This window comes from Gymnodraco acuticeps, unplaced genomic scaffold (assembly GCF_902827175.1).
Source record: "Gymnodraco acuticeps unplaced genomic scaffold, fGymAcu1.1, whole genome shotgun sequence".
Taxonomy (NCBI): Eukaryota; Metazoa; Chordata; class Actinopteri; order Perciformes; family Bathydraconidae; genus Gymnodraco; species Gymnodraco acuticeps.
In genome coordinates, this window is record NW_022989979.1 from 1,498,462 (window position 1) to 1,642,640 (window position 144,179).

At 41.3% G+C, this 144,179-nt stretch overlaps 8 protein-coding genes across 11 annotated transcripts in view; 3 read left to right on the forward strand and 5 right to left on the reverse strand.

The window, feature by feature from the left end:
* The first annotated feature begins 13,368 nt into the window (after nt 1-13,368).
* On the forward strand, nt 13,369-21,369 carry cdk2ap2 (cyclin-dependent kinase 2 associated protein 2). Its single transcript, XM_034211685.1, has 5 exons — nt 13,369-13,456; nt 14,921-15,076; nt 17,857-17,948; nt 19,735-19,855; nt 20,662-21,369. The coding sequence occupies exons 2-5, from the start codon at nt 15,022-15,024 to the stop codon at nt 20,727-20,729; spliced, it is 336 nt and encodes a 111-aa protein (XP_034067576.1). The 5' UTR covers nt 13,369-13,456; nt 14,921-15,021; the 3' UTR covers nt 20,730-21,369.
* Nucleotides 21,370-21,651: 282 nt separating this feature from the next.
* On the reverse strand, nt 21,652-26,158 carry aip (aryl hydrocarbon receptor interacting protein). The gene is made up of 7 exons (XM_034211684.1): nt 26,006-26,158; nt 25,275-25,457; nt 24,994-25,182; nt 24,434-24,610; nt 24,164-24,305; nt 23,757-23,986; nt 21,652-22,802 (listed from the first exon to the last, which is right to left on the reverse strand). The coding sequence occupies exons 1-7, from the start codon at nt 26,102-26,104 to the stop codon at nt 22,797-22,799; spliced, it is 1,026 nt and encodes a 341-aa protein (XP_034067575.1). The 5' UTR covers nt 26,105-26,158; the 3' UTR covers nt 21,652-22,796.
* Nucleotides 26,159-26,791: 633 nt separating this feature from the next.
* On the reverse strand, nt 26,792-31,172 carry tmem134 (transmembrane protein 134). Of its 3 annotated transcripts, none has more exons than XM_034211627.1 (8): nt 30,887-31,172; nt 30,242-30,498; nt 29,870-29,937; nt 29,679-29,765; nt 29,508-29,584; nt 29,042-29,071; nt 27,258-27,311; nt 26,792-27,144 (listed from the first exon to the last, which is right to left on the reverse strand). In XM_034211627.1, the coding sequence occupies exons 2-8, from the start codon at nt 30,455-30,457 to the stop codon at nt 27,062-27,064; spliced, it is 615 nt and encodes a 204-aa protein (XP_034067518.1). In that variant the 5' UTR covers nt 30,458-30,498; nt 30,887-31,172; the 3' UTR covers nt 26,792-27,061. The 3 variants fall into 3 exon arrangements, with proteins under 3 accessions (XP_034067518.1, XP_034067516.1, XP_034067517.1); XM_034211625.1 differs by having other exon boundaries at nt 29,042-29,086; XM_034211626.1 differs by lacking the exon at nt 30,887-31,172 and adding an exon at nt 30,745-30,860 and having other exon boundaries at nt 29,042-29,086.
* Nucleotides 31,173-31,568: 396 nt separating this feature from the next.
* On the forward strand, nt 31,569-36,324 carry serping1 (serpin peptidase inhibitor, clade G (C1 inhibitor), member 1). Of its 2 annotated transcripts, XM_034211623.1 has the most exons (12): nt 31,606-31,714; nt 31,832-31,891; nt 32,020-32,067; nt 32,225-32,333; nt 32,418-32,582; nt 32,675-32,959; nt 33,418-33,633; nt 34,064-34,207; nt 34,338-34,541; nt 34,611-34,750; nt 35,427-35,649; nt 35,855-36,324. In XM_034211623.1, exons 3-12 carry the CDS (start codon nt 32,020-32,022, stop codon nt 36,100-36,102), a joined length of 1,782 nt encoding a protein of 593 aa, XP_034067514.1. In that variant the 5' UTR covers nt 31,606-31,714; nt 31,832-31,891; the 3' UTR covers nt 36,103-36,324. The 2 variants fall into 2 exon arrangements, with proteins under 2 accessions (XP_034067512.1, XP_034067514.1); XM_034211621.1 differs by lacking the exon at nt 31,832-31,891 and having other exon boundaries at nt 31,569-31,714.
* Nucleotides 36,325-36,388: 64 nt separating this feature from the next.
* Nucleotides 36,389-69,867, reverse strand: doc2d (double C2-like domains, delta). The gene is made up of 11 exons (XM_034211624.1): nt 69,654-69,867; nt 66,803-67,208; nt 66,322-66,401; nt 65,505-65,579; nt 60,406-60,515; nt 53,454-53,580; nt 53,200-53,256; nt 51,918-52,042; nt 43,141-43,222; nt 42,788-42,884; nt 36,389-39,426 (listed from the first exon to the last, which is right to left on the reverse strand). The coding sequence occupies exons 2-11, from the start codon at nt 67,188-67,190 to the stop codon at nt 39,287-39,289; spliced, it is 1,281 nt and encodes a 426-aa protein (XP_034067515.1). The 5' UTR covers nt 67,191-67,208; nt 69,654-69,867; the 3' UTR covers nt 36,389-39,286.
* Nucleotides 69,868-83,408: 13,541 nt separating this feature from the next.
* Nucleotides 83,409-110,523, forward strand: cabp4 (calcium binding protein 4). The gene is made up of 7 exons (XM_034211614.1): nt 83,409-83,464; nt 84,457-84,595; nt 89,310-89,340; nt 89,703-89,846; nt 103,856-103,965; nt 105,763-105,910; nt 110,495-110,523. Exons 1-7 carry the CDS (start codon nt 83,409-83,411, stop codon nt 110,521-110,523), a joined length of 657 nt encoding a protein of 218 aa, XP_034067505.1.
* A 690-nt stretch (nt 110,524-111,213) lies between these two features.
* On the reverse strand, nt 111,214-131,850 carry lonrf1l (LON peptidase N-terminal domain and ring finger 1, like). The gene is made up of 12 exons (XM_034211651.1): nt 131,082-131,850; nt 128,056-128,174; nt 123,340-123,462; nt 118,442-118,639; nt 118,140-118,350; nt 117,762-117,870; nt 117,536-117,650; nt 117,311-117,432; nt 117,046-117,204; nt 116,779-116,941; nt 116,442-116,594; nt 111,214-112,849 (listed from the first exon to the last, which is right to left on the reverse strand). The coding sequence occupies exons 1-12, from the start codon at nt 131,686-131,688 to the stop codon at nt 112,691-112,693; spliced, it is 2,238 nt and encodes a 745-aa protein (XP_034067542.1). The 5' UTR covers nt 131,689-131,850; the 3' UTR covers nt 111,214-112,690.
* A 9,096-nt stretch (nt 131,851-140,946) lies between these two features.
* The window catches only part of LOC117543396 (rho GTPase-activating protein 7-like), an 82,465-nt gene continuing 79,232 nt past the window's right edge, over nt 140,947-144,179 (reverse strand). Inside the window, 3 exon segments of the mRNA XM_034211653.1 lie at nt 140,947-143,001; nt 143,110-143,283; nt 143,404-143,621. Coding sequence (XP_034067544.1) covers nt 142,902-143,001; nt 143,110-143,283; nt 143,404-143,621 — 492 coding nt within the window. The 3' untranslated portion in view covers nt 140,947-142,901.

A 144,179-nucleotide genomic window follows, 5' to 3' on the forward strand; every position in this document is an offset into this window, starting at 1 on the left:
CACAACATCTTGAAGCATTCCTCCTCACCTAGGCCCCTTCTCACTTCTCTTATTTTTCATTTCCTCGCTCCTCGGTCTCACCGGAAGTTGATTTGTCTGCGCCATCTTGAGTAGCGTCCCAATGGCCTTATTTTTGCCGGAGGATCGAGGAGCGATAATGGAGGAGCTATAACCGAGGAACCACCAGACCATCCTTCGATGAAATCCTCAAACACTCGCCCCGCCCCCTTGCTGTGTATCGCTCACTGATTGGACGATGCAGTGCATGCACTGATCTGATGCTTCTTGACATGAGAGCAGTTTCCCAGCGGAGTGAAGAAAATACATGAAACTCACGGGACTCACTCCTCAGTTTATACCGTGTTTTGTTTCAATTCATGTTTCATTTAGTTACAAATATGTGAAATATCTGAACAACAAAGTGGTCAAAAATCATTTTATTCATTTATTAGAAACATTTTCATGATCGCTTTTTTCGTTTTACATTTTCATTTATTGTCATTTCCATTCAGTCATTAAGTGCTATTTAAATGTTAGTGTGCTACATATCCACACAAACACACAAAGTGTGCAATCCAATGAATGTTAATCTAACTGGGTTTTGATAGATAACATATCTCTTTTTCTTCTCTCAATTATGTTATTTCTATCGTGCACTCTAATCAATATTAATCAAACTATTGTTCGTTTATACATTTTAAGAATGGCGTTTATCTTTTTTGAGAATGAGTTCTTATTTTATTTCATGTATTTGGGTCTACAACAGATGATACAAATGTTTGTGTCAGTAAATGTGTGACGGGGGGGTGTTTGTGGAAATAACGGGGACAGAGCTGCTGTCAGACGATCAGCTGTGCAGCGTCATCACAAACGGACGTCGCTTCACGTGACGCTCCGGAGGAAAGGACATCCCATTGCTCTTAAAACTCATTTCCCTGCTTCTCGTGGTTTCCTTGCGTCCCTCCATGCTTCCTTAACGCAGGGAAACGACGCAAGCGAGGGACGCAAGGAATCCATTTATCCGAAGTGAGAAGGACCCCTAGACTCTGAAAGTCGCTGGTCAGGGGTCTCCAACACTTCAGAATTCTGTCAATAGATGGCAGCAGAGACAACCATCTCGTGACAACGTGCCGCAGCAGATTGCATTCCTCCACTTCCACAAACTCGCAGAATTCCTTCAACTGCGCCGTTCTGCTAGCTGAGATGCTAACATGGCTAAACACCTTAAGCACAACATTTTCAATGTCAATATCCAAGTTGCTTGCTACGTGTCTGGTTGCATTGTGCAGAATATGGGCTAAACAGTTTGCAGCGAGCACGTCTTTTTGAGCCAGTTTCAGTTTCTGATAAACACTGTTGTGTCTTCCATAGTTAACGCTGGCGTTGTCTGCTGCATATGCTAACATGTTTTTCACATCCAGTCCAGACATCTCCAGTTTAGATAGCAGCTGATTTGTTACAGCTTCTGACTTTTCGTTGCTATCACTGTAAAAACCCAACAGTGCACGTTTCACGCCCTCCTCAAAGTGAACATATCTCAGTACAACACTTGATCGTACCTTTGTTTGATGCATCACTTGCCACTGAATAATGCAGGTCATTTTCTTTTATATAATCCACATGCGTCTGGACAGAGTAGGGTGCTAGGACATTTTCGCACAAAGCTTTGGCCTTTGTTTTTCCACAGGTCATCCCTTTGGCTATTGATGAGTCGTTGTAGATTGTGCGATCAACTTTTATTCCACAGTCTACACTCCTGTATGACTGGTGATGCTTGACGGCATGATACACTTTACAAAGTTCTGCAGCAGAGATGTTGTCATCTTGAGGCGATGAAGCTTCACGGAAAAACGATAAAAGTGAAGAGGCACCTGCGCTTTGATCGTTGCTTTTGAGCTTATCTGTGTTAGCATGTCTGTCGACAGCACCTTTTCCTTTGCTGCTTACGTCCACATCGCAACGACACAACGTGCAAAAAGCACTTTCGGCTTTTTGTGAGGAATCCATGCTCTTTCGACCATTCAGGATTAAATGAAGTCTTTCGTTTCGGCATGTCTGCGGTTTAACCCTACCGCTAACTAGGTGGAGTTGGCTCGTGAGCTAGTCGGCTAGCGCTAACGTCACTCTGTGCCACAGTGCCCTGCGGTGAACGTGACGTCAAGAAGCACATGGCTAATTGTTTACGTTTATGAACCAATGAAATACAAGATATTTATTTGACATCGCATTCAGCCAATAATTTGTAAGACCACAAGTCTTACGGGGGTATATACTTACACATAACTTATTATTTGTATTTCTTTGTATAATTGTCTATTTTTTTTAATACCCTAAAAGTATAAAATAGGGATGACCTCAAAAGGAGGACAAATGAGCGTCCGGCTCAAGGCTGCGCCGGCAGACGGACACAGACATTGAAAACCGGACTGTCCGACCTAAAACCGGACGTATGGCCTCCCTAACGCACACACACACAGTGCACCCGCGACTGTTACAATGAAGGCTCGATAATCAGCTCACGGCATATAGGCAGGGGTAAAGTGCTATTTTTACAAGTGGGGAGCGGACCTCACCTCCTCTAGGAGGGTCCTCACCTCCTCTAGGGGGGTCCGGGGGCTAGCTCCCCCGGGAAGATTTTTTGTTACATATTTAAGTTAAAAGCATCAATCTGGTGCACTTTGAGAGCAACATTAAGAGATCTATGGATACATCTCAACACCCATACGAAACAGAACTGTCAACAGATTTTCTATTTCTTTATAGATATTTTACAAATCACTCCCCTTTTAAAACAAACCGTTTGAGACCCACTGAGATAACTAGACTAAAGTTAACTATCTAAACACTGAGAGAGTCCTTTACTTCACCTGAGTTGAGGTTACCTGAGACTCTCCGTCTGACAGGAGAGAGTTCTCCCTCCACCTTGTTGTTGAAAAAGCTCCTTATATCCATTAACTTGGCTAGCTAGCACCAGATGCTAACCACAACGATCTCCGGTAGATACCCACTGGTGCGCGAGGCGAGCTCTCTCGCTCGCTCGCGCACGCACGCACACAAAATGGCTCGTGCCACACACACACACACACACACACACACACACACACACACACACACACACACACACACACACACACACACACACACACACACACACACACACACACACACACAGAGCAGGGCTTGAATGAAACAGAGACCCAGAAGTAAGCTACTTGTACTCACGAGGCCTATTATGTGCAGAATCCCTCTCGCTTTCAGTTGGTTTTGATTGAGTGTCCACACGTGGACGTTTAAGGACTAAAAACCGATAATTTTTTCACTTTGCTGTTAGCAAATCATTTGGCGCTCTAGCTAACAGGAAGTCAATCAAGTGTCACAAAGTAATTTAGCCTATGGGTAGGTCAAAAATCGAATGGGTGCTGACCATTGGCCTAATCATATCACCTGTGTTGGCTTTATGTTTTTGGTCAAAAATGTGTTTGTTTCACATATGCATTGATGTAATCAATAATATTTCTAATTTAATTTAATAAAAATAATAATAATAATTTTCGAAAAAAAAAAAAAAAACACATATTTCTTGGGGGTGCTTAGGGGGTGCTTTGGCAATCCTGGGGGGTGCTTCAGCACCCCCTAGCTCCCCCCTGGCGCCGCCCCTGATTGCGGTAAACATTTCAGGGCTTTGTGGACTTAATCCATGACAAAGTGGAGTTGAGACCAGGAGGCGGAGTCGCAGTCTTACACGCTTCTCTGCGCTCTCTCCTAGGCAGTCATCCATAGGAATCCCAAACCCAATAAAATACCCAATATTAGCGGTGTGTGTGTCTGCCCAAGGACAATTTAAGGTAAAACCTAATAGAGGTGTCATACATAATAACCTAATAAAAGTAAATGTAACAACTACTACAGTGCAACAAAACAGGAAGATTAAATGTGGTTTCTTAAACATAAGATCTCTAGCATCTAAAGCAATATTGGTAAATTATTTAATATCAGATTATAATATTGATATATGCTGTCTCACTGAAACTTGGTTGAGACATGAAGAATATGTCAGCATAAATGAGGCCACTCCACCCAGCCATATCAATACTCATATTGCCCGAGGCACGGGCCGAGGAGGTGGAGTTGCAGCAATATTTGACTCAAGTTTACTTATCAATACTAAACCAAAATTAAATTATACTTCCTTTGAAAGCCTCGTTTTTAGTCTTACGCATCCGACCTGGAAAACTTTGCAGCCAATCTTATTTGTTACAGTGTACCGTGCACCAGGTCCTTATTCAGAATTCTTATCAGAATTATCTGAGTTTTTATCAACTTTGGTACTTAAAACAGATAAAGTAATTATCGTAGGTGACTTTAATATTCATGTTGACGATGATAAAAATAGCCTTACTGTTGGATTTAACTCTATATTAGATTCTGTTGGTTTCTGTCAGAGTGTAGATAAACCAACCCACTGCTATAATCACACTCTTGTAGTGCCGTGAAAAGAGAGTCGGAGGCGGTGTATTAAGAATGGAGTTCCAATCTTTATTATCCATTACTTTCAGAGAGGTTAACACATGCACTGCTCTGCCTGATGAGCTAGCAGGAATGGCAGCTAAAGCTACAGGTGTTCCCCACTAAAGGGTCCGTGTGGCAACACAATAAGCAAGGTGAATTATGTCCAATAACGTGTCACCACACAAGCCCCCCCAGAATTCACACATAAACAAAATCAGCATGGCGGGGAGGAACGACACGCCGACCCCCACGACTCCTGAACACGGGAGTCGGAAAAGTGACTCCCGCCTGTGCGGACCCCGGAAGGGGAGGGACCGGAACAACAGGTCTTAAATCCGTGACAGGGGACGAGGCCGGGGGGCGGCCCCGTCGCGGAGGTCGAGCCAGCACCACAGGCTGGTCCAAGTCCAGGTGAGCAGCCTTCACCCGGTCCACCGAGACGTGCTCGGCCTTGCCACCCAGGTCGACCACCAGGTGCTTGTCCCCGTGCCTCCAAGACCCGGAACTGCCCATCATAAGGGGGCTGCAGGGGGCCTCTGTGCGCATCGTGCCGGATGAACACGTGCTCCGCCGAGCGGAGCTCTGCGGGAACCTGGGACACCTGAGTACCGTGCTGAGTAGTAGGGATCGGAACAAAGGCCTCAGCGGCGTCACGCAGGAAAGCCCGCTGGGCCGACGCCGACCAGGGAGCCGATGCATTTGGGAGGAAATCCCCCGGAACTCTCAGCGGCTGACCGTAGACCATCTCCGCTGTAGAACACTGCAGATCTTCCTTAGGTGCGGTCCTCAGGCCCAGCATCACCCAGGGCAGCTTGTCGACCCAGTTACCGTCCGTAAGGCCGGCCTTGAGGGCCGCCTTCATGGAGCGATGAAAGCGCTCGCAGAGGCCGTTAGCCTGAGGGTGGTAAGCGGTAGTCCTGTGCAGCTTAACCCCCAAACCGCCTGCCACAGCGTTCCAGAGCTCGGACGTGAACTGAGAGCCCCTGTCTGAGGAAATGTCTGACGGGGTGCCAAAACGACACACCCACGTTGCAATGAAGGCCCGGGCAACGTCTGCGGCTGATGTCGAAACGAGCGGAACCGCCTCCGGCCAACGGGTTGTTCTGTCCACCATGGTGAGGAGGTAGGAAAACCCCTGAGAGGAAGGCAACGGACCAACCAGGTCAATGTTGACGTGATCAAACCTCCTCTCAGGCACCAGGAAACGCTCCAACGGGGCCTTCGTGTGGCGGTGCACCTTAGCGCGTTGACAAGCCACGCACTCCCTGGCCCAAGTCCTCACGTCCCTTTTCAGTCCTTGCCAAACGAACTTCGCCGCTACCAAACGGACCGAAGGTTTAACGCCGGGGTGTGACAGGCCGTGCACAGCCTCGAACACAGGACGCCTCCAGCTGGCAGGGACGACAGGCCGCGCCAGGCCCGTAGAGACGTCACACAGGAGAGTAATGTCCGCGTCGCCGAACACCACGTCCTCCAAGCGCAACCCCGCGCTCTCCACCTTCAGGGCCTGGACGCCGGGATCTGTGACCTGGTCTGCCGCCATGCGAGTATAGTCCAGGCCCAACTGGATGGCACCGATGACGACCCTGGAGAGGCAATCAGCAACCAGGTTCGACTTGCCAGCCACGTGCTTAATGTCCGTAGTGAACTCCGATATGTAGGACAGCTGCCGCTGCTGACGTGCCGACCAAGGCTCCGCCACTTTTGACATGGCGAAGGTGAGCGGCTTGTGGTCGACAAACGCCGTAAATTCACGGCCTTCCAGCATGAAACGGAAGTGCCGCACGGCCAAATAAAGTCAGAGGAGCTCCCGGTCAAAGGCGCTGTATTTGCGTTCTCTAGGCGTCAGCTGGCGGCTGAAAAAGGCGAGCGGCTGCCAAGCGCCCTCCACCCACTGCTCGTGCACTGCGCCGACCGCGTAGTCTGACGCGTCCGTGGTGATGGAGATGGGAGCCGTAGATGATGGGTGTGCCAGCAAAGCCGCCTGAGCCAACGCGGTCTTGACCTCAGCAAAAGCGCCGTCCGCCTCTGCTGTCCAGTCGATCTCCTGGACGGGGGTCTTGCCTTTCAACGCTTCATACAGCGGCCGCATGATGTGTGCGGCCCGGGCGATGAAACGGTGGTAGAAAGTCACCATCCCCAGAAACTCACGTAGCGACCGGGCTGTGAGCGGGCGAGGAAACGCCGCAACAGCCTCCACCTTCGCTGGCAGAGGTGTCGCACCGCCCTTGGTGACGCGGTGCCCCAGGAAATCGATGTCCGACACCCCGAACTGGCACTTTGCAGGATTGATGATTAATCCGTGTTCGTTGCGCCGTGTGAAAAGGGCTCGGAGGTGGGACAGGTGCTCCTGCACTGAAGCGCTGGCGACGAGTATGTCGTTGAGGTAAACAAACACAAACGGCAGGTCCCGCAGCACCGAATCCATCAGGCGCTGGAACGTCTGAGCGGCATTCTTGAGTCCAAAAGGCGTTATCACTGCTGTCTTGGGAATGTCCAGGGGGTGCATGGGCACCTGGTGGTGTCCACGCACCAGGTCCACCTTGGAAAACACCCCCGTACCGGCCAGATGCGCCGAAAAGTCCTGAATGTGCGGCACCGGATAGCGGTCAGGCGTAGTGGCGTCGTTGAGTCGGCGGTAATCCCCGCACGGGCGGAACCCGCCGTTCGATTTGGGAACGACGTGCAGGGGGGAAGCCCAAGGACTGTCGGAGCGGCGGACAATGCCCAGGCGCTCCATGGTTGCGAACTCCGCCCTCGCTACAGCCAGCTTAGAAGGGTTCAACCGCCGGGCCCTGATGTAGACAGGAGGCCCCCCGGTAGTGACGTGGTGTTCCACGCCATGCTTAGTGGTAAGCGCAGAGAAGGTGGGTAGCGACAGGTCTGGAAACTCGGCCAACAGTCTGAGAAACGTGTCTGCACCTGACAGTGAGCCTGACAGCCCGTCGTACGCTGCGCTGCCAAGTGTGCACACGAGGGAAGAAAACGTTAAGGCATCAACCAAACGCCTATTCCTAACGTCCACTAAGAGTCCATGAGCACACAAAAAATCCGCTCCGAGGAGGGGAAAAGAAATGTCCGCTGTCACAAAATCCCAGCTGAAACGCTGTCCTCCGATGCACAAACACATAGGCCTCACGCCGTACGTGCGAATGGGACTGCCGTTAGCCGTCGTCAATCGCGGTCCGTGCCCCCCACGGGCGACGTCTTCACTCAACGCTGGAACTACGCTCCGTTGAGCGCCCGTGTCACACAGAAACAGGCTCCCCGAAACGCTGTCGCTGACGAAGAGGAGCCTGCACGTGCCGCCGACGCTCAGAGCCACTACTGAGCGCCGGCCCCTCCGTTTCCCGGGGGTTTGTAGCTGCACAGAGCGATGCATCTCTTCGCCCTTGTCCCGAAACGTGCGTGGTAAACACACTCTCCGGCGTCTCCACGCCGGCTAGCCACAGCCGTGTCCGGCCTCCGCCACGCTTTCTTGACTGCCGGTGGGCCGCTGAGCGTCGCGGCTAACGTCTCTGCCCCGGGCTGTTGCGTAGCCAGGAAAAAACGATCCGCTTCCTCAGCCAAAGCACGGGGCTCCGTGACAGGCGTGTTGGCCAGCGGCGTCTGTACCCGGGGAGGCAAGTGACGCAGGAAAATCTCCGTGAATAAAATCCGGGGATCTTCCCCCCCTAGCAGATTTAGCATTTTCTCCATTAGCTGGGATGGCTTGCTGTCTCCTAGGCCTTGAATGTCAAGTATCTGGCGCGCCCTCTCCTTAGCAGATAAGCTAAATGTCTTAAGGAGAAGGGCCTTAATCGCCTCATATTTGCCATGATGTGGGGGGGCTGCGATGAATCCCACCAACCTAGACGACGTGGAGCTCCCCAGCGCTGCTACCACATGGTAGTATTTTAGGTCCCCGTCACGGACCTGTCGGCAGGCGAAATGTGCCTCCACGTGTGCGACCCATGCCTCCGCGGCGTGCTCCCAGAATTCCGGCAGCTTTATGAAAACATCGCGCTCAGCCATGTTCATTCATTTTCCGGAAACTTTCTCGGAAAAGTCAGGGTCACCAGTGTAGTGCTGTGAAAAGAGAGTCGGAGGCGGTGTATTAAGAATGGAGTTCCAATCTTTATTATCCATTACTTTCAGAGAGGTTAACACATGCACTGCTCTGCCTGATGAGCTAGCAGGAATGGCAGCTAAAGCTACAGGTGTTCCCCACTAAAGGGTCCGTGTGGCAACACAATAAGCAAGGTGAATTATGTCCAATAACGTGTCACCACACTCTCGACCTTGTTCTGATTTATGGTATAGAAATTGAGCAACTATTAGTCGAACCGCATAATCCTGCTTTATCCGACCATTTCTTAGTAACTTTTGAAGTACTGTTACTAGATTATAAAGCATTAGTCAAAAGCTCCTGCAGCAGAAACCTATCTGTTAGTGCTATAGCCAAATTTAAGGAAGAGATTCCACCAATACTTAAGTTAAGATAATAAGCTATCAGCAACAGAACAGGCACACGGGATACCCGGAGATGACAACAACAACCGGAAGTTACAACATGCTTACCGCAATAGTGGTCCGTCTACTACTATGAGATTGCACTGCATTTTACTGTGGTATTCGGGTTGAGCCGAATACCTGCTTGATTATCCAAATACCCTTTATATATCTGCTTAAAAGCCTATTCATAGCTGATCCTGCTTTTCTCTGTAATTATCTTTAATTATTGTCACTAGCTTTTATTTCTATGCTGATTTGGACTGTAGCTTAGCAACAGACAAGTATGTTGCATCACATTTAAAACTTAATGTCACATGGTTTTTTTCAAACCTGTCAAAGTAATGCTCAATAACACAGCAAGAAGGATAGTTATCACATTTCAGAACCAGGCCTAAAAGACAAATTCCATCATGCCTAAAAACACGAGGTGTTGCATTCAAGTAGACACTTTTCATTCAACCAAAGAACCGGCAAATGTCTAAGAAATGTCTGTCATCATAACTGGTAAGGTGCAAGGGATTGGATAATGCATTATCTAATTTTTTGAAACCCAGCAGAATTAGCTAATTTACTTTTACGTCCATGGTACCCTTTTGTGTCAAACATGGTACATTTTTGCACTCTCCTTTTTCTTTTGTTATTGTTCATGTTCTTTCAGCCAGGGAATTTCATTAGATAAAACTCATCTCATTGTACCTGGTGGGAACTGTCAAAAGCACGGCTAGTCCTTTATTTCCATCACCTGCTAACCTTCGAGAAAAACATAACCACCATGATCACCTGATGAATATTCATGCGTTAAACTAAAGGGGTGGATATATGCACCCGGGAGAAGGGCTACACCATAGCCATTCAGCTATTTATACCCACCTAGCCAAAAAACCCCTCTCCCTCACCTTGTCACATAATGCCTAAAGGGATACATTAGACTAGAAGCGGCAAAGCCTGCTCCAAAAGTCATGTCATAATTGGAGTTGAAGACATCTTTTTCGAGATAGTCTTTGGAGTGAGGGATACAAATGTATACATGAAACACAAATATACCCTTTACGAAAATGCTAGGTTTTTCTCACTGTTTTTATAATCTAAATGAAATGGTTATATATGAACTAATGTAACTAGTTGAGCCAAGTTGATTTAGCTAGTTTAGTCAAGTAAAATGGTATTGATAGGAAGACTTTGTAGAGGGAGTTCTCTTTATACATCTATGGTGGTAAGTAAACCAGTTTGGCTTCTTTGATACTGTTGTGGCAAAATAAAAAGGCAGATGGTATTTGCACCCGGGTGACTGTAGTGAACAATGCCAGGTGCAAATAGCATTGTTCACTATTTTCACCTGGGTGCATAAAGCATTGTTGCCTATAGTCACCCGGGATCAAATAGCATTGTTGCCTATAGTCACCCGGGAGTAAATAGCATTGTTCACTGTATTCACCCGCGTTTAAAAAGCATCTGCCTTAAACTAAACAAGTTATGGTTTTAGGAATTTTCACGTGATATCTGTGAACTAATGACACAATAAATGCACACCATCTTACATGTAAGTATTCATTTGTAACTCTTGTATTTCTCCTTTATTCAAGAAAATATTATTGTACAAACAAATCCTAAAATGTAAAACAAGCTGAGGCTGAGCAAAGATTTCTGCAGGAAGAAACTGCAGGCCAAGCTCCAACGGAACAATAGCCGGGTGGTTTGGAATGGGATGAAGGCCATGACGGGGTTCAAGGGGAGAGACAGACTGACTGAGGGCACCCTGGAGAGAGAGCTAACAAACTCAACACCTTTTTCAATAGGTTTAGCTCTCCGCCCTCTGCAGTCTCCTCCAATCAACATCTCACCTCCACCACTCAGCCTGCTTCAACATCCCCCTCTCTATGCCTTTTACTCACTACTATACTTTTGTCTCCACTGCCCCAGTGCATTCTGGGAGAGGATGTTGTTGTGGTGGAGGATAACAAGTAGTGCACTTAGACAACAGACTGAACTGGAGGATCAACACTGATGCTGTGTACAAGAAGTAATAATATACATGGAAGCAATATGACACAAGTGGCTAATGAACTGACAAAGACCATGGTTCATGAAACAACTTGGTTGGAACACTGCTGTTTGCAACTAAATATTTGTAAAACAGTATGCATCTTCTTCACCAAAACAAAGTCCTCTTGTGTTGCGCCAGATGTTTTTGTGTCAGGGGAGAGGCTACAGGTGGTGTCACAATACAAGTACCTTGGAGTCATGATTGATTCAACACTCAATTTCAAGGCTCAGGTTAAAAAAAGATGTAATAGGGTCAAATTCAGTCTGTCGAATTTTAGGTTCACCAGAGATTACATGTCAATTGAGGCATCTCTGATGTACACACACTCTATGGTTCTCTCACACATCACCTACTGTTTAACTACCTGGTCACATGCCAGTACAACAACATTAAAACCACTGGAGTCATTGTACAAACAAACACTCAAAATACTGGACAAAAAATCTGTTTTTTTCGCATCACTGCCCAATACTCAAAAAATACAACTTGCTAAGCTGGGAAAACCTCATTAAACAAATGCTTGCCTTTTTTACAAGATTGTCAACGGCCTTACCTCACCTCCTCTTAGACAGTTTATTAACATACGCACAACTGCAACTAGGGTAACAAGAGGTGCAGCGAGAGGAGATTGCATTATTCCACTCAGAAAAAGTTCTTTCAGTCAGTCTTCATTTTCTGTTAAAGCTGCTCAGCAATGGAACTCAATCCCACCTCCAATCAGAGACCAGACCACATTGACTTTATTTAAATCAAAACTCAAAATATGGTTAGTGAGGAATCAGCTCTGCCAACACTGACCCAATCTTCTGCTACTTACAACCCACTGCCTGTGTTTTAACATGTTCTTTTGTTTTGTTTTATTTGTTTTGTTTTAATGTTCTGTATTTTAAATTGTTTTATTTAAGTATCCCAGTAATGTCTGTTGCATGTTTTAAATGTATTGTATTTACTTGTTTAAAATGAAATGTGTTTTAGGTTGACGTTTAAAATCTGTCCAGGGACTACAGATGAAAAATAGCCTCTTGGCTAACTCTGGCACATTTACAGAAATGTTCATTAATGTGCACTGTCCCTGTTAAATAAATGAATAAATAAAAAATAAAAAAGGGGATGAGCAGACTCTATTTTCTGAGGAAGCTGAGATCCTTCAACGTGTGCAGCAAGATGTTGGAGATCTTCTACCAGTCGGTTGTGGCCAGTGCACTCTTCTTTGCTGCGGTCTGCTGGGGGGCAGCATCACCAGCAGACTTAACAAATTGATTAAGAAAGCTGGCTCTGTCATCGGCATCAAACTGGACCCCTTTGAAGCTGTGGAGAGGAGGACACTGAACAGGCTGTTGTCCATCATGGATAACCCCCCTCCCTCTCCACAGGCAGCTGGACAGACAGCGGAGATCCTTCTCCAACAGACTGCTGCAGCTCCGCTGTCACAAGGACCGATACAGGAAAACATTCCTGCCAACTGCCATAACTATAACAAATCACCTCTGGCTGGAAGAGAACTCACTTCTCCATAGTTTGTCCTTGGTTAACTACCTATAACATTCACACTGTACATTTTATATTTATGTTCAATCTAATATTTAATAATCCATTCCTTGCACAATTAATATATATATAATATCCTGCTTATATTTTGTTACTGTAGATTTGTATTTCCACATGTATATTTTTTACTTTTTTAATGCTATTTTATTTCTATTTGAGACGTTTACATCTTCGATTGTTTATTTCTAGTCTTTTAGTTTCTCCAATGTACAATGCCTTGTCTTTTTATGCTGCTGCAACGCAAACATTTCTCAAATTGGGATCAATAAAGTATTTCTTATCTTATCTTTCTACTCTTTTAATTTGTTATTATGTGCAATGCCTTGTTTTGTTTTATGCTTCTGCATCACATTTCTTCTCCCAAATTGGGATTAATTAATAAAGTACATCTTATCTTATTTTATAACGGAAAAAACAAACATTTCAAGTCAAATATTGATCAAATACACTTTATACTTTACAAATTAGTTTTGATTGGCTTCTTATTATGAATATTTTTAATAGTTGTGGCATACTGTTGTAATTCTAAGTAAAAATGTGCAAAATTAGATTTTTAGTCAGTCCATTTCTTATTGTGAATATGACATTTTCCTCAAATTAGAATAAGTGAATAAAAAAAACAATATTTGTATCAAATCCATCACCTTTAAAGTTTATAAAAATAAACTAATTTTCATGTTTGGCGCTGTGGTTACTGTACGTGATGACATCTCTGAAATAGACGTCATAGGTTACTCAATCATCCAATCACGTCGCTTTAAAAGTAAAAAAACTGTACTACACTACGCATCACTACTGCGCAGACTCACACACGGGAAGAGCTGTCTTCTCACAGAGGATTTTCAAAGTCTGCTTACAAAGGTGAGGACTTTCCCCACGTTTATAGTCTTCTAAATGGTTCCGAGTGTAGATAACCCCTATATCATTCACTGTCTGTATATGAAATATCTACTCTGCATCACGACTATTTTCCTGCGTCCTACTTGTTGTTATGCTAACCGGCGACAGCTAGCCTTAGCTAATCTAGCTAACATTACCTAGTAGTAGTTAGCTCTTCCTCACCTTCCTGAAGCTAACGTCAGCTTGTGTTTCACTCCCCCACCTCTGGTGATCACATCAACATAATCCTCGCTCTGAAAGGTGCCTGAATACATAAAACTGATCAAGTTAAATTCATACCAAACTTGTTATCAGATGTGATATTGACCAGATTTGAATGAGAAGTGAACACTGTCTTAATTGAAGGTACCTTTGATGAGGGATGGACTGTAATGGTAATCGTTTCCTCTCACATTTACACAGAATATATGTATCTAAAAGATCATCACAATTAACAAACTGTTGCTGTGCAACTCTGTTGTTCACAATACTAACGTAATAATAATGATATAATAAAAAATAATATAATAATAATAAGATAATAATATGTAAAGGGTCATATGGTCTTGTTTGGGTAAGAGAAGATCATTCGTAGAGCACACTTCAAAGTGCTTTACATAATGTCAAATGTAATGTTCAATAAAGCAGAAATGACAACATGAAACACACACTTAAAGGATGCAAACCATGTTTAAAGGAAAATGCAGGATTAAACTAAGAAACAGCACAGCCAAAGACGTACACTTTGTGCATTGTGATGGTGACGATTATTTAAGGAAATCATTTTATAAAACAAGCAGTATTTTTGAACTCTCTGGGAACCATTAAGTATGTGATTTTAAAATATGTTTTAGCTGTAAAAGGGAATTGTTAGTTACATTTAAAGTAGTTTATTTGGTGCAGCTTACTAGAGCCAACTACTCAGTCAGTATGTCATTGCTATCACGGATTATGATACATTTCTTGAAAGCTGGTGGTAATGCATGGCAGTCTGATTTTCTAAAGATAAATGCATGCAAAGGACAGTGAGCATAAAGCTTGACTCAGTCAAAGCTATCCAAGGATCTGCGTCTTTCTCTCCTTGTTCATGTCATCTCTTTTGATAGCTGTTAAAAGGACACGAGAACTCCTACACATTACCGATTAACTTCAAACACATAAAGTGATCTTTCTTGTTCTCGATGTATGAACATATAAGCAAGATCACAAATGTTGACATTATTTTGGCAAAATATTTGCAATACTTTCCGTTTAATGCCATAAACTGAGAGATATATCAAGGGTTGGGTTCTGTTTGCTATTGAGCTACCTGTTATATTTCTGTAGGGTATATCCTAAAAAGCTGTAAACATGCATAAGAATTAATTTCCACTCCTTTGATATCTACACACTTGATGAACATATATTTACGTGTTTTTCTGTGTGTGTGTTTTTTCTTTGCATCAGCTCTTAGGAGCTCAAAACCACCAGTAAAGCTGTATAAGCACCGGGTTGATGGGTCGGAAGGAAGTGGCGCATCGTATGGGGAGCTGCCTCCCGAACTCGCCATGAGCTACAAACCCATTGCTCCGGCGCCCTCTGGATCCAACCTCACACCTCCAGGTTCTAACACAACACAGTTCCCCCAAAATCAGATACTTATCTGCCCTCTTGACTGTAGTGCTATCTATTCATTTAGACTATTTTGGTACCAGTTGCAGAGTGCTGGAGATATCATAGGAATATGATGTGTGCCTTGTTTTGAATATATTGGCACTAACTGGTTCCTGGCTTGTGGTTTCAACCGTATCACCACACAACTACTCTTGAGTGAGAGGCTCATATGCTAGCAACTGAACACCCTAACGTTTCAGCTCAGCCGAGAAGGACGCTATTAATGTTTACACCTCGGCTCGCACCATCACAAAGCTTCCTCCAGAGCAGAGGCAACATCCCTTCTGCGCGCCAACACAGTGGGCTGGTGTAGTACAGTTAAATTGTAATGGTTACTTTCATAAAAACAGCCTTAATTGATCAATTGCACTATTGTTTAAAGGAACTTGTAGTGTGACCTAGGGGTGTAACGGTTCACAAACATTTCGGTTCGGTACGTACCTCGGTTTTTAGGTCACGGTTCGGTACGTTTTCGGTACAGCAGAACAAATGATCACAAAACATAAAATATATATATATATTTTTTTAATTATTATTAAATTGTGAATAATGTATTCACTCAAATAAATACAAAATATAATAAAATAGACATTTAAGGTGCAACATTTCGATGAACTGAAATAATCTTTATTTGAACTTTACTGTACTAGTACTCACAAAACAAAATATTAGTTTTGGGTTTTTAATTATTATTAAACTGTGAATATTCACTCAAATAAATACAAAATATAATAAAATAAACATTAAGGTGCAGAATTTCGATGAACTGAAATAATCTGTATTTGATCTGTACTGTACAGGACTTGCTTGTCATTGTATTTTCATGTTTTTTTAAATAAAGATGAACTTGTCCACATTGCTTGCCGAAAGGGCAGATCTGCTGGCACTAACAATGTCTCCTGCTGTGGAGAACACCCTCTCGCTAGGGACAGAGGTAGCAGATACAGCCAGGTAGTGCTTTGCTAACATGGCAACATAAGGATATTTGGTGTTTGTAATAGCTTTGGCTCGGTCTGAACTTTCTGCGAGTGGTGGAGGCTTACATGCTAGCGGGAGTTGGGTTTGCACTTCAGTCTTTTTTCTTTTGGTACCGGTGATATTCACGTTCGGGTGATGCCTTTTCAAAAGAGTGTGCAAGTTTGATGTATTGCCAGCCGCGTAACCAATTTTAGTTGAACAATGCCGACAAACAGCTTTGGTTCGGTCCACCTGTCTTTGTCCGTCATCCTTGTACGTAACTGCGAAACCAAAATGTTCCCAAATCGGAGACGTACATACCTAGAGACATTGACAAGTACCAAGAGTATATTTATATCTCGCCCTGTCAATAAGCCTCACCTTCTTGGCAAAAACTGTATTGTTTTTGAAGTGGTGGAGAGACAATGCACAGTTTTACCCACTGCTGTCACCCATGGCCAAAGCATATCTCTCAATATCAACATCAGTACCAAGCAAGAGAGTTGTTTCCACAGCAGGGGATATTGTAAACGCCCAAACATCCCAGCTTCTACCTGGAAATGTGGACATGCTCATATTCCTAAAAGAAAACCTTGATGATGCTGAGTGAGTGAGTGAGTGAGTGAGTGAGTGAGTGAGTGAGTGAGTGAGTGAGTGAGTGAGTGAGTGAGTGAGTGAGTGAGTGAGTGAGTGAGTGAGTGAGTGAGTGAGTGAGTGAGTGAGTGAGTGAGTGAGTTAGAGTTGAGTTACTTGAAAAACTAAAGTGAAACTTGATTTATTCTATTGCAGGGTCTGATTATTATATTGTTGACACTTTAAAAAATACTACTATCCTACTAAAATGCTGTACAAATCAGATTTATTATTTAATAAAGAAAAAAAATTCAAGTAAAAAACAAAAAAAAAATCACATTTTTTTTCTTTATTTTTCAATATCGCGATAAATATTGTACCGTGGACTTTTTATCGCGATGTTATCGTACTGTGAGTTTTTGGTATCATTACATCCCTAGCCCATGCCGAATATTTTTGGTACGAATACGTATACCGTTACACCCCTAGTGTGACCATATGTTTTGGATTTGGGCGGGAACTGTCCCTTTAATGTTGTACATGAAATATTGACCAGTTGCTTTATCTTAACTCAACACTATTGTAGGAGCCATGAAACGTGTTTAGTAATCCTTTACGTTTTAATATAAGATATTTGTTTGATCACTATTGATTGGTTGGCTTGGGTCACATGGATATGGGCGGCACTCATTATAATCCTGTTCACCTGCGTGAGGTGTGGGTGTGTGGAAGAGAGGGTGACACAGGGCGGTTGTACTTTTTTGTTGACCGCAAGATTTACGATTGCTTTGATTATTATAACAATGTGTATGTCTGGTCACCGAGTTTTTTGTCATTAAACTACAATACTACGAAACAGAGCTCTTGATCTCAGCAAGTAGGCCTACTTTTTTAGCGTGTCATACAACATCAATCAGGCCCGGCCTCAGCCTCTCAGCGACTTTGTCAAAAATTGGAAAGTCAGTAACCATGGCAACGCAACATAATCAACCTCATGCTGTGATTCTAGTTAAACACTCACTAATGTAATGGTAAGTGGCCATACACACACAATAAACTACTCTTAGGTGTCTTCTGTGTATCAGAAAACAGTTAATTAGTGTTGAAACTTTATTTGTATGATTCACGAGGCACACTGCTTCTCATTGTTCTTGTGTTCTAGCTAAAGTTTGTAACAACTGTTCTCCTCATCTGCCCAGGCTCCTCGGTGCCCTCCCCTTCCCTGCCCTCGTCATCCAACTTTAGGCCGGCTTTTAGTGACTTTGGCCCCCCCTCCATGGGCTTTGTTCAGGTATGTCTGTGCTACAGTTATTCACACAGCACTGTTGTGTTGCCATTGGTTGTACCACACAAATTGATAGCATGGCCTTGACAGAAAAATCTGTATAGAAAACCTCTCTCAGGAACTTGCATACCTAGTGTTTTATTTGTGAGGAACAGAATGATGAGCTGAATACACCCCCAGCTGTTATACAAAAGCTGATTCATAATTAGAGACGTTTCCTCTATTTGCAGCTTCAGTGAAAGAGAGAGGGTCAGCTTTTACTAATCCACCTTCTAAAAGCTTTTCTTTCTCCCTTTATTCCTGGTGTAAAGTAAAAACTCTTTGAGACAGCTTTGGAAGGTTATTACTCTGAGGCAGCAAAAGGCATGTGAATTAGATACAGTAGGAGTGTTGAGATAATAATAATAATAATAATAATGCATTACATTTTTTATTAGAGGGGGTGGCTGATTTGTTGTGCATAGTATTACAAAAAAACAAAAATGTTCACATATTTATATGAAACCATGGAGATGTAGAGAGGCTTGTATAGCTTAGGGGACGTGGAGAGACTTAGGTTGCGTTCCGATAATCCAAAAATTAGCTCCTAAATTCTAGCCCTATCTCCTATTCCTTGACCTCTGAGTGAAACGTCACGGGGTTAAGGGATAGTGGATAGGAGAATTCAAAAGGACTTAGGAGAAGAGACCGCGGTACTTTAGAGAATCCGAATGCACTTTCACTATCTGATGTGTTTATGATGCGGCAGCGGACGTCATGAATGTGCGTCTGCTGCTGTGGGGAAACTATGGAAACTAGTTTTCTATACAGCGGACTACAACATGGATGTTTAATAAGAACAAGGGACTACTGTAAACTCATCTAGAGACTCTGCACCGTGCTCTGATGCTGTTGCTTTATGCTTTATGAACGTGGACAACAGAGAAACATATTCTTCATGACCAAAGTTGGAATTGAAATAAAAAAGGAAAGTGAAACTTATGCTCGTCACCCTCTCCCTCCGGTCCACATTAATACAAATGATCCCAATACGTATGATTGTATGAACTATTAAAATATCTTAAAATGAATACAAATGTATTTATTATAAACGTTAGTCCTTAACATCTATCACTGTGTATATCACCATTCAAACATATTTTAAAAGTTGAACAAACCCCTCACAGCTCAGTAAAGACTGTGAAATGTTGACTTTATTTGATAATTTCAGTAAAAACTAACGTTCATATTTCTCTTTTTGATTATAATACTGATGAACGTTCAAAACAAAGCACTTTGGCAACTTACCACATACGTTTTAAAATGCTTAATAAGCACCGTAACTTTCATGATATAATTTCTCCGTTTCCGTGAACGGCCGACTGTTGAGTGACGGCAAATGCTGCGGCTGCAATGCATTGTGGGGCAGCATTTTCTCCTCTCCTTTCGTCAAGGGAGGTCCAGTGGTTCCTAAGCTAAAGGAGGTTATAAAGGAAGTTTGAAACCTCCTTTCCTTTCATTTAGAGAATTGGAACGGCACTTATCATGGCTGCCACTGAGGGACTTCCGGGTCATTTCACTCCGTTAGGAAGGTTCCTAAGCTAAATGGACTATTGGAACGCAACCTTAGTATAAAAGCAGTGTGTGGTCTATCTGTTACTGTCGCTCTCTTTATCATCACGCTATATCATATGAGGGAGAGTAGCACGTCTTTCTTTGAACTTTTTTCTTTCATTGTGATGTGCATTTTCAGCTGAGCCCCGTGTTGATAGATATATTTTTTTGTCCCATGTTTGTGAAAATGAACAAGCAGCCTGTCAAAGTGTCTCAAGGGTCCACATACAGTGAGCTTCTGTCCGTCATCGAGGAGATGAGCCGTGAGATCAGGCCTACCTACGCTGGGAGCAAGAGTGCTATGGAGAGGCTAAAGAGAGGTATATTTTACTTTTAAAACATACAGTACCTGTTCTCGCTACAAGTCGTGATTTGTGGTGGTGTGTGTCATGAATAGTTCATAAGAGTGCTGAAGGGAGGGAGAGTGGTTCCCTGCTGGACTTGTTCTGCTTTTATTATGGAAATAAAGGACTCCAAGGAAGAGTGGTGACCCTGGGTCATCTACTGGTGGGGATTTTTTTCCCAACATATTGTGTTTAAATAAACTCAGAAGCAAAGACAAATAAACTCAATTACATAAGGGGGACATTGGTTGCTTTTGCTTTTAATAACACTAATACAATTACAGCAGTTGGGTATGTGGAGAAACAATCAAGATGTTTAGCAATTGTCCACAAAGGTTAAAAGTCTATTTTCTGTGTGAACATTTAAGTCCCTGACTGAGAGTCAGTTCAAACCACAAGGTGTGGTCTAAGAAGGAAATGATCATTACGCTACGGCTTTTCTTGGCTCTTATTTTTAAATTCTTATGAATAGTAATGAAAATATATAGAAGTAATTGTCTGGTGTGATTTAAAAAGAAGCACATGCATTAGACAGCAACTGCGGTGGCTGCTGTGGTGTTAATTTAACAGGCGGACAGACGGCTGAACCCAATTGTGCCTTTAGCTTGACCTGCAGTTTTCTTTTTTTAATGCAGCGCTTTTGTTATCTTAGACTGTCATGGATGCATTGGTTTATTATTAGTTGAGGTACACAGAGATAAACTGTTACCAATTACTTAATCAATTCCTTTGAAGTCAAACTATTAATTAGATGCTTCCTTGATCCTCGTGTCTGTCTCCAGGTATTATCCACGCCCGAGCTCTGGTCAGGGAGTGTCTTGCAGAGACGGAAAGAAGCGCCCGCACATAACCTTTTTGAAAGCTCCCTTCACTCCTCACTCTTTCCCGTAGAAGCCTGTCCTCAAGATCCCCAACGTCTGTTTTACCACTTTTTTCCATTCTCTGCTTTTTTGCTCTTTCCTCTGCGGCTTTTTATAGTTGCATTATGTCCTTCTTGTCTCCACTGTTCCCTGCATTCCACAATACCATTTATGTTTATCACAAACGTTCTGTGAACTGTAGGGTGTATGCAAAATGCAGGTTTGTATCTATTTTAAATAGAATTGTGGGGAATTTAAACACATTACTAAGTTGAGCCCTTGGTAAAAACCTTAGTAAGATCGATTGGAATGTTTTTATTCAATAATGGCTATTGACCAAGACAGATGGGTTAGTGTTAATGGTGGAATCAAAGTTCCAGCTGCACCCCGTCTTAAGTTTCTATGCTGACCGTCACTCTGCAACCACTGAATGTTTTGTTAATCTGAGCATCCTGAATATACCCCATTTCCATCCACATTGCATTGTTGTTTTGTAGTGTAAACACACATTAGATGTTTTTCAATCCCAAGAACGCTGTACATCTCAAGTCAATTTGTTAGTATGGAAATTTTGTAAACCAGATTTTTGCAGTTCTGTATGTATATCTTAATTAAATAACTGAAAAAAAACACCTTCAATTTATTTTTCATTTGTGAACCATAATTAATAAGAATGAGTGGGTCATTTTTTGTTTTGGTTACTCTGATGTATCATTCTAGACATCTTCAAATCATTTGAGTGAAGTCCTTCAGGGCATTGAGCAATGAAAGACTCCATTAATGAAAGCAACAATGTGTGAGAGCTCCGAAAACTTTTAAATTCAACTTGTGCTAATGTTTAACAATTTCTCTAAATATTTTGAGCACTATTTTCCAAATCATGTGGCACAAAATATAAAAGAAAATACAGAGCAATAGATAAACTCACATTTATTTGTTGTTACATAATAACCATCTCACTAAAATCTCACTTCAGATTTCAGACGCCATTAGTGCTTCACATAAAGAGTAATGAGTGGCTCTATTAAAGCAAGTAAAGGAGCAGGTGAGGGGAGAGTCGATATTGACAAAAAAACAATACAATGGTATATTTCTTACATAAGGAAATAAGTGCATAAGCGAAAGCAAAGATAACAAGTCCTTGTGTGTTTTATAATGATTGTCACAGAACGCTGGGTTTCCCAGTTCCATACACCAGGAGATAATGGCCTCCTGCTTATTCCTGTGCTTCCGCTGTGACCAAGATGGAAGAGCAGGTGTGGCGGGGCAAAGCAGCAGAGTGCATGATGGGTACATGATGTCCCTTGTGCAAGAAAAAAAAAATATTCCTTGTTTCTTTGGAGGGGAGAACATTTCTATCTGGAATTCCATCTAAATCTCTCCTGGTTGGACTATGGTTATATTAGAAAAATCCAACAGCTCTGCACATATTTCAGAGAAAACAAGACAACAAAATACAATTGAACTACTTGTTTCTAATACTGTGAAAAGTCTATGTTTTTCTATATAAATTGCAATATAATGACTTTCCACAAACAGCTGATAAATGCATCATTAAATGAAAAAAACAAAAATCTCTGCAGCAAATCGTGTGAAAATGTTTCCAAGGGTAACCTTCTGTAGGTAGTAGCCCATTCCTGTGAGCAAGTGAAAACCAAGAGTGTTAACATTTCTGTTGCTTTAACAGAGGAAAACCATATGCTCTGAAATGACAATGCTGTTGGCCAGTACATACCATATATCAGGTTTCTATGGAATATAAAAGTCAAGTTGGTAATGTCACCATGTCCTCATCAAAGACTGAATTGTACTTCTTTTTTTTCAGAGAGAGGGAGTTTAGAAAGAAGTAAGGCAGGAATGCAAATCGCACCTTGGTATATCTACGTGACTAGGTGTGACTCGACAGTGTGTGAGAACATTTCGAGTGTGCCATAGGGGCAGAGGGAAGAGTGTTTGGCTTGGGTGCGGGGATCAAAAGTAAAACACCAGCAGTGTCTACCGTTTCTTCTCCATCTTGAAATTCACAGGAATCCTCTTGTTCCATCCCATTGCGAGATTCAACCCTACGAGGAGGGAAAAGCAAATAATTACATTTCTACTATATGTGACCTGCTCTATCGAAATCAGTCGCATTGACCCGAAGACACATTTTGAGTTGTATACACTGCTGGAAAGAGGAGATTCCTAGCTTTCTAATGATATCAGGATTGTTGTTGTGCTCCAAATATTAATCAAAAATATGTCACATTATATAATGACTGTCACCGAGTCATCATTTTGAGAAAAATGCCTTCAAAATTTCCACTTCTCTGGAATCCATCGATCTGATTGATTATTAGCGGAGCAAATTATCAAAATACTACGGAGGGAAGATATTTTCGTTTGGATTACTGGTCTGGGGGAAGCTCGCGAGTGTGTGTGTTTGTGTAATTTTGCATTTGTGTGTATTGTGTTTGTTTCCCGGGGAAAACCCTCACGAGAAACACCGGCTGTTGTTATGCCTGCTGTGACGTTAAGTTACTCCGTTCTCCGCTTGTAATTATGCCGAAGCTTCAAAGTTGTATCTGAATTTGCCGAAAAAAGTTTAACATTCTGAAAGACTTTGTTTAATTGAAATCAGATGAAAACAAACTGTAACGGACCCTGCCGTGTTATCTATGATTACTATACGCTTACATTCATAATTTCAGCCGGAGGGAGGGGGGCGCTGCGGAAGAGCATATTGCGAGTGAGAGGTGTCATCTTCCAAGCTTCAAAAATTTATTTTTCGTGTGATTTTGGAAATAAAAGTTTCATATTCTGAAAGCCAAGACTTTGTTTATTTAAAATCAAACAAAACACCCGAACCCCGAAAAAATAGTTTTTTACGCAAATCCACGTTTATTTTGAAATGAGCCGTTGCGACTTCCGACTGATTTCGATAGAGCGGGTCACATATTATATCATAATAAACATCTTAAATGTAATATCTGAGAACCAGAAGATGGTTGCTTTAAAAAAAATGAAAATAGATTTACTGTAGTAGCAGTGGCTGGTGGTTCGGTGTAGTTGAACAGGCCCTTGTAGCGACCCTTTTCCTCCTTCTCTTTGTTGCGGATCCTGTCCTCCATGGCCTTCAGCTCCTTGGCAACAGATGGTCCCAGAGAGGGGTCCAGCTCCAAAACCTTATTAAAGTCCACCCTGGCCTCCACCTCATTCCACACAGCAGCGTGGGCCTTAGCACGCTTATAGTAGGCCTTCAAATTGTCTGTTATGAATGAGACACAAATAATACAAGAAGACAAATCAAATAAACATACTTGCATACATAGACAAGGATTCATGTTTTTGTTTTTTTACATTGTATACAATGACATTTTGATGACATACTACACTATGACTTTGTTGTTGTGATTTTGTTGGAAGTGGCTGTTTCTTATTTTACCCTCATATTTGAAGACGAGTGCTGAGCAGTGTTCGATGACTTCGTAGTACTGGCCCTGGAGCAGCTTGCACTGGCAGAAGTTGAGGAGCAGTGGTGTGATCATATGGTCCAACTTTACCCATACCTCGTCTCCAGGATGTTCCTTGAAGGGGAGAAAAAAGTCACAGAAGAGTAAGAGAATGCATTTTTTTGCAAGAGTTTGTTGTAATGAAATGAAATACTAAAAACTGGATCAGATGTATTTTCTTTTGTATTCAACTGTGCCCTTACCTTCATCTGTAGATTTTTTAGGCAGGCAATGCCATTGTAGTACTTTTCTGTAGCTTCTGTAATTTTGCCCTGCTTGAAAAGCGTGTTGCCCTCCTCATGGATCTGAGGCACGAGCTTCAATTTCTCTTCGTCTGTCATAGCCCACACATCAAGCTGGAACGATCCTGGAGCCAGAACCTTAGCAGACAAAGAGATTGAAGATCAGTGGCTGGATCCCCGGTTAGTGGAAGCCTTACACATTTCAGTTTTTGCTTAACTATTAACAACAATTTGTGTTAGATTCATATTAGACTACATTATATCCAATACTTAAATGTATGCAATAATCAAAAACATTTTTGATTTCATATTTGAAAAGAAAACTTCTTGTGTCTTGTTTGATGAAAAAAAAAATACTTTAAAGAAAGTTACGTAGATATAAAAAGGGTGATGGTAGTTGCTGGGTACCACAACCCAGGCTGTGTGTTGGTGCTACAATAGAAAGTAACCCACAAACAACACTGAATCCTTTAAAAAGCAACCAATGATTTTAAAATCTGTGCTCTGCCCTGCCTGCTCACCTCCAGCAGATCGATGGTGAAGAGAAGAGGCTGCGGATTGGCCTGAAGATTATCCAGGTCGTTATGCCCCAGAGAGTGGTGGGAGTGAATCTGGGCAATGCCACAGCAATGCCTCTGGCCTTCCAGGGGGTCCTTACCAGCACTGATGTTTCTCAGGGACTGGGACACGAGTGGGTACAGTGATGTGTGCTGAGGGGTGAAGAGAAATGGTCATTGGTCAATGCACGAAAAATAAAAATAAGATCGTCACCCCATAACAAGCAAATGACTAGCTCACTTACCTTATTTTCACAGTTAAATTCTGCAACTTCGCCTTGTCTCATGGTGATGACCACTCTCTCCCACGCAGCTAGTTTAAACTTCTTGCCTAAAATGAGCTCCATGGGTTTGCTGCGGCCCCCCATGGTCCGGGAGTCATCCAGCACTGTGCCATCACACAGGCTGGTGCGGTAGTGGAAGACCACCTGGTGAACACAGAGACGAAGAACACACACATTAAACCCTGCTCAACATAACTATCCGGTTTAAATAATAGTTTAGACATCACCCTTTAAGTAAACTGGATCGATGCAGCTTGTGTACTAGAAACAAAGGAGCAATCTGTATTTCTGTGACAGGCCCGGAGAGCGTATCCGCTCTATCTTATTCTGGCCAATCACAACAATAGCAGTTTGATTGACGTGAGATTTAGACCAATCAGCATTCATAAACACATACCATCCTGTCCCTCCCCCTATCTTTCCATCAAGATGAAAAAATAAGGGAAGAAATGTAAGGTCCCCCGGCTTTAAAAGAGCAAGATCAACAAATGTTACACTGTATAGCCAAAAACTAAGGCAGCAATGCCCACAACTTTGTCAGCAGTGGCTGTATACAAACATTAATCTAACTGACAGTGTCTAAAGTGTTAGCTTCCCAGTGATAGCATTAGCTAGCGTGCTTCGTCGCTTTTCTTAACCATTTCAGAGGACAAGACCCTACTGGTCCGTCTGCGGACATGCTACAGTTTTACCTTGGTTCCATTGGGAAAGGTCGATAGCTCTCCTTTGCCAGGACTGATCAATTTCTTTACAATTCCTTCCTCGAGAAGCTTACGTGCCTCTTCCTCCATCCTTGACCGAGTCGAGTTTACGACAGATGGCGATGTTTGCCGAAGCCAGTCCTTTCGTTATAGCGCCCTCTAGGCTGGGGGCTGCACTGACTGCTTTCTCCGACACATAATAAAAAAGGTTCACGTTTCGTGTGTTTTAATTAATGCAGCACGTGTACTTAATGACCAGTGATTGAATGTAACATTGACTTTACATTTTGACTGAGTATTCTCATGTTATGCTACACTATGTCATAAGAATGTCACAACAAAAGTAGGCCACGAAAATATCATAGTAGGCCTATTGTATTTCATAAAATTTAAATAAAATCAGTATGGAATGATAAGACTGTCAAAAATGTATATATTTACAACATTTAACATTGTCAGGGATATTAATGTACAGTCCAATACTTATTTCTATCATGGTCCTATGCATTCCATCACTTCATGAAGCAATTTTATTACGCTCCGTGAAGTTCCTTTAACTTTAAGATTAGACAGGTCTAGAATTCTAGTGTGTAAAGATAAAGACCCCATACCAAAGACAAAGTAAACCAACATGCAGACACAAGACATTCAAAAATAGCAGGAGCTAGCAGTTACATATAGACACGGATATCTTACAAGAGATTTAACTCCCTGAGCAGGCAGAGCTGCAGGTTTGACCCCCCCCAGCTCACTTGCAACAAAAACAAAAAAAACACATCTTAAAATATACAAAAGTTTTATTGTAATTTCACAGTCATTATTCACACAACATAGAGAAACACAGGCAAGACCTATCTCCTTCTTTTTCATGTACACACAGCAATATCAGTTCATGTGGAAAACAAAGTCGAAGCACTGAGTGGTTGAGTAAGTAGTGGTCATTACAATGACAAGAAAAAACAACCATGTATCAACCTTTTTAGTTAAAAGTGACAAAATACAATTCATTTAAAAAGGTAAAAAGTAAAATTAGTGTCTCATGAAATGTTATTTTTCAAAATAAGGTAGGTAGAACAATTTGAAGCCTCTTCTTCCACGGACAGCACAGCTGATGTATATCACATGGTACACTGCAGGAAATACAGAGAATACACTAATTATATCTTCCAAACAAAGCACACATTAACTGGTACGGGTGAATGTAAAGTGAAACAAAAAGGCTGGAAACAAAGGATCAATTTACCGCCAGGGATGAAGAGAAGAAATCCAGGAACAAAGAAAATAGCACTTGAAACCCCTGTGAAGACAGTCATTTTAGAATCAAGACACAGTCACACACAATATTCAATGCAACCACACATTAAAGGAAGAGTTTAACATTTTAGGGAAACATATTATTTTCTTTATTGCAAGAATACAGAGGAAAAGATCGATAGCTGTTGGGACAATATTTTGTTTCTGACTTTGTTTGAAACTACAACTTTGCTGTCTTAGAATTAGCTGACAATTGACAAGTACTATAATTTATTGTAGCATGCAGCTACGGTTTACAGTAAATTGTATCCCTTCACACCAGTTGTTAAAGGTCCCATGACATGGCCATTTCTACTGATCATAATTCCATTGTTGAGGTCTACTAGAATAGATTTACATTGTGCAATTTTCCAATCTCACATTGGTTTCTCATACAGCATCTCTGTATAGTATGTGTATTTACTCTGTCCTACACCGCTTGTTGGAGCTCCTGCCCCCCTCTGTGAGCCCACTCTGTTCTGATGAGTCCACCACCGTTACAGCGGAACATCAGTGATTATGTGTTACAATAGCGTTAGCAACCAGAAAATGACACAGTAATGACGAACAGATGAGACTGTTGCGCGGGGTCTGGGTGCCGTGTTGGTGGGACGTTGCGAGGCTCGCTGCTGCGAGGAGCGGACAGTGTGAACTGGCTTACTGGTGTGGTTTCCTGGTTGCTGCGTGGGGTCGGCGAGACAGCGAGACATCGCGAATGGACGCGAGAAGGGGGGGGTGCTAAGGGGGCTGCAGCACCCCCATCGGCGAGGCTCCACTAGCACCCGCACCCCCCCCCCGCACCTACAGTGTAAGCACGCAGTCTCCACTAGCACGTCACAGTTTCGCCGCTGAGAGAGTGTGTGTGTGTGAGGAGCTCCACTGATTGGTCCATTTGGGTATGGTCACGTCACTGTACCCAGGAAGAAAAAGAGAAATCTCCAACGAGGCGTTCTGGGGCAGCATAGACAGGTAGTTTCTGTGTTAGAGTTGTACTCGCTACAGGGTGTACTTTGAGGGTTTGTGACTTTGCAGACCGTTTACATGCATACAAACCTTCATAACACACAAGGGGACGGGTAATAACCAGAAAAACATGACATGGGACCTTTAAGTTGAGCAGGACAGATTTGTACTGGATTGAGAAACACTGCTTTTTTATCATCAAAGGGACTTTGGCCTTGAATGACTGCTGCCATTGATCCAGCAGTGTGTGCGATGGTGTTACAGGAAAAGTATACAGACAGGATGACACACTGAGCTGCCAAGCTTTGTTTGTTGGCTGCCAGAATACACATTCATAGACTCCAACCAAAACATACAGTCCAGCATTGACCATGCAGGTACATAGACACAAAGGAATGTCTTTCTTGTAATGTTTGCGTTAGTTCAATTAAATGGAGATATTTTGAATTGGTACTTTCTTTTCCAATGTAGTAATTTGTGTTAAGTTTGTGATTTATTATTTAGTTGTAACATGATTGGTTTCCGTTTGGTAATTTTTTTCATGAAATGTTTCTTTCTTTGGCTGCTTTTTGGCTGATAACAATCTACAGCTTTTTGATGCTTTAAGCATTACTCTTCTTCTTTTTTTTATATCCAGCACACATAGCATTTTGTGCTTGTTGATAATGTTTAAATGATCTGTGGTCATATTGCATCTGGGTTAACAGACTAATTATGTCGTTTTTGGACAACAAAATCATGTAATTATCCAAAAAGGTTTAATTTCCTTACCGGCAACTGGATTCAGCTGGATGACAACACCTGTGAAAATAAGAGCTAAAAGAAAAGATGAAAGTTCATTTGCAGGGTGGGGTGACAATCCAGCATTTATAAAACTCTTTTTTATTCACTTACATAACTCTAAAAACTTGTTTAACAAATAGTATCAACAATAGGACAAAGTTCAGGGTTCTCAACACAACACTAAGAAAAACAGAAACGGATGACAGAAATAAAATAAAAGCATTTGTTTTTAAGTTAAGACCTTATTACAGAAGGTTGTTGTTTTTGTTTATATTTGGTAAGAAAAAGGTCTAATGGGATTTTTTATTTGCTTAAAAAATATTTTGTTGTGTTTTCTTTTCCCTTCCTTTTAAGTCACCTACACTTGTACCCTATATTTTGTCCTGCACATTGTTTTATGTTTTGAAAAATAAATAAAGTGTTCGAAAGTATAAATGAACTGTTCAAGACTTACCAACTCCAGTGATGAGGAGAAGGAAAGAAGCCAGAACAACTCTTCTGTTTTTCTTCACGAGCGGATGGGACACCCACCTGAGCAAACATTTTTTTAAAGTGAGTGTTTGTTGTTGTGTGATAATTTGTGTGTATGTGGTTGTTGAAGTTTGCTTTTGTTGTTTGAACTCACCCACAGCAATGAGCAGAAAGGTGATTGACAGAACTCAAGGTGCTGAAGGACCACTGCGAGCTGCAGTAAGACAGAGTCGCAGGGTCGCTATGGAGAGAGCACAAACAGAGAGTTTATCTCACATTCAAAGGGTTAAGGTAGAAGGAGGGGTGAAGTTAAATCACATCAATAGTTCTACACAGAAGACTCACCTGATTTTGAAGAAGTTATTGAAAGAGGAATTCCCATTGCTGACCAAGACGTCTTCATTTTCCAGATTCTACAGAAACAGCAGATGATAAAGAAGGTGCAGTTTCAAGTTCTTCTGAAATGTTTACAAATCCATTAAATCAGTTTTTACAATGTAGTTATCTTCAACAAGTTCAATTATTTGTTTTTTTTGTCTGTCTGCTGTTGTGTTTGTGTTGTTGTCGTGATGTTCTCTGTCCCTGTTTTTACTTGTATAGAAACCGTTTTGTTCTGCTGCCTCGCTTGATCCGAACTCCTTGGTAGAAGATATATTGTATCTCAGTGGAACCTTTCTGGTGGAATACATAATTATTTAAAACGTTTTTTATTTGTACCTGATACTTTAGGTTACTGTGTTCAGGGGAGCCGGGAGCAGCAGCAGGCGAGGGATGAGTCTGAGGTTTGGAGAAAGTTAGAGGACCAAATGTCATCTCTGCTCCTTCCCTGTCCTTGTCTTTGCTCTTCCATCCCTCGGTGTCTCCATCAGACACTGCTTCCTCCTCATCTCCATCCAACACAAAGGCATCATCGATACTAAACTGTGTGGCCATGATTGCCTCTTACACCCTTCAGTTCTGTGGCTTGATTTTCACTGTGGATTGAGAGAAAAAACAGTGCTTCTTAGAGGTTTTATACACATCCTATGATCTATTCAGAGATAATATGCACCGTCTATAATTCCGGACTAATAGTACAATAATTATAAGCTAAAAAGTAAACTTTATTGACTTTTGCATTTTAAGTACGCGCACAAATAACTACACTCAGAATAAACTAGTCTGGAGACCGAAATCTTCTAACGTGATTTAATTATAAACTTGAACAAAGACAATACTACCTTGAATGGGAACTTGTATTTGAGCAAACAGGACCAAAGTTAACTTAAGTGAACCAGTAGCAGTTTCCTGGCTGTGTTGTTGGCCATTGTTTGGTCTCTTTCCGCTAGTCGATCAGATGACCAGGAGGAAAACTTAACTTACTCTCTTTAGTTGATCTCTTCTCCAGGGAGCCTGAACTCCACTCCAAGTTGTGAAGACACGGGTCACATAATTGTAAGCTATTAAATTATCAACAAAGCCTTCTTTCCACTTTTTGTTTAGTTCTTTATAGCGAAAAACGATAAAAAAAAGTGTTGAGTCTCTTCGTTTTTTAACAAACGGGTCTCGATTGCACTCGTCTGATTACGCCCTAAGATCACTTCGCGACCAGTTACTCAGTCTACTTAATCGAGTGTCGGTTTGTCGATCGTCACACGTTTAGTGGTGAAGGAAATCTTCCTACTACTTAACAAGAAAGAGTAATTTTCCTGCAAATTATCACACATTCAGCTTGTTTGCCTTCCACTATGTTATTTTCTGTGTATCTTTCCAAATGCAACATTTGACAAAATCTAATTATGTAAAACACCTAAAGCAAAAACATTTAATGCAAATTGAAAATGAGAAAAAGTGAAACCGTTACACTTTTGAGCATGTATTGTTGAAGATAAAAAACCTGGACTTAATCACTTATAAGTAATTAAACACTATCTTTGCATTACAAAATTAAATGCAATGAATGTAAAATCAAAAGCGCAGTGAATGTTATCCCACATTGTATCTGTTGCCAACATGAAATCATGTGATTTCCAGTAAATCAGAAGACCTGCATTATGCAAACAAACATCTCTAAACCAACAATCACAGATTAGTCATTGTTAGTTGCAGTTCAGAGGAGCAGACAGTCAGATGTGTGGATGGAATTAACGGTGACAGAAGTACTGCTAAAAAATCATTGGTGATTTGGATTCATTTGGAAATTCAACAAATGTGAGTTGTGATATGTTTCTCCAACTTTTTTGTTTATAATCACTGAACCAAGGCAATGTTATTTATATCTGAAATGACTATCACAAATAACTTTTCTTTATTTTATTCAAATGGAAGCTGTAGCTAAATTATCAAAGTTTTAAAAGATTTGATCGTGGACAACATCACTAGTTTCAGGTATTGCGCCACATTATTGATATTTTTTTCGGCTTGGTGCCATATTCAGTTGGAAATCCTCACTTGTAAAACATCTACATCAACTTTCCAATTATATTTTGCTACCTTTCATCCATTCTCTGTTTCAGATGAAACAACAGGCTTTACTTTGCCTCTTGCTGCAGCTCGCTTTTGAGGTATGACTGCCTGATAATTGCAGCTCACACAGAATGTGTACCAATATGTTCCATAGCTATTATAATTCTAACTGAACAAGTGCTTAAACCTTATGATGTTTGTCTGTTGAATATAGCAGCTTTGCCTCAAGATGTTTAACAATTTATTTCTGTCAAGCTTTCTTCAGGGACAAATCTTTGGGTGGTACCTGGTTCCAGTCTGGAGCTGCCATGTTTCTCGTTTCAAACTGACTTCCCTGGAGCGGCCATCACCTGGAAATTCAATGGTTTAATTATATTTCATACTATACATCAAATTGCAAAATCTCCCAGTTATATGTTTGTTTAATTTGATATTTTTCCTAATACAGGTAATGAGATAAATGCCAATACTCCGAATGGCTCGCCTAGAGTTAAACAGGGTGGCAGGCATCTTTTTATATCTCCTGTGACTGCTGCCAACGAGGGCGATTACTCATGTTTGATAAAGGACAACGATAGGGAGATGATAATAACATACAAAGTTAGAGTTGATGGTGAGGAACATACACATTTCTCTTTTCATACAAAAAAAGTGAATTTGGGTAGAATTGATTTCAAAATCAAGTGTTTTTGCCTCTTTCTCCAGCATCCGTTAACTATAGCATTAAAGTTATCAAAGGCTCCACTGCTCACCTCCCGTGCCATTTCCAACCTGCCGGGGAAATCAAAGCCAATGCACTTTGGTTTAAAGAGACAGGTCTTGGCAATGAGCTGTTGAATCCTGAAGGAGATAACAGAGTGGAGCTGCTGTATCCACTGGACCATGATCAGACCATCATCATCAGAGATGTTGGCATGGAGGATGCTGGGACTTACCTTTGTCGATCTGCTGAGGGGGCAAATCTGAGCTCTGTAAATGTCATTGTTGAAGGTAGGTCTGCCACCATGTTACAGCAGAGATAGGGTATCTGTAATAAAAATGACATTTATTTTTTCAGAAAATCCCTTTGAAAAAGAAGTTGATTATCCAACCTGTTTTTGTCTGTGCAGTCTCTTATTTATAGATTTATAAGGGATGTAAATATCTGACACCATAGTTAGGCACCTTGACTGTGGCCTAGAGGAATTGTGGCAAAGTAATTTAGAACTTTTTACCAGACTAGTTATAATGATCTAATCCTCCTCTTCCCTTTTCTTGTATTCCTTTGTTTGCTTTTGTGCATATTGTTCCGTCCTTTGTGTCTGTCACAAATGTATATAATGTTTGTATTTAACGTAAATCGGTTTGGCAATCTTTTCTGTATACTTATATGTTACAGCACAGCCCGAACGAGATGTTTTCACAAAAAGTACCTGTACATGTTAACAGTCTGCTTTACTTTCTTTCAGTTGCTCCTACTGCTCCTCCTCACTCGTGCAGCGGCTTCACCACACCATGGGAGCCCTGCCAGGACGAGAACAGTCGCACAGGGGAACCCATGTTGCAGGAATCCATTACAGAGTTTTCCATGAAGTTGTATTCATACCTCAGAGAATCACAACCCTCCAGCAACCTGCTCTTCTCTCCTATCAGTATCATCGGGGCACTGTCCCATTTGTTGTTAGGTATGACAAAATTAAACTGCATAATGTTTGTTATTATTCTTACAAATTCTAAAACTAGTCATATTGTCAACTAATCCTTAGGACTGCCAAAACCAGGCAGGGGAAGAAATGATGGGTCTGAATATAACATAGATTTTCTTTTATTGAGTTTGTTCATAGAAAGAACAAAAAATAACACTAACCTTGTCCTTTAAGATGGTCCAAGCAATATTGTCCCTTTGTTACCTCTGCACACGAATAAAAGATTATCTTGTATATGACTTACAGGAAGTTAGATTAAATAAAAGTCATTATTTGTTTTTAAAATGTCACAGGAGTTTTTCTCTACTTATATGAAATGTCAGTCATACTTTGCAGCTTTCATTATCACTCCAAAGCACAGTCGTATTTCTATCTATATTATGTATTTTCTTAATTCTGATGCATTCAGGTGCAAGGGGGGACACCCGTAAAGCCATTGAGAGGGCTGTCTGTGTGCCTCACGACTTCCACTGTGTCCACCTGCAGATGAAGAAGCTGAGAGAGAAGTTGGCCGGTTCCTTGCAGATGGCTTCTCAGATCTACTATAACCCAGGTAAAACTATCACTATGTGAAGCTCAAAGATTAGCTCCTCTGAAGTCAAAGAGGTAGATGCAGAGATTCTGTGTCCAAAAAAAATCTTTATCTCTGCAGCTCATCGTGGTTTCTGTGTTCTCTTCCTCAGAAATCAATCTGAACCAGTCCTTTATTGACCAGTCCATCCAGTTCTATGATGCAAAACCCGTCATGCTACTGGATACCAGCGAGAACAACACAGAGATGATCAACAGCTGGGTCGCAAATAAAACCAACAATAAAATCCAGCATTTGGTCGACTCAGTGTCACCGAGTACACAGCTGATGCTGCTCAACGCTGTCTCCTTTACAGGTCAGTATTGTGTGTGCGCATAAGAGTACGGATGTGCATGTGAAAACTAATAGACTGTCTGTACTTCAGGTCAGTGGAAGGTCAAATATGAAATGAAACCCAGGAAAGGGCTCTTCACAAAATTGGATGGTGATCTGGTGAATGTACAGCTCCTGTATCACCCGAAATACATGGTGGCTATGACGTATGTAGTCCAGCTAAAGGCACAGGTGAGAAAAAAACAACACCCTCCTTAAACCACCCATTCACACACTCTACAACAGGCAACTTCACATGAGGAGAGTTACTAAGGTGTAATGGAAGGCAAAGCCACTGTGTGAGGTGAAAAGTGAAAATATGTACTTCTCCTCATAGTCTTAATACATCTGACTACACAGACACAACAGATGTTTGTATTCAGTTTGACTAACAGTTTCTGATTGTATTCTTGATATGGTCTATTGAGAATAAAACAGAGAAAGAGGATGCCCTTTATCACTCCAAAACTTGCTTGAGAGTCAACACAATTTTAAGTTTTCTACGGAACCAAAGTATTTAGATAGTTTTGGGCATATTCAAAGGTTCATCCTAAACATAAACTGCCAATAGCTTTTTCTTCATGCTTTGAATGGTGTCAATTTGCAAAAGGGTTTCAAATATTGGCACAAAAGAGGTCTGAAGTTATAGTGCAGATAAATTGACTCCATGGCAACAGTATGCTTCATATTTACATATCCCAAAACATTATGGATCCTGTAGCTCTGAAATTTAGAACCTGATTGATGCATTCATATTTTGACATTAAAGTAAATTGGGTGGGGGTCTTGAGGTGCATAGTTGTCTCAATGTGATCTTTGAGGGCTCCTCAGTGTCAACATCTGGATATTTTTTTCATTTTACAAACAGGTGGCGAGGCTTGCTCTCACTGGTGACAGCAGTCTTTACATCCTGCTGCCTAGCTCCAGAAAAGTGTCTGACCTGCAGCTGGTGGAAGAGAGTCTGACAGATACAGCTGTGCGTCAAATGATACAGGAATTACAAAAAACAACCCCTGAGCATGTGGAGGTCACTCTGCCCAAAATCGAGTTGGATGTCCAGCCAGACATGAACATGCTCATCAAGAAATTGGGTTAGTTTATCTTTCATGGTCTGTCAGACTATTTTAATACCTGCCATGCTTTCAGGTTGTGTAGTTGTATTACTTTATCAACCAGCAAGGAGACAGCCTTGAAAAGTGTCATTATTGAAAATAGCATACACATCATTCTGCTCATCTCCCTGTATCAGATACATTTACTTCACTTATACTCTTCTCTCCATTTCCCCCTAACCAGGACTGTCATCCCTCTTTGAGAGTTCCAACCTGTGTGGTCTCTACTCCGAAGAGAGGGTAGTTCTAGATGATGCCCGACACAGAGCCTTCCTCGCACTGAATGAACAAGGAGTGGAGGCCGGGGCCGTCACCACCATTTCGTTCTCTCGCTCCTTCCCGTCCTTCTCTGCCCTGCGGCCCTTCATCATGCTGTTGTGGAGTGACACGGCCAATGTGCCGCTCTTTATTGGCAGAGTGACGGACCCATGAGAAAGAGAAAAGGGGAGGTGGAGATGTAACAGATAGGGTAAATAAAGGCAGTCTGGTAGAATGGAAATACTTTTAATTATTTTACTCTGCTTTGACATCAAATAAATTCAGTACAGTATCAGTTTTGCTAAAAGTAAAGTAAGTGACCCTCAAAAAAACCACATATAGGCCTGGATGTGGTTTGTTTTAAAAGACAATGATGAATAAACATATATTAAAACATGGGGTGCCTGTCTAATGTTTCTCAAAAATGAAATGTGTTATTCAAAGGAAGACAGACGACAACTGAAACGACTTCAATTTATTTTGCGAAGAAGTTACACAAACCCACCACAGGATGGCAGCCATACTGTGTGATTGACAGACAGTGAATACACAGGGACTGCAGTAGTGAATTCCCCATCTCATTCGCCCCTGCCCTCCTGCATCATTACCACTGATTTCAATGTAAGGAAGACGAAGTGTCAAAATCTGTGACAGTAAAGGTTTTGTTTTTTAAAGCAACAGCTTGCTTGGTAATCACAGCAACTGAGCAAAAATACCCTGAATCATCATATTCACAAACAAACAAATACGCACTGATGGCATTGACTGTAAACACATCAGCATTCAGAATAATCAGCTATGGTTGCACTCTATTATACAAGCTGTTAGTGATTGCTAAACATGCAGATGTATTGCAGATAAAATGATTACATAAGCAAAGCGGGGTCAATAGACAAAAGTCTAACATTTGGTGACTGTAAACAAAACGAACAGATTCAGAGAGGAATAAGCAACCAACCAGCCTGAAATGTGAACTGTATTCGATCACTGTCCCCAGCATAGCTCCAATCAAAGAACTCAGTATTCCCAGAAATGCATCTTTGATGCATGGATAACATAATGTTGATGTTTTGGTTTGATTATCTCACTGCCAACATGCTGGGAATTCTGATGTGCATAGAGAAAGTACAGAATAAACCCTCGCCCAACCCTCTTGTTAAATTCATTTAAGCTCTAACTGAAAATGTGTTTAAGCTCACTGTTACTTGACATGATCTTCGTGCCAACCTACGATAATGCCCAAGCCCTTTTTTATCTAAACCTAATTCACCACTGAAGGATCTATTTTTTTGCAGTTAACAATGAGACATTCACAAGGTTGTTGAAGGACAACAAGAACATGAGCAGCCGGATCGATTCAACAGTTAGAAAAACTCCCAGAGGCCACTGACCGACTGTGGGTGTGCTTTGTGAACCAGTGCATGGCCAGAGCTGTAGTGATAGATGAACCAGGGGAGTACATTTCATATCTTGGCAGGCGTTTAGACGTTTCAGTGAAAGTCTAGCCCAGATACACCATCGACATGCACAGATGTGCATAGAGACACATAATAGGCATGCAGGTTAAGTGTGCAATCTAGCTTTGTTTTTCAATATCTTGGATCCTGGCCTGTGATTATTCACTGTCCCCTGCTGCCATGCATGCAGGGTGAAATCCCATTTTACCTCCTGAAGTTAAATGTAAGATGAGGAGGGAGGTGGGGGGCATTTCTCCTGCACAGTTTTATCTCAGCAGGCAATCACAAGCATGTACACAGTGCTCCCAGTGTCTCCTGTCCAGAGGATAGAATATGCCTCTAAAGAGTAGACCTGCTATTCAATAGGTCTGGTCACGGTCTGATGTAATGGAATGAATGCAACATTGATCACTGCAATGACTCCTTCTAATGGCTGATTTAGATTGAATACAATATCCTCTCGAGATCAGTGTCTGAGGGTGCACAAAGTTGGGGACATTTTCAAGGTTTTAGGCATCCATTTTGCCATGAATTAGATCCCAGGACCAAAGAAAATGCCTGAATCTTCAAATCGACACACTGCTGCTGCTGTGATATTGCAGAGCAGAGAGAAAATGTTGCATCATCTGTGGCTTTGTTGGAGCAGAAATGGAGTCACTGAGGTAAACCTGCTTGGATCCTATTGAAATCTGGTTCATTACGCCGCAGCAAAGTCAAGGAACACATGCCACCTCCAAAAAGCAACATCCGTTCATCCTTTCATCAGGAAAGTCAAAAAGATCAGTCAAAAGTGACGTATCAAGATGTAATCCATTCTTTAATTTGCTCTATGACCTGTCTGGCAATGGTAGAGAGATGACAAAGGGTCTGGCACACATGATTGAAAGGTTGTCAGTGTTCCCCAGCCAGGACCGCTCACACCACTGAGGCCTGTGGTGGCGGCGCTGGCTTCCGAGGATTTCTCTCTTGTATGTGTCTTCTTTGTCCTTTTTTATCATTTCTTCAGACTTCTGTGCTTCTGAAGTTTGGATGGACACATTTTGAATGGGGAGTGACATCAATACAGAGAGACTCACACACTGTACAGACAGAAAATGTAGGCACTCATATTCTCATAGCCCTCATGCACACACACATTCACACACATAAACTGACACGTTAATGCCTGATATGAAGGTCTATAGAAAGCCACTGTCACTTAAAGACAATGAAAGACATAAGAACAAGAACACTGAAACGGTAAAGGTACAAATCCACCGAATGGATCTTTTTGTGCTTTATAATACTGTGTTGATTTGCATCAGATCAGCAACCACTAAAATAGAAACTTCTCAATACACAATCTCTTTCATAACATCTCTGCTCCTGTTACTATACACCACATTATGAGTCACTGTATGGATTTTGAGTACATTACTCTCAAATCTCTTCATTAGGTGTACATTTGAAGGACAGAATATGAGCGACTTCCACAATACACTAAGGTCTAAAGCACAATTCTGTGGGTAATGTTTAGTAACGTCAACACTTTATTGAGGACATCGTCACAATTTGGTTCACCTTTAAAAAATAAATTCAGATTACACCTTTTTACCTTTACTAATATTAGTATGAATATCATATACTAATACTTGGTTGGGGTAATATTGGCATTATATGATTAGGCTCTGTGTCGGGCATCATCTAGAACTACCCTCTCTTCGGAGTAGATTAGACTTTTTATGACTATTATTATTGCATCTTTTATCCTTTGCTCTTATTACTACTTTACTTGGTCTCAGTAAACAACCACTTCGAGTGAGACAAATGTTGTGTGTTTGTTTGTTTGTGTGTGTGTGTGTGTGTGTGTGTGTGTGTGTGTGTGTGTGTGTGTGTGTGTGTGTGTGTGTGTCTTGTGTAATCTAGTCCGGTTTGTCACTGCTCGGGGCTCCTTGCTGTGTGAGCGTATGCCAGTACTCCACTTTTTTCCCTTTGTTTTTGAGACAGTCGAACCAATGTCTGAGTCTCTGTCCGCTTGCATTTATTCCCAGCTCCACTCCACCTGCAAACAGAACGACAGGAACAGAGGAGAAGAGTCAGGAGGTGAGGGGAAATTGTTGGTGGGAGAGACATTTGAAGAAATGGGGAATAAGAATCGAAGAAAAAATGAGAAAGAAGAAGCACTTTAAAACCGTTACTGGTTTTTTTGGGTAATAAAATATCATTTTGACCCAAAAGATGTTCCAGGTGTAAATGTTCTACCGTTTTTAATGTTTTTTTCAATTGAAGTAGACAAAAGTTGGGAACACAGATATTGAACTAGTTACCAGCTTGTTTACACATCTAGCTGTTATAATCGATAATCATTTGTTTCTGGCCATCCTATGAATGTAAATCCAAAATGTTCTCTCTTAATGCTCTGTTTTTGGTCTCCTCCATCTCCTGAGGGAAGTATCTGGCTATTTAGCTGCTAAATGCTCCACTATGCTCACTAGCTGGTCACTGTGTCACTGTCTGCAGAGCAGGTAGTTTACTGTGGGACTATAGAGCTTTTTCTTTTACTGAAAATAACTGCCTGCCTTGGGCTTAAAACACCATTTGAGAGCAGTGTGAGTAAACCAAATTTGCAATGTTGCCGCAGGACAGTTAAATAATGAGCTAAGCTTGCTATTGAGCTCTGCAAGGGGGGAGCGGCAGATTCAGGTGGTTATTCTGTGTTGGTTCAACAGAGACCCTTCCTCATATTGTCATTTAATACACTGTTACTTTTCAGTGGAACTATCGAACTAGACAAGACTAAACAAAATGCACTGTATTGAGCAAGAGGCCGCTAGTCAAAATATATTGATAATCACTCATTAATTACCATTAGATTTATTTAGATTATTATCTTGAAAAGTAAGTGATAACTATAGCTTTCACATAAAAGCAAAACTATTTCTCTCATAATTGTAGTTGGGTAGAAATACAAAGGGGCATAACATGTAAATGATCAAGTTCAGTAAGTAAGTACTTGAGTAAAAGTAGTTTTTTTTCCATGACTGGTGTCATAAGAAAATAACAACAGACAGACTGACAGACATTTCATTTTTTCATTAGAACCTAACATTCAATAATGCATTTGAGATTCGGCAATAACGTACATAAAAATTCAGGCCAAAAAAGATTATTATTATTTGACTGGGAGGCAGATCTGGGAGCAAAGAAGGACATAAACAGATATTAGAGACAATTACCACCAGGCAGAGAGAAAGATAAATAGTCTGCTAGTAAGGGAATAACAAGACAGAGAGATTCAGTTAACGAAGGATTTATTGAAAGAGCATGGGGAGAATAACTATTCAGAGAAGCAGGAAATGACGCAGGTGAAAGCTAGCAGAGGTGACGGAGGCGTTGGTGGAGAGGCAGACTGTAGAATAGAGGGATGCAGGCAGTTGTCACCGAGGTTATTACAGAGCCATTCCCCTGGCTGTGACTGCACAGTTAATGGTGCGTGGAGTTTAAACATGGTATTTTGGCAATACTACCTTCTAACAGTGCTTCAGAAAATGACAACCAAGAGCATACAAGGCTCTATTGTTGATCTGCAACTCATCATTGAACGCAATGATGCTGCTTCTGGAAAAAGAGGAGCAGCCTTCAATGTTTCCTATCCTGGATCCTTCCTCCCTTTACCTTCACACACAGACACACAACTCTGAGAGCAGGTCAAAACCTGTAGATAATCACAAACAACACTTGGTCACCTCCACAATCATCCCACCACCTCCAAACAGAGATCGATGGAATGTTTTCTGTGTCTGTGGGTTGCTAGTGACAAATGGTCAGCCATCCTGACATGCGTTGGGCGAAAGAAGAGGGATGGGGAGCCGGCGCAGGAAAAGAGGACAAAGACGAGAGTGAGGCTGTAACTCAGACTGGCGAGCATGCAACATTCAGGTTCGAAACCGTACTGCTTGCATCAATATGAATGGCTTTTAATAGACATATGCTCAAGTGTGTTAGCCATAATCCACATTTGCATGAATCCTTGTGGATCACTACTAGTTTTGCAAGCCTTGCCAACCTGAACATGTGCAAACACTTTTGCCTGCTCTGGAGAATTAAAATTAGAAACACTCAAGTCTCATCAAACTATCAGAAATTAATAAAAAAGCAACAGGCACACCTAGCATAGAGCTTACCTTTACATTTGAATTGTTAGAAGTTGCTAATAGCCAAGTAAATAAAACATCACAACAGCTTGTGATGGAGACTATCAGCACCAATACTGATCCAGGGTATCATTACTAGCCATACTTTAGAGTTGAATTAAACTTGTTTCAATAAACTTGAGACTTGACTTGCGGCAAAATACTTTTGAGTAAATAGTTTTATTATCTGCAGTGTCTCTTTAGAAGTTTCATCATGTTTTCTGGAAGGTTTAAAGGAGGACATAGACATTGTAAATCTACCAAACACGACTCTGATTTAGACTTCAAGGTTTAATTTATGGTGAAGATCCTCATGTCATCAACCTGATGTATTACCTATGCCCTACTTTCACTCCCATATTTAATCTCTCATTGCTCAGTTTTCTCCTCCATTTATCTTTAAGATCTCACCTTCTACCATGTGACAACCTCTATGTCTTCGGGTAAGCCTATTAGCCTGCTTGTTATTGCTCTCACTCCTATTCAATTGCACTAAGATTATGTTCACTTGGCCTCTTTATCAACTTGTTTTCTCCATCTATCTTTGTCTCAGAATAATTTTTCTCCCAGGCTCAATTCACATAACTGGTGGGTTGATGTCGTTAAACCTGTAATGATAATGGTCAGGGGAATGGTCGTTATCTGGGGCTGTACGTTAGACTGGTGGCCTTTTCTCCCAGCAGCGCTAATAACTCACTGTGCTTATCTAAACACTAGGTGTCTCCCTCCAACCCACCCACCCTCTGTCTCATTGGCGTGTGCACACACACATTAGAGAGAGTAAAACGCTTTAATCTAAAGGCCTTCGAACTCACAGGTTGGTAATCCATAGTACTGTGCCTCCCCACTACTTCCCCATCACTCTCTAAACTCCCATGTGCTCAATTGACATGATACATCAGGCAGCACCAAAGCGGTTACGAAGTAGTTTGTCGCAGCAGCAGCAGCGATTTGATGTGCAAAGTCCACGAAGGATGTGAAGTCTTTTTCGATTTCTAAAGCATCTCTCTTTCCTTTTCCACTCAAACTCTCCTTGGCTCGTTCAAATCGTTCTCCTCAAGCCTCATAATTACTCCTCATTCCTTTTTTTTCATGTCTCTCCGCCCACGTTGGTTTTTTATGTTTTCTACAAGTGCGCTGCTTTCATTCAAACACTCTTTTACAGTCATGTACTTTGCTGCATCTGCTTCGCTCTCTTTTCCTCCCCTCACAGTTTTTTTCTCAGCCTACCTATGAAGTCGTTGCTCATTCCCAAGTCGTAGTCCCACACCGAGATCTCCAGGGTTTTCTTTGCCAGCTGGTCCAAGGTAACTTCATATGAAAACTCCTGTGCAGGTGGTGCACAAAAGAGCATATTTATATGAATGATTCATTAACATGAGAGTGAAAAGGAACTGAATTGGTTATGTAGTGCTTTTTGTAGAAGCAAAAAGCAGATTGATGCTGTGAACACATACAAAAAGGAATGTCAGATGTAAAATAAGTTAAAAAAGGTGCAGAACAACATTTTAAATACATTATAGAAAATCATAGGAGTAGCTCAGTGTATGGTGGCTATATGTACAGCAGGAGAAAGGGTGTACCTCATTGAATTCGGGGTTGAGAGTCTTTTTCTTCACGGTAGTCTTGTTCTTGGATTTTTTCCCCATATCTGGCTGCAAGGTGCTGAGGGAAAGAGAAAAAAATAAAGTTCCTCAAATGTTACCTCTTAAACAAGGTCAGAACAATCATTATTGCTGAGATCAAAGAAATTCAACTGTCACTTCCTTCCTTATTTCTTATCTTTTACCATTTGTGACAGTGAACTTTGCTGAATGGCAGAACAAAATGGAGTCAGAAAGTTATCAACATCTCTTTCTGAGATAACTCCGACCCAGAAGTATTTCGAACAAAGACAGGGAAAGTAAGAGATTGAAAGACAAACAGAGAGAGACAGAAGGCCAAAGCAAGATAGTAATTGTGCCAATGTTGTAGGACTGTGCGCTCCGGCAAAGAGGATTGCTAAAGGGCAATGGGAGTCATCATCAGTGTAAATTCCAAGTCAAGATGTTCAGGCGGTGAGATATCGCACTCTTTCAGCCTCCTGCCAGTGACGAATCCTGGCTTGACAGCTGATGCATGAGATGGGCTTGGGGGTTGTCACTGCGGAGCTGGAATCAGAGCGAGTGAAGGAGGGAGGGATGGAGGTGGAGGAACCGGAGGAGGATTTGATAAAAAAGCTAGGTGGTGGCACAAAGACTTGAGTCATTTAGTCACTGTCAGTTATATAAAATTACATTTTCATCATATGAAAGGATTGGGCTAAGGTTGTAGATATCCGTGACGGGCGTGAAGTCAGTCCTACGACGTGTTGTTGACAGCTAGGAGATGCACAAACACACACTGTTTACTATTGGGCTTAACTTATTAACATTTCCTTTTTTTTTTGTCCGAAACAAGATTGACCAAAGAAGACTCAATATCAGAGTATGTCAAGCTGTTCACAAAACACGGCCCAGAATCCGCGCCCGCAGTAGGGGAGCCTAAACAGCAAAGAGTTTGAAAGATAAATCTGAGGGATAAAGTGACGGTTAAACAAAATGTATTCGAAACAGTAATATTGCTTTCACACAAATAACGTTTTACTTTTTGCGAGATGGATAAGTCATTTTTTGCAGCAACAGTATAAAAACTCCCAGCTTACAATTGTGAAAAATAAGCACATTGGCTATTTGGGGCAAAACAACACAAAATGTCCAGTGGCTAAATCTGTGCCAATTACATGAGAATTTGCATGCAGCTTTTTCTCTCTGTACACATCTATAAAGATCATACTCAACAGCTGTGAAATGCCCTCTCGAAGGACTTATACAGTGGAGAACTTCTAAAATGATTTTGGACATAGCACTATTAATCCTAATGTATACCTATTACACTCCCAATCATAGCATTGTTTAGCTGACGACATGTTACCAAACCGCTTTTTGCCACTAGTCACAGGCTCTCTTGGGTGTTTATTGTATTTTAAAAAGGTCATTTTCTATATAAGCTATTCAAAATAAAGATACCTGGTACTACAGTACACAATGGTCTGACCGCCCTCACAAGAAAAGAAAGGAGAAGGAAAGAAAAAGATCCATTGAGACGGGCGGGCAAACAAAGCCTGCATTTGACCGGCAGCATGTGAGAGGGTGAGGTGAGAACCGGGGGACATCTCAGTCTGAGCTGCTGTGCCAAATCACATTTTGCAGACGGCTTCGAGGCCGCTCAGAAGAGGGATTCCAATTTCCGGAATAATAAAACATCATTTGACAGCAACATTCATTATAATGATGATAGAAATAAAAATATTCGGCACAGCAGAAACCAAACTATGCTCAAATTACCGTAGAAAATTCAATGTGAAGAATAATTCATAACATGGAAGGCTGGCCCATGGAGATAGGAGGGATTATCCTCTCAGTTTTTGTTGGCTTTTTCTTTTTTTAAAACTACACTGAACAAAAATATAAATGCAACACTTTTGTTTTTGCTCCCATTTTTCATGAGATGAACGTTTCAGAGTGGCCTTTTATTGGCCAGCCTAAGGCACACCTGTGCAATAATCATGCTGTCTAATCAGCATCTTGATATGCCACACCTGTGAGGTGGGATGGATTATCTCGGCAAAGGAGAAGTGCTCACTATCACAGATTTTTTCAGATTTGTGAACAATATTTGAGAGAAATGGTTATTTTGTGTATATAGAAAATGTTTTAGATCTTTGAGTTCATCTCATGAAAAATGGGAGCAAAAACAAAAGTGTTGCATTTATATTTTTGTTCAGTGTATGTTGTTCACAGCAAAATACAGTAATGCAATTTTTGTTCTGACTTAGTCCCAATCCTCCACTGATTAATGAGGTTAACAACAGCTGTTCTTCTCTATAATGATGATGATTTTTAAATACGGTTCCACAAAACCATTTTGTTTTTCTCATATGGAGCACTATGGTCATATCAGTTCAACTCTTGTTAGAAGAATGACATTTAAGGAGTGGACAGACATAACACAAATACGCAGACATAAACTCAAATCTACTGCAGCAACCCCACGACAGCATCAAAACAGCCTCCACGGTCTCTCAAAAACCTGAAGCTGGGTGAATTACCCACTAGTATGTTTTGCGGGGCATATTTAATGTGTGAGATTTGCTGGTGTTAATGAATATGTTGTCGCCTTTTGTAGCTGACTAATTACCACCTCATGCGTCATTAGCCCAATTGTATAATATTAAATGCTGGTTATTTTGTCCTAGTATTTAAGTCATTTCCTGATCTTTCTGAATGAGGCATCTTAAAGCTGTGTTTTTTAATAATATAATAACATAATATAAGTATTTTTACATCATCGCACCAGGTCAAATTAAGTTAAAATAGCAGTGCATTAAAGTCGGTGTTCCAGATATACAATATTCACATAACTGTATGTACAGGGACAGAGTTAATATTCACTGTGTGCGTTTTCGTACTGGCCATAAAGTAAACGCATTTAAGCGTGTGAAACTGCTCTGCAAAAGATGGGGGATAAAATCTACCATCCTTGCTGTGTGCCAAAGACAAAGATGATAGGGGCTTAGGATGTCTCAATTAAACAAATCAATATAACAATCCTTTTAGTATGAAAACCCTAAAAATAAATGTGTTACTAAATTGTTCAAAGCAGCAGAGTATCCTTGATGAATTTTAAGATAAAAAGTTTGTAACTTTTGAAAACACTGACTTGATTTATCGACTTGAACTCAGACTGCTGAAGCCTTTGTCTTGGCTTCAGAATTCCTTGTTGCACTTAACAAGCACTGTGGATTTTGACATCTTGGGTTTGTTTATACCTCAACCGAGATACAATGGTCTTGCACACAGACAGCGGACAAACCGCTTTCTATAAATAAGACAATATACAGGAAACAAGCTTCAAGTTGTCAGCTTATCTGCTGCATTTTAAATTGATGTCACGCCGGGCCATGTGAATCCAGCAAGCATGAATTGGGGTTTACATTCAATGGTCTTCTTTGCGCTCAGTAGAGGAATGATTACAGTAACGAATAAGCCATTCAAAAAAAATATGGGCATGTGAGTATTGAAATATGCTAGAAATGAAAAAAGGAAGTAATGTGTTTTTTTATTTGTTAGTTTAAACTTGGTAGGGAAGGCCTTCATTATAGTGCTTTGGCTTCTTGACCATTTATGCTCATGTAACCGGAAATGGATGAACACAAGCTGAAATACTAACAGTTCTACATAATATTTGGTGACTACCATTACAACAACTGTACCCTTTTTTTCATCTCTCGCCTGTCTTTGCCCTTTATGTCATTGGACCCTCATGACTAAACAGCATGACAGCTTGACAACCACCAGGGTCATGTGCATTTGGTACCTTAAACCCTTCTGACAGCAAGTTTAGGTCAGGCAAAGACAAGCAGAAGAGCAAAAGTGTCCCTGGGAAATAGAGAATAGAATCAAGAAAAAAACCCAGAAGTGACAGAAAGAGATGAGGGTGAGGAAGCTGTTGTAAAAAACAGAAACCAAAGTAATGTCACTAAGAAATCAACAAAATAATGTGATAGAAAGATGAGTGACAACTGGAAATTGGAGTTAAATATACTGTATGCCTGCTGCAGTCATGATTTTCACTTCACACAAGCGTTTAGAAAGAGAGAAAGAACAAAACTGTGAAGCAGTGTGCTTGGTCAGCAGGAAATATCTGACATGTTTTGCACTTTTTTCTGCCTTTACATGTCTTTTTTTCTGACAGAATAATGTATTCTTCCAACATATAAGGGAATGTGTGAAGAGCAAGGGAGAGGGATGTGGGTCATTCTGAAGGATGTCAACTCATTTAGTCTTCAAATGCTAATTTGTCCTTTTAAATGGAAGACAAATTAGCTCTGCGATAATTCTGACCTTGTGCCACTTGAATGGCTTCTAAAGGCTGATTGAAAGAAAAGTCATATTGGAAAAACCCTCTGGACAAATGCATGGTCACACCCACCCACCCACACACACCACACACACACACACACACACACACACACACACACACACACACACACACACACACACACACACACACACACACACACACACACACCACACACACACACACACACACACACACACACACACACACACACACACACACACACACACACACACACACACACACACACACACACACACACACACACACACACACACACACACACACACACACACACACACACACACACACACACACACACACACACACACACACACACACACACACACACACACACACACACACACACACACACACACACACAGAGAGAGAGTGACTGGCATCAAGATCAGTTTTAGTTCCAGCTTCCTCAAGAGGATTGCTGGTATTAAAACTGCAGGACTCCAGTCTGACAGTGAAATAAGCCAGAAAGCTTGCTAAGTAAATTAATTCTCTAATCTCATGTCGACTCAATTGCTCACTATACTCTGGAGACCTAATTCACCTATGCAGCATTACATTCACCCCCTTTTTTCTGTATTTTTCTGTTAAAAGTTAACCTCACTAAAACTTCAATACACTAATGATATTGTTTATTTGGTGGAAATAAAAAAAAGACACATTAAACAAGCAGAGTATACTCTGCAGACCAATCACTGAACTGGGGTAAAGTAGGCTCTTTGTGATAGATTCAGAGTCCCCGTTACAAAAGAGAACAAAAGGAAACTTTGGAAGAGAGATAAATGAAAAACCCAACTCATTTCAGTGCCAGAAATATGAATCAGATCAGAGTAAAGATTCTGCACAAATGAAACATCCGGTGAATGGATGCAGAGATGAAATGGAAAACACAACACATAGGAAGGAAATGCAACATGGTGGGAAAGACTGACAGAAGGAAGAGGAATAAGATACTCCGGGCTGCTTATGTTTTTTATTTATTTACTCAAAATAATTGTGTGTCAAAGTAGACACTCTGTTTTTTGAAGAAGGCTTTCAAAATGCCAATATGTCGGTGGGATTGGCTGAATACGTCCTACTTATACAGACATCTAAAAACACTGTTTTCCAAACAGTAATTGTTCCACACTTCTATCTACAACCATTTCGCTAAAGCTTCCATCTTTTCGATCCACAACACTTTCTCTTCATCAAACTACCAAATATGTTGTAACCGGACAACACATGGAAAACATTTTCTGATCTAACATCGTTACAGACAAATACAGCTTATTGGTTTAGGGACATACAAATAAGTAACTGCTGCATTTAATGAACGATTTTATTAAAGGCATTTCACACATTTGACCAAGGGGAGGTATTTGGTGTTCAGTGTCTCGCCACGGCACACAAGGACATGCAGATAAGAGGGGAATCGAACCGCAGACCCTGAGGAAACATTATGGTTTAAACTGACTGCTTTAGGTTTTTTGTTAAAGATCTTGTGCTTAAGGATTTGCAACCTTTTGTGTTCAATGTTGACGTTTTCTTGTGCCTCCAGACGACTCTGACCTTCCTCGGGGGTCTTTGTGGTTCTATAGCAACATCACGCAACTTCCTTCTCCACGCCCTACGGATAAGTCATACTCCCTATGCTAGAGGGCATTGTCGCTTCATGGTAAACAAATTAGTCTCTGCATTCACTGTGTACTAGGTCATCCCATTTCTTCATGTAAAGCTGGACTTTTTGATCTGTGTGAACTATGGAATCAAACAGAGAGCAGCGCTATGAGTGGGTGTACAGTACTGTGGCTTGTAGAGGAGTTAAAGTGCATACTTCTGAGATTCAAATCATGTTTATTGTGGTTGTGCAGGTCAAACAAGCTCAGTTGATCAGATTTTGGAATTTGTTGGAAAACAGAACAGAAATAAAATACATGAATACATTTTATTGTGCAAAAAACGGCTGAACTTAAATCTCTGAATGACACCAGAGCACATTCACTTAAGGGATGCCGGCAGAAGCTTGCTTCAGTTTTGAACTTACATTAAGCTTCAATGGCTTTATCAAATCAGACAACAATTTCAAGCAGCCTGGAGCTCCTTCCGCCTCAAAGCCTCGCTCTACTGAAGGGGGCCGTGTGGGAGCTCTCCCTCTATCTGCTCTGTGGGTGTTTAGGTGCACCAGGCAGATCAGAGATTGAGCTGTGTGGGCTTTATCTGTCCCTGCCCGATCCTCACAGGCAGGTGGGCTCAGGTGGGCAGCGGCAGACACTTTGTCTCTCCAAGAGTCCCTTTTCGGAAAGCCTTTCATTGGCTGAAAGAAGCTGCTTAGTCTGACAGAATGTCATTTAACTATGATACGGTCATATACAGCTTATAATTATTTTAATTATCTATAACATAATAGTTATTTATTAGTTAGTATAATAATTTTTGAACGCACCAATAAGGGCTCAACCTTAGTACGTGGGTTGCCCGCTCTACTAGTTAAGCTATTGCGGCACCAATATATTCTTTTTTTGATAATGGTTAATTATGAAATCTATTACATGTCAGAAGATTTCCCTGAGCTCCCAGTTGATGTCTTTAAATTGCTTGCTTTATGTGCCAAACTGTCCAAAAGTCATTTCAAAGATGATTTTGTTATATGAAAAAAGAGAAAAGACAAAATCCTCGTGAATATCTGGTTTCTTTGTTAAATAAAATGACTACAACGATTATCAAACGAAAATTGACCAATTATTTTATTAACTGTTTCAGTTTAACATAATCCAGTCCTACCTTTTTCTGGAGTGAGATTGGGACTGTTCCTATGCTGGACTGATGACATTTTAACATTTAAAAGGCATTTTATGCCATCAACTCGATAAGATGGAGTTTAAGTGTCAGGCTGGTTAAAGGGCAAAGTGTGTGAAATAGGCATGGACTGTGTTTTATGTTACAGAAGAGAAAGGCTTGAATTTAAAGTGGTCCCAAAATCCAATAGACAAAGAAAATGAAGAAACTTTTCACAGTTGGAAAAATTAAAAAAGTTGTGGTTGGTGATGAAACACCTCCAGAAATTCCTCAGAAAACAAACCAAAAAGCATATTATATACAGTATCTGTGGAGAAACATGTTGCTCACTCTCTGTGAAATTAAATTTGCAGTGGCATTCTTCACTCACAGTGTTCCGACTGCGAGCAGCTGCATTGATATGACCTCTCAGTTTGAGGCTTTATTAAGGTCAGAAGTGATGCGAGGTGGGACTTTTACACAGACTTTTTAGACAGACTAAAAATATCATCACAGATATTTCAAAATTACTGTTGCCTATTGGGGCCTTCACAAATGATTTACAGTGGGTAAAGTAAACAGATGAAATGTCTGGTTAGTTCATAGAATGAGGGGGTTTGGTGCCTTGCTCAAGGGCAAATCGGCAGTGTCCAGGAGGTGAACTGGCACCTCTCCAGCTACCCGTACACATCCTTATGTTCTCGTGCCAAGTCCCAACAGACTGAGCTACTGCTGCCCCAGGATTCTGCATCTGACCCATCCTAGTATTAGGAGCAGTGGGCAGCCATTATGTACAGCGCCCTGGGGGCAGTATGGGGGTGCCTTGCTCAGGGGCACCTTGGCAAACTAACCAAATTCCAAGTCACTACCAAGTCCCTACTAGAAACAGACTCTGTGCATAGTTGTAGCTATGAGGCTAGCTCTACCATGCCTCAGGTGAACATCTAAATACTTTTGCTAGCATAGCACATTTTTGTATGGCATATGAGACAGATCAAAACCCAGAGTCAATTATTTCCCATTTTAAATTGTTCTGGAATCTGATTAAATCCTTCCCAACTTAATATGCAACACAATTCTGATAACATGCTGTCTGTTTCATGTTTTATTTCAGGTGCCTTGGGAAAAACAATACATAAACGAAAGAGACACCCACACACTCAGCCAACCCAAGGATTAACAGCTCCATAATATAAACTTAGAATCAACAACGACTGCTCTCATGAGACAGGACTTAAAATGAAGATTTCATCGTAAACTATTTTCCATAAATGTGGCTATAGGTGCTGCTGCCTCACCCCCTCAGTTAGAGACTCAGGCAAATGAGGGCTGAAAGAAAACAACTTCCCAATGCATTTAACCAACGTAGCAATTTCAGACAGCTACTTTCTGTCTCCTTCTGTTTTTTTTGTCAGACTCAGAGATGGAATGATTCATGTAAAAACGTTATCTTCCTCCACAATCTCTAAAACGGAGGTGGCGAGTGCAAAGTTACACAGCGGGACTTTTCGCTGCACTATGAGGACATCTCACAACTGTGAATATCTCACCACTGTGAGTTCCTAATGCAGAATAGCTGCTGACAGTACGAGCATCATTTGTAGGATACCAGGTTTGTTCATGAATATCAGAATCGACTCACATTTTGACGAAGGGGTCAGAGTAGCCGTTGGAGTCCATGGCGGCCAGATGGGCACAGCGTATTACCCCAACCAGCAGGCAGCCCTTCTCTGTGTTATAGCATAGTGACAACAGGATGCGGCCACGCTGGGGACACAGAAACAGAAGAACTGTGTCACACACACACACAAACACACACAGAGACACAACACCAACCTGACGTTTTACTCCTCATGATCACACAGTGGGGAATGCTGCATCAGGGTCAATAAAGTATTTGATACACTTTCACTAAAAGCAAAACAAATTAGGTACAAAGAAAAAAAAAAATTGTCTGCAACATTTGCCCTTCCTGTAGGATATCATGTTTTTGTATGTACACCCAACATGCAGTGGTGTAAAGTGACAAAGTACATTTACTAGAGTACCATATATTTTTGACATAATTGTACTTATCTTGAGTATTTACAATTAATGCTATGTTATACTTCGACTACATTGTATAGGCAAATATTGTACTACATTTATTTAACACTCAGTTATTTATTAGCTACTACAACATTAACTACATTAAAATGCCGTGACATGTATTTGTCAGTTATAAAAACAGGATAAAATAACATTATATAAAATATAGTATTGTGAAAATAACCACTCTTAATATATTGAGTACATTTAGCTGATATTACTTCTGTTATTCTAATAAGGTGCATTCCGGGTTTTTACTTCTGATGGAGTATTTTACGACCATAGTATTTCTACTTGTACTAAGGTACTTTGGTAAAGGATATGAGTACTTTATGCAATTCTGGCAACAGTGGTTTTCAATTTTACGCTTGTAATTAAAGGATTTATCTGAACTCAGCACAATGACACTGTTCTTTTCTCCTTTTAATCTCCAGGTTGAACCATAGACTGAGTGTAATCGGAGACCAAAAGCTATTAGCCTCTGTCTCTAACATCATGAAGAGAAATTAGATAACAACCACCAGGGGATGAAAACACTGGACCGGTGCCTCGGTGTAATTTACAACATGTTGTTATATGGAGTCCTGTGAGTCGTTTCCCTTTACATCGGTCCATTAGAGATCATGCCTCAGACACATAAACTGGTTAAAGGAAAAACACCCAATTAAACTTTATTTTCCTTTACAGATGGGGAAAACCGAGGATTAATTACAGTTGCTGAAAAGAAAAGAACGTGTATCAGATAAAGGAGAGTTATAGGAAGCTACACTGAGCCATGTTTTGGTTGAAAGTGGTTATGATAAGATTGGTGATGATAAATCTGGTGATCATTTTACCTCCTCTTCTGCCACGACCATTCCCGGCTCCACTGGTTGATTGTTAGCTTCTTTATTCTGAAATGGGAGAGATAGACACAATGGTTATAACATAGAGAGCCTCCGGGTGAATATCTATTACATATTATAATGCAGTGTTTAAAATGGATAACCGATAGCCCCCAGGCAAACATGCACAATGGAAATAGGACACATCTTGATGTATATGTCCACAGAAACCCATTTGGCATGTGGAACATATATAATGTACCTACCTGTGTAATTCTCTCCAGGCCCATATTGTAGCGTTTGTTCTCGCCCTCTCTCAGTTTCTTCAGAGCCACTCTCACCTCTCCAATGAATTCATTACGTCCGAGTCTGTCCATGTCACACACACACAGCCTTCGCACGCAAACAGAGAGGCAGGTGAGTCAGTGAAAAGTAACAGATGAACCCTACCCTCTGCTTTTAATAATGAAGCAAGCAGAGACTGTGCCAAATATATCCAGCATTTTAACAATCTATCATCTCCTCCACCTGCAACACAAGACGGGTTCCTGGTGGTTTCACAAGAGCAGTCTCGTGAATGTTAAGCTGCTCAAGAAAAAAGAGGGTTTCCAAAGGATTTCAATTTCCATCAGACACTAATTTGTTGTATTTAAAACATGTTAGAGGTAAGAGATTGTTTGAAGCAAGTAATCAGTTAAAGGGCATTGATTTTGTGTCGTATACAGGTACATCAAATGAAAAAGGCTTCTTTAAACTCATTTGAATAAATTATGTGTGCTTTTCATTATGCTAACGTTTTCTCCTTGCTTCCCTCACTCAAGGCTTTTACTTGCATCTATGATCGTGCCAGTGAGGATGAGAGAGAGAGACAGAGAGAGATAGAGAGAGAGAGAGATAGAGATGCAAGGAAGAGACACGAGGAGCTGAAGCTGCCAAATGAGAAATCCCTGGTTCCATAGAGTCAGTCATAAAAGGTACAAGTACAAAGTCACGTACACGTCATCAATAAAGATAACTGGCAGACTAAAAAAACATTGGGTAAAAAGAAGGAAACAAAGAACAAAAAACAGACAACAATTTCTGGATATAATGATGTATGTTAGACACACTTTTCTTATTTTTTACATGTATTAGAGACTGAATGAAACAAAAAGGAATAAACAATGTATTAAACTGGGGAGTTATCTGGCAATTACAGGATAAGCAATATGCTAAGCAGACCCAGAGCATCACACCTAAATGACGTCAGATATCTATGACGTGCTGCACGGCGTCACATGTTAAAGCTTGGCATTTATACGTCAAAGCACTTGATAAAAAATGTAGGCTTAGGGTACTTCGGTGTTCCCTCGCTCTCAGCTCCTCCATAATCCCCCTCACTCATCGTCACCTCAAGGTGCATTTAAAGGATAGGACACTTCATAACCAGAGGGGAAGCATTTTTCAGGTCACAGGAGGAGAGAGAACGCATAACTTAGTGAACGAAAAGCACTCTATGTGTTATTTATATATATATCTATCAGTTGGACATGTCGTGGGGTACTCAAATAAAAACAGGACAACAGAAAAAGACTTCAGCCATGCATGTTCTCTTTGGTTGCACTCTAAATTCAAAAAGAGACAACCATATCACTATCTTTGTCTATTTTGCTCTATCTCCCTCTACAGAGCGCACTTATTCAAACTGATGTTGATGTTCAAAGTTCCGTCAGCTACAGTGCAGTCTTCACAGCCCATCACCTGCTACAATATTCCCTCTGTGCTCAAGTATTCCCAGATGGATGTCCCTGCTCTTGATTTCTTCCTCGCTCTTCATCGTCTATTCTCGACCCTTTCTCTCTTTACCCACACACACATCTTTCCCCTCTTCCTGTTCTCTTCCTGTCCATTTGGCATGCTGGTTCCAGACTTTTAAACATAACGGATGAGTATCCCTAGCAGGAGCTTCAGAATAACTCTGACACATGACCACTGCTGTCAGATGATTAATGTGCCTTTGCTCCGTCATACATGCAGGGTGTCTGTGGTGGGACGGAGGTTGCGGTGAAATGTGACACCAGTTCCGCCCAAACCTTTGGCTTCCTATGTGTAAAGACTCAATCCGTTTCCTCACACTCTCTCCCACATTTTTCCGGCTTTATAATTCCTCTAAAAACCCAACAGATGCTGGTGGAATCTGTTCAACCTGCGCTGCCAAATGTTGTGTTAAGTCGCTAAATTGGCCTCATGAGTTACATCGGATGATGAGGTTATTTTATCACTCAAGCGTAACGTCTGTGCAAGATATAGTATCTCTTTAACGATCTCATGGAAGTAGGGATGAACCAAAACATGGGGTTGGCTTTCATGACGACAGGGATGTTGTTGTCATGAAAGCCAACAGGGTTGTTGGACATTTGCTGTGGTATTTTAAAAAATGAATTAAAGGGGTCGTGAGCAATATTTATTTTGAAGTGCATTTAAATGACACATTATTTGCATATGTAAATATGTAACCTTTCACATGCTAACCCTAAAGCAATTTCAGCTAACAGTTGTAAACCTAATGAAATATAACACATTATTTAATTAAACATGAAGTGAAATTGCATGGCTCGTTAAAAGGATATTGACATAGATTATTTTGGGGGAATCCTGGCATAGCATGTTTGTAATATAATTGGAGATAAACTAACTTCAGTGTCGAAAACTGTTTTTACAGACGCTTAATACTGAATACTGAGTTTTCTATTAAGGCACACAAGTGTTTTTAGCTAAATGCTAACATGAGCATGTTAACATGCTTGCAATGACAAAGCTAACATGCTTAAGTGAGGTGGGTATGGAGTTAATTATGTTCACTCCATTATTGCAGTGGCAATGAAGGAAAGTAAGCAGATTACCAAAGTCAGTAGGATTAATCGTAGGGTGACCATAAACATTTGAACAAATTCTAACAGCAATTCATTCCATAGTAGTTTAGCTCAGAAATATGGTGAACTGAGCGACATTGCCTCTATCAAAGCAAACAAAAGGCAAACCCAACATGTCATTGTTATCCGGACATCTAACACAGAATCAAATATGTTTTCCTCCCTGACAATATCAGAACTCGACTATACATCTCACCTCAGGCATCCAGTAGCCATTTTCAGCCTCTCCCTCAATCCGATAACAAATCAAGTCTATACATCTAAATGTGTCCCTATCTCCCCACAGCGAGGAATGTGCGAGTCCATTATGAAGGCTGACAGAGGGATGGAGAAATAGAGAAATTGAGAGAGAGACTAGACCTGGCACTGACAAGATGTTGTAGTCCTTTAACACACACACACACACACACACACACACACACACACACACACACACACACACACACACACACACACACACACACACACACACACACACACACACACACACACACACACACACACCCACACACACACACACACACACACACACACACACACACACACACACACACACACACACACACACACACACACACACACACACACACACACACACACACACCATGTATACATCACTGCAGGGGACATTACATTGACTTACATTCATTTCCTGGAGACTTATCCTAACCTTAACCTTGACCAACACATGCCTAACCCTAACCCTAAACCTAACCAATCTTCACCCTAAAATGAATGATTCCCCTCATGGGGACCTCCAATTTGTCCCCATAAGGGAGGCAAGTCCCCACACGTTACTGTGTAAACAGATTTAGGTCCCCACAAGTATAGTAATGCTAGGCCACACACACACACACACACACACACACACACACACACACACACACACACACACACACACACACACACACACACACACACACACACACACACACACACACACACACACACACACACACACACACACACACACACACACACACACACACACACACACACACACACACACACACACACACATACACACACACATACACACACACACACACACACACACACACACACACACACACACACACTCCATCATAACACATCTGCATATGCACCATCTCTACTCCTTTAAATGGCACCTTGATATTCCTTTTAGAGGTAAAAGCCACAAGCCTATATTTTTTGTACATCTTTTAAAAAGGCACAGAGAAATGATGAGATGTTTTTTTTAAATAGGGGGAGGGAGGCAACGTACTATCATGGTGCCCTAAATCATTTGAAATGTGCCCAAAGGCAGAGGCAGTCTGCACTCTGCAGCAACTGATAGAGACATTTGCACATAATCACAATATCATGCATGTCGGCCTGACTGCAATACAACAATCTTTGGGGCAAGTTAATCTATCACACTTTCAGGCTTCAAAGGAGACCTATGAATCTACTTTTTACCAGTGCTGTTTCTCAAGTATCTGTCACAGAGCTCATACAATTAACATTGAAAAAAAGCAGATACTATCTGTAAAAACGTTTTTAGTTTCGAACAAGATGTTTACCTGTTAAAAACAAACCATATAACTCTCAGTTTGGTAGATTTTTTACGCAAGACTTATTGAAGGAATAGCTGATTTGAGTCCAACCGGGAAATCTGGGTTAAGGACATTAGTTATTAGTTTACTCAGCAGATTAATTCTTAATTACAATTGGCCCTTAGAGATATAGTCTGCACACTGAAGAATAGGGTTGTTGAATACAGAACATAAAAGAAAGAATACTGAAACAACTGAGAGACCTTTTTCTCCAAGCCATTTCGTAACCAGCTTCTATTTAACTGTTCCTTTCTATTTAAGTGCTTTTTTTCAGCCTTACATAATCACTGTACCAGCAAATGAGTAAATTAATGGTAAAATAAATAAATAAATGCAGTGCTCCTTCCACTCTACACACCGCGTAAATCTCTTAACAGCATTTATCCTTCAGCACAAAGAGAGGTGCATCAGAATGGACTTGACACCAAAAGCTTTTTTAATGATTCAAAGGTTTTTAGCTGCACTCCAGTTTTTAACACTTCCTATAATGTGGGCTGGAGTACTAAACAGTAAGACACTTCTTTATAGACATAATCATAAAAGATTTTTACAGCGTCAAACCCTGTTTTGACTATTTATGGTAGGCAGTTTCTGCCATAGCCAGTCAATGCTTTTCCATTATCTGTATGAGGTTTTTTTTGGCAGTGGTGGAGTCCGCCCTGCTCTGGTTGGACTAAGATGGTTTCCCTATAAGCACAAAGGGTTCTTAGGAATTTAAACAGGCGTACAATCCACTCAATTTAATCGGATTGACAGCATTGACTTTTACGGTTCACTCTGTTTAGGATGTGGCGAATGCAAACTGAATATTTTCCACAGTGACTGCTTGATATTGAAAGTGGTCGATTGCTGTATGAGATGATGTAAGCAGTGATCACAGTCTTTCAATGTAACACACTTTACTGAATCCTGCAATGCTGTGGGAAAGTACCGGTAGTGTCTCTAGCCTAAATCTGATTGTAGTTGCAATTATTTTTGATAAACTTCTTTCTTGAAATGTGTTTGTTTGGCTGTACTTTCAAACAGAAACACCAGTTGTTATTCTATTCTATTTCTGATATAGTAGCTTTCCAGGAGCAGAGGCTGAAGAATTTAAAAGCACATGGCCACAGTTCAATTCAACCAGGAGCAACATTTAAGAGATCACAATTTACAATACCTTTACTGCTTTGATAAAACCCTTGTTCTCACATTGTTTGACTGCAGTATTGACCAGTCCAAGTATAAACTGTGCACTGTCCAAGCCTTCAGGCAGGTTGACAGAGAGGCTAAGTCTGGACAGTGTCCTCCTGCTGAGCAGTGGACCAAGCGCAGGGATCAAACACTACAGACTGCCTTTGCACCCTGCTGGGACCGACAAAGCGGGCAAACCCAGTGAGTAAGCATTTCTCTGGGGATGCCTCTGTGTCTCTCCGTTCTCCGACAGTATGCTGCCTTCTGTGGAGTAATGAGAACAAAGTCTGTCTATTGGCGGAGTTATCGTGCTGGCACTTGAACACATCGACAGAGAGTTTGAGCCTATTTCCTCCCTCTCTTTCTATCGTAAGCCTTACCCTTGTTTCTTCGCTCTCTGACATATTTTCATTCACTGCTGCTCGTTTTCCGCCTCTCGTATTTCTCACTGTCTTCATTTGGTCGTATTTTAGCTGTGACTAAACTCCTCCCCATCCGTTGCTCTTTTTTCTCAGCTAAGTGCATTTCCTCATTCATCACTTTATCCATCGCAGTACCCTCTCTGTGAGCCAATCATTCACTCTCTTTCAACTGTCGTCTTCCTCAAGCTTTTCCTCACTAGTTCCCTTTTCCACACTGACTTATCTGTCACTTGACATCATTCACGCTTTTCCTCCTTCTCTCTTTGTGGGTCTTGGCAGTCATCTCTCCCTCTCTCTTTCTTATCATCTCTGGCTTGACATTGGTCACACTACTCCTCCTCTTCCTCGTTTTAGCATCCTACAGCCACCATGCTGGTTTGTGTCTGTGGGCTGTGTCCTTGAACAGAGGTCAGGTGGGTTTCCTCTAGTCTGAGGGTTGTCTCCTCTCGCCCCTGTGTGTGAGTAAATGAGTGGGAGGGAGAGTAAATGTTATTTCTGAATGTGAGCGGTTGTAAAAGCTCAAGGACGTGTGTTGTTTGCGTACTCATGTGTCCTGCCAGTGATCGCCCTTGACATGCATACGAGGATAAGCACACACCGGACAGCCTGCATTTGTGTGTGAGGCGCAGACGAGATTCATGTGCGTATGTGTGTGTGCATCCGAGCCCGTGTTTCCTCAGGACAAACAATAGCATCCAACCCTATTATGAATATGCTGAGCAAACTGACACTGATTGTATTCAGCACACACGTACACAAACAAAACACTTGCGCAACTCTGAACCAACTTTCACATGACAGCAGTGTGTCAGACTTATTGGGCCAAGATGGCTACGCTCGACCTCAATCAGTCCATATGGAGAGCATTGCGGGTAGGAGAGTGCAGAGACTCCCCCCACATCTAACACCTAGCAGGTACAGCAGAGACTGCATGTGGGATGATGGGCTGGCGTTGCCTGGCTGAAATAACGAATTACCTGGAAAAGCCCATTGGGATTCATAGAGCGCTGCAGGCAGTTCACTTGAGAACTGTAAGCATGAATTGTTATCCCCCACATCATAAAGTGGTCACTTTGCTGTCTGGGGAATACATCTAATTTCTGGCCAGTGTGAGAATCAGAGCGGAGCGCCTACCTGAGCGTTTTGGTGGTCATGTCGGCTGCTGTGATGCCATGATACACCAGCTCCTCGTTCCATATTGGGTTCAGCGTATTCTTCAGGGTTTTTGTGCGTAGCTTGTTTGCCTGAGGAGACAAAGGAGAAGAAATATGAAAAGAGATACATTGAAAGGCAAGGATCAAAGGAAGAAGAGATGAATGTTTTGAGGGTGAAGGAGCAAAGTCATCAGATCAGAATAGGAGAAAGAGAATAAAAGATAATGAAAAAGGAAACGAAACGAGTGATACTAGAAGATCAAGAAAGAATGAGAGCGAGAGAAAGAAAGAGTGGAGAAACATCATATATTTCTGTCCCTCAGGAATCGCAGACATCTGCTGCCTACTTAGTAGAGGAGAGGGAGAGGACACAACATTTTCCTCGCCTCGGCCGTCTGCCTGTCTGTCTTCTCTCCAACATGATAAAACTGTGCATTAGCCCAACCAGATCTTTAAAACAAGCGCTCTGCCTCAAACTTAACACAACAGCCAATTAGGTTGCACGAGACATTCACCATGAAAAATTAAAGCTTTCTAAGAAAATAAATGCCCAGGAGCACTTCATAAATTCACCCTCCATAAATAAAGTTTTCAGCCACATGCTGCTTCAGGATTTGCTCATCCTGTTATGTTTTTATTTCAAATGTTATTTTGTATGTATTTTAATGCTTTGAACCCACCTAGATATTGGGTGTGTATCTCAATAAAATGAATTTTTACCGACTCTTTAGATTTTTAAACATAAATTCAACTCCTGCAAAGCCAAACCTCCGAATAACACAGTCTTTGTCAAAATGGTAATGGTATGTGGGTTAATAAGACCAAGATCAAAGGCAGAACTAATTGGCTGTTCTCAGCTGCGGGAGTGGCTCATTTTGACGTGCTTCTGCTTTTACTGCAACTTTACTTCAGCACCACTTCCATTAATTCACAGCTATATTTGAATTATAATTAGATTTCAAATACCTACAGAGAGCGTATGGTACAGCACACTATAGGATACATCTGGTGATGGCTTATTCCTCGTGCCAAAGATCTCCATTAGTGTCCAAAATACTATAAAAAAGGACCCTAAACATTTGTTTTGGTATATTTTGTAAAAGCTCAGTAAAAAGAGATTTGGTAAACAATCAGGCAGGTAGAGAAAATTGCTATACAAGGGCAGGAAATGAATAGAAGTGTGCTGGTAGAGTTGCTAGTATGTTGATGGAGAAAGGAGGAGGAGGAGTTGATGCAGAGCATTCAAGTGCAAGGATCGGCCATGGGTTGATGCTGGCACGAGGCACCAATAACCCAATTTGTTCAGGTTCTATATGCCCTGTATAACGGGCCAATCTGACCCGGACCACTCAAAGTCATTGCCTCACCTCAACAAACTAAGCAGGGTGGGTCATGCCAAGAAGAGGGATTCATAATTATAAACTGCAGAGCTGTCTCAGATGAAAAACAGTCAGCAGGTGGGGGAGTCTTACGGGAGTTCTGTCTTCCAGGTGTCCTATTCCACTGAGGAGCCCCCAAACACATTAACCAGTGTGCATGCAAGAATTTGAATGAGGGAAGCCTCAGACCTGGACCATCGCTGGGAGAGATCCTCTCCTGCGTCGGAAGCAGCATCCACCAAAAATTGGCGCTAGATATTAGAAATGGTGACGCAAGCTCTGGTAAAATGATTTAGCTATACTAAAAGGCATCACAAGATATTTATAGTGGATGCTTGATTGGGAAAAGGTAGTCTTCTACTTATCAGGGTCATCATTAACGTTATTTTACAGATTTTAGAGAGCTCCCATAAAAGACATCCTGATTTTAGACAATCTGATGTATACTGTTAATTACGTAATAAATCCACCTCTGAAGAAAGTCCACCAGGGAAAATGTACGCCACTAAAATGGGCATCTTTTAAGGAGTTGGAGTATTTGTGAGCCATTTTTGAAGATTTATTCAGCATCTTCAGCCAGAACAGTTTGGCTCGGGCTGAATAACGCAGCTTGGCATGGATGAGTCTGAGGGTATTGAGAAAAGGACTAGCATATTGTTGATTTGGTCGTTTTATGGGATTTGTTGACAGTGAGAAAAATATGGAGCATCGTCAGCCTTATCTTTTAAAATGTCCAACGGTATAGAAAGCAGTAAGAAAGATGATGACTGCTTACATTGAAATACTGCATAACATGTAATGCATCAGTAACATATTTGTTTTTAAATAAGACTGAGCCCTTCTCCTTACACATTTTTTATTTTTGCAGTCAATACTCTCAAAGGTGATATTTTGATGTCATGTCCTTTTTTTGTAATAGATTATTTTTCATTTGCATTTTTTTAATAAAGTAAAGGATATACCACTAAAATAAGATGGACTTTTATGAATCCCTCGTGTTTCTCTGCATTTGACCCATCCTAGTGTTAGGAGCAGTGGGCTGCCATTTTGAACGGCGCCCGGGGAGCAGTGTAGGGAACGGTGCCTTGCTCAGGGACACCTCGGTAGCACTTGGTCTTTCCGGGACTTGAACTGGTGACCTTCCAGTTGCCAAGCCAAGTCCCTATCGACTTCACCACCACCGCCCCAAACTAGTCACTAGTGTTTATTCATAACTATAGGCGTACTCTTTAAATGTCCAGCTAGTAGAAAAATGGTCTTGACTTCTCTTAAAAAACTTGCTCATGTCTGAACTTTGCAGATAAACACCTCGTCTCTCTCTCCCTCTCTTTTTTCCTTTCTGCCACAGTCAGTCTCTTAACGCCTCAGGGCCAGAAGCTGAGCCTCTCTTCCATCTTCTTTCTCATGGTCTGTTTTTGTCCCCACATCCCATTGTTCTGCCTGTGCCTGTGCCTTCCCCTCTAACTCCCTTTCTCCCATCACTGTCCCCTTTTTATTATCCATTTTCTGCTGGAAACTTTTGGCTTATCTTCAGGAGTCAGCCCCCCAGGGCTCGGCCCATGAAAGAAACAAGCGTATTTGATTTCTGTCATTTGTTTGATTCATTAATGTGCAGGAGGAGACATTTACAGGCACATTTACAGGCACAGTCACGACACAGCGGTGGCGCACAGCTGTATGTGTGTCAGCACAGCTCAACAATACAGCAATTTTATAAACAATCATCACTCCTGAATGAGTGAATTGGGTTGGTTTTCTAAACATACCTCTTTACAAACACTTAATGCACCAGTTCCCTCTCCTTGCCCTGTATAACACCCCGCCTCCATTTCCGCACTATACTGGTGCATCTGTTTCTAAATGTTTTATCTCTAGCCCTCCATCTGTCCATCACACTCTCCCCTATCTCCATCTGTTTGCATGGATCTTTTTACTTATATTTTCTCGATGAGAGCGAGAGGAGAGAAGAGAGAGACGAGAGAGAGGAGAGAGAGCGAGAGAGAGAGAGAGGAGAGAGCGAGAGGAGAGCGAAGGACAGATCGATAGTCTATCGCTATCTCTGATATCCGAGACCTCTATCTCTTCATCTCTCTCTCTCTCTCTCTCTCTCTCTCTCTCTCTCTCTCTCTCTCTCTCTCTCTCTCTCTCTCTCTCTCTCTCAATCCCTTCTTCCCAGAGCTTTCGGTGGAAGAATCTAGCTGTGAGTGAATCTTCCATTCACCTCCACTATGGGAAGATGGAAACAGCAATGACCATCGCAGAGGTTTCCTGCATTACTGTGTCTGCCCACGTTAATGTGTGAGAATGGGCAAAAGGATAGATAAAGAAGGAGTTACAGATCAAGGCAGCGTCTCTGTGTGACTGTGACTAAAGACTTAGCATGTGTTTGCATACAGGCAAGGTTATGCGCCGCATGAGTTGCAGTGTGTGTTTCACATCACAAGACAGCATGCTGGACTGTATTCTGGATAAAGAGCATGGGCTGGAGGATGAGTGAGAGAGAAAGGAGGAAAACGAGTGGGGCAGAGAAGACAAATGTCTCTGCTATCGGTATTTTGACAAGTGAATTCTTCAGCAGACACCAAAACCTTTTGTGTTCTGGATTACTCACTCACTGCAACGTTTACATGCCTTGTCTGAATGTGGACGATGAGTAGGTGTGTGAGTGTGTGTACTTTTCAAGTGACGTGGCCCCCGTCTGGTGGGTATTTAACAACTGGCTGTTCATGGCTACTTACCTACTCATTGACGCTTTCCCAGCGCCCCCCACCACCCCCACTAGCTCCACCTCCCCTCTCCCCCCATCAACGTTCGTCTGTTGACGTGAGCCGTGTAACAATCCTCCCTGTTTCCATGACAACCACCTGCTGCTGTCCTCCCCTCATCTGTCTCTCCCTCCCTCTCTTTCTCCACTCCCTCTCTCTCTACTTTTTCTCTCTCTCAGTTGTCTCCATTCTCTCCACACACTGTTGGTATTTCAAGGTCAAAGAGGGTCACAGCCAGATTGTGAGATATAGACAGAGATAGGGGCGGAAAGTGGGGGAAAGCAGAGCGATAACAACGGGAATGAAGACAGAGGAAGGCTGGAGGAAAAAGAATCCCCCAGACATTGTTATTGTTAGCACCTAGACCTCAGACAGTTGCCCTATGTTACCTCTGCTTCCTCCCCGCACTTATCATAACCTCATTTTGTGTCAACCTTGAGCCAAAATGGCCGACAACAGGTTGTATTCTGCCTTAGCTGGGGGGTTGCTGTTGTTGCAAGCCTTATCTTTCCTGCCGCTTGAGCTGAAAACAAGACAAGAGCGGTGCAGCAGACCAGAACGTGTTTGTGCTCGATAAAGCAGAGCATTGGACGAGCCACATTAAGCGGTAACGAACGCAAAGGCTCTCCGCTCAACGGCTTGACCGACACATTATATTAGCCCGCTGCCATGTTATGTTTTAGCATTTTGACCTTTTCACGGCATCTGAATCAAGGGATAATAAGAGAGGTTATTATTCTCAAAATAGTAAATAGTTTTGTTTTTTTGTTATGTTCTGTTGAATAATGTATGGAGTGTTTTCTATTTTCAGTTTTTCTTTTGTCAGCATTTCTTGTGGGATGTGGGACTTTCCTGTGGGAGTGTCTCTGTCTGGGGCAGCACCTTGTGGTAGCATGTTACGTTAATTGCCACTGAGGTAAGGTTGGAGCATTGACCTTGCTAGCCCCGGGAAGAAGATGAAGCTTGACGTATGGATCAGCCAGTCCATTGGAGTCCATGGCTTTCAGTCCCTGTGAACACAAGCAAGCACACACACACACACACACACACACACACACACACACACACACACACACACACACACACACACACACACACACACACACACACACACACACACACACACACACACACACACACACACACACACACCACACACACACACACCACACACACACACACACACACACACACACACACACACACACACACACACACACACACACACACACACACACACACACACACAGCAGTGTCAAAGGTAACGTCATCATGCCCTGAAACACTTCATATATAACTGACAGGGTGAGAAAAAGACAGCAGATGTGACGGACCACTTCTACAGCAGCTACATCTCATTAGTGATTCTGGGTGTTTTTTTCACTGCCTCTATTTTCTAGCAACCTTGACTCTTTTGTGTTGTCCTAAAGGAAAGCGGTCTGTAAAATTGACATAATTAACATCATGTGACAGTGCACAATATGTAATACAAAGCGTGTCAATGGCAAAACCAAATGTGTCAACATAACCCAGCGATTCATAGTTCAAAAAGGTGATTCAGTACTGACTTGACAAGCTGCTGAGAGAGTGTGTCAAAGACGTTATTTTCAAAAGGTTGAGATAAAGCAGTCTGACATGTTGTGCAAACGTGAAAGGATTACAGCAGCTTTCATTTGGACTTCAACGAGGATTATGCAACCAAACAGAAACAGAAGTGTGTTGACACAAAGAAGATATTGAAATAGTGTGTACCTTTCCCTTGTTAATAGTACAATGTAGGCAGTTGTTCTCTTGATCAAAGAGCAGGGTGAACTCCAATGTTCCCAGGTAGGCTGAAAAGAACACAAACCATAGCAATTACTGCCAGGAAAGGAACAGAAACACACAAAAGCTCCGACTCATATTTGTAGCAGATGGCCTCTTAAAAACATTATGCTGCCTGATATGAATTAATCTGTCCTGTTTGATTACCGTTTCAGAAGAGCAGAAACTTTCTCTGCCGTTGTCCCACTGTTGCTACATGGTCTAATCAATCCAATAAAGTGGGAGTGACTAATACTTGGAAAAATGCTTGACTCCACAATTACTCTGAAAACATATGTTGTGCTTCTGAGGAAAATGCAAAAACTAATTTAAATATATTGCCTTGTAATTTTCACATGAATAAACACAAATACACACTTTGATAACGTCTTTTTCACAATTGAATTTGATCCCCCTTATCAGAACTCACTGTCTTCATCATCAGAGTCCACTGTCTCCTCCCTGTCTCCATTGTTGTCCAACCTCCTCTCCCCATCCTTGAATCCTACGCCCATATCCCCGTTGAAAGTCTCCTCTTTTAGGATCTTTTTCTCCCTCGGAGGCGGTGGCGTGCAGGGGTAGTCGTGGAAACGTGGGAAGAAGTCTGAGATCTGTGGGATGGGGAGGATGGGGCCCGGGCACACGTTGATGGCAAAGTGCTCCTGCATAGAGATCTTGACTGGCGAGGGAGGGGGCGGACCAGTGTGGTGGGGTGTCGCTGAGGGGGAGGTGGCAGATGAGGGAGGGGTGGAGGTGGAGGAAGCGGGGAGGGCCAAGTGGGAGGTGGAGGGGAGCGGTGGGGGTTTGGAGACGCTCATGTGCACTGTCGAAGGGGACTGTGAGATGAAAATGAAGATAGAAGGAAAATAATGAGTTGAGAAACACAAAAGGAGTAACAGCAGGGATCTTAGCAGAGGCTCAGAAGAGAGAAACTAAATAACAGTCATTTTCTCCGCCTCCAATGACTGTCCAACTTTCTGAGTCTCCACTTTCTGTGACTTCGCCCAGCAGCACCAGAGGTCACTTCATTTTCAAGGCAATATTGAAAATCCCAGCACATCCAAAACATCCTAGAGAAAAACGTTTCTATTTCCAACCATTGATGCAAACCTGTCTTCTCAACAGCCAAAATAGAAACTGCCAGAACCTTTAGCACTTCAAGTGTGACTCACACATTGTGTCAGCACACCAAGTCTGTGCTCTGAATTAATTTTCAAATGTAGTGCTGTAAAGTATGAACAAGTGATGTCACTTGTGTATCTGCACTTCACTCTAATCCCTCCCTTATCTCTCTCGTTCACTCCTCTCTCGCTCATATGCAAGTCCCCTGAGCAACATTTACATAATACTTTTTGAAGCCTTTCTCAATCCCTAACATACAGCATTTGTCACTTAATGAAGCATACTAACTGTTGCCAAAGCTCAACTTCGCTAAGTTAAATGCTATCATTTCTTATTTCCCTCTCTGTGGTTAGCAGAGACTGAAAACACATGTTCTCTTCCTGCCGTGCTCTTTATTATTTAAAGAGATGGTTTGATTTCAGTGATCACAGAGATAAACTGTTTTCTTTTTTAATACTGACTGACTCAGATTCAACTGTTATAGACCAAAAACACTAAAGAACAAAACATAATATGGTCTTTATCTTAAACATACTATCACTGCTGTAGGACACAACTACTCATTCTGGTCATTGTATGTCCATTGCCAGCCCCCTATATATTGCATATGTCCATCACGTCACTACTGTTTAGTGTCAACATGTGTCTTTATGTGTGGGCATTTTATCTGTGTTCCACCCATAATAAAATAAGACTGCTCTTTTAGTAGACTGATGCATCTGTTTCGGTTGTGTGAGCACAAATAAAAAGCCTGTTTGAAATGTTTTTCATCCGTTGCTTTGAAAATGCACATATGAAAGTAGGGATTAAAGGGCTACAACTCAAGTAGCAACCTCTGTGTGTAAAACGTGAAGCCAAAGCTGAAGGGGCTTGAACTTGCAGTCTTTCGAATGGCCAGCAGAGGACGACTCCACTGGTTGTAAAACTATATCAGATTGAATAGAAGTCTACGAGAAAATGACCCGACTTTTCAATAGATTTTTTAACTCAGTAAACATTTTCCATATGAGTTGATGAGTTCAATAGCTTGTTTTGAGCCCTCTTCAATATAGCATCATTAAGAGCATAATAAACAATAAAGCAGCATTTGCCTTAGGGCGGGGCTACATTATGATTGACAGGCCACCACCACAACATTGTTTCCTCCAGGTGTTGACACTGTTAAGTCTGTCTAAGAGCTACACACTAAGTGTTCAGTTCTATCTCTTTTTTTTATATATACAGTAAATTCTCTTCTAGATAATAAAACATCAGCACAACAAAAACAAATCTAGTTCCGAGAGCCAAAGTTTTGAAAATGCTTCTTTTGCTGGTAATGCTTGAAAAGCAGCAACTCTTATTTTGTATATATATATTTTGCGGGGAAAATGGCTTTTGCTTATTATAAAGTAAGATGTTCTACAGATAAACTACTGAATTATTTGTTTCAGCTCTAGTTAACGTCTGCCTGGGGCATCTACCCTTTCTGGTCATTCGTGTATTTATCTTCTTTGTCCTGTATGTTGTCATTTACATATGCAAGTTGCACATATGTTAGCATATGCTTTTGCATGGAGATCAGTTGTATGCAGGAACCATGCAAAATTCTAAAACATAACAAGGCAGGTAGTGAGGTGATTCCTCCTTAGTGTGGTCGAAAATACTGAGATTTGTTTGATGTGTTTACATCAGCATTTAACGCACCTCCAGTGCATCACAACACATATTTACTATCTCTTCTGAGATGCACTGAAATACATGTTTACATACTGAACACACTGAAGCTTTTGTTAATCAAGGCAGCACAACCCTCCACCTTCAAACAGAACAAGATTTACCTCCGTTGTAAACTGCACATCCCTCCTTCCTCAGTATACTTAGTTACAGCACTTACGTAGAGTCTCTCAGACACACGAGTTAAGACCATACACACATGCACTCACACACATGCATACCCAAAATGCCTGTTCACATCTTCAATACCTACAGTCCCTCATACTGCTTCTTATGTAACAACACCCTAATTCATTGCTTGGGTACCCGCATTCAAATGACTTAAAGCATGTTGCTTACAAACTCCATCGCTCTCAACCTTCTTACATACAGAGACATGCACATGCAAGCACATGTGCACACACACACACACACTCACATTCACACAGCCATCCACAAATACGTACCCAGGGACAGTCTTCATCTGTGCCAGCACTCCATCTTGCCTGCGCTCACGTCCTCTGTCTCTCACACACTGGAGCATGCAGACCAGCTTTGAGCCAATATATCCCTCTGTACTCTCTCTCCCCCTTTCTCTCATTCTCTCCCTGTCTCTTCTTCTGCTCTCCTCCTCTCCTCTCCTCTGTCCCTCCCTCTATTTTCCTTCCCCTGTAGTTGTGACGTATCTGGTTAAAAACCCTGTCAGCCCTTTGCGGCATGTGCATATAGTGCTGTCACCTACTTTCTCAGTAGTGGGAAGATTTCAGGAAAGCCTGGGAAGAATGTGGCGTGTGTGTGTTTTGATGGTGTAAGGGGGGAGGGTTGCAAAGAGAGACAAAGTGAAAGACAGTAAAGCAAAGCAAGACAGAGAGACAGACAGATGAGGAGACAAACCGACATCATTCAGACACACAGAGAAACACACAGCAACGCATTAGTAAACAAACACACAGAAGACATATACAGTAGTGCACATATAGTAGAAGGAAAGGAAAATGGGAGTGAAATAAATGAATGCACACAAAAGGAAATATCACCCTGGGATGAAATTAAGAATATCCACCCGCTGAAGGATAGAGAAAGGAAATTAAATTTAACGTGTTGAGTGAGCTGAACAAAATACACTATCAGATACTTTGTGTTGGCTATGACTATGGCCGATATCAGCCAGGCTGTGTGTGTGTGTGTGGGGGGGGGGGGCAGGGGTGTGTGTGGTGGTGGTTGACTACCTGCCACAATAAGAAAATGAATCAAAGACGACAATACATCAATAACAGTGGACTTGTGCAGGGTGACACTGCAGTAAATTACTATGGACACATCATGTGGATGTATTGGATGCATATGACGAATAAGGGAATGAAAGCATGTGTGTGAGAATGTAAAAGGTACATTTAATTTGTAGACTTCAATACTTCTTTTATGTCAAGTGCTTAAAAATGTATGGAGCTCCACGAGGGAGGAGGATTTCTCACAAAAAAGTCAAATTAAAAAACAAAAACAGATAAACAATTAGGGCAATGCACTTCCTTCAGTTCGGCACCACTGGAACAACCAATTTGGACGTTTGGTGGGAAGGTTGAGCTCACAACGAGGGGAGAGGTTCATAACATTTAATTAGGGATTGCCTTTAATAAAATAAATAATAATATTAGTCAAGAATTTACTAGCTAACATATCCCACTGTCTCCTCCCGCAATGTAGACAGTTAGGGTGGGAAAGCATGAAGGCTGCCAGTTCGGTTAGCTAGCCAATTCTTGTCTTATTGATTGTCAGACAAACAGTACATTCATCGGCTGTTTTCCAGGCTACTGAACATATGGATCCTCAATGAAAAACGGAAACTGGAAGATTTTGCAAAAACATTTTTTTTTGTTCAACTCTCACCAACTTTAAGTTAAATCGCTCTGCAGTTTAAGTTAACTCATATAATGTAAAAATAAATAAAAACAATGCTTGATTTTGTCATGTTCATTAATATATATGTTTTGGAAGGAAATGTGTCTTTTAATACTTGTTATTATCAATATTTCACTTCATATATTCCATTCTTCTGACCTTATTAACTGCAATGACTTTGTCACATAACAGGACAGCTTCTTTGATTACACCAAATGCCAAAATGGCAACATAACATTTAGATGACGCATCACTGGTTGGAACCCCATCAGAGCCCTAATTGATATGTTCTTTTCCATGGTTGATCATTTACAAATGACCAAAGCCTAGTCAATTAAATTAATGGTCGGATGGAGGAAGAAGTGGATACAATTGCTCGTCCATTTGTAAACACTGATTTACTTTGGGCATCTCATCAGCATCACCTCATCAATATTGCGTTAACAGACCATTAAACTGTATATTCATTAATCTGAAAAAGAACATGAGTTGAAATTGGATAAATGAAAGCTTAGTCTACCGATGCCAAACTATCTATCTATCTATAAATAGGTGCTTTAGATGAAACACATGCTTTAAGTGGCTTGAAATGAATGAAGTGCTCTTGATTCTGATTACGTCTGTTGGTCTTCATGCTGTTGGTTTCCAAGGAGCTGCTTTTTCCTCTGGAGAAAATGAAAAAAAGCAAACGTGTGCAACTGTTTATAGGTGAGGGCTTACTCCATCCACATCAGCATCAGTTATCAGACAGCAGCAGAGCGCTCGCAGCTGACCCCCATAACTCTCAGACGCTCTCCAAGAGGCTGGGCACCCTACAGGGCTCTGCACACTCAACACGTAAGAGTCAGGGGGATTTACACAGAATTACAGTTTTCTCATGTTCTTTTGCAGGCTTGGTTAAATTAAATTCAAAAAATCAAATACTCCTCGTGTCGACTTAACAAGATCAGTGGAAGAGTTATCCCACTTGTTTCTTAGTTCTTTTGCCAGTTTGGTACTATAGAAAAAAAGAGAGCAAAATAAAAAATGTGTAGTTATAGGTTTGGATTTTTTAAAGTTGTTAGTGGGGGCCAATTTCTAGATCTTCAAATAACTATTAAAATAAAACAAATGTAACTATGGCGCTATACCTCGTAAAAAAAATCAATAATCAATCAAAATTATTATTTTAATAATTGTTAAAAAACAACATACGATATATCAGTTGATATTTTGGGTGGAGCAGGGACTGTAGGTAAACAAAGTGTTGTGAAGATATAATCACAGCACATGGGAAAGTAAAGTATGCCAATCAAAAACCCAAGATCAATATTATTGAATCCTTTCCATTCACACACACTGTTTGTGTCTGAATAATATCAAACCCAAACAGCTGCAAGCCACGCTTCTTCATTCGATGAAAATCTTTACACGTTTTTCATTACATTGAAACCTAACTTACACGCGATGATGGTGTCCATCAAATGCCACACTCAGTATTAACTGAATGGAACATCATAGCCACAGATTGACAATAAGTGCGAGAGGTAATGAGTACATTCAACAGGCACAAGGCTTTAATTGACACTGCTTTCTGTTCACAGTGACACCAAACCACATAGATTTGTCTGGTATAGCGTGTCAAGGCCGGTTTGGATGATATAACGCAATCAATTGTGTTTGAAGAATGAAGCCTGGACAATGGCCCAGCAGTATTGATCTTTTCTCAGGGGTAAACATTAGGCAGCCTGTCAGAAGGATTTTTAACACAGTGGCATGGCCCATGAGCTGACAAAAGAGAAAAATAGACGGAAGCAGCTGATGAAAGAAACAGATGTGACATCTGAAACAGTGACGTCTGATGATGAACAGGTACAGATGGTGGCAGGTTAATTCAAGGTATTATCACTGCAATGCTTACAACAGAAAATCACAAACCGTACCTTAACGACAAATAACAGAAAGTCTAAGAAAAAGCATCATCTAACCGAATAAAACATCCGTACTTTCCTCAGCTTCCGTTTCAGTATGATGAAAGCATTCGTGTGGCTTATGAGTATAACATAAATAATAAACATCTAGAAAGAGAGAGAGAGAAGGAGGGAGAGGGAACAGCCAATTTGTGGAGGAGCATTCATCCAGTCCTTCTGCATGGTGAGATAATCTCCTCCCATTACTACAGCACAAAGCAGTGCAGGTTTTCCATTAAGTGTACTACCACAACCTCCCCAGCCAGCCATTAGCTCTGAGATTAAATAAACCTCTATTTACATACTGTAGCCCTACAGCAACTGCATGGTGAATTCAGCATTTGGCATCATCCGGGATGGGGCAATTGCATAAATATTCTGATAGAGATCAAAGGAACGGCTCATCCTACCCTACACTCGTCCTTGAAAGTATGTGAAGACAGATCTTGAATTCCTGAGTCTTTTACAAAGTGCAATGCTGAATGTGTGCTGTTCAGAGTATGCTGAAGTGTGACTGAAACTACATCTCATATAGTAAATAACCTTGGTGTTTGTTTTGACCTCCAGTATATTGTCAAAATGGTACCAATTGTTAATCTCAACTGGTTATATTTACATAACAGTATTGCAGGGTTTTGTCTAAACCGGGTAACAGGGGCACTGCGCCCTATTACTTTCGGGGTGCGCCCTCATACCAGAATGTCGATTTCCCCCATAAAAGGTTAAAGTGATGCCAGAAAATAATTTTCCGTTAATTCGTTATAAATACTCCAAAAATATGAAAATCTTAGATGGCATAGACATATGTTTTTACGGAGCTCCGAAGTTGAGTTGTTGTTTACGTCCGTGGCACCATCTTGTATACGGGGGTCATCGCGAGAATTGATATATCCTATACACAAAATTAGCACCCTCATGCTATATTTTTCGAGGAAAACACCTGGTAGTGGATAGGAACAGGCATTTTATTTTTGCAGACTTTGGAAATGTAGTCAAAATGTGCAATACATTTACAAAAAAAAGTTGGACCTACTCTTGGAATAATCAGCTTGTGTTGAAATAACATTAGTGAAAAATACAGGCTTATTAGCTTCCCCTTTCCGAGCGGGACACACAATTAAACATTCAATGGTTATTCCCAAATGCTCAAAGTTGCAAAAGAACAGACTACCTAAACCACAAACAATATGCAAGAAGCTCGCTGAAAAAGGCAAAAAACATCTTCTATCGACAATTATAGAATATAGTTTGACGTACCCTAAGGCTTTCTCAATGCTAGCTCTAAAACAACAGTCAGTTGTTGCCACTGGAAACACCTACCCTTAAACTAAGATGCTAATGTGAAAACGATGTCTTATCCTTTAGAAAAAAATAAAAACTAGCTGTAGCTTACAGCTCATATTCACTTCTACAAAAAAAGCAAAGAAATCAGACTTCACTTTGACTTCAAAGACAGAAATTGTGGCCACAAGTGGTAACTGCAGGATAATGGCATACTGAATCTCCCCTCATGTCCCAAGCTTCTCTTGAGTTAGTTGCTTAAAACACATCATCATTATGCCACCTGCCTGATAAAACCATTAAAATGTTTTGTCACGGCTAGGCAAACCAGTATGAACCCAAAAGCACGACTCGACAAACAAAGTACAAATAAAAGTCTTTACTGAAAAAATAGTGACACTGTGAGCTCTCCGTAGAGGTAACAGGTTTCGATAACAAAAAACACTCTTACGAGGAAAAAGTTAACACAGTATCAAAAGTCAAAAAGATCAAGTAAATTCCAAAAACTCGGGTCTTAGCTCTTAGCAGATAACATGGACTTCACGCTGGCAGTCGGGCACATGGAACGAAACGAACTGGCAACAAGACAAGGGAGACAGAAACTATATATATATATATATATATATATATGTAATGTAATATATAGGCAGGCTAAGGGGGAACAGGTGCAGACAATTAGGGCGGAGTCGACAATCACAGTGGAGGGAAAACACACAAGGGGAGGAAGTGAGGTAATCTGCAACAAGAAGGAAAGGTTACTACAAAATAAAACAAAATACAAGACTGAACTTAAAACATTAACTTAACAGATTTTACGAGATATAACATGTTTACTGTGAAAACAAAGGTAGCACAAGTAGAGAGGTGACATAAATGTGATGTCAGTAACACGATATCTAGCCACTTTAGGATAATATCAGTACATGTTAAACAGTAGCATCAAAAGTCCTGAGCAAGGCACATGTGGGGATGTTATTGCTTATGAATTGAGCTTTTCCATCTGAGAAAGAACGTGTAATTTCCTCCTTTCTTTTCAAAAGTTAAATGCGTCTTAAGCTGGAGCTATAATATCTTTCTCAAGGAGAGCAAGATGTGAATGATGCTAATTTTCCTTGAATGTCTGATAAATTATTTGAGTGACATTTCAATTCAAAAGAGACATCGTTATGAGACACTCATCTCTTCTCAACATCTCATAGGAAATGGGATCATTTCAATAGGCAGTGGGATGCTGGCGAGTGCCTTTTTAAACAGGTGGCTGGTTGTTGGTGTTCCCCCGGGGTGGAAATGGGTGTCACAGGTGCTGTTTGCGCTCCACGTCACTCTGCTTCGGGGGGAATCGGTGGTCGTGTTGGCAGAGAGTGCAGTTCTGTCAAGGTGCATTATTCTTTTCGCCCAGCACAACGTCCCCGTCTCCAGCCGCACAGGTCTTGGTCTCACACGAGAATCTAGCTCCGGCTGTCCTTCTGTCTTTCACCACCATCATCTAGCAACAACACCACCTTCCCCTCATCTTATCTTCCTCTCTTTCTCCCCCCTCTGATGGCTGATCTGACACAGACATATCCCATTAACCCTACCTGTGATGTGTGCTTAACTCTGACAAGCAGGGGTTGCACACAAAAATATCAGACTTGGGTTTTAAAATAAAATTCAAACACAATGTCGCTGAACACGTTGACTTTTTCTAATGTTCTCTGACAGGCCCAGGCCCAAAGAATGACCCCTGTCAAATAAAATGAGGGAGTGACTGAATGATATCCCCTCAGGTTAAATGTGGTATTTTATTCTTTGTTTATATCTCCTCCTGCTCTTTTTTAGGTCATTCTTAGATTTGTCTCAATTCTATTTTCAAATAAAAACCTACCACCTGGGTTTGAGTTAGGAACATACTCGTGATGTCCAGGGTCACCTTATTTTTTGTTTATCTCCCATGAGATTGAATCACCTTCCTGAAGCTGATCTCCAACCAGCCTGCTGTTACATCTCCTAAGCAAAGCTCAGCACTAACACAGCCCCATCATTCGCCACTGACCCAATTAGATCCTGCATGTATCCTGTGATGTATATTTCTCTCTCTCCTCTCTTTCCCTTGTTCACCCTTTCCCTGTTTTTCCACTGTAACTTTTGATGAATGGCTTTGCTTCTTAAGACAAATGACAGCCCTATGATTAATTGTGTGTGCTCTTTCACTATTTCGCCTCGTCACATCCTTTTTTCCATTTAAAATGTTGTTTCTCACACCGTGTTACTAGCAATCTTCTACCTAGGTTTGCCCTATCAGCATGTTTCCATAAATAAAAGAAGGGGGGAGCGGAGAGAGGGGTGGAGGGGAGTGTGGCCCAGAGGCAGGGCAGTGGGCATGTGCGAAATGGAGGGGTGAATGGATGGAGAGGAAAGGTGGGAGACGAGCCAACTGCTCCCGATCAGGAGTGTGAAGGTGACTGCAGTGAAGAAAGCAGAGAGATAATGCTAATGTTTAAAAAAAAAAATAATGATGAGGAGGAGGAGGGAGATAATGAATCAAGATAGATAAGAGCAGAAAGCAACCATATGAGGATGTCGAAATAATTCCCACAGCAAAAGAAAAGGACATCCGTAAAGAAACCCTCATATCCCACAGTCCTTTAATCATTTGAAGAAAAATGTCTACTATCAAACAATAAAAGGAGCTTAAATGGACTACATGACAGGGGAATAGGGGAACAGCAGAGCAGAAGATGAAGGAATAAAACGTAATGAAATAGCAGCGATTGTAGCAAGGTGCAGCCGCTGCCCTGTGGCAGGTCGCTGGGCCGTGCTTAATGAGGCAACAGTGCAGGCAATTAGTTCCTGATATGGCATTATCGGACACCAATATGTGAACACATCATTAACCATTAAATCCTCCCTTAGTCTCTCCTTTCGTATTTTCTAAACATGCATATGTTTTTAAACACTGGTCTTTAAATTAATGAACATAAAGCATGCTTTACAAAGCTTAGTTTAATTTTTTAATCAGGCCCCACACAACATTAACTTTAACTGTCTGCAGACAATACATTTATATACTGCTTGATTGCAACGGCAAATATCTACGCATTGTTATTATAATCAACATTATTAGAAAACATTGTGCTAAGTCTGGCAATGATCAGCTAAATAATTAAACAAAAAATGTGCCTAACTAAAAGATCGCTAATCCGACATATCTGATTGAGTGTAGCCAAGACAGCATTCTTAAATATTGGCCTGAATATGTTTTATTTGAGGGAATTGTGTTGTGGGTTATCCTATCTTATTTATTGGAGGACATCGTGTTCCTTTTTAATAGGAAGTGTATCCCAACAGAGTGTTGCATCATGTGTTGTTTTTAGCCTTATTGTTGCTACACTGTTTTGTAGCAACAAAACTAAAAAGTCCTGATTGTTTCTTTTGTCCAGTATAATCTTACCGAAGTTTTTCTGCAGTACTCAGGATGCTAACCCTGTTGCTAAGTCTTCCACTAAGAACAAATTAGTAATAAGTTAATGGAATTTGTCGGCAAAAGGTCCCTTCTATCGCTGGATCTGCAGAACAGCCTTACAAAGCATTTGCAAGATTTAGCCTCATGCTGCTCTAAACAGCACAACTGTTTCCAGCCAATTCAAGCCAGGCTAATTAATTAGTAAAGTTTATTTTCACTCAAGTAAAACAATTCTAACGGTCAGTCTGTACTCTATTGGGAGCTGACTGGTGCATGAAATGCGACAACATTATTGCACTCCCATGTCTTTTTCTGTGGAGGTAAGGGGTGAAATAAGATTCCCATTCTTCAAAAAAAAAGAAAAGCGCCAAATAAGGGCTTTGATTGGACGTACTAAGCATATTTGAGCGTGGCGAGGGTTGGATAGCACAGGGGAATAGGCTCCCAAACAGTTTCCTACTGCAGCTGGGCAAAGAACAGAGAGAGAGAGGGTGGAAGAAACAAAAACAAGCAGAGAGCATGAAGAAAGAGATTATGCCTAACCTGCAGTTTCTTATGAGCTAAGTTTACTGCTATACTTACCGAACCATCATCTACCTTTTTTGAAAATATAACTTTTAGGAGACCTGCAAATCATCCATATCATTACATAACATTTTTCTCACTTAAATGACAAGGCAGAGAAGGTTTAGCGACTTTGATTTTTTTAAACATTTATGACAAGATGTGACATTTACAAGAGTTATAGGTCATGCCGCAGGTTTGTTCAGTGAAGTGAGACAAAGTTAATTGAATGACCACTGCAGAGCAAAGCAAAATGCCAAAGAGAGGAACAACCGCTTTTGTATGGACAGTTGCACCTCTTTGATGGTCAGAGGGACTGAAGAGATCCCCTTTTGTTGCTTATATTATTAACGAAGCACTTTTATACTAATAAAGGACTGGCTTACCTAAAGCCAGTTGAGTAGCACTTGAAATGTTTGGCTCTATGAAACCTGATGTACTTATATGATTCTGTTTTCTTCAAGGTTGTGTCTTCCTGGTCGAATGTACTTATTGTAAGTCGCTTTGGATAAAAGCGTCAGCTAAATGCAATGTAATGTAATGTAATGTAATGTAATGTTATATTGAACGAAACACTGATATCCAGACAATTCTGACCTTGTTCACAGGTTAAATCCAAGGTGTCTGTTTAGCAACAACACCGAGCATGTTCGAGACATCAATGAAGAGTCTGGCGTTCAATAGGAAATGGCCCCAGGGACATGACATCCCTCTTCATCCTTTTCCTGACTTACCTAACAACAGAAGTCGATCTGTGAGCTCTGCCAGTTTTAAAACGCTCTGCGATGGAAGATACAAAGACGAACTTATTGTTACTCACACACACACACTCACAGTATATAAGCCTAAAAAAGTGAATCCACTGTCATTATACTGGTGACATTAAACATCTGATGCTTCATTAAGTTGACTCGGCACTTCAGGCTCAAATTGACATCTACATTTTTCTTCATGTGTTAGTTAATTAACCTCTTGCACCGTTATTAAACCATCATACTTTCTCTCTGGTGGATTACTTATTTTTTCCACCTCGTATTGTCATATATGCAGTTTATATTCACCATATGCTTTCTCCAACACTTCCTTCATATCCAATGACCATCCACAGATGCCATGATTTAATAGCTTCAACATTACTGCATATCATGTGCACATTTTCTGTGTAACAAATGTGTCATTTTTAACACTTTTTTACCATGCTCTGAATGACATTTGTCGATGTGTTGCGGTTTTACACCATTACATTCAGTGACGCATTGTTCAATATGTCTTACTGACTTTATTTATGAGGGAATTTCTGCCTGGCTGCCCTTGTTTCTGTCCTGTTTGCAACCAGTGAATGATGAGTAAACTTAGTTTCAAGGCTGGATTCTTAGTTATTTGTAATAAATGTACACATGTCTGATAGTGTCTGCCAAACAATATGCTATAATGATAGACTCCCAGGTCATAAACGGTTCAACGATTTTGCATCTTAAATTTAACGTAATTTAAACAAAAAATAGATTGAATTTAAATTAATCTACATTCATGTAGTCTTCCTCCTCATTATATCTGCAGTAAGCCAATAGCATTGCCCTTTTGTTCTTGAAGACAGAGGCAGCCAGTTACATCTCTAATCCAGCATATTTAGCTGGATAATCACCTTTCATTATATAATCCTCAGGTTAGGTAAGGCTTCCTGCAACAGATACATCCACATCACTCAACCCAGACAAACAAGGACAACGGAAGGTAAGCTTTTATCAAAAGGTGTATTTTGATGTACTAATGATAACATCTTAAGTATCAGCTTGTTGAACACTGAAATGTTTAATAATTCAACACATCTGGAACTATGGTTTGTTTGAACTGAGCAAGCCTTGTACAGAGGCATCTCAAGAAAGCCAATAACGCTCCAATTAGACTGACAGACGTCTGTTCTCTGCTTTTTAATATTTGATTTTCTGGATCTCGAATAGATTTAGCTGTACAAGCCGACAGATGGCAAGCCCACTGTTTGCATTTGTTTTGGTTCAATATTTGTGCCCATGTTGCTTGTTACAATGCAATCAAATCAACAGACATCTTTAAACCAGCTCCACTGTGTGATTATCAGGCTGGCCTCCACAAAAACAAGAAAGAAGAGGTTGTAATTAGATTAGAATGATACCAAGCAGTAATAAGATGTAATAAGGAGATTGCTGAAAAATAAGAGACAGGAAAAGATGTCCGTGAATGTGAAAATATCTCATTTCAGAGCCGTGACATGAAATCTGTGCTGGGGGGGGGGGGGGGGGGGGGGGAGGCTGTGTGAGACGGAGGAAGTGGAGGGGATGAGAGGTGTACAGATAGATAAAGATAAGATGGTGTGTCAGACTCAATTGCATTACTATCGGTTGTTTATGGATCAGAGACGTGCTGCTCTTTGGCCGACTGGGATTGATTGTCTTCTGACTAGACAGCATGCCAATATACAAATAATACAAAACAACAAAAAAAAATAGATTAACAATGTTTAAAGAAGGGTGAAGCCTCACAACCAATCTGACTAGAGCTGCCGATGCTTCTCTACCTGGGACTTTGTCGTGTTTTTTTAATGTCAAACATGGAGGTTCATTTTGTGCCAATTTGCCCACCTGTTCGCCTTTGGAAAGGTATCTGAAAAACAATGTGGCAGGAATTTAGATCATGTGCCAAGGAACAAGTATACTCTGTATATGTTTAAAAAAAGTTGTACTGTAGTCTTTGATAGTAACCACGTGAAAAAACAACAGCCGTTGTAGGTCGAAAACTACCTATGTTTCTCATCTCTTGACAAGTATCACGTCAATCGCTGTGTGTGTTTTATGTCACTACTAGATGCAGAACATTGTTTTCTCTTAGAATAAATAAGGATAAATAAATAAATAGAAATTGTGGGTCCTTGGTGGAGATATCTCGGAGTGCTTTCTATTTCTGTCTGTTGTGTCTCTGTGCGTATTGTATGTGGGCCATACAATGCATCTCACCGCCCTTCACTCTAGTGGCCCTTGTGAAATATATTTAGAAGATCCATTTAGTATTTAACCCCTAATGCTCCAGCCAGGCCCATTCAACGGCGACCGAGTGCAGCCCGCTCTTCATCATCATCTGTGGTAGTTGTTTTGTTTGTTTTAGCCCGGTCCACCTGGCCCTCCATTTCATTACTTCAATTAGCGTGATCAGGATCTAAAATTGCTTGTGTCGGCCCAGTGATTGACAGCAATTGGCCACTTAGGGAGGAAAGCTGCAGACACACAGTGATGCGCAATGGCTTGTGTAGTGAAACGTGCACGGGTACAGTCTGTGCGTGTGTTTGTTTACCCTGATGGGAGTTGTGCTCACTGAAGATGAAAGCAATTCTTCAGGCAAACAGACTACCGCTTTAGAAAGTCCAGATATCTCGCTATACCCACATGTATCAGTGTTTGCGGGAGCGGAAGGGACAGATGTGTGTGCATTTGTGAGAGGGTTTGTGTGTGCATACGTAAACATTAAGACGTTTAATGCAAAGCTGAATTTAATATCTGGTCTATGTGCATTTATAGAAATAAACCAATGCTACTCTATGGGCAAAAAGTATATGTATGGTACCGAACATGCTATAAATAATGTCCACTTTCAAAGAATTCCACGATTGTAATCATGTCTGACATGACAATTCCTCCCTGCTCCACCCGTATAGCTTAACATGATCCAAGCGTGTTGCAATCAGCATGTATCACATGCAGACTGATTGTGTGAAAGTACGACAGACAGGCAATCACTACTCAGTCATGGCACGTTGTGTTCGGCCCAGTGGGAGATGGGAATGCGTTTCGTTTGGCGGAGGAACATTTAACTGTCGGGCCTAATTTAGAGGACTGGCTGGTCTTTGTGTCTCTTCTCATTAGGGCCCTCGCGGTTTACAAGGCCCTAAGTAGCGACTGCTGGAGCAAATCTTGGTATCTGTCTTGTCTCCTTCTTCACGGCATGCGAGATGGTGGGGTGAGGTGTTATGTTTATTGCGCATCAGTGCTGAGTACGGCCGTTTATCATCATGGAGTTGATAGCCATAGCCGCAGAGGTCCATGACAGAACATTAATCTGCCTATCAAACAGACAGCCATACGTCTTTCCTCCTCTTCCTCTGCACAATGGATAGTCATTCATTCTTATTCTTTCTGCTACATCTTCCTCCAACTCACACTCCCACCTTTCCAAACACACCATTCCTCCTCTCCACACCTTTGATCTATCATTTTAAGATGCCTACGCTCCTTTTACCCTTTGTGTATTTTATTTTTATTTGTATTGCTTGGCACAGTGTGTCCTCATAATAATCAATAAACTTTCTCTTGATTGGATTGAAGCCGTTCCTCCTCCCTCTCCCTCAGGACATAGTAGTCATAGTTAACAGAACCCAAGACCCCGGATTTTGTGTAATTCCAACAAATAATGAGAAATATACATTGGTCCAAGATTCAGTAAGCAACGAATTATGCAACCATTGAAATTCCATGGTCATACAAATTTGATAATTTGATATTCCATAAGAAACGTTAAACAATAACTCTCAAGTACTTCAACAGTTCTCGTGACCCTCTAAAAGGAAAAGCTGAGAGTAGGGGTATTCAATGTGTTTGTTGTCAGATGTCACTCAATCTTAAACACTGGTACTTTAAGTTAATTGTTTTACAGCCCAAAAAAACAACAGCTATTATGGCTCAATCCCATCAACCTCGTTTTCTACCCCCGCAGGTTTAGCTGTTCTTAGCAAAAAGCTCTGATAAAGTCCGTGTAAACAATCCACTCAGCTTCGAATGGCAGATACACAGACTTGCTGGGGAGCTTTGTTGAGGATTTTGTGAATGAAAAAAGCAGGAGCCAGAACCTGGCGGAAACAAAATGTGACTTAAACCGACTTAAATTAATCGGTTTGCGATTACAACAACTGCATGTAAGTGCTAATTATTGTGTCTGATAGATGATTAAATAGCACAATGTTTGCTGACGCTACTGTATAACAACTGAATATATTAATGAGGTTTTAATAATGTATAAACTGAAACTGCTTTCTAAATGTATCTTTTCTAACATCTAGGATGTCTGGGAAAAGTGCTAATGCAGGACCAGACAGTATACCATCCCCTGCTGCCAGGTCAGTAATATAAGTGTGTGGGAGGAATGAATTGGAAATGAATACAAATTAAATTAAATTAGCATTCTAATTACAAATCTAATGAAAAGCCAAGTAAGGAAGTGAGGTTGTGAGATTTAATCCTGTACTTGGTAATATTCATCAATTTATCCATCATTCCAAATCCCAATGTCTCTCCAACACAAACAAGAGACCTACCCCCTTCATTATTATTATTATTATCTCATATAGTAATTAGTGAGCATTATATAGGAGCAAGCACGACTATGTGAGATGGTCTAACCTTCTTCGAAAGTTGTTTTTAATTTTCCAAAGTTTCCCCTGTAAAACAGAATGTGAAACTTCCAAAAATCCATCTCGACTTCCTCAACAGGAGGGCCCATGCTTAAAATAAGCCATCAAGTTTAATATTGATCTGTATGGCTGGTTATGTGAATTATTATAATAAGTATCCATATGAATTCTGAGACATTTATTGCTCTTTGAATTGATTATGGCTTCCTTCTCTTTCACCTAGCACGTCCTCTCGAGGGGGGAGGGGGGCAGCCGCTGGCAGACCGCCCACTTCTGAGAGATTCAAACGCAAGGCTCTTCAGCTCAGCCTCTCCAAGAAATTCTGGTTATTATCATTGTCTGTTTGTAATCAACATTGATTAGCACAAGGGGAGTGGGCTGTGTAGTTGTCTGCACCCAATTTGGGTCATCGATTGGTACGTCTGCTGCATGACAAGCTTCCGAATTTCAAACTTGACTACCTAAGAAACATTTCCTTTCCATTTGAGTGACTGAGGTAACTAATGTCAGGGGGTTGGGCTACAGACGTTTTTCAATTGTTACGGGGTTACGCAGTTTTTATAAGGGGGGAAATAGGGATTAATTACTCAAAAGGCACTTATTTATTAAAGTAAGTTAGGAGAATAATTTATAGACCTGGCTCGGATGACGATATCTTTTAAAATTTGGCAGGCATATAAACCTTTCTCATTTCACAGCACAAAGTCAAAGTCCCCCTCTACCCAAGGGAAAAGCTCAGAGGAAGAGGAGGGACGTCGGAACAGTAAAAGAAACCTCAGCAAGAGCTCAGCGGTGGCTGCTGCCTACGTTGCCTTCCTCAATAAACTCTTCGGAGAGGTCAGTTCAGCAGCCCGTTGCCCGATATACTCCAATGCCTTGACTTACTTCTTTGTTTCTGGTCAGGCTACTCCAACAGAAAAGGTCTTGGTTGCAGTTTCAAGCTATTGATTTTCTAAAAATCCCAGGAGCATGTGATGTGTCAAGAAACAGCTTCTGGTAAATAGCAGGGTTAAACTATTCGTAGGACAATTCACGACAACATCATTCCCTGACCTATCTACCTGTTCCTGAAAGACTTGTAAACCACACACACAATATGGAAACTAGCCATAAAATATAAGACATGTTTTTGAGATGGTTGAAAGTAACAGGAAAAAAACGTTGATAAAGAATTATAAATTGACCTCTTTTTCTTAAAAGTTACAGCACAATGGAGATACAGTAATTTTCTGACATAGAATAGGTCCGATTTATGGGCAGAGTCTAACCCTTTCTAAGGGTCTTGTACCCTGTACTAAATCAAATGCCAAACCATCTGATCAGGACTGACGGCTGTTACCTGAAAAAAACAACAACAACCATCCTTTCCAAGAAGTCACTCCAGTAATTCCACTTCACAGATGATTTACTGCCGGCCCTGGGCTGGTTTCCATTAAAGCCTGGCTGGTTCAACTGAGGCTCTGTTCACGTCTGATTCCCTGATCACAGATTGCTGCAGGGCACCACTGAACAAAATGTTGGTACAATTTCAACAGGAAACGAGCCAATGCAACGATCCAGTCCAATGTCACCTTCCCCAATTCTGTTAAAGGATGGGTTAATTGATTTCAAGAGCACCATTTATATGTGTTTTAAGTGTAATATAAAATATTTGTGCGGCTTTAATATTTTAAATTGTATTTTATTGCTGAATGTTTTCTATTACAAAGAAAAGTAAGAGCATATCTCTGGTCAACACAAGATTTAAAGTGTTGCTTTAGCATTATTCTTTGAGGAAAGTAGATCTGTCAGCAAATCAATTAGTTGACAAATGTCAGACGAGACTTATACAAATAAGAATTTCTTTAGTCGAGGACAACCCTTTAGAAAATTGTTTTGAGATACTGTGTGTTTAGCCCTGGAGTAAGAATATCATGTCTGCAGGTTTAAGTGTAGTGGAGACAGGGGGCAATTGTAACATATTACATTTCAAAAATAAGACTTGTGACTTGTGAATTAATATAATAAACAGATCATAACAACAACCAAATAAAAAGGTATTTAAAGTTTTGATAAACCTTAAGAACTGTATATGAATAGGAAAAGACAGGGGATAGTTGGCTGCATGGTATGGAGACAATGGACGTGGATCAGATCCAGGATCTTAATGAAATTGACAAAAAAACGTTTTCCTTTGTCAAGGACAGAACTCAGCATGGCAAATACTAATTTAATAATTGTGGCGATGGACAGTAATCACAAAGGCTTATTCTACAGTAGGTAAAGCTGAAAAGCAAAGACTTCACATGCAGAAGGTCACAATCAATTTTTTATAACAGATGATTATTGAGCCTAATCGAGACACATGAAAAAATACTTTAAAGCTTTGCCTTATGTAACCCTGTCCAACCTAGAAAATATGTTTTTATAGAATTAAAAATGTATTTCTGAATTACATTGTGGAGACAAAATACAATAGCCAGCATTAATACAACCAGCAATTTATTTGTATTTATAATAGTTACCATGAAAGCTTTTTTATCAAGAATCTTTTGTTCAGTCAGTTTGTTTTTAGTTGTGTGGTTTATATTATATGAATTCACATTATAATGTTATGTTATATAATATTTGATTTACAATTATTCTTACATACATTTAAATTAATAAAAGATCCTTTTAATTGCGGCACAATATGGGACCCTGGTTAGACCTCTTTAAAGCAGAGTAAGGCATTTCCATAAATGCTTTCATTATAGAAGAGGGATTTACTGTCAAGATAACACAACAACTTAATTTAAATCTACGCCAAGGGAACTAGAGTGCCGATACTCGTTTTAATTATGTTGCATAACTCGATTTCGTAATAACTAATGGGAGCGTTTTCATTGTTTTAAAGCAATTTGTGGGAAGTGAAAAGCCATTTCCCATTGACCTTGGCTACTGAGGAGAGCACACTGCATCCTCCTCTGAGTTACAGCCTCACCTCACTGATCCGCTTTGTTTTCCTGCAGCGGCCCCCGGTTAGAATTTACTAGTAGCCAGGTGGAGAGGTTGGTAGTATTCACAGGAAAGAGGACATATGTCCCTGACAATGAGGCAGGAAGCCCATCCATCCCTCAGCAGTCCTAATCCCTGCCTCAACACAAGTATTAATAACTCCCTTAGCAAGGTTCACTGTCAGTCCTCATTAGATCTAAGTGAAGAGTGGGTCTTCAGAGACAATAACTAAAAGAAATGCATTAACATGACTAATATAAGTGAAGCACAGATGGATGTGAATCAAAATCCAGTGTACCCATCAATGAGTAGTGCGCACTGTACTGTGCGTTCCACCTGAGGAGGACATGATGTGTTTGTCATGTATACCTCCGATATGTCTTATAACGCAGTAGACTGCTCAGTGGACCATGGACCAAGGCAGATACAATGAAATTAACTGTTAATGGGTTCGTTCTGACGGATGAATCCAGAGTCTGCACGGCATGGTGTCTAATCCTGGATGATGAAAAAAAAATCCAATTAATGTGTTGGCCTTGCTTTCTTAAGATGCCCTTGTAGGCTGGAGGATCCTGGGTAAACAGCGCTGTTGGACTCCGGGAAATGCTGCAGTCTCAAAATTCATATTAAGAGGTTTATATGATGTTTTAGTATTTATGGCAGAGTACAACTTTAGTGAGGTAGCTCTTGGCATGGTATTTGTTTTTCAACTCAGTTGGCAATATTTTACAGTGGATAATTATTTGAACGGCTGCCATGCGATGCCCCTTCCAAAAAAACTATGGGTGCTTCTCCTTTTCCTGTAGCTATTGTGCACTTAAGCAGGATGACTTTGTATGATTTATGTATAAGATACACTGAGTGCCAACATGAATTAGGAGAAAATATTGCACTTCTCTTTGCATTTACTTTCCACTTCTGCTCCGCTTTTTATCTTTCAGTTGCAGTAAAGTAATATAAATGGACACTTGATTAAAGCAGAGGTCCTACGTAGAAATATAAATGCACAGAAGTAAGGTGAGCATTACATTTAAAACAATTTTTAACATTCAGTTGCCAATCTCCTACAAACTAACAATAACACGTATTTTTCACAGTTTTAATGTAAAACATTTCATGTAATTGCTATAAAGATCAGATGAATGCATTGAGGTAAAGAGGTCAAAACTATAACCTCTGGAATAAATGTAAGTACAGAAACATAACTACTAAATGCTAGTACAGTGCATGGATGCAAATAACGTGGAACTTCCACCTCTGCTAGAGTGTCTTTATCTTATTCAGCTTCAATTATTTCCCTTACTGAATTAAAGTGAGGAAAACAAGCCCAGAGCAAATTTGTGCTGGCAATAATCAGAGCTTTCAAAAGCTTGTGTGTGTCGGTCTTGTTTCTTTGAACTTATAGATATCCTCAGGCTGGTGCAGTATTGTGCTAAGCTATATCTCCATATGTCAGGCTCAGCTGCTCTATAAGAGATGAGGGAGTTTACATGTCTACATTTTACATTTACATGTCTTGCTTCCCTTGTGGACATGATAATGCTTCAGTAGCACATTGTTAGCTAGCCCTGGATTCAAGATGTTGCTGGAGCAAGCATGATTTTTGAAAAGCCATAATTGATTGGAGGATTAATTCCATTTCATAATCTATTATATCGAAGCTTTACATATTCATACAATTCAAATTAGTACATGTTTACACAAATGCTAATTAGAACATTGGATTGATGCATGTGATGTGTTTTTGAAAAAACAAGAGCCCTATGGTCAACTTATTAAAATGTCAAGAGTATTTCTTGCCTGAGGATATTTGTACAGTATTGAGACTTAAAAATGTGTATTTATCAAAACTGTCTGTCAGCCACTGGAATATATTAACATATAGCTATTTAAAGCTTTAATACATTCCACTGCAATCCATTATTCCTAATGTGGATATTTTGCTCCTAGCTTTGCTTCAACTTCCCTGAACACATGCAAAAAGGGAAAAAGACAGAGAGAGAGAGAGAGAGAGAGAGAGAGAGAGAGAGAGAGAGAGAGAGAGAGAGAGAGAGAGAGAGAGAGAGAGAGAGAGACCACCCTGAGCAAATGTCAAAACAAGGCAGAGAATACTGAATGTTTCAAACACAAGGATTTATGCAAATTATATGTCTTGTGCTTGTGTGTATCCGTATATTGGTTTACATGTATCCTTTTCTTTGCAAGGTTTGTGTTACTCACTGTCACCTTGTTGTGCGTGGGTGTGTATTTGTATGCACAGACTTGAGCATGTGCTGCATGGATGCTGAAGATGTCGTGCGTGTCTGTGTGTGTGTACACAGGAGTGTGTGGTGTGTCATTTTGCAAATTAGAAAGACATGCGCAGGGTGAAATCCCATTAGAGAATACTGTCAGCATGCGCCAGTGTTGACATGATATGCATGTTATTGTAATTTGGTAGTCAAAAACAGATTATTGCCTGGATATGTCTCAGGAGAATTTGCTGTTTTAAAGCCATCCTGATTGTAAACCATGTCCTCAGATGCGGCCTTGTAATTATCTCTACGCTTTTTCTCTTTTCTTCCCTGCTCCACAGGATAGAGCGCTGATGCCGGAGGAGTTAGATGGTAAGATGTGGTAGGCGTAATTACGAAGCAAATACATGATAAATTGCAAGTCAATGCAAAGCTTTATCAATCGAATTGATTTTTTGCTTCTCTTCGTGATCCACGAAAGAGATTGAATGTTTTTCAGAATGACTTGAAATGTTTGGTACTGACTCAGAGCAGCAAAATCAATTCAAACAACATAACTTGCTGTTCTTGAGAGCTGGCTGGAGTTCTGTCTGCTGGAGTCAACAACTTACAGATAATTTAATACTTTGTTCAAAGTGGAACTATCTGCCCACACACAGTTTGTGTCCTCTTGTGGAAAATACTTTACAGTTTGTTGCAATTGCTATAATTAGTTGTTTTTTTTTGTCTGTCAGAGCTACATGTGGCCTTCAAGGAATTTGACTATGATGCGGATGGCTTCATCCATTACAAAGACATTGCAGACTGCATGAGGACCATGGGCTACATGCCGACAGAGATGGAGCTCATCGAGATCATCCAGCAAATTAAGATGAAATGTGCGTATTGATCCATCCGTTTATTTGACTGTGTGTTGTTTTTTATTTTCTTCCTGAGTGGTTAAAGCATGTGTGCATGATTGATGGGTGTTGCTGAAGTGAGGTGTGAATGCCTGATTTATGTGTCAGTTGCACAAACATGTGTGCTTGCATACGTGCAGTCTTTCCTATTAGTTCGAGAGGCAATGATGTTTGTCTTGGAAGTAGGGGACATTTTAGCAGACTGATTAATGGCCCTCACACAGCAGGTGCTGGGTGTAGGAGTGCAAGTCTGCATGGTGAAGAGTGTGTTTAGTTTGGATCAAACTTTTCTCTCTCGCTCTTAATGAGGGTGTGTTTGTCTCTACCATCTATACTGAATGATCCAGCATAGATTTGTGTGTGGTGAGTGTTTAAAGTTTAAGGTGAATCATCACTGCATTGATTTCTGCCATGAGCCTGGAGAACAGCTCCAAGTGTTACCAAGTGTCGATCTGATCTGTGAGCATCTGTCAAGGCTTTACATAAACCTCTAGAGGACACAGGTCTTAGACATGTTGAGTACACCGACGTTTTATAATAATGAATAATTAGTGTTTTCAGCAGTCCACCTGCATTTATACACAATACAAATTAGGCCAGTTGTACACCTATACTGCATCAGAACTACCAATCAGACGGTAAAGATGACTTTAGCCCCAGGCCTTGGGTGGGTCTATGGTGATAAAACTGCATCTTCTCTTTTCTGAGATTGATGTATTTGTATACATGGTCCTTGTTTAAATAAATGCATAATCCATTGTCAACAACAGATGTGTGTTGAGATCAGCAGGAGGGAAACCAGTTTATGTTATATAACGGAGCTACTAAGCGATTTATCTTTTTAATCAAAAGCAAATACTTCAATAAAAATACAATCATTTATTAAATACAACTTGTTTTATGCAAATAACCACTATGGATGATAATTACAACGTAAAAGGGAATTTCTCAGAGTTTATACTGACTGTGTGACAGTTAAAAGTATTTGTTGTTGAAAAAAAGCTTAGAACCGTGGATGAGTGGACCAAGGTACATTTAATTCTTGCCCATTTCAACTCCAACCTTCAACAGCCTCACTTGGCCCGCCACCATCAACCTAGGTGACTGAATGGTAACAAACTTGACATACTGGTTGTTACTGTTTTGTGAAAGACATTGACTCCTGTTCTTTTTTTCTGTTTTCACCATATTTCCCATTATCCTGTAACTGACAATTACATCACTGTTGGGTGGTTACAGCCAGGTGAAATAGGAAGAATGACTTTTTACTACAAACAAACACTGCTTTCTGCCTGCACTAAAACGTCATCACTACACTTCACGTATAGGCCTACTTATTGCTCTAAACCAAAATACATCATGTTTATTCAACCCAGTCTCACGCCATTTCGTGTTATAGTCACGAAATTAATTTAATCTATTGATTCGTGTTCACCAACACGATTTTCGCATTTTTTTCGTGTCACAGAGCGATTTTAAAAGCAATGTATTTCTATTGGTAGTATGTTTCGTGCCTGCACCACGTCTTTTTGTCCGGTCGGGTCTTGGAATACCAGAAGCTGTGTGGTTCATAAACACATTTTCGTAATCAATATCTTACCCTAAGCCTACCATCTCTTTTCTTTTAAATTGTATAATGTCTGAGTTTTTTTGCCGTCCGCGAGGAAAAGAAATGGGGCTCAGAGCTTCAGAATACTGAAATCTGTATTTGTTGTCATCTCTTGTTCCTTCTAATTTGTTATTATTTGGTGCAGGCACGAAACATACTAATAGAAATACATTGCTTCTAAAATCGTTCTGTGTCAGAATACTGACATCTGTATTTTTTTAAATCTGTTTTTCCTTCTAATTTGTTATTATTTACATTGCTTTTAAAATCGTTCTGTGTGACAAGAAAACAATGGGGAAATCGTGTTGGTGAACACGAATCAATAGATTCATTTCGTGACTATAACACGCCGTGAGACTGTGTTGGTTTATTGTTGTGCTTTGGGAAAACAAAATGACAGCCAGACAGCAACCTGCTACATGTCACAAGACCCAAGGCTTTAACAACGTTGGCTTTTCTGCTAATTAAAATCCCCTTCAAACTTAACAATATGACGTCTTGTTGTGCACCTTAGCTTAGCTTCGGAGTGACCAAACATATTGCACTGTCAGCCTCAGTTTGCAGGCCAGGTTTCTAATAAGCTGCTCAGCTGCAGCACATTAAACAGCAGCATGTACCCTACACGTACCTGTAAATGCCATTTCGGCTCTTGTGGATGATGGCGCGGTGGTTACCCCTCAAAACCAAAGCCTAAAAAACACTATCTGTCCATCACTTGCAACCAAAGCAAAACTTGTTTAGGTTAGTCTCTCGTTCCCCCTGCTGGCAGTGTTGCCAACTCCATAGTAAGGAAAGTAGCTATTGGCTGTCCGGAAAGTCGCCAGAAGTCGCTAAATGACGTCATCGCCTAATTTGCATATCATGTAATGGCGGCTGTAGGAGAGAGATTGATTGATTGATTGAAAAGTTTATTAACAGCTTGTATATTGGGTAGCATGGTAGAGGGGAGTACAAAAAACGTTCCCAACCCTTCAAGGATCAAATTCTGGACTTCTCCAGGAAAGCATCATGATGTTTAGCTTGTCACAGAGATGTTTAGCTTGTCACAGAGAGGCACACACACAGTGGACGAGGTGATTGAGTGACTGAGGCTGTGTGAGTCAAAGCAAAGGCAGTTATTTATTATAGTGTGAAAGTGAGTGAAGAAACATTTACATTTTACATTTAAATCCCGCTCAAAACCAGGACGGCTTTGCAGTTGGCGCATGCGCAATTAATTTGCAGTCTCGACGCGGGGGAGTGTGGTTGTCTCCTCTCTGCTCTGACTGCAGAACAGCTCTGCTGCTATGGCGTTATATTTGTGCCTCTATCCTGAGCGCGCACTTGAACAGTTTTGAGCACAGAGAAATATATTTTCTCTCGTAAAACTCCTGCTCCGTGCGCAAGCAGACCGCTGCACGCGCTCTCTCTCCCCCGCTCGCTCGACCTCTCCAGCCTGCGCGCGCTCAGCTTTGCCTGCGCTCGCTCAAGTTGTCACAGCGTTACAAATGTGCCACAAAACCAACCAATCGGAGAACTCGAGAAGGTCAATTCTGATTGGCTGGTCCAGCGCCATGTAGAGAGAAGAGTTGCAACAGCGGAAGTCCAACATGCTTGATCGTCACGTGGTTCAGAGAGACTCAGAAAGTTCCCGGAAGTTCGTGGCGGGCCATTTGAATCACGATTTGAATGCATTAATAACAGGATATAAATGCAATTTTGGTAATTAGTGGTCAATAAAGGTTTTGATTTGCAATATTTATACAACATATCGATATGTGTGTAGTTACATCAATGTGTGTGTTTTTTTTTTTAAATGTGCTAATATTTGAGGATTAAGATAAAATAAGAAGTAGCCTACTTTATTGATACCAATTGGGGAAATGTTTACGCTGCAGCAGCAAAAGACAAGGAGGCATTGTACATTAGACAGTTAAAAGACTATAATTAAACAATCGAAAATGTAAACATCTTAAATAGAAATAACATAGCATTACAACGTAGAAAATATACAGTGTGAACAGCTATCTTACCTGTTGACATACATGTTAGGCTAATGTTGCCTTGGTTAAAGAGCCTATCAAAGGACTACCAGCAGCAGCATGATGATGATGATGATACATGTGTTGTTTTAGGAACATCCATTGTAAATAAATGGAATTCAATAAACATTGAATAGCATATCATGCAGTTTGTCTGTGCCTTTTCCTCCGTGTTGTCCTGGCATATCGTCTCCCCCATGGTTTTCTGTGCTACCGGGGGATGCTCCAAGCGCTCAGAGAAAGGAGTATGAATGTAAAGTTTCCCCACTGACACAGAGAGGAGGAAAGAATGGCTGGCTCAAGTCAACAGCAGCAATTTAACTATCACAAAAGACAACAACAGCAACAACATATGTGAGGTAATCATATTTTTCACAAAACGAAGACCACACCATTGGGAAGCTTAACGTCTGTTTAATCAAAATAAGGAACAGGGAGAGGCTTGCAAAACTCTGGGAGTTGAGACTCAGGTGCAGGGTGAGGGTCTCAGTGCAGGTCTTCATGCTCCATTGAATCCCCCTGGGGTTCTTGTGCTGAAAGAGAGAGACAGGAGAAAGGGTTAGATACATCTAGCAACCTATAGGATGGGAAATTGCTGACCTATTTTAAACTTACCTTGTGTTTTCGCTCTCACTTAAGTCCCTCTCCCTTTGCCATCAATCCAACATCAGCTGAGCTGCAATATAATACAGACAGGTAATAATCAACAGAATCACAAGGACATAATATGGCTCTGCTAAAAACACTCACCCATAAGTTACGTTTTGTTTACTGTTGGAAGTCTCAAATATCCACTCTAAATCCATATCAATAGCGATGTATCACACAAATAGCTCTCTTCCTTATTATTGTGTAACGTTAACTCTATTATACTAGCTGGAACTCCAAAATGGATATCCTCATTTCTCCACCCACTACAATCACACGCCCCCAATGTTATATTTAACTAATATGTAACTCCCTCCACTCCGGATAAAAGCACGTTAAGAAGCCCCTTTTGTCTAATTCCACAACGTTGGAAGAAATAACATTAAGAGAACGGATTAATAGGCTGTTCATGGTTAACGTGTGTTGCTAACTTTAGCCGGTATCCTAGCCTCATCTGTCCAGTTGAAAATTAACGCAAGCATATGCCCATTGTAGAACAGGAAACAGAAGTTGGTCCAGGTTCTGGTCAACCCAACATTGTGATAGAGAGAGAAACATGTTTTGTCATTCTGCCACCTCTAATGCTTACAGCAAGTAATCAATACCTCAGAAGGGTTCATGTAGCTACATGTAGGCTACGGTTTGTTAGCGGTTTGCTTAAACTACCCCTATAGCTATGTTGCCGGCTAGCAAACTCAGGCATTGCAAAGAATAACATGATATAGTGCCGTGAAAAGAGAGTCGGAGGTGGTGTATTAAGAATGGAGTTCCAATCTTTATTATCCATTACTTTCAGAGAGGTTAACACATGCACTGCTCTGCCTGATGAGCTAGCAGGAATGGCAGCTAAAGCTACAGGTGTTCCCCACTAAAGGGTCCGTGTGGCAACACAATAAGCAAGGTGAATTATGTCCAATAATGTGTCACCACACAAGCCCCCCCAGAATTCACACATAAACAAAATCAGCATGGCGGGGAGGAACGACACGCCGACCCCCACGACTCCTGAGCACGGGAGTCGGAAAAGTGACTCCCGCCTGTGCGGCCCCCGGAAGGGGAGGGACCGGACAAACAGGTCTTAAATCCGTGACAGGGGACGAGGCCGGGGGGCGGCCCCGTCGCGGAGGTCGAGCCAGCACCACAGGCTGGTCCAAGTCCAGGTGAGCAGCCTTCACCCGGTCCCACCGAGACGTGCTCGGCCTTGCCACCCAGGTCGACCACCAGGTGCTTGTCCCCGTGCTCCAAGACCCGGAAAGGCCCATCATAAGGGGGCTGCAGGGGGCCTCTGTGCGCATCGTGCCGGATGAAACACGTGCTCCGCCGAGCGGAGCTCTGCGGGAACCTGGGACACCTGAGTACCGTGCTGAGTAGTAGGGATCGGAACAAAGGCCTCAGCGGCGTCACGCAGGAAAGCCCGCTGGGCCGACGCCGACCAGGGAGCCGATGCATTTGGGAGGAAATCCCCCGGAACTCTCAGCGGCTTGACCGTAGACCATCTCCGCTGTAGAACACTGCAGATCTTCCTTAGGTGCGGTCCTCAGGCCCAGCATCACCCAGGGCAGCTTGTCGACCCAGTTACCGTCCGTAAGGCCGGCCTTGAGGGCCGCCTTCATGGAGCGATGAAAGCGCTCGCAGGAGACCGTTAGCCTGAGGGTGGTAAGCGGTAGTCCTGTGCAGCTTAACCCCCAAACCGCCTGCCACAGCGTTCCAGAGCTCGGACGTGAACTGAGAGCCCCTGTCCTGAGGAAATGTCTGACGGGGGTGCCAAAACGACACACCCACGTTGCAATGAAGGCCCGGGCAACGTCTGCGGCTGATGTCGAAACGAGCGGAACCGCCTCCGGCCAACGGGTCGTCCTGTCCACCATGGTGAGGAGGTAGGAAAACCCCTGAGAGGAAGGAAACGGACCAACCAGGTCAATGTTGACGTGATCAAACCTCCTCTCAGGCACCAGGAAACGCTCCAACGGGGCCTTCGTGTGGCGGTGCACCTTAGCGCGTTGACAAGCCACGCACTCCCTGGCCCAAGTCCTCACGTCCCTTTTCAGTCCTTGCCAAACGAACTTCGCCGCTACCAAACGGACCGAAGGTTTAACGCCGGGGTGTGACAGGCCGTGCACAGCCTCGAACACAGGACGCCTCCAGCTGGCAGGGACGACAGGCCCGTAGAGACGTCACACAGGAGAGTAATGCCCGCGTCGCCGAACACCACGTCCTCCAAGCGCAGCCCCGCGCTCTCCACCTTCAGGGCCTGGACGCCGGGATCTGTGACCTGGTCTGCCGCCATGCGAGTATAGTCCAGGCCCAACTGGACGGCACCGATGACGACCCTGGAGAGGCAATCAGCAACCAGGTTCGACTTGCCAGCCACGTGCTTAATGTCCGTAGTGAACTCCGATATGTAGGACAGCTGCCGCTGCTGACGTGCCGACCAAGGCTCCGCCACTTTTGACATGGCGAAGGTGAGCGGCTTGTGGTCGACAAACGCCGTAAATTCACGGCCTTCCAGCATGAAACGGAAGTGCCGCACGGCCAAATAAAGTCCGAGGAGCTCCCGGTCAAAGGCGCTGTATTTGCGTTCTCTAGGCGTCAAGCTGGCGGCTGAAAAAGGCGAGCGGCTGCCAAGCGCCCTCCACCCACTGCTCGTGCACTGCGCCGACCGTGTAGTCTGACGCGTCCGTGGTGATGGAGATGGGAGCCGTAGATGATGGGTGTGCCAGCAAAGCCGCTTGAGCCAACGCGGTCTTGACCTCAGCAAAAGCGCCGTCCGCCTCTGCTGTCCAGTCGATCTCCTGGACGGGGGTCTTGCCTTTCAACGCTTCATACAGCGGCCGCATGATGTGTGCGGCCCGGGCGATGAAACGGTGGTAGAAAGTCACCATCCCCAGAAACTCACGGAGCGACCGGGCTGTGAGCGGGCGAGGAAACGCCGCAAACAGCCTCCACCTTCGCTGGCAGGGTGTCGCACCGCCCTTGGTGACGCGGTGCCCCAGGAAATCGATGTCCGACACCCCGAACTGGCACTTTGCAGGATTGATGATTAATCCGTGTTCGTTGAGCCGTGTGAAAAGGGCTCGGAGGTGGGACAGTGCTCCTGCACTGAAGCGCTGGCGACGAGTATTCGTCGAGGGTAAACAAACACAAACGGCAGGTCCCGCAGCCACCGAATCCATCAGGCGCTGGAACATCTGAGCAGCATTCTTGAGTCCAAAAGACATCCGCAGGAACTCAAAAAGTCCAAAAGGCGTTATCACTGCTGTCTTGGGAATGTCCAGGGGGTGCATGGGCACCTGGTGGTATCCACGCACCAGGTCCACCTTGGAAAACCCCCCCGTACCGGCCAGATGCGCCGAAAAGTCCTGAATGTGCGGCACCGGATAGCGGTCAGGCGTAGTGGCGTCGTTGAGTCGGCGGTAATCCCGGCACGGGCGGAACCCGCCGTTCGATTTGGGAACGACGTGCAGGGGGCTCCATGGTTGCGAACTCCGCCCTCGCTACAGCCAGCTTAGAAGGGTTCAACCGCCGGGCCCTGGCGTAGACAGGAGGCCCCCCGGTAGTGACGTGGTGTTCCACGCCATGCTTAGTGGTAAGCGCAGAGAAGGTGGGTAGCGACAGGTCTGGAAACTCGGCCAACAGTCTGAGAAACGTGTCTGCACCTGACAGCGAGCCTGACAGTACGCTGCGCTGCCAAGTGTGCACACGAGGGAAGAAAACGTTAAGGCATCAACCAAACGCCTATTCTTAACGTCCACTAAGAGTCCATGAGCACACAAAAAATCCGCTCCGAGGAGGGGAAAAGAAATGTCCGCTGTCACAAAATCCCAGCTGAAACGCTGTCCTCCGATGCACAAACACATAGGCCTCACGCCGTACGTGCGAATGGGACTGCCGTTAGCCGTCGTCAATCGCGGTCCGTGCCCCCCCACGGACGACGTCTTCACTCGACGCTGGAACTACGCTCCGTTGAGCGCCCGTGTCACACAGAAACAGGCTCCCCGAAACGCAGTCGCTGACGAAGAGGAGCCTGCACGTGCCGCCGACGCTCAGAGCCACTACTGAGCGCCGGCCCCTCCGTTTCCCGGGGGTTTGTAGCTGCACGGAGCGATGCATCTCTTCGCCCTTGTCCCGAAACGTGCGTGGTAAACACACTCTCCGGCGTCTCCACGCCGGCTAGCCACAGCCGTGTCCGGCCTCCGCCACGCTTTCTTGACTGCCGGTGGGCCGCTGAGCGTCGCGGCTAACGTCTCTGCCCCGGGCTGTTGCGTAGCCAGGAAAAAACGATTCCGCTTCCTCAGCCAAAGCACGGGGCTTCCGTGACAGGCGTGTTGGCCAGCGCCGTCTGTACCCGGGGAGGCAAGTGACGCAGGAAAATCTCCGTGAATAAAATACGGGGATCTTCCCCCCCTAGCAGATTTAGCATTTTCTCCATTAGCTGGGATGGCTTGCTGTCTCCTAGGCCTTGAATGTCAAGTATCTGGCGGGCCCTCTCCTTAGCAGATAAGCTAAATGTCTTAAGGAGAAGGGTCTTAATCGCCTCATATTTGCCATGATGTTGGGGGGCTGCGATGAATCCCACCAACCTGGACGACGTGGAGCTCCCCAGCGCTGCTACCACATGGTAGTATTTTAGGTCCCCGTCACGGACCTGTCGGCAGGCGAAATGTGCCTCCACGTGTGCGAACTATGCCTCCGCGGTGTGCTCCCAGAATTCCGGCAGCTTTATGAAAACATCGCGCTCAGCCATGTTCGTTAATTTTCCGGAAACTTTCTCGGAAAAGTCAGGGTCACCAGTGTAGTGCCGTGTGAAAAGAGAGTCGGAGGCGGTGTATTAAGAATGGAGTTTCAATCTTTATTATCCATTACTTTCAGAGAGGTTAACACATGCACTGCTCTGCCTGATGAGCTAGCAGGAATGGCAGCTAAAGCTACAGGTGTTCCCCACTAAAGGGTCCGTGTGGCAACACAATAAGCAAGGTGAATTATGTCCAATAACGTGTCACCACAATATCAGAAAACTAGAAATGTATAACTCACCTGACACTGTGGCGTGCTTTTCTCTTCATTCGAGTCTGTCATGTCCTGTACATGTCAACGATAGATGTGTAATAAGAACGTCAACAGCCTGATGGCAACCGAAAATCCCTCTCTCATCTCAGATAGAAGATATGATTGGAGACGACCAGCCAATCAGAATTGACCTTCTCGAGTTCTCCAATTGGTTGGTTTTGTGGCACATTTGTAACGCTGTGACAACTTGAGCGAGCGCAGGCAAAGCTGAGCGCGCGCAGGCTGGAGAGGTCGAGCGAGCGGGGGAGAGAGAGCGCGTGCAGCGGTCTGCTTGCGCACGGAGCAGGAGTTTTACGAGAGAAAATATATTTCTCTGTGCTCAACATTTTTCAAGTGCGCGCTCAGGATAGAGGCACAAATATAACGCCATATGCTGCGGCCATGCAACTGTCAGTCTGAGCGCCTGTGAGTACTATGGGAGGGAGGCGGGGCTCACGGCAGCACCCGCGGCTCGTTAACTGCAGAACAATACGTGAGTCTCCAAACACCAGAAAAGTCGCTAATAACTAGGGATGCACCGAATATTCGGCCACCGAAAATTATCGGCCGAAAATGGTTAAAAAGGCCCTTTCGGCTTTCGGCCTCTTATTGCACTTATGGTAACAAGTATTCTCCACATCGAGACGGGTAAAGTTTAACCACACCTCGGAGCGCGTTCTCTCCGCCATCTCCGCAGTGTGCTCCGCTGCATGTAGCAGCTGCGTGTGTGTAAACTGCCCCGCCCCCTCGCACACAGACGGGGGAGAGAGATCTCGTCTGATCGAAAATACATCATAGACGCATTTGTTGTCTTTGCATATTAGAAACGAGTTGGCGACACTAAGACTGCGATATAATGTTTTTTAGCAATAATACATGACATATATAAATGTACTGTATGCATTCAAAAGTGCTGAATAAATGTTTTATGGACCCATAATAGTGATTATTATTTAAGTAAAGTTTTGCCATAATCATGTCTATTTCCATAATCAGGTAGCTGAACAACATTGGTAAAAAATGTTTACATTATATATATATATTTCTATTAATCATTTTCGGCCTTTCGGCATTCGGTTTTCGGCCAACTGTTTCCTATTTTCGGTATCGGTTTCGGCCAAGAATTCCCCATTCAGTGCACCCCTACTAATAACACCATTATAAATCGTTAGATTAGTCGTTAGTCGCTTTTGACACAAATAAGTAGCCGGAGGGTTTGGAAAGCCGCCAAAATTTAACGAGAAAACCGCCAAGTTGGCAACACTGCCTGCTGGGGGAGAGCGTCCTGCCAGCTGCTGTCAATCAAACACAGACGGTACCCGCCCCTCCAGCGGCTCAGATGTAAGGAGTATTTCAGTTGTTTAAACAACGTTATTTTTGATTATAACAAATAATGATCAACGACACAATAATGACTAAATGTCTCTTCAGTTGCACTCAATTTCTAAAGATATATTTGAATAAAACCACCTTATTTTACCTCAATTTTATACTAAGGAAATAGTAGGCCTACTGACATGTGGGTAATCCAGAGAAATTTGAAGATTGTTTTTGAAAGGGATGTTGCAGTTGAATGATTTGTTTTTATTGAAATGCTGTCAACACCAACATTGTTTAACATAGCAAGATACATTCTCAGAAATTGATAACTTAAAAAATAAAAGGCAAATCAAAATCAAACTAGCATGACACCATTAGAGTTCCCCTGTGTGATTGATAACAGACATTTTGGTATGTATTGTTATAAAACTTGAAGAATGTCAAAGGCCTGCTTAGAGGTAATGGCTAAACATAAGATCCTTTTACATAAATGTAGCATAGAGCATTGATTAACACTGATTATGAAACTTTAGACTCTGGGTCCACAAAGTAATTATTTTACCACATAACATTTACTCCTTCTTGGAAACACAGTAAGGCATGTTTCCAGCTGGCTTCTGTCCAGTTTATCAGCTTCATCTGTCCTGGGGGTAAGTCATTCCTGATCATATGGTCAGAATGACCAGCAAGTCATTAAAAACAGAGGAAACCACAGTTAATTTTATATTAAAATCTGAGGTGCAGTTTTGTTAATAGTAGGCTTGAATAACCTTGTTTCTAATTATTTTCATGATTCATTTGGAAAAATTGTCTTTTCACACCACTAACACTTGTAATGTTGCAGCCATAAAATTGTCATCTCTCAGGCGTTACACACTTTACCTTTAATGTATACTGTAAATGGAAAGAGCATAGAACACATTATGTGATGCTTCAAACTGTGTAGGAAGTACTTTAAAGCTCTACTTTAAGGGGAAACAAAAAAGAGAATTATTCATAACTTCAGGGCTTTGGTTGTGGTGATTACATTTTGTATTTCCTGCTATGTTGTATACTATGTAATATGAAATATTCATCTATTCATTGATACTTGTATTTGACCCATACGGTAGAATGAGCTTCAGATATCCCTAGCTTAATCTCTGGAGCGTAATCCCTACAGATCCATTAATGCCATGAAAATCAGTCTTTTTTATGTAACTATCAATTAAAAATAATAATAATCTCCACTTCATGATTATAAATGGACCCACTTGAGGCACAATATTTTAAGGAGGTGTCAGTAATCCCCCACAGACTGCTGTTCCACAAGGGTAAAGCCAGTCTGCCCACCTCCATGCAAGTATTACAATTACTTTCTAACTCAAAAATCATAGAAGAAATTATATTTTAGCAACCTTCAGTTGTTGTTGCAACTATATGGCAATTTAAACCTTTAGTTTAATATTCGCCAACATTAAAAGTATGTTTCAAGCCAGACAGTTTGTCACAGTTTGATTTTCATCAGCAACAATCCTGACTGATTAAAATGACAGCATGGCTCTATTGCCAAAGTCTTTCACATCCACCCAAGGCCCAGATAATTAAAACCCACCGGCTATATTGGTCTACACACTATCAAATAAGCCTGCCTTTTGTCAAACTAATAACATGAGCCTTCCATTGTGTCCGCCTGTTTTGATCATTACCATGGGGATCAAACAAACAGAACTGGGTGGAAGGAAACATAATGAGCAGGAAGCTGAATGCATTGTTATCGCCTTTATGCATTAAGGAAATTCATAAACTTTTCACATAGAATTATGGTGAGAAGTCAAGGAAAGCTGGATGCATTGGTAAAAGCTTTTCTTCTGCATTTAAGAAAATATTGACAAACTATTTGTATTTATGCTTTTATATTACAATACTTTATTTGAGGGAGATGCACTACATGTTTGTTGCTCGTGAACCTAATGTTTTTCCTGAAAATCAGCCATGACTATAACACTTTTTCAATAAACCCAGTGCTTACTTTATGCAGTTATGCCAAAACATATTAGTTTGTACAATATGTTGTCCGACAGAGAAGTCAAAGTAATGTATAACCTGGTGCTACAGTGCTCACCTGGAAAGGTTGGCCCTAAAGGCTTTGTCCCTGCCGCCGTAGCCCGGATTTGAATCTGACCTGACTTTGCTACATCTCATCCTCTCAATCTCCCCCTTTCCTGTCCATTTTCAGTATTTTCAGTGTCTGCTATTTATTAAAGTGTTAAAGCCCAAAGAAATATTACAAAAAAATCGTGTTTACAGGTTTTCTAAAGGCCACAGTTGCGCTGAGAAGCCATACGTCAGGAAGAAGGACATTACATTATTGTTGTGTAAATATGGGGGTAAGGGTCAAACTTTCACGGACTGTTTCCTAAAAAGTCTTTGCACATCAAAAAAGAGAAGTCGTTTTATAAATAATAAAAAAAAGAGCTTTAAAAGAGAACTTCAATCCCTGTTTTCCTTTTGGATTGGATTTCATTTCTACATGTGGCCTAATTTGAGAGGGGTAGCTCAGTTTGAACCAAACAAGAGTTATCATCAACACTGCAGTCCCCCTCAGCTCCACTGAGGGTTTAAGCCTCTTTCAGCTCATTGTTTTGGTTTTGGTCCATGGTCCGCACTTTACAGCTTCCCTAAACATTGTCTCATAAAACACTTGTTTGTCCAGCACCAGGCTGAAAAGTGAACAACTACCCTGGTGAAAAACAGTACATCATTCAGCAGCCGTAGAACCAGATGTTTCTCCGGAGTTGGTGGAGACCAAAATCAAGCTAAATGGGGATTGCATTTTGGCCACAGGAAACACAGCTTCCAAATGATGCCTTTTCTCTACTGTATGTGTACAAAAGCTGTAACTATTTGCTTTTTTAATTGTGTAAATGTTATGTTAGCTTGTACTTGCCGAATTGGAATAATAACAATTGTATAGGTTCCAGTATAGGATCTGAATTATTCTTGTCATCACTGTTAATAGGCTGTATACTCTGACACCATAATGCTTAAAAAATGTCTAGCATAAGCACTCCAGGGAGGCATAAACATGATTACTTGGTAGTCTACACAGTAAAATCTGGAGTGTTAATTTAACACTCATAGATAAGGACCATCTAGAAAATATTCTATGGATAGGCCTACTTATTGCTCTAAACCAAAATAGAGCAATAATTAACACTTAAAGGGAGGGATTAACAGAGTTCATTTTAACACTGAGCCAGTGAACATATCTATGAGTGTTAAATGAACACTCCAGATTTTACTGTGTACCTGTGCATGTGTCTTCTGTGTACATTGCTGTGTGTGTCCTCGGCCTCTTGCAGGGGGCGGTCATGTAGACTTTGATGATTTCTGCGAGTTAATGGGGCCAAGGATGCTTGCTGAGACTGCTCATATGGTCGGGTTGAAGGAGCTCCGCTGCGCCTTCAAACAAGTAAGCCAGGGACTCAAAAGAAGACTGATTTCAAGCAGGGTACTGTGACAAATCAAATCAAGTTTTATTTATATAGCACATTTATAAACGATTTTTGGTCGAGCCAAAGTGCTGTACATAAAATAAAAATAGCCTACAGTAGAAACACTTTACAGCAAATACAACAGCACAGATTGTTCAGAATATCAGTATGAGAAAAACGACACCCTCTGTCCTTAGACCCTCACATCGTACAAGGAAAAACTTCCAGAGAAAACCCCACAGTTTAAGGGGAAAACATGGGAGAAACCTCAGGGAGAGCAACAGAGGAGGGATCCCTCTCCCAGGACGGACAGACGTGCAATAGATGCCGTGTGTAAATCGAAGAGATAATACATTTTACAGCATATAGACCGAATGTTAGGAAATGCATGTGTCTGTAATAAGAAAGTGACAGTACTTTGAAGTGTGCAACATGACCTTTCCTTAGAGAGTATAAACATACGGCTCTTACGGGTAAACAAGTCAGAGGGGGAGAGTGTTAGTGAGCCATTAATTAATGCAGAAGTCAAACATTTTGACGAAGGAAAATATCAAAAAATGATGATGTTTTTATAAAGTCTGGATCCTGCCACATACATTGCCACCCTTTATATTCTACACTTATTTGACTCACCTGTTCATTTGTGGATCAGTAACCTTGAGGAACTATTGAGTTCCTCTCTTTGACGTGAATGCAGTGGTATTACTTACATGAATGAAGACGTAGCCGCCGACCAAGCTAAACAAATGAGATGATTGTGTTTTTTTATTAAAGCTTCACACACCTGGGTTTTTAATTTAGCGCATTATAGCATGATTGGTTTTTAATGGTAACTGCTAAACAGACAAGGGTTATAATGTGCTCCTGATGATTATAACTGAAAACATATGATAGAGTAATTATGGTACTGGAAGTAAATTATGTATATTATTAAGGTAGTCCTGGGCTTCTTAGTATGACTAAATTCTGGCTCCTAACAAAAGAATGGGGTGAATTATCAGCTGCCATCAATATTATAATTAAAATTATATAACACACCTTTTACTGATCTTGATCATTGAGCTTTGTGACAATATTTATTTCTCAAAAATCTTGAAGTCTTGCCATCAAAGCCTGATGGCAAGACACCTTCAGCAACATTCATCTGCGTGCGTATACGAAGAAGAAATGTGTCCTCTATTTTGAGAAGGCAACGCTACATATTCATCTGCTATTATATCTGGACTTAATTCATCACAAGTGCGTCATCACCAAGGTCCTGAGTAGCGCTGTTTAAAAGCTTACACAATCACATGTTCTGATGAGTCATTCAATTTGTGGGATATAATACAGTAGCTCTCAACTGCCACATGCAGAGTATAGTTTACTCCGTGACAAATAGGAATACATTGTCAACTCTTACCAACTCAGCCCTCACTTTAAAAGTGTTTCTCACTGTAGCACTAACACCTCATGAGTCAGCGTTGCCCCATCTGCACACTAGCTGTTTTCAGACTTCCAGGGACTTCATGCTGCCTTCTTGTGACTATACTCTGCATAAAATCATCTTGAAATATGTGTATCTCTTTTGATAACTCTCCTCACTCTGTCTGTCTTCTCCTCCCCTATGCATTACATCATACTGTGATCATTCCCCACCCTCCTCATTAGCTCAGAAACAAGTAATGTTCATATCTAATCCTTGTGCCATCTCTGATCCTCTTCATCTGTGTGTTTGTCTCTCCTCACGCACATGTCCCCACCTCCTTGCTCTCCACTCACCGAACATGTTGTAGTTTGATTGTGACGGTGATGGAAAGATCACACATGATGAGCTGAAGGAGGGCATGAAGAACCTCCTGGGGGAGAAGTTAAAGAAAGGCGAACTGGAGGAGATCCTCAGCGACATTGACCTCAACAAAGATGGCAGCATTGACTTTGATGGTGAGCGGTTGGCGACTCGGGGGAGTGTTGGAGGGAAACAATTAGACTCTAGGCAAGGTGTGAGAGGACATTAAAACAATTATTAAACACAGTGATAAAACACTGTGACAAGGGGATGGTTGGTACACAATACAGTGATTATCAACCAAGGGTACTTGTGCCCCATTGGGTATTTGTGCAGTTGCCAGAGGATGCGATTTACTGCAACTACTGTTTAGTTTAATGAAACAAAACTACTTGGTTAGGTTGAGGTGTAGAAGATTATAACTTAATCGTATGAAGATTTGTTCAAAGCGATACATAAACTAAGTTAAAATACTTTGCTAAAAGAAGATAATGGTGCAGCTTCTTGCCAATCCAGTAGTTAAAGCCACTTTTTTTTTACATACTGTTTTAGTACAGAAACATCCAGTTTATTATCAATTCATCACACATTTGGAATGTGATGGACGTAGTGTTGATAAAGAAAATACTTGAGGTAATCATGACCTGACAGGAGCGCGAGTAAATCAGACAAAAAAGGTCTATAACTGCTGCATGGTGTTCATGGGGCAAGAGCGGACTAGGAAGGACAAAGCAGAGGAGTAAATGAATATTGTTGGAATGGTTTGAGGATGAAGGTGACAGAGGAGAAAATCAGTTACAAATTAGGCGGGAAAAAGGCTGAGATGGGAAAGCAGGGATGGTTACATCAAGGTGGGTTAGCTGGAGGGGCCAATCCAATCTAATCAGGAGTGCATTAATACAATCAATACACATGCCTGACAACTGACACATGTCATAAAAGAGAACACACACTTGGGCAGTTCAAGGACTTTGCAAACATGTCATTACCATATTGTACCTCCCAAGCAAATAAAAAAAGCACTGGGACACATTCACACATTCACACACACACACACACACACACACACACACACACACCACACACACACACACACACACACACACACACACACACACACACACACACCACACACACACACACACCACACACACACACACCACACACACACACACACACAACACACACCACACACACACACACACACACACACACAACACACACACACACAGGGCCGTTTTCTAGCTTTTTGGGGGCCCTATGCAAGATGCTGTTTGGGGGCCCAGTTTTTACAGTTATTTAACTACAATGGGGGGATTTCCGAGCCTTTAAGATGATCTGTGGAGATGCATCAATCTGTTACAACTTTAATAGGAAAACAGGCTAATTTCACGAAACCATGCAATTGAAAATTACAAAAAATGATATTAAAAAGGTAAATAATAAGGCTCCTCTATGGCAATAAATGCAAGAGATGCAGCATTTTCTCAACAATGTTTTAATTTACATTTTTCATCTTCCTCAGACGTCACTCATTGGCTGTCAGCCAATGAGTGATCGTTGGGCTGATCACTCATTTTATTACCCAAAAACCCAGCCACAGCTTTGCTATCATTGCAGTTTAGTCGTGTTTATATCCTACATTTGGATGTGTAAGCATATATGCTTCACCGAACAACACAGGAGGGGCTTGGCTGTCTACAAATAAAGATGGCTAATTTTAATTCTCCCCAAATATATTGAGGCTGAACCTGAACTTTGAATTCCCTGGCTCCCATCATAATCTTGGCGATCTTGTAAAATTGTGAATGCAGAATCAAAAATACTATGTAACTGGTTTGCAGTAGGGATGCACGATATTGGTTTTTTGAAACCGATACCGATACCGATAACTTCCTGCTTCTCAAGACCGATACCGATAACAAAAAAAAATGTTACGCCACTAATTATTTTAACGCGATTAACGCATGTGTATTTTTTTTCCTCGGCCGCCCCGTAGTTTCAGAGCGCATCGAGTTTAAAATACCAAGCTGATGCTGCCGCCCGCTTGTGGCAGACCACACTTCCACGCTCACCGGCAGGCACCGACTGGCCATCTGGAGGACCGGCAGGGGTGTGTGTATGTGTGGGCCCGAGCGAGCGAGGAGAGAGACCTTACGTGCATTGTTGTTGTTAGCATCTGGTTGCTAGCTAGCTGCGCTAACGGATATAAGGAGCTGTTTAAATTAAAACAGAGGAGCGACATTTCGCCACAACTGCGCCGAGGCACTTGACTTATGCAGGAAGCCAGACAGTGGGACATTGTACGAAAAGTCAGCACACTCAGCACGGATAGTGCGCAACATGATTGCAGCATCCAGGCAGCTCCGGTTCGAGCATATGCCTTGAGTTGCACATAGCTCCAACGCCCATACCACCGACGACATGTTTGTTTACTGTCCTGGCTTCACGGCCCGCACACCATTTACGTCACAGCCAGGCATGAGTTAGGAGCGCTGGATTTGTGAAGAACTCGCCTCTTCCTAAACCACTAATACCACAGTACTGGCAAAACGGGAGGAGCCGAGTGAAAAACAAGCGCCCCTCATCCCAATCCACCCCACACCCGCAGTATTTTTTTCTTTTTTTTACCCAAAAAATATATTGTATATTATCGGGGGCTATTAATACTGGTATCGGGTTTATCGGGATGACGTCATAATTCCTAATATCAGACCGATAATTATCGGGCCGATAATTATCGTGCATTCCTAGTTTGCAGTTAATAAATTATCCTTAATGTGGCCAAAACAAATTACATGTTATTCAATACAAAGTCTGAGAGTAGAAATGACTGCATTATACGGATTTGCAATACAGAGATAAAAAAAGTTGGTGCATGTACATTTTTAGGACTGCTTGTTGACGAAAAACTCAATTGGAAGCACCATATAAATTATGTACAGACTAAAGTGTTAAAAACAATAGGTATTTTGTATCATACTAAGAACATTCTTGTCTATTTCTCCCTTACCTTTACTACTGCTCCGAAATATGGGGAAACACGTACTCAACAAATCTACAAAGAATAATAACATCCCAAAAAATAGTATTACGAATAGTCTGTGGTGTTGGTAAATATGAACACACAACTCCCATATTTAAAAAAACTCAATCTATTAAAATGTGTTGACATAGTACAGCTTAAAGCAGTACTGGTTATGCACAACATTTTCGATAACAAAATGCCTAATAACATTCAAAAGCAGTTCCAAACCACAGCGTGAACATATGAATGTAAAAAAAGTTACTTGAAAATAAGTGTACACAATGTTTATATGCAATTATGCATATATAATTATTATTATTATTATTATTATTAATTTGCCAAGTACATGTGTACCTATGTATATATTTATATAAAGTATTTTAATATCCAAAAAAAGATAGTTGAAACTGCTATTGACTTGATTCGTATATATGCATTTATTGTTTTCCTGCCCTAACTTTTATTTAATTTTTTCTCCTGTTTTCTTTATTTCTTTGTACTCCTTCATTTCTATACGTTGTTGACGCATAATAATGCCGCTGTATTAGGATGATGCACGGGAGGGTCTACTTTCCACAAGCTATGCTTCAGCCCCCCCGCTTCTACTAATTGTGTTCAGCTTTGTGTGTATGAATTAAACTTTTTTTTGTTTTTTGGATGAATAAAAAAATATATATATATACTTTCAGCTTGGGGGCCCCCTAGTGGCCGCGGGGGGCCCTATGCCGCAGCATAGTCCGCCTATAGGAAGAAACGGCCCTGCACACACACACGTCAGCACCACAATGCACATCGGTGAGATTATAGGCTGCAGTACACTGGGGGCTTAGAGGTGTGATCCTGTTTGTCTTGTCTCAGCAATCCAATCAATTATAATTATTGGGGAACATATGAAAAGGTGTGGTCAGTCCCTGAAGGGATCAATAAGCAGGTGCAGCTCATTATCATCAAGTAGCCCCTGGGGCAGCGTTGGAGTGTGTCTGTCCAGCTCAACCACATGGGCAGAAAAACCAGCTTCCACAGCCTCTGAGAGAAGACCCTCTCAGTATCCAGACGGCAGGTCGAACTCAAATGTTAGGAGCTGCTGTTCCGCACTTCACTTCTTTTTTACAGAAAATGGTTAGAGGAGCACCTCAAGAGATAATGCTAGTGGGTTAATCTGGAATTAGGTTTTAGTACTCTGTCAATCAATAGATTCACACCTACAACCAGACGTCTTTCAGAGCAAAGCACTTCAGGGTCACAATGTGGAAATGGAAGTCATGATTGACTGGATTGATTAAGTGACCCCTGCCTTAAGCTTGGTTACATTGACAGGACACATCAATAGCTATCCTGATTGACACGTGAATCTATAATAGTGAAAAAAGTGGTAAGAAAACTGATTACTGATTACATAGATTTTTGAGAGCCTTGAAACTGGCATTGTTGGAGTTTGTCATCCTTTAAATCCAGACTTGTGATTGAAATCTCCTAAGAAAACCAGTCTAATATAAAAAAAAAGAGTCATATTTGACTCCCTTATTTTGGTATTAGTCCGTCACTGCATCTATTTCCCATTTACTAATTTCATTACATCACAACATGTGCTGTGTTAGTTTCCGGTACATTGGCTAAAAATAATGCGGCTGCATCTCAAGCTCTCTTTTTATGATGTTAGAGTGTCATTAGTCCTTATCGGTGGATCTGCTGTCTCTGTCTCCCTCTGCAGAGTTTGTTATGATGCTTTCTGCACGATGACCCCTGATGGAAGAAGATGGAGGCGTTGGTTCACAAGTACCAACTCTTCCTGCTGTTGCAATGTGTTCCTGTGACATTTCAAGTGTATGCTCGTACAAAAATTGAATTGAGTAAAATAAAACTTATTTTCATGAATGTTGAGTTTGAGTAAGTGCAGAGGTTAAAGGAGAGTTATGAAACATTTGTAACTGTTATGCTGCGCTGTCGCCCCCTTGTGGTTAGAACGTTTCCATGCTCTTAGAGCCTTTAAATGAATGTGCATTAACTTTCTATACCCACTGATAACACTTTAACTTTAGTTTCTTTAAGGACTTTAGTATATTTAATAGTTGTAGTTATGTTTTCCTCTTTTGTTTCTGTGCATTTTCGGACTGGTTTTGAAGGAGAGGGGCTTTGTTGAAATCATAAAATACTATAATGCAATCTGTGACAATTTTGATAGTAGTGGATAGTTTGGTTAAGGTCAATCAACTCTAATAAACCCACCCCCAAATCGTCTAGTTAAGAATTGAAACTCGTGATAACGTTTTTTTAAATGTAGTCATGAATATTTAATGTTATCGAGAAATAAATGCTTTGAAATATTTTTGGGGGGTTTTAAGTGAGGTCCTTGCTTTGAAGTACATCTCCAGTTGTGCAGATAGCTACAGGTCTTCTATTAAAAAGGGGTCAAACAGTGAAAACCGAGGCTGAAAAAGAAGGGCATTTATTATAGAAAAATTATAATTTAAACATCTGACCAAAAAGCCTTTTTCATTTTAACAGGTATCTTATCCATAAAACAGCCTTGAATCTTGTTTCTTTAGGACTTGGAATACACAATGTGAACAAATGGTTCCATTAACTGGAAAAAAGTGAAAACGTACTTCACCCTATGGCAAAAAAAGGAATGGTGACCAAGTCAATGCGTTGTGTTGTTAAAAATCACAATACCAAAATGGTGTAAGGCAATCGCAGTACTGACTGAAGCACCGCAGCTCCTCCTCCCTCCATTTAGACAGAGCAGCTCTGAACCTTATGTTGTCCGGTTTTTGATTTGTCATAATATTGCAAGAACCCCCTTCAGATATTCTTCTTCACATTAGAATGTACAAATATATTCCTACTTATGAATTAATTCAATTTAAATTCATGAAACGGGTGTCTGAACATTTTTGTTTAGAAGATTGACGATTTATAGAAAGAACCACTGAATCTTATACATGATATCCTCCAACTCAACCAGGTCATCCAAATGTGCATAACAATCACATTTCCAAAGATAGTGCGTACGATTTAGGATAACTGTGAGGAGAAGAAAAGCATTAAAGAAAGCATAGGATACAGATTACATTTAAGGGCCAGGAGTGAGGTTTAGACCTGATAGAGGAATAATATGCCCGATCTTTGCATGACAACTTGGAAGAGAAGAAACATCGTCTTAGTCTTTCAACAGGAGGGTCCTTTTCCCTTACTAAGAGGCACATGCTTATCATGCACAACTTCCACTAAGTGGATGATCTAAACCACATCTTGCTATCAAGTTTTTGGACTTTCAGCATTTAGGATTTGTTCCGCAGAATCACATCACCCCTCCTCAAAATTAACATAAATCTTACAGCCAGCCGGCAAAACAAACAGAAAACTTCCTTTATCGGATCTCCCCAGGGATGATTCCACACAAACTATACTACTCTCCTCCCTTCAGCTCCGTAAGTAATATCATTAAGGGTTGATCGTTAAAATCGTTGTTGCCTTTAACAGCATCAATACAATGTCAATCAAGTGTAATAGAAACTGCGCTTTAACAAACTAATTGAGCCACATTCTTATCAGATGAGAAGCTATTAGGATTGAGGGCAGATGAGAATAGTGGCTGTAATATTGGTGTTATTTTCCAAAATATATTTTGACAATCACACGAATAATGTGTGTCAGTGGGAATATCCCTGAGGTGGTTTTGGCCACATCTCTGGTTTCAGTGATCCACATTTCAATCAGGTTTTAGCTTGTCTTTTGTTTCGTGTAGGCTTTATACTAGAAGCTGTTAAACCAGGGGTTTTGTTGTAAAGGGAAGTTGAAGCGTAAGATGGCAGTAGAAACAGAAGATTTTGTGATATTGTTGCAAGGTTGCTTAAATGTCATTACAAAGTCCATTGAATATTTGTGGTGATCAGAAGAGGAAGCTCTAGTTGTTGGGGATGCTCTGCAGATATGTGAGGATGTGCTGGATCTTTACAAGGCGTTCTTTGAGGCTGGTCATGGAGAGGACAGAGAGCTGGTAGCGGGGGTCGATGGGCAGAACAGCCAACAGCCACCAGCAGCAGGCCGGACCATTGGGAGTCGCCTGGAAGAGAGGAGGAGAGGAATTAGACATGAGTGTTACGGCCCGTCCACACTACAGCTTCGACAGCTTCAAAAACGGTTTCCAACGCGTCTGCCCATTCACTTTGAATGGGGTGACGTCACTTTTCGCCGAACTGCATTGTGGGAAGCAGAGCGGAGCTTTCCCTGGTGTTTCAGGCTGCAAAGTTGATCAATGTTCAACTTTTGAAGCTTCTGAAGCTTTCGGTGGAAGCGTCAGCCAATCAAATCATATTCCAGTACAAGCTCTAGCCAATCAAACCGCTGCTTGTGTGTCAGGGGCGGGAGATTCATGTGATTGGTTGTTGGTCGAGCTTCAGACACGCCGAGCTCCAAGCTTTTTTTGAAGCTGTAGTGTGGACGGCCCGTTACAGATCCTATACAATCGTGAACTGTTAGCGCCGGTTTTGTGTCAAATTATGCATCCCCACCATGAAATGCACCCCGTGTCACGGGAACACGCATTTCTAAATGAAACGTTTAGACCTTAAAATGATGCTTAAAACTCAAAGACAACGTCCAGGTTTTTTTTTATTTTTATTTTTTTTAAAAATGGTAATTTTCAGACTGAGAGTCGTTTTTATTGGTAGCTGGTCCCTTGGCTCATGTCGTCCCCTCGGGCCACCTGTGCGTCAACAAATAATGTCCCCCTGACCAACGTATATTGCAACACCCCAACCTTCAAAATACGGAGTGAAAGTTTAACCACAAGAATCAAGACTATATGAGCTACCACTAAACGACTCAGAGTCTGAAAATTAACATTAAAAAACCCTGGATGTTACTTTTAATATTAAGCATCGTTTTAAAGTGTAAACGTTTCATTTTCCAAATGCGCGTTCCCGTGACAAGGGGTGCATTTCACGCCGGGGCTGCATAATTTGGCACAACACCGGTGCTATGCCGTGTTATGCATGCCCACTGCACCTCGCGGGAGCCCGCCACAGCATAAAGCATAAACTCCCAGACATTTCAATGATTTGTACGGCAAAGTTAGGTCTGGAAACGTGGTATAAACACCGGAGCCCTGCTTCGGGGAAACTTTGGCGCTGTTCTGAGTTTGTTCTAATCCGTCAAAATGACTGACTGCTTTCAGATTTTTCCATCATTGTTAAAAAAAAATCCTCATAGAAGGAAAATATTCGGTTAAACGCGACCTCTGATACTAGCTACACACTGCCAGAGGAATGCATGTCTGCGGCACAATTACATGGCTGAAATAAATCCCAGAGCACCACAGCCAGATACTAAATGTGCTTTACACTTCAAAGGGTTTGAAGTGAAAATGTTGACTTTGTCTGTGCCCCAATTTCCATTGTCCATTAGGCAAGATACCGTAATCATTTTTGGAATCACATAACTCAAAAAATCGAGTGTTCAGTGTTGGAGAATCTCTTTATGACTGTTCTGACGCAAGAAAGCTGCTGGGATTATGTATGAAGCACCCATAAAGCTCTTTAGGCCGTATTGTCAATGGACTTCCGCCCTTTGGTGCTTCAAAGAACGGAGCTGTAATCCCTGTCGGCGCTGCAGCCTACGGGCGGGAGCTCAGCGCACACAACAACTTTGTTCCGGTATTAAAGCCTCTGAGCCAGGTGAATCCGTGGTAATGTGGGTTTCCCCAAAAGGCAAGTGTGTCATGAGAGAATCCAATTTTAGAATCCGTGGAGTCTCTCGGTGTCAGACGAGGTAATGAAAGCTGTACAAACCCTGCAGTATTTCGAAGAAAAGTACATCTCAAGGCCAGCTGATACCAGTTCCCAGAATAATAATATAACAATCAACCTGTGTGTGCGCTATATTTTCTCAGTTTATCTGGTTGTGTAAAAAGTTGGGACTTAATGTTCTTAACAGTCTGCACGAACGTCTGCTTTGCTGCCACAGGCTGCCAACTCACTGTGCAGAGTATTCTCACTTTCTCATCTGGTGGACGCTTTATTAAACAACACATATTGTAGTTCCCATGTGTTCAAATGCTGGTGAGCCCACGCCGCATGAGATGTTTAATTTAGCACAAGATATCATTTTTTACAAGTTAACTAGTTTTTCTTTGTATTGCTCTATTTTACAAGGTCGATTCAATTCCTCATTTTAAACCTCCAATATTCCAGCAAAGTGCACATTTAGGTAATAACACAGTTAAGTAAACCACTCTGCTAAAGAAGATTAACTTTGTATTGCTTAAAGAAGCTTGAAGTGGGAATACTTTTCTAGGAATAATATGAAGGGAAACAGGCACATCTCTGTAGATGGAAGTGGGGTGCTGGATGTTTACCTTAGTGCATGACATTAAGGATTTTGGGAGATGGCCCTGTGGGCCATCTAAGCTAATTTACAGATGGCCCTGAGCCCAATAGAGATTGCCCTGAAAAATGCGCGCGGACAAAATGACGCACGAAGGGTTTGGGGGGCCTCCCCTAGAACATTTTGATTTGTGCAGGTCTTAGATGCTGTCTGGTGCATTCTCTAGACTGAATTATAAGATGAACCACCACAATATTATATTGTACAATTTCAATTTTATTCTTCATTTCACTTGTTTGTTTGTTCTTGTTTGTGTTTGCTCGCTTGCATGCCCTGCATAGCTATAAGAAATACTTAAGTTGTTGGTCAAGACACTTTCCAAAGTGCCTTTGGAAAATGCCTTCCCAGATGTAACAAAGTAGAAAACATTACATTCAGTTATAACTGCCAAAACAAACATTATTTACACTAGTATGAACCCTGTTAAAAATGTTTGTAATGTTATCTACTGTAAGTTGGTCGAACGAATGCCTCCTCATCCGGAAGCTGACCGAGCAGACCCGAGCAGCAGTCGAGAGGAGCCGAGGGCATCCGCGAAGCACACAAAATGGTGACGTCAGAGTTCCCGTTAGCCGGCAAATCTAAATCTCTTCGGTCAAAATGTCCGGTCAAAATAATTTCCCTTTAGCGCAATACCGCTTCAGTTGCGCCACTTATGTGACAGACATGAAGAGTATGTGACAGACAAGAACAGTCAATTCTAATGTCTAACACTTAATGTGGAGAAAGAGATGTCCTGTATGGGTTGATTGTGCGTTGATCTGTTGGTAATGCCTCGGGGTTCCGGTGGGCATGTAAACAAATGTATAATGCTGCGCTATACTTTGTGGCCTCACCAGGTTGCATAGCGACGCTTATTGTTTAGGTGTCTTTTAATAAGCAGGTAGTCCTATCATTAGCTAGAACTAGCTGGATCTGATCGATATGGACATAAACGCGAGTGAAGTCTAATCTGACGGGAGAGAGAGATCAGCTGCTGCTGACAAGTCGACACGCAGCTCTGCATGATCACATGCAGCGGTGAGCGGACAAAACACACACTTCAGGTTAGAATATCACACGTAGCTATTTTAATTACCTCTCAAACTATAGTACCGTAACTAGTTATAGATATGTTTAGTTTTACTGTCGGGTCTCTCATTACTGATTCCCGAGCTGCATGATACTGGCATAATAGATTGCCCGATCGGGCAACCAGCAGGCTTCATTGCCCGAGCTAAATACTAGATGGCCCCGGGCCATCGGGCAGTCGTTAATGTCGAGCCCTGTACCTGGATGTCAGCTTCTCGCTCTGGCATGGGTCCAAAGTGCTGCAGGATCTGGTCGTAGAAGTGGACCTTGAGGTTTTGGAACCAGTCGCGGGCCTGCTCATACACGGCATCGTGCAGCTCTTGGAGTTTCTCAAGCTCCTCACTGTCCTCCACCTGAAGGACAGGAATCATTTGACCTCTTAGTCACTTTTGGATTGTTTAAACTTAAAAAATAACCCAAAGACACACCCCACTCAAAATAAACCCTGGTAAATACAAATGTAAAACTGATTTTTGAAGACTAGGATTTTACATACTGAACATATTATCCTTAAAAAAGAGTTCTCGTGGTTTTTACCCTGGTATCGCCCAGATGCTCGATGTTCGCAGTACTGTAACCATCCATCATCCCTCGTGTCAGGACCCGGAAGCGTTTCCCTCCGATGGTGTCCACTACTGACCGTCCGTCAGGCAGGAAATGGACACTCCTGATGGTCAGCATGCAGCCATGGTCTACAAACCTGCAGGGTAGCACAATTTAGTTTATTGGTATAGACACATTTTTCCATTCCATATGTCTGGTTTGAGGGTCGCTCCGTATTGTAATTCATACAAATGCACTTACCCTTTCTGGGGATCATTAATACACATCCCAAACTTCTGCGTGCCCGTGTCCATGCAGCGGCGAAGCATGAGGCGGTAGCGCGGCTCGAAGACATGCAGCGGGCAAGGCACGGTGGGGTAAGCCATGGTACACACAAAGATAGGCACATTCTTTGTCAGACTGCACAGAGGGCGAGAAGGAGAAACATATTTAGAGCTTCTGACACAGTTAAAATAACTGATCATGATTGTTGGAATAAACCCAGACGAGAGGGGGAAATGCTTACTCAGAAAGTTCTCTGGTCTCCTCCAGATATGTTTTAGTCCTCTCTTCATACTCCTTACTCAAATACTGTTTGATCAGTTTCTCCAAGACAGTTGTCACCACGTACTTTCTACATGCTAGATACTGAAGAGAGCAAGGTAAGAGTTAAGGGTTAAAACAGGAAGCTAGGACCGACATTTTACTTAGTGAAAAAAGTAGAATGTCCAGACTCTATACGTTGTCTAACCTCTTTCAGGCTCTCTTTACAGAGGGGACACTGGGGCGTATGGTCCAAGCAGCGCTCCAAACAGTTTTTACAGAAGGTGTGGCCACATGGAGTCGTCACAGGCTCGTAGAACAACCTGCATTCACCGTCCAACAGTTAGTTTTACATTCTCAGTCATTTAAAAAAGGCACAATGTGTAAACATCAAGGTAAATGTGTGTGTTCGGCCCACCAGTGTGTGATCTTACCTCATGCAGAGAGAGCACTCCCAGTCATTAGGGTCCACCTGATCCTCAGGAACACTTCTGCACGTCTTTGCTTTGGCAGCCTTTTGTTTGGAGCCTTTCACCAAATCTTAATAGAGTAAAAAGCATTTAACATTTAGTTGTTAACTCTGCTAAGATGTCAGTTAATATTTCCCTGGTATATTAGATGTGCTGATTACCAATTTGTATTTGCGAAAAATCTCAAAAGTGTCCACATGAACATGAGTTCATGTGTAATGTGTTTTAGTTTTTAAATATATTGATGTGAACAGAAGTAGAAGAAATATGAATTGGAAATGAAGTAAAATACATCAGGAAGAAGAGACAGCAGTAACATGGGGGGATTGCACACAGACCTTGTTTTTTTAGACTTGCTACCCCCACTGCCTACAACACAGTGTTCTGTGTCGGACACCGACAGCTTCCTCTTCAGCAGACTCCCTTTGTTCTCGTCCCCCAGCTGAGGAGCAGAGCAGACTCTCTTCAGCCCTTCCTCTCCACAGCTCAGGCCGTACATCCGCAGCGAGTGAGCTCGGCTCAGACCGGGCCGCTCCAGGCTCTCCCCACGCCTCTGAATCACAGAAGATCAACAGAAATGATTAAAGAAACCATATATGAAGAACGAACTGAACAATGTGATATTATAATTCGCCTGCTCGTACCTCCTGGCTGTCCTGGTGTTGGTGTGCCGAGGCGGCGCGGGCCGGCGATTGGTGTTGTCTTTGGACCGGGCTCTGCGGTTGTTCTTGGGCATCGGCCACCAGGGTTTTACTGCGCAGGCGAGGCGACGTGTTCTGAGTGGTTTCCCTCATGCCAACCTTCACATTCTCACCAGTGGGGGAGAGCAGGTCACACAGGATCTGTGAAAAACACTCAGTTAGTTTGCCTGCAAATACCTTTTCAAAAGGTCTTTACATGTCAGAGGTAGATACGATGTCTAGGTTATATCATACTGAATATGAATATATAAGTGGAAAAATCAAGTGTTTTTTGGTTGAACAAAACATTTACATTTTATTTTCCAAACATGCAGTGGGGTGTGGTTAGATCGCCGGCTGCTGGAGTGATGGGAGTGGCTCGGCCGGAGACCAGACAGCTGAGGCCTGTACTACGAATCCAGTTCAACATACGGAACTGGATATGGATATGTTTGAGTTATCTGGTTTACCTAACCCAAAACAAACGCGCTCTTGCTAAGCGGTCCTACGACGCTGGTTATCAACTCGGTAACTCAAGCCAGGGTTTCTCTGTCCGGCTGAGTACGCGTTCACATGAAAGGGGCGGGGCTAGCAACATTTGACCAATCACAAACATGGACAAGCGTACTGACAGCGCAGCGTCATACTTCCTGAATGAAAAGTAAACTATAATATTAGACAAATATGAAGACGTTGAACTTTAAACATCCATGACTTAAACACTTTATCCAGGATAAAAGCCACATAGCTGCACCTGCAAGGTGAATACAGCTGGTAAAAGAAAAAGTGTTTGAATGCGTACATTAACAGGTTTATGATATCACTGCCCCGTCTAAAACACGAGTGGATCTGACTTTAATTACATTTGACTCGAGTGTTTCGTCAACTTAATGTGTTGCTTCAAATAATACTTCTGCATACAGTATGTGACACTGACAGAGCCTACACACGGCGGCGTGCGTTGCCGCTTCAACGCTTCTGCCCATTCACTTTGAATGGGGTGATGTCACGATTCGCCGAACTGCATTGTGGGAGCAAAGCGTAGCTTCTCTCGCGGTGCTCGCTGCAAAAGTAGAGCAATGTTCTACTTTTGCCGCCTCGACGGAGCCAATCAAATCCTGCGTATGCAAATCTGACATTACAAGCGCTAGCCAATCAAACCGCGTGTATGTTGGGAGAGCCAGACCGCAGTTATTTCCCATATGTCAAAAAATGGAGGAGAAAATGATCGTGGCGGTACTATATGACCAGTCCCTCTTTACATACAGGGATACAAACCGGAGGAGCCAGGCATGGGGGGAGGTGGCAGAGACAGTGGGTGAAACTGGTAGGTTTTCGCCTGTTTGGGGAGTTTATATCCAGTGTACTTCGTTTGAATGGACAGCTAGCAAGCATAGACAGTATATTTAGCCAGCATGGATGTAGCCTGAATGCTTTGCTTTGTATGTCCGGGGCGGGACATTCATGTGATTGGTTGTTGGTCGCGTTGTTCGTAAAAAACAAGCTTCAGACACGCCCACCGCCAAGCGGTAACGCACGCCGCCATGTGTAGGGGCCGTGAGTGTTGCACGGCCAGATACGGCTCAGCTGACTCAGATCAGGAAATATATGATACATTATGATGTGATATGATTGATAATGGGACACATCGACGTCTGCACTCACAGTGCCGCGGACTGTACTTAATATTACTTTGATCCGGTTACTTGTGTTGTGGCAGATATTTAAGTAAGCTTTCTTAACGCTAATGTTATAATAGTCAGATTGCTCTGAAGATGGGAGTTGATATTCTATTAATGTTCACGTTCACAGTCAGTTGATTTTTGACGGCCGTCTTTCGTGCAACGGCAGCTTTTCTGTATTTCCTTTCTCCTGTAATATGACTTGATCGCTTTAAACTCCGCACACGGAGCTCTGATTGGTCAGCAGGCAGTGCTTTCACTGAGTTGATCTCTTATCCTGGAACCTAACCTGCTCCGGAGCAGGTTTAACGTTCAGCATAAGTTACCATGGAGATCTACCCCGGTAAGAAGTGAACCAGCGTGGTAGGACCGGAAACCCAGAGTTAACCCCTGAAGCTACCTCGCTAAGCGAAAATCTGGCTTCGTAGTACAGGCCTCTGCTCAGAATCAGGTAATTAAGCTATCAGTAAAAAGCATGCAGGTAACCTGGTTCAGGTTTCTCTCTGGCAGTCGGCTGGATCCTGAGAGTAGGATCCACGGACCAGAAGCAGCGTCAGGACATAGCAGGGCCGTTGTTTGTTTTTGTGAACTCCCCCTCAGTGGCAATAAACTTTGTTACATTTTCACAACACACCTTCTCCTTCCTTCATTGTGAGCCACAACACTCACAGGGTGATGTTTAACTTTTTGCCCTCCTTTTGTTTTTGCACAAAGAGTGATTAAATTACAGAAAATGTCAAATCAAATTTTAACAACCAAGCGCAGACCCGGTCAGGAAAATGGCAAGCTGGCCCCAAAGAGAAAGCAAACGTTGTTCTGAGGGTTGCCTCAGAATTGATGTCAGCATGACCTCAGTGTGCAGATGACCCAGTAACAGGGACCAATAATCTTTCCTCTCAGTCTGGATCATGCTGTAGTACCACACACACAGACTCTTCACACTCTTTCCTCTTTATTTTCATTATTTCCCTGCTAACAGATATCTTGTGATGTCTCTTTTTACAGCTAATGTGTTACCATATGCCCGGCATCAAATGCTAATTTCTCTGTGAGGGCAACATGGTCGGAGCCTGTCAATTTTAATTGCATTAATGGAATTTTTCATTATTTAAAAGGCCTTTCAGACTATATGTGTGATTGCAGGTTCCACAAACTTAATATGACGTGCTCCTGTCCTGTTGCATGCTGTCTGACTCCCACATTGACTGAGATGAATCTGAACAGCGTCTCTTTCAGCATCAGAAGGACACAGAAGTCAAACCATATAACCTGAAACCTTTCACATCAATTCCACACACGTATTACCACTGGCATGAGATGACTCATGTGATTATGTAGGTTTACTTATACAATGATGATTCAGAGATGATTACACAACTTGCATCAGCATAATCAACTAAATAGTTTTACCACAAAATGGCAACAACTCTCATGTTATTCTTAAAATCGAAGTAGCACTGTGAATAATTGAGAGTGGGTGACACTTATGTAACCGCATCGCTGTGGTCAGTCCATTAAATGGTACTGATTTCATGACAGAGTCAGTCATAAGACCTGCAGGAAATTCCAGCCTGAAATTGATCCCTAACATAACATGTTTATATTCCTATGATCAGGGGTGCACATTACTGCAGGTACGCATGCGCGACAAAAATCTGAATTGCGTAACGTCACTTGTGTCACTACGCGCCTTTGCGTACCTCAAAACAAAAACACATATATCGTCTACACGTGTTTCTTGTCAACAGTCAATGGAGTAAACTACGAGACATGTAAAACAAAAACAAAGACAGCTACGTTGCCGTTTCACTCCCTGCAAAAACTCTTCAGACTTTCTGTGACTGACTGAACTGGAGCTGGCCGAGCCGCGCAGGACATAACCGACGGACCAGTGAAGCTTACAGGAGGCAGAGGCTTAGATCACCGGACTACATAGTTGGTCGCCGTGTGCACAGACAGGGTTATCGTCGGTATGAACAACAGAATGAATTGTGCCAAAACTCTGCCAACTGGCTGCAGTGGGAAACTCCCCTGTGCACATTCTGTGCACACACTGGAGAACTGCGCACAATCAGCTGATCACAACGTTTACGCTCTGTGGTCAAGCTGCTGCCGTTTTATTTACAACAAAGTGGAGTGAAACACACAGCTGCAAACTTACTCAGGGTGTTAATGGAAGAGTTTGAAATCAGACAGAGGTCGAAGAAGTACTCAGATATTGTACTTGAGTAAAAGTAGAAGTATAGTGTTACTCTGTTACAATAAAAGTCCTGCATTCAAAATGTTACTCAAGTAAAATTAGAAAAGTATTATCATCAAAATATAGTTAAAGTTCCAAAAGTAAAAGTAGTCGTTGTGCAGATTGGTCCATTTCAGAATAATATATATGATATGTTTTGTAACGATTGATCATTAAAGTGTTCTCAAAGCTGGTAAAGCTGCAGCTAATTTTACAAATTAGATCAAAGTTAAGTAAAGTACAAATATCTCAAAATTGTACTTAAGTAGAGTACTTGAAGAAGTGTACTTCGTAACTTCCCACATCTGAAATCAGATATGACTTCAAGTCATGTGATCATTTCTTAGTATTTGATCCTTCAACTTGGCCTCATGAAATGCAAGGACTTCACAGTTTTGGCAACAGGTTTTGGAGAAAGCAAATTGGAGGCTTATAAAGAGACAGGGAGGTGCATCTTCATCATCTTCATCATCTAGCATGCAAGCAGTGTAAATAGAGGACAGTGAAGGAGACATTGAGGAGGACCACGCTTCGTGTGGGGTGAGTACCAAACGCTGTCTCCTGGTACTCATCTGAGTAACTCACTCAAAAAGTGATGTGCACCCCTGCTTATGATCAATATATTTAGGATTTGCAGTTTATTTTTATTGTAATCTTAGACTCGTATAGTTGCCCCCTTCCTCTTTTGTATTGCAACTTCTGTCCAGCAAAGTCATTTTGGATAAATAAAGTTTTATCTCATGCTACAGATGATCCTAATAGAATGACTGTACATTCTTAGTGGCTTTTAAAGTGGAAGTAAATATTTTATTTAGAGTATAAACTGTAAAACATGACAAATGCTCAGACTTACTGAAATACATATGGTTGTGCAGAACACTATGACCCTTTAAAATAACTTTTAAAATTTGTTTTTGTATTATCACCATGATTTCCCTCACCTTTTCCACTTGTCTTTTAGCACAGGGGAAGTCTTCGTCCTCAGACAGGCAATGGAGGAAGACATGGAGAGACTCGTCCACTTGGCCCATCTCATGTAGCACCATAGCTTTCCTAAACAAAGCCTGAAAGAACACAAAGAGAGACGTTATACTTATGTATCAGAATTTATGTTCACACTGTATTTACTCTGATGCTAAGTCCCTTTAACTTATTTACGCAAAATGTATTCATAAACACCAGTCCAACTTTAAGCCTCTTACAATTCTGGGAAGTGTAATTGCTCTACATGCAATATAAGAAAACCAGATTTAAAAATCATACTGAATTGTTTTAGAACAGCCAGACAGAAGACATACTTCAAACAAAAATGACAAATAAGATGTATCTAAATGCATTATTTATATGCTTTTCAATCGATCAGAATGATATGAAAGTTGTTTTGTAAGATATAATTTGCACCATAAATAGAAAATACCCTATGCTCCTGGAAATTATATAACCGTAATCTGTACATTCTTGATGTGGTCGGAAAACCTTCTTTTTTTTTTTTCTTTTAATGTTTATTTTATTAGCTTTTCTTTTTAATGACTGATTTTAAATGCCATTTTCTTAATCTCTTTCATTTTTTGTAAAGCACTTTGAATTGCCTTGTGTTGAAAAGTGCTATATAAATAAACTTGCCTTGCCTTGCCTTGCCTTGCCTTGCCTTGCCTTGCCTTGCCTTGCCTTGCCTTGCCTTTTGCCTTGATAATCTTATGTTACTTAATTACGCTGTGAAAAGGCCATTTATATCATTCTGAAAATAACTGTTGTTAAAAATATGCTTTGTAAACAAAACAACAGGGTCACTACTAAATACTTAAGACTATTATTCAACACTTTCAGCTGCTAAAACACACTCAAAAATAACTTTTGAGATTCAATTAAACAATTATCTTGTAACTTTAATCCAATCACACGACAAATGAGGTGCTCCCTGTGTCTGGCTTTTAGGTTTATGATCTTAAAATACACCGTTCTCCGTACTGACCTGATGACCAACATATCAGGAGAGACTGACTGACAGGTTCTTCACATGCCAGACATTAGTGAGGTGCATGCTTACAGTACATGACCTGCCACCATTCCTACAGCACCAACAGAATTAGGGGTCGACCGATATTCCGCATTTGACCGATTATCGGTATCGGCCTTTTTTTTTCTTCAAATTGCCGATAAAACTTTGGCTCTGATGCGGCCGTTTCTCTGGCTGCAGTCACCGCTCTGTGTACACGAGCAATGTCTATGGGCATAGAAATGTCTCATAATTATTTGTGTGAACATAAAAATAATTTGTGTGTAAATATGTGATTTGTAAATGTAAAACAACATCCACAAATGCATTTAAAAGATTAGCAAACTCACAAATAAATGTGCAAATGTAAAACGGATCTGCAAATACGTTAAATATGTTCACAAATTAAAAAAAGATCTGTGAATATCTCTTTAACATTTACACCTTTCGATCAGGCATTTGTGAATCCATTTTGTATTTGTGGAGCAAAAATGCGCTTGCGGATCTCAAATCTCTGTTCGCGGATCGTCTTTTTACACACGGAATTTTGAGACATATTTTCCGCCGCTCTCGGCTAAAATCTACTCGTGTCACTCGGTTATTTTCGGAAACCACGTGATGGCCTGCTGATGACGACATTTCCGCATGATTTCAAAGTAAGAGCATGATGGTTTGTTTAATGCTCTGTTTTTTTATTATAATGAACAGCGGAACGTTAGATGTATTCTTCATCACCATAACCCTGACCTAAATACGGTGCTTTTCTACAGATTACTTTATTACTGCACTGGTAAGGTAAAATTAGGCCAATTAATAAAATGTGAAGTGCTTTGTAACTTCGACCCGCTTGACTGAATACACAACAAACAATGAAGAAAGAGTTTTATCTGGGCTGTTTCACTGCCAGCTGCTCCCCCGGGACCCGAAAGTGGCGTCAATGAAAGTGCTCGATATATGCTATATTGAACCAATAACACAAACTAACTGTATCACTATAACATGATGATGATGGTGATGAAGAATGCATCTAACGTTCCGCTGTTCATTATAATACAAAAACAGAGCATTAAACAAACCATCATGCTCTTACTTTGAAATCATGCGGAAATGTCGTCATCAGCAGGCCATCACGTGGTTTCCGAAAATAACCGAGTGTCACGAGTAGATTTTAGCCGAGAGCGGCGGAAAATATGTCTCAAAATTCCGTGTGTGTAAAAAGACGATCCGTGAACAGAGATTTGAGATCCGCAAGCGCTTTTTGGTCCACAAATACAAAATGGATTCACAAATGCCTGATCGAAAGGTGTAAATGTTAAAGAGATATTCACAGATCTTTTTTTATTTGTGAACATATTTAGCGTATTTGCAGATCCGTTTTACACTTACAAATATATTTGTGAGTTTGCAAATCTTTTAAATGCATTTGTGGATGTTGTTTTACATTTACAAATCACATATTTACACACAAATTATTTTTATGTTCACACAAATAATTATGAGACATATCTATGCCCATAAATGTCCCGCCCACAGCGCTATCTGATAGGCTATTACTGAAGATGTTCCGGGCGGGAGCCAGCCAGAGAGGCGGGACCTTCTCAGATTACAGGCAGGTGCGAAAGAACGCAGACACAGACTGAAGCAAGCAGCAGCGCTGAGCGGCAGAGCCATACATGTGTTCAACCGAAGTTCAATAAACATCCCTATCCCCTATTCTGAAGTTGCAAAAACACCACGATCTTATGATCCAATTCTATCAGTTTCCCAGTTACACAGGGACGCGGGAAGTCAGTCAGAGTTGGGGGTGCGTGCAGCGTCTCGCAGCGGAGTAACGGCCCGTCCACACAGCGGCGTGCGTTGAAGCTTCCAACGCTTCTGCCCATTCACTTTGAATGGGGTGACGTCACTTTTAGCCGAACTGCATTTTGGGAAGCGACGTGGAGCGTTGCTGGCGTAGCTGGCGTCAAAAGTTGAGCAATGTTCAACTTTTGACGCCTCGACGGAGGCGTCAGCCAATGAAATCCCGTTTATGCAAATCTGCCAGTACAAGCACTAGCCAATCAAACCGCGTGTATGCTGGGACAGACTACGCAGGTCATTTCCTCATATTCAAAAAAATGGAAGGAAAATTCATTATAGCGGTAGTGAATCACCCGGTGCTGTATGATCAGTCTCTGTTCATCTACCGGGATACAAACCGGAGGAGCGAGGCATGGAGGGAGGTGGCAGAGACAGTGGGTGAAACTGGTAGGTTTTCGCCTGTTTGGGGATTTTATATCCAGTTTACTTCGTTTAACATTGCTATTGCTTTGTATGTCGGGGGCGGGAGATTCATGTGATTGGTTGTTGGTCGCGTTGCTCGCAAAAAATCCCCAAGCTTCAGATACGCCCAGCTCCAAGCGCCAACGCACGCTGCTGTGTGGACGCTCCGTGACTGTGGTGCGGAAGGGGGGGGGGGGGCTGCGAGTGGAGCCTCGCAGCTTTTCAGATTGATATGTGAAGCTCATTAGCTAGCCAACATGTATCTAGCAAATGTTTAGCAAAATATTAGAAGTGAGGCTACTAGACTAATGTTAGGTCTACTGTAAGAGCCTCACTTTTAATAGTTTGCAAAACATAAGCTAGCACTAGTGTTTTGCAGTTGCTAGCAGCTTATTGGGATTTTATGCTAGATAGACAGATATAATAAATTAAGCATTATTGTTAGTTAAGCATGTCAGCCTGCAGCCCCACTTCTTGTCTCTCTCTAACTCATTGCAGATGGCTGCACTAAAGAAAAGGGCACAGAGAGGAAACCAGTTGTAAGATGTTTAAAAGTTAATTAAACATAATATATGCTTAAATGCATTTCAAATAAGTAGTGTTGGAGTTTGTGTTATTCTACATTTTGACACCAAGATTTTCTGATTTTACTGCAAATGTATATCGGTTCCAAATATCGGTTATCGGTCTCCTTGATTACTAATAATCGGTATCGATATCGGCCTTGAAAAAGCCATATCGGTCGATCCCTAAACAGAATACCTGCCATTACACCTGGTGTCATATCTGACATTGATCAACTTCTCACTATTAAGTCAAACCAAGAGTGACAACATGAACATTGCATTTGAAATAAAAACACATTTCTGCAGCATGGGGAAACAAATCCTACAGGTTGGGCTGGGCCAAATATTCTTATTTTATCTTTATTTTGATATGAGACTAGATATTTGGATATATTTTGGATATGGGTACAATGGCTAGTGTTTGCTTGGTTTTAAAGGCTGTAGTTAAGTTAAGTTTAAAATGTGTATTATTCGTTCAAAGGGTTTTATGGTCATATACACAGCTAGAGTGTAGATAATATGCAATGAAAAATGTCACAGACACCTGCAACAATGCAACATAAATATATAAAAGACATGAAACAAATAAAACTACAGAAAAAGAGAAAGAAACAGTAGAAACTAATGTGCACCTAATGCAGGAGAGGCTCACTATATGTAGTATTTACCTGCATAACGGCTGATTATTATCAAAAATATCAGTATGTAAAATGTTCTGAGAGCACCAGTAGTCTACCCCAAAATAACGTAGCAATATGGATATTGAGATATTTGTGAAAGTTGATATATACACCATATTGCCCAGCCCTAGCTGCAGTAACGTTGTGACCTACTTCAGCAGAACAGTTGGACGTGGGGCTGAGTTCTGTGTCCTCCAAAGCCCGATGGTACATTTTGAGAGCTGTGTACGCCTCGGCTCGCGACAGTCGTGCCACCGCTGTCGTCTCTGGATCTGCAGGAGGTGATTGGAAGAGGGGAGAACTATTTTAATTAACTACCAGAAAAGGTTGTTAGTTTAGTGAAGCATGTACGTTTAAACAAATATCTTTCAATCGTGGTTCATCTTAATTTAGTACCAAACTAATTACTGACTACATCAAATTTACGAGCAAACTTATAACCCTTTCTAATTCACGGGTAAGTAATGTTAACATTTTATAATTCTGTCACTTCCGGCAAGTCATACATTAAATAACTACGTGACAATCATAAATGATATATTAACTGTGTCAATGCATTCTCAGACTACATCGCAAAAGACAAACAAGTTGCATAATAAGTCTGAAAGAGCAGAAAGATACCCGTGGATGTTACATTAACGTTAGCTCCAAAGAGGAGATCAAACGTACAATTAAAAAGCCTAAACCTACTCTAAAACTTCTGGGAAAGGCATAATCACTTGAGGAATATTTTAGTACAAACACAGATCCTTATACCTGTGAATTTCAATCACAATAAAATCAGGCTTTTGGTATTCATTTAATTACTCAACTATGTCACCTTGTTATCTCAACCTTCCTGATAACATTACTGACGACTGAATTATGTTAGTAGATAAAGCAAGCGTACAGTACAACCAAAAGTTCAACAAGATTAATAATGGGATTTTTTCCATTTTCAAATGTCACGCTTCCATTCAATGCAACTCATGACCTCTCTTTGAGAAAAAGATGGCAGGACGCATGGGACATAATGTGAACAGGACAACAGGTAGTTTGTCTAGCCATCATAACGTCAGGAAAGCCCCAGTCGTCGTTGAATATCTGGAAGTTTCTGCCTCATGCCTGCAGCAGTGAGGACCAGCGCTGTCTAACGCAGGTGCTACGCCTCTGTCAGGCCAGAGAACACAATGTCCTCCGACGTATTCTCCGAGGGTGCTACGCCATTTACCTTCATTTGATTTTTTTTAAATAAAATGTATGACAGCTGTTTTTTTCTGATGATAATCTTTTTGCCTTTTTCACGTTTATTTGACAGAGAAGGCAAACAAATAATCAGTGAAGAGAGAGGGGTAAGACATTTATAAAAGGTCATGGGGAATCAGTGGACACATAAACAAACATAATGTGGATGTGGTGTCCACTGTGGCCATTTTGCTACCAGTGGGCTTTTTGAAAGACTCACTGAGTAACACCATGCAGGAACAGAGAAGATTGTGCATCCATGTATTGAAAAAATACGTAATGTTTTTACAGCCTTTGCACATTCCACTTATCTGGCCTTGAGCAAATACTTTAAGTTTTTAAAAAGGGGGGTAGCATACACGTTAAATGTTGAGACAAGCAATTCAAGTTTAACTTTGAATGTGGTTAGGTAAGGAATTGGTGAAAGGGTCAAGTTATTATAATGGCTGCAGCTGTTCACTTTACATATTGCACTAATTATCGAAGGAAACAAGATACAGCAAGGTTACATGTGTGTGTTATATCACTTGACCCAGATTTCATGGATGTTTCCATAACCTGGCGGTCCACTAATGCAGGGGTTCCCAAAGTGGGGTTGTTTTGTTATTATTATTTGTATTATTATTAATAAAAACCGGTGCGTAGACATTTTTCAGGGGCGGACTGGCCATCTATGGAATTCCCCCGCAGCGAGGCTCCCCCACCGTTGACAAATCACTAGCACCCTGTTGACAATTCACGTGGGGTCGCCAGTCTCTGGCACTGTTATTTTGGGGGTCGTGGGCTGAAAAGTTTGGGAACCCCTGCACTAATGGTCTGGAACCCTATTTCAGGATGTATGGAAGGTTAGATGTGAATTTACAGGGAATCCAGCTCACAGCATGGTGACAATGATCCATACAAAAATATATTATTATTATTATATTATTTAAATGCTATCAACATTCAACATTGGTATAAACTACTCTGAAGAAGTTAATTGTTTCTCGCATGGTTTGATGTAGGCTACTTTCGGATCAAGTGGTTGAAGTTAAAAAGGCCGTGCCATACCCATTGTGGGTACATTGGTCACGACTAACTGAAAACACAAATTAAAATGGTGTGATGCATTGTGCATCACACCATTTTAATTTGATTTTTCAGTTAGTTATTCCTTAAGATCCAGTGGAAAGCTAAGAACATGTCCCTTTCTCTTCTCCTGGAACTCCTTAGTGAAAATGCAGGCAGTTTCAACTTCAGGTCACCTTCACTGAAACACCTGGGGGTTTAGTGCCTTGCTAAAAGGTCATTTAGACCAATATGGTAACTGGTGAAAGTAGCACATCTCATTGCCTTCTCAAGCTTGTACAGCCAATGACTGGGATTTGAACCAGTTGCTACACATTCCAATCAAAAGTGATTTGTTGACTATGAATCAACTGCCACAGATGTAACCAGGCCAAGTTTCACTCACTGCCTGACTTGGTTGAGTTTCTATCTGGATCACCAACCTTACCCTGGCTGCCTCTGATCGATGTACACATGGCATACACCCCATTGTAAAACACTTATAAAACGGGGGCAGACATAACAGTTACAAAACAGAAAGTGCCCTTCCCTGTACAAGTTACAAAACTGGCTCACAGTGTACGAACATTGGTCACGACCTGCCTTATGCAACTTGAACAAAGCGCGCATGCGCAGCTGGTGAAGTTTCGTAAGCAGGACCCACCAGTATACAGCTAATGGGAGGACTCAACACAGCGCTGGTTAGCAATGTTGATTAGTATAACTCACTATAATTAGGCTTTGGGGGTCTGCTAACCACAAACAAAGACTATTGTTGATTTATGTTGAATTATATATTACGTTGCAAAGAAACGATCCAGTGACACGTATGTTCATTCTGATCGGAAACTCCTCCCCATTTGTGAAAACATGCAAGAAGCGAAAGCAGGGTTTTGAACTGCACTTACCACACTGAATGACATCAGTTGCTAGGGAAATAGCTTCCTCGTATCGTTTTTTTCTACACAGTTCGTCCACTTCATATAGCGTTTTGGACTTCCTCCGCTCCTCGGGGAACCATTTGTCTAAAAGTCCGCACAGCATTACATTCGCTTTCTCCTCGCCGCTCACAGTCTCCTTGCACAGCTTACATTTGGAGAGCAGCCGTCGTTGTAAACACCTTTTACAATACGAATGTCCACAGGCTATGGTCACAGGTTCACCTACAAATCTATGGCAGTTGGGACAGTCAAACATCTCGTCCCCACCGCCGCTGTCCCCTGCGTCCTGACTACGGGCCGAAAGTGTGTCAGGCCCACCCTCTTTTCTCTTGAAGTTGCGGAGGATACAGTCCACGAAGGTGCTTAATTGTTCTGGTAGCACAGGGCCATATTGCATAGCGGCTGTAAACCAGTCTATGGCTTCTTTCAGGCAGTTTTCCGACACTAAAGCGTTGGCTTTCTGTAGTATGAACTGATGGTGTTCTTGCTCCTCCAAAGCGGTGTCCGAGTCAGCGCCGATGAAGAAAGCCGTCCTTTCCTCCGGCGCATCCTCCACCCACGGTTGGAGCGACATTGTTGCGTGAAGAAAATACTATGAAGATTTCGGTTTTCTTTTGTTAACGTGCCGCTTCATTTCTACGGCTGCCCCGGTCCTTGCTAGTGTACCGGACCGACTTCCCCGTAGACACACGTTTGTTATGTGACAAATACCGTCACGTGAACAGCAAACTCGTGCCCTGATTGGTCAGTACGTTTCGATTACAAAACCTGCGCCTTAAAGTTTCATAACTACGGAAAGGATTACATTTGTCCCAGGGTCCTCTGCTTTTAAATCCCCCCAGGCTACAAGAGTGTGTACGATGTGAGGGTCTAAGGATAGAGGGTGTCGTTTTTCTCATACTGATATTCTGAACAATCTGTGCTGTTGTATTTGCTGTAAAGTGTCTTTACTGTAGGCTATTTTTATTATTTGTACAGCACTTTGGCTCGACCAAAAATCGTTTATAAATGTGCTATATAAATAAAACTTGATTTTATTTGAAGAGTAAAATAAACAATGAAATATAAGTAGAAGATGTTATATGAGCCCTTCTTGATAGATTGGAGCCAAACGATATAAGAAAACGTACCCAAAATAGCCTAACCCCATCGTAACGGGTTGTGTAATAAGATTTTATAACACCTTCTGAGTTGTGATGTTATGTAATTATTTTTTAAAAACCTGCACAAATTAAAAAAAATAAAAACACATTTAAAACGTAATTGAATCACTTTATCGACTTAGGGCATGGATACTCTGTCTAGAATTACATTTATGATTGTGATAGGCTACATATTAATACATGTTTGCAAAACAAGGGCTTTTTAAAATTGTTTAATTTGATCCTTTACCCTGCATTATACATGCGCTGAATGCCAATTTCACCTTTTTGCCTTTCGGTAGATAATATTTTCCATTGCAAGTTCTTGTGCTGCTCTTCGTTTTGATACGACTTAGATAATACCGTTTTATTACAAGTGCAACCCTTCAATAAAATATTTGAATACACATAAATATATTCCATCCCTCACATACTTATGTATAATAACTTGCTTTATATTTTGTTATTGTTAATTTGGAAATTCAACATGTATATTTCTAGTCTTTTTAATTTGTATTGTACAATGCCATGTATTTTTATGCTGCTGCAACATAAAAATGTCCCAAATTCGGATCAATAAAGTACATATTATCTTCTTATCTTATAACGATTAGGTAAAACAAATAATCGTCATCTGTCATCTGCTAAAGTCATGGTACATACATATACACACTGTATTTAGGAGCTAAATGTATTAATATGTGAAAATATAAAAAGCAAATGACCTTATGGGGTGGCTGTGGCTCAGTGGATACAGTGCTGGACTTTGAATCAGTGGGTACCAAGTTCGAGTCCCACTGTAGTCAGCATGTCGTTGTGTCCCTGGGCAAGACACTTCACCCCAAATTGCTCCTGTGGGGATTGTCCACAGTACTGAATACTGTAAGTATTTGGATAAAAGCGTCTAACAAATGACATGTTATGGTGTTTTGATGCTAGTGCAGACTTGTAGTATTTCTCATATTTAACTTCTTAAATAATATGTAATTTATTTAAAGTTACATTTTAATTGAACAATGCTTTAACAAACAAATATTACAGATGAAATGTTTTCATATGTGAATGGCTCCAACTATAACTTCAAATATAAAAAGCAGTCTTAGTCTTAGTCTTATGATCATGATGTATTTAGATTGATGTGATAATTATCGATGAAAAATAAGCATTAACAGGGTTGTTTAACTGCAAACAACATCAACATTGGTCTTATGACAGACTAGATAAGATAGATAGATAGATAAGTACTTTATTGATCCTAATTTGGAAAATGTTTGCGATGCAGCAGCATAGACAGTAGAAATAAACAATCCAAAATATTTCTGAAGTAGAAAGTGTGCAGCAAAACAACTAATTAAAAAGCAAAAAACAACAACAAGAAAGCGTCAGGACTTATTGTGCAAATACTTTGATCAGAAATGTCAAATGGATGTTTGCTTTCATGAAGAAATGTGCCTTGAACTTTGACCTGTATTAGGCATAGCCTACTGTGTTTAATGTTGACCCGTGAAGTCACGCTGTTGATTCTCTTCCATCTATTCATTCATGTCGGCAGTGCTATATTACCAAAGCTTTCCATAATGTGGTTAGGATTGTCGGCAGTGGTGAAAGACTTATTTAGATCATTTAATTAAAAGTACTAATACCATACTGTGAAAATACTTTTACAAGTCCAATTTCTGCATTCAAAACATTGCTTCAGTAAAAGTATGTAAGTTTTATAAGGAAAATGTACTGCAAGTGTAAAAGGTAGTCATTGTGCAGTGTTTAACGATTATATAAGGATGTTTTTTAAATGAAAATTACTCCTGCATAATGTTTACAATGCTATTTACTCTTGAATTGATCTGCTCATTTCAGCTCCATTGTGGGTAGTTGGATTTTTTTAGATCATCATATGTTTAATTTCTTATGAGAACGGTGTAAAGAAAGTACTTAGCTGACTTAACTTCAGTTACTTGTGTAAGTGTACTAGATAGGGCCCTTCTCACTTCTCTTATTTTTCATTTCCTCGCTCCTCGGTCTCGGTCTCACCGGAAGTTGATTTGTCTGCGCCATCTGCTCCGGAGGAAAGGACGTCCCATTGCTCTTAAAACTAATTTCCCTGCTTCTCGTGGTTTCCTTGCGTCCCTCCATGCTTCCCTGGTAGGAGGGACTAGTCACAGGGAAAAAACGCAAGTGAGGGATGCAAGGAATCCATTTAACCGAAGTGAGAAGGAGGGCCCATAGTCTATCCCTGGTTACATGAGGCCAAACAGGGCTGATGTGATTCTACTTCCTGTAGCTGTCACGATCTGTCTGTGTTGTGTTTTGTCTTGTCTTTTTCTGTCTTTGGTTTCATGTTTTATTTTGAAAAGTCTTCACCCCCTGTCTTGCCTGTTGCTGTCTGCCTGTTTCCCCTCCTACCTAATTACCCGATTGTGTTCACCTGGTGCCCCTGTGTTTTATCCTCCCTCCTCACCTGTGTCTTGTTTGTGTGATTAGTCTTGTGTGTATTTAAGTTCTGGTTTTTCTGTCTGTCATTGTTGGTTCATTGTTTGTTGTTGACTGTGTTCACGAGGTAGTGTTCTGTTTTGTTCCTTAAGACCTTGAAATAAAGGTAATTTTTCCTGTTTATTCCGCATTTGGGTCCTTCCTGCTAGTGATGGCGAGATGAAGCCTTATGAAGCTTTCCAGCCAATTGGTTCGCAAAAGGGTTCATCTCATGAGGCTTCATCATGGGCTTCATTTGAACACAAACCCCCTGTTGGTCAAAGTGTGTAAAACAGGCAGATTGGACATCTCAACAGTGTGCTGTATCTCATACCGAGTTCCCATGAGTAAAGCCTTAGAATAACTCTAAACAACGAACATTAAATCATATTTTCATGTTAACAATATTGTATTTATTCCAGTTTAATGATTGTGATTGAAAAGCCTAAGGACGCTGGTAAACATTGCAAAGAGGGATTTGTATTCCTTAATAATATTCCTAAACTTAACCATGTTGTAGCCTGAGAAAGGCTAAACCATATCAAAGAATACATTTATTAACTACATTGTCTCATTTAGCTGTAGCTTTTATAAAAAATTAAAAAAAGACGTATTGACCAGTCGTTGAACCAGGGACCCTGCAGTCGTGAGTCGACTGCTTTCCAGCTGAGCCACAGCACCCACACTAAATTCATCTGAAAACACTGCACGCTATGTATTCCTGTATTTATTCATTTATTTATTCATTGATGTTTTTATTCCTACTTTTATTTATGCTTTTATTTATTTATACTTAAAACATGTTACGACCTCTATATAAGAGGGTCTGAGCTCTCTTAATTCCATCGTGTCACCGGCCCGGGTACAGGAGGGGTAATATGGTTCTTATTATACATCCATGGGTAATATGAGCTTTGTGGTTCAACCGATTTGCTGGAAGCAGATCACTAAAAGGTTCATCTGAGGCTTCATCATGGGCTTCATGTGCACACAAGACCCCCTGTTGGTGAACAGGTGTAAAACAGCCAAATATTATTTGTAATCTTTGACATACTAAAAATACTGGAAATAATTATACAAAAGTGTAAAAGACGTAACATGTATTTGTAATCCTGTATTAACAGAATTTTGCACCAGTAAGTGTTTTAAAATGACTGTATATAATAATAAAAACAATGTATCAATACAGTATCTTGTTGTTATATCTATACATAAATAAATATAAATGTCTGCTACCTTCTATAAAGACAAAAGAAGCAATATATGTTCGAAAACTGGAAAAGAAGAAGGGTTTAACTTTCCAGAGGGCAGTGAATATGCTTGTGTGACTTTGCAGAGGGCAGTGAAAATGCTTGTGATTCATGGAACAATTTTATTGGTTTTTGTTTAAAAACAATATTTTTTCCACAGTTTTCGGGCTTAGGCGATTTATTTTCTTTGACACAACTTCTCCTGCCTTTGAAAAGACCCTTTCACACGGGACTGAGGAAGCAGGTGTGCACAAAAAAGTGACTGCAAGTTTATGCAGGTTTGGATAAACATGTTTTTGTGTCTGCCAGTAGTTCAGAGGGTCCTCCAAGCGTCCGATATTTGGTTCGGCCAGGTACCGCTGGATTTCAACAGTTGCGTCAGCTGTGACATTCTTGGTCTTCCTGGACATCTTCACAGTCTGATCCAATTTATGCCAGAGTTTGTTTCCTGAAAAGTATACACAGAGAGTGTCAGTGGATGTAGTAATTACTTCAAATTGCTTTAAAATTCATACAATTACCTGGGGTTTCTTGTTCAGGTTGAGATGTGGATGGACTTTCTTGGGGCACGGCTTCAGGTGTTCGGATCAGTGCACTATATCACATGCTGCAACGTCTGGTGGACCTCAGAGAACCAGTTGGTGCGGCATTAGCCAGTTTTGAACACATAAATCACCACACTGACCTCTGCTGAGTTCACCACCATAAGTGGGTGCCTCTCTCTGCTGTCTGGATTCAATGATGATGATTCAATCATTGAGCTTTCTGAGGAGAAAAATGTATCTGGTTCCAAGGTTGTGCCCCTCCTCAAAATGCTGGAGCAAATGCTTCATGAGGAGATGGCAAAAACTGCAATAGGTTCAAAGTGATCCAATATTCAATTAAGGCAACATTTGATTGGAATATGTAACATTTACAAAGTTCTTGTTGAAGAAATGCGACATACACATTCAGAAATGAGTGGACACAAATTGGAACAAAATGTTGCCAATATAATGCACAAAGTGTGTTCAATTATATCTCATCTATTCTGTGTTTTACTTAAACCAACAAATATCAAGCTTATATAAACTATCAATTAACATAGACGTTCAGCAAAATCTGAAGAACGGAAGTAAGAGGATACCCAAAAGTCATAGACTTTCAACATATTTGCTGTGTCTTTGTTACTTGTATATTCTCATTATTATACTGTATTTATTTTCAATTTACGGTGGCCCTGAAGTGCAAGTCAAAACAACATTTCACAAAACACAACAGCATTTCACAAAACACTTAAATATTTCATAAAACACGACATTTCAAAAAACATTACAGCATTTCACAAAACACTTCAACATTTCAACTTTTACGGAAAGGGTATTCCTTTTGTGATTGGGCAGAGCCAGCCAGAGAAGCACTGCTGTGATTGGTTGTTTTTGCTGCCAGTCAATAAATAAAGCTTCGTGATTGGTCAGCACCCGACAGCGCCACGTATAGAGAGCCAAAGTCCCTCCCTTTCCGGTGGACCTCCATGGGACCTTATTTCGGAAAAATTATGTATTGAAGTCAATGGCGAGAGAAAAATTATCTTTCGATCCCGTTTGAATTGTGCCACGAATTACACATATGATGTTTGTCAATTTAAAAGACAATTTTGCAAGTTACATTTTTTTTTTAGCATCCGGGCTTAAACGGTGTATTATAGAATGATCACACCGGTGTGACAGTACTCTTCAAAGGGTTCACGAAATATGACTACTGCTCTTACTGTTTAACATTTTGGGTTACTTAAAGGTGGGGTAAGTTTGAGAAACTGGCTCGAGATACACTTTTTGTTATATTCCATTGAATGCTCTTAACATCCCGATAGCAATGAATATCTTAAGTGCTTTGACAAAAAATCCATAAAAAATGTCATCTGTGGAAGCTGTAGTACTGTAAAAAGCACGACCAATCATTTTAGCTGGCCCGGCTAAAATAACTGGATGGCCTACCTGCCTGTCAGCATTCCATCTGTGCACAAACTTATCTCGTGCCCTCATTGGTCATGTGCGCGTTCGTGTGTGTTGGAGGAGGGGCTCTGTAAGGAAGTGGCAGATTTTTTCCAGCTGTGTATTTTCAATTTCTAGCTGGTTCTCCAAAATTACCTACCCCACCTTTAAAAACGTATATTTTCTTGACTTGGGACTAAAAGGTTTGTCTTTATTCCTGTCTGCATTCTGTAAAGTGTATTTACACTGGTGTTTTGTGAAATGCTGTAGTGTTTTCTGAAATGTTGAAGTGTTTTCTGAAAGGCTGTAGTGTTTTCTGAAATGTTGAAGCGTTTTCTGAAATGCTGTAGCGTTTTGTGAAATGTTGAAGTGTTTTGTGAAATGCTGTGGTGTTTTCTGAAATGCTGTGGTGTTTTCTGAAATGCTATATCGTTTTCTGAAAATGTTGAAGTGTTTTGTAAAATGCTGTGGTGTTTTCTGAAATACTGTGATATTTTCTGAAATACTGTAGCATTTAGTGAGGAGTCTCATTATTATGAGCATTTTATTCCAAACGGCCACCAGAGGACAGTGTTCAATCATAAAACATCAGTTAGGTGTGCCATGTGGATCATTAGTGACCTCTTGTGTTTGGCCTGAGACATCTCAATAGGGAATCAGCTGAATATGTTAAGATAGATAGATAAATAGATCGATAGATAGATAGATATTTTATTGATCTCAAATTGGGACATAATTATTTATTTTAATTATTTTAATTATTTTGTTACAGCAGCAGTGTGTTCAGACATTACAATATTTAAAAAGTGGCAAATGCCTATTAACAGCCACATAGGTTAAATAGTATTTGAAGGAAGCACTTTCTTTCTCTCCCTGTCACACTCATAAATATAAATGAGTGTAAGCATACACTCTGCCATGCAAGTACACTGGTGATTAGGTCATTAACACAACTAAACTGTGTGTAGGTGAATATAAAGAAACCTGATTTTTTTGTACAGAAGGACAGATCTGTTTTCCTGCTTAAAAGCTTCACTACCGTCCTTTGGAATTTCAGCAATATGGAGATATGATGAGGAATATATTATATGAGGTTCTGTTGTTCTTTTCCATGTTGACTCTGAAAACAAGGTGTTATCAATGACACACCGTTTCTGTTGCCATAACAAAACCAAGTAATCCACAGCATTCCAGTCCACATGAAGACGTGGTCAGACGTGGTCAGGTCTCTCATAGTTGAAGTGTACCTTGGATGAAAATTACAGGCCTCTCTCATCTTTTTAAGTGGGAGAACTTGCACAATTGGTGGCTGACTAAATACTTTTTTGCCCCACTGTATATCGCACTCCTGATTTCTTGTGGCCAAAAACGACTTCTCATTGCTCATGTTTGTGAGTTAATCTGGGGAAACTGCTCTAACTGCACAATAGGATGTGATGAATAAATCAAAGTAAAATAATCAGGATATCGCTGGTGCTGTCAGCTGTCTTGTGCGTATTCTACTTAAGCTTTGCAGTTGGTTGAACATTTATTTAACTTTTCAGTCTTATCTTATCCTTAATATATCTCTTTTTGTAAACATCAGTATGATCACTTCTCACTTAGGGTAAACCATATAAATGGGTGTTGGGTAAACCACATTGTGATGACAGCTGTTCAAAATATTTAATTTCCTTATCCCAAAACCACAAAAGAAAAGGAGGAAAGTCTGGTTCAGTTCCAATTATTGATTCATGTTTAGTTATTAAGATTCTTTGATATATTTCTCCCAATATATTTGATCCTTTCCATCTCTCAATCTTGCATGCATGTTTAGTTTTGATTTCATCACCAGTACGTCATAATAATGAGATTGTAGAGATACTGATTTACAGGATAGTTTTTCTTTTCTCATTACAATCCTTATTTCAGAACAAAATAATGTGGGAGATCCCCAATTGTAAAAATGTAATATAAAATTCTAAAATCAGTGTATTTGCAATAACCAGCAATAACCTTCACTTACGGTACAGCAATTCATATGAATGTCTTTCAAAGTGAAAAAAAAAAAGCACAAACACACACGTATGCATGCACTTGCACATTTGTATTCATTTATCAATGTGGGAAAGCTTCTGCGTCTGATTCTCAAAGAACAGCGCAGGAATGCAGTCCTGGTGCTGACACCCGCTCAGCCTTATCTGGCTCTGCATAATCTCCCAGAGGTGTTTGGGTTCCCAGCAGAAATACATACACATGTGCATGCAAAAAAATAACTGGCATATGGAGAAAAAACGTGTGCTCAGACACGTAGAAAGTGAGTTAATCATAATGTTCTGGAGACAAATCTGGTTAATATACAAAACAAAAACAAAGGAAAGAACAAACACTGTGGCTTCATGTGCAATTTCTTTTAGGCTCTGGCTAATCTCTAGTTCCTGAAGTACATGAAGTGCTAATGGTCCACTAGAAAAACAAGCGAGCAAGTATGCCAGCACAAAATGTAAATGCATTGTTTTAGCTCAAGTACGCTGTGTGCTGTCACGTTAACACTTGTTAAACATGTATGGAAAGTACCTGTCCTTGAGTTATGTAAATACACAGTTTATAGATCATAATTACTCTGTGTAGGGGTCAGAGCAGAGCGGGAACACAAGTGACACCTCCGTCCGTGTGTTGGAACTTTCTTCTACATTTCTACATTTGCCCCCCCCCCGGTTGAGTGTGCAGGGTCCAACCCAGGCCAGCTGTGGGACAACAGACTCTATTGTCTTCTGCTTAATGGAACAGTTATGTAAGAAGTAAGACAACAAGTGAGATCACCACATACCAACTCAGAGGACTCGCCACTCATCCAAACTCCTAGAGTTATTGGGTGGAATAAACACAGATAGTTGGATGTAATAATAATAGTAATAATAATAATACATGGGATTTTTATAGCGCTTTTTCTAATGCTCAAAGACGCTTAATGTAATGGCTGAGAACAAACTTAAGTGTAAACAAATGACACAAAACATTTTTATTTTAATACATTTAATAGTGCACTTTGATTAACCTGTACAGAAATAATATTAATAAAAAAGATAAAACATTTGTTCATTTCTGTAACACAAAGCTTAACATTTACAATAAAATAAAATGGTATGATACAAAACAAACATATCTGAGGAATAAATATATTTGTTTTAAATTAACTGTAAATATCATGCGTTATTATTTGGCAGGGACACAGTTAAAGGTACAAACACTTTTACGATATCAACAATGGCTTAGCTTTTTAATCATACGACTCAACACGAGAAATGCGCGCCCTCAGATTAAAGCTCGAGTGTTATGAGTGCTACTTCTTTTTAAACACTGACAGACAGCACAGAGAAAGAAGCGTATACACAAAGATCGTTTTCCTTCCTTTGAAATCACACAAACATTCAATCTGCCCTCTTCTTTACAGTAAAACCTGTAAAATCTCCACCTTTATAAAAGGACCATTTTTTGTTTACTTCTCATCTTTTACAGGACTAGTTAGAGGTTTCTGTTGCAAGTTAAAACAGTGCATGTTTTGTTTTTATGTACATAATTATTGTGAAATCAAATTATGTTTTATAATGAATACAAGTGATATCCGGCCTACGACAAAAAAAGTGAATTGACTGTGCTCTCAACAACCTCTAACTTTTTTTTAGGTAGAAGGAATACGCAAAACTTATTGTTTTAGCTATTTTTCATTTTTGGTCCATTATTGTTGATCTGTTGGTCTTACATTCTAGCTGAGTTGGTGTGATAATATAAAATATGCAACACTCTCTGTCTCTAACATTGATCCTCAGTCAGAAACCTTTTCTTATGAGCTCTTACTGTTGGTGAATAATTGGCTTTGTTACAAGCATAGTTACTAATTTGACCCATGTCTCTTCAAAAACTAAAATGAAGACACATCTTTTTGTATGTCAGTAAATGATGCCGTTTCCTGATTGTTCCTTCTCTTATTGGTGTGCCAGCCACCATTACTCATCTGTCTTTCCTTCCTTTATTGAAACACTTAAACCCGAGTATCACCCAGCTTCCATCTCTCTATGACCTTTCTACTGTCTACATATTACCGGCACATTCGCATCTTTCTTCACCCATGGATTCATCAATCAACTGACTACAATATTGTATACTATTCCTCCTGTGCCTTGCTGTAACAGAATAAAGGGACAGAGGTATCACAAGACAGACACACACCATTACTGTGAACAGAATACTGTATGTACACATTATGCTGCCACTGGAAACCAGTGCGAGGAATATGTATTTTTTAACTGCTTTGAAGCCACACGCACGCGCGCGCGCACACACACACACACACACACCCACCATGTATACATCACTTCAGGGGACATTACATTGACTTACATGCATTTCTTGGAGACTTATCCTAACCTTAACCATAACCAACACATGTCTAACCCTAACCCTAAACCTAACCAAGTATTCACCCTAAAATTAATGATTCCCCTCATGGGGACCTCCAATTTGTCCCCATAAGGGAGGCCAGTCCCCACACGTAACTGTGTAAACAGATTTAGGTCCCCACAAGTATAGTAATGCTTGGCCACACACACACACACGCGCGCACACGCACACGCTTCTCAGAAGCAATAGCTCCCTTTGGAGAAACCCCACATCCCGTATGAGCGATATCTTGTCCTTAAGCCCAGATAAATGTTTGTGTGAATAAGTTCTCCTGGCAGCACACTGAGACCCCGACCGCTTTAGATGATAACATCAATCCGTTGTAACAAAATCAGAGCAAAAAAAGTCCTTCAATCCAGGATCCGTCCTTTAAGTGTGAGTGTTAATAGGCTTGGACCCCGTCTACCTCTCAGTTGGAAAGGGTGGAATGAGTCATTGGAGTCCTCAGTGGGATCCAGATGATGTCATGTTATGCTGTTGAGTCTGGCGATGCCCAAATTGCACTCTGCTTTCTCATTTGTCCATGGGCACAGAGAATGAGTCACGTATCCGCGCAATCTCTGCAGCGCACTGGTGTCCATACAGTTTATTGTACCACTCTGGGAAACGACCCCTGAAGAAAGGGAAAAAGACACGTTAACTTATTGTGTAATTAAATAAAGGACAATGTATGACCACAAAACAAACACTATATCTAATCGCTAATTCCTCATTAACTCACCTGCAGTCGATCCTGGAGATATGTGTGAGTCTGGATTTGTTGGATCCACAGGGCTCGATGAAGTAGCGTGAGGTGAGGACATTGGCCCGGACCCCTACAACAGGGGCGCCTTCATGGTCCACAGATGTACAAACCAGTGCACACGCTCCTTTTGGCAGGTCTGTTACCCATGTTCTAGTAGAGAGAGTAAAGACTTTGGATTAAAAAACACATTTAATCCGAGCAGAACATCACAAAAAGATGAAGACAAACACAAAAGAGAGACAGAGGGAGCGAGAGAAAATCAATGTGTACCTGAGCACTAGGTGGTCTCTGGTGGGGTGTGGAGCCATGGTGTTCCTGACATACTGGTAGACCTCTGTCCTCTCATCTAACGTCTCCACCACCCGGCTCTCCAGCAGGTCCTCGTCCCAGTAGCCCTGCTCCCGCAGCACTCTGGTCAGAACCTCCTCAGGACCCACAGGCATCTCCACGGTCACCTTCCACAGCCGCAGAGGATAGCCATCATGCACCTGGGGAAACACGGGAAAGACCAAAACAAACTTAACATGCAGTTCTTTTGAAATGATTCATGTTTAGCTGCATTTTACGCCTTCATTTGGCAGCCTAAATCATAGGGATGACACGATAAAATAAGAGAGTGATTACGAATTAAATGCAAGAAAGGTCCCTGGTCCTGAATATCTTGTGATATTAAAGTTGTATTATTTTTGTGAAAGAATCTCCTATTTTAATATTGTGTGTCACAGTCTTCAGGCTAAGACACACCTTAATCTTGAAATCTGTCAGGAGGTAATATCCTGGAGATCCCATATTTTTTAAATGAACTTTAAAAGTCTTATGCAAGTGTTCAGTGGCTTCATTTAGGATATCTAATGTCATCAGTCATATTTACAGAAATTATAAGAGGTATTCCAGCCACCAACAGTGAGGCTGTGTTTCAAAACCTCCTAATGCCCTTCAGCAAAGTCAGCTGCTTCGCTCTGCCATCAGATGATAAAAAACACTCTGCGCCTTGTGACTCAAACTGGAGCAGAAGATAACCTCATCCAGAGCCCTCGCACACTAGA

Bases quoted from the DNA above. Each gene is read 5' to 3' on its own strand.
- cabp4 (XM_034211614.1), top strand. From the start codon at position 83,409: ATGTCTGGGAAAAGTGCTAATGCAGGACCAGACAGTATACCATCCCCT. The intron at 89,341-89,702 runs GTAAGATGTGGT...TTTGTCTGTCAG, and splicing joins GATGCCGGAGGAGTTAGATG to AGCTACATGTGGCCTTCAAG. The intron at 103,966-105,762 runs GTAAGCCAGGGA...AACATGTTGTAG, and splicing joins TCCGCTGCGCCTTCAAACAA to TTTGATTGTGACGGTGATGG.
- doc2d (XM_034211624.1), bottom strand. From the start codon at position 67,190: ATGAGCGTCTCCAAACCCCCACCGCTCCCCTCCACCTCCCACTTGGCC. The intron at 53,581-60,405 runs GTAGGCGCTCCG...TTGCGTGCGAAG, and splicing joins ATGACCACCAAAACGCTCAG to GCTGTGTGTGTGTGACATGG. The intron at 53,257-53,453 runs GTAGGTACATTA...CTCCCATTTCAG, and splicing joins GCCTGGAGAGAATTACACAG to AATAAAGAAGCTAACAATCA.
- lonrf1l (XM_034211651.1), bottom strand. From the start codon at position 131,688: ATGTCGCTCCAACCGTGGGTGGAGGATGCGCCGGAGGAAAGGACGGCT. The intron at 128,175-131,081 runs GTAAGTGCAGTT...CACCTCCTGCAG, and splicing joins AACTGATGTCATTCAGTGTG to ATCCAGAGACGACAGCGGTG. The intron at 118,640-123,339 runs GTGAGGGAAATC...TGTTTTTCACAG, and splicing joins CTAAAAGACAAGTGGAAAAG to ATCCTGTGTGACCTGCTCTC.
- tmem134 (XM_034211625.1), bottom strand. From the start codon at position 30,457: ATGGCCACACAGTTTAGTATCGATGATGCCTTTGTGTTGGATGGAGAT. The intron at 29,938-30,241 runs GTACAAATAAAA...CTGTTTCTGTAG, and splicing joins ACAGTAACCTAAAGTATCAG to AATCTGGAAAATGAAGACGT. The intron at 29,087-29,507 runs GTAAGTCTTGAA...CTTTTCTTTTAG, and splicing joins TCTCCTCATCACTGGAGTTG to CTCTTATTTTCACAGGTGTT.
- aip (XM_034211684.1), bottom strand. From the start codon at position 26,104: ATGGAGGAAGAGGCACGTAAGCTTCTCGAGGAAGGAATTGTAAAGAAA. The intron at 25,183-25,274 runs GTAAGTGAGCTA...TTCACCCCTCAG, and splicing joins AATTTAACTGTGAAAATAAG to CACACATCACTGTACCCACT. The intron at 24,306-24,433 runs GTAAGGGCACAG...CTCCCCTTCAAG, and splicing joins TAAAAAATCTACAGATGAAG to GAACATCCTGGAGACGAGGT.
- cdk2ap2 (XM_034211685.1), top strand. From the start codon at position 15,022: ATGAGCTACAAACCCATTGCTCCGGCGCCCTCTGGATCCAACCTCACA. The intron at 15,077-17,856 runs GTTCTAACACAA...TCATCTGCCCAG, and splicing joins ATCCAACCTCACACCTCCAG to GCTCCTCGGTGCCCTCCCCT. The intron at 17,949-19,734 runs GTATGTCTGTGC...ATGAACAAGCAG, and splicing joins CCTCCATGGGCTTTGTTCAG to CCTGTCAAAGTGTCTCAAGG.
- serping1 (XM_034211621.1), top strand. From the start codon at position 32,020: ATGAAACAACAGGCTTTACTTTGCCTCTTGCTGCAGCTCGCTTTTGAG. The intron at 32,583-32,674 runs GTGAGGAACATA...CTCTTTCTCCAG, and splicing joins ATACAAAGTTAGAGTTGATG to CATCCGTTAACTATAGCATT. The intron at 35,650-35,854 runs GTTAGTTTATCT...CCCCCTAACCAG, and splicing joins CATGCTCATCAAGAAATTGG to GACTGTCATCCCTCTTTGAG.